Raw genomic sequence first — 116,121 nt, 5'->3', positions numbered from 1 at the left:
TTTTTATGACTTTTAACATCATTCAATTTTTTTGAAACTCTTTTTTTGTATCAAAATCAAGAATAAATCAACAATTATTATAAAAAATTGCCCAAAATCACTACCAAACTATGATAGTTTCATCACTAAACTAGTCCATAAACTTTATTATAAAAAAAGTCCATAAACATAAAAAAAAACACAAGATAACACTTTCTTCTCTATCTTAAAAATAATATATATTCCCAATAAAACACTATAAAAAATAGTTTATCATAGCAAAAGATTTATTGTTATAGTTGATTATTAAATAATAGATATTGGCATGAAAAACTTGAGACTCGTTTTTTTTTTATAATTGTGTCAAATTACTTTACAGTTGTTTAGAATAATGAATTGAACTTTGTAAGATAAGGGCATTTTAGAGTATTCATTAAATTTTTTACCTTATTTTAAGGTTTGGTTACCAAAGTGTCAAATCAAGACAGGTAAGTGTAATTTTAAAAATTTCAAAAAAAAAACTAAGTGAAATAGTCAAAAACCTGAATGAAGGTTTCTGAAATTATCCCTAAATCATTTCTCTTATTTTCTCCATGGGCCCACGGCCACCTTGACCGCCACCACCACTAATGACGAGTGAGTCTTGGCTGACAAATCCCACTACTCCACACTCATCCCTCTTTTTGCAGAACCTCTTTGAATTGTATTGCACATACTTATTTAAATGATCAAATTGTAGGCCTGGTAGTATCTGTACAATTACTATCGATAGTAATTAAATCTATCTCAATCAGCTTAAAACATTTTTAGTTGGTTTTCTTTGTGAAATTACGTTGAGAGACAACTTTTTTGTTGGATCAATTTCTGGAAAGAATAAAAACCCATCTCATTAGGAGTGGGATGGCAATGAAAACAATTATGTGGATTGTTTGTTCCAAACAGTAACAAATTCTCTATCCAAATTTGTACAAAACCATTACTAGAGTTGGATCTCTAAAGCTCATGTTGGCGTTTAGGGTTTGGGCATTTCAATTGTCTGGTCACTTATTCAATTTGGCAAAAAAACTCAAGTCAAAATCAATATTGAACCCTCTTCTAATAATCCCAATATCAACAGCTCCGTTTGGATTTTTCATTTTTTGAAAAAATAATTTTTTCATATACAATATTATAATAATATATACAACCAAAAATAACTCAAAAAAATACAATATCCATACAATATATAAAAAATAACTCCAAATATATAAAAAATAAAAAATAAAAATATATACTATTTTTTTCTTCCATCTATCACCATAACCCATCACCACCGTTCCTTCATTTCTCCTCTTTCCTTTCCCTCTCTCTTCCTCCTCCATTTCCCGCCACATCCCATCTCTCCTCTTCCCCCCCTTCCAAAATCTGGCCTTGGCTAGATCGTGACCAAAAGGATCGCAATCTGGTCGCGATGTCATAACTAAAGGTCTTGATTTGGTTTTGGTTAGATCTAGAGGGGGAAGAAAGGGAGGGGTAAGGAATGGCGGGGAAAGGGAGGGGAAGAGTGGAGGGGAGGAAAAAAATGAGAAGGAAAGAGATGGAAGAAAAGGAAAGGAAGAGGGCGGGGGAGAAGGGAGGAGCAAGAAGAAAGAGAAAGAGGAAGAAGAGGTGGCAATGGTGAGTGGTGGTAATTTTTAAAAAATATCACAAAAATTAGTGAGCCTTAAAAATATCCCAAAATATATCCAAAAAAACCTCAAAAAACATCACAAGATATATAATCAAAAGCTTTTCATATACATTATTATAGTAAAATATTTAAAAAACACTCTCAAAAACAACAAATTCAAATGGAGCAGACTTCGTGAGTTATAAAATATTCATAGGATCAAGTGTTGATAATTGATTTGAAAGGAACACAATAAGGATCACTTATAAAAATAGAGCGGAAAAATGTGAATATATCTTCTCTATGAGATGTTTTAATTTTCAATAACATGTATTTGAAAATTTATCTCAATTAACAAAATTTTGAGGTCACTATAGGTGGGGTAACCTGGACTAGTCAAGGGGTATGAGTTTAGACAAATTCATAATGCTAGAATCCTTTGCAATCATGTTTGTTTTTTTTTACCATAAAAAATTTACGATAAAAATAATGGGTAATAATTTTTTGCATTTCAACACTACTCGATGATACCCAAAATTACTCTTTTTGGCACTTAACAATCTATATTAAAAAATTATTGTGATTTTAATTAAAAACAGGTTCTTAAGTATAAAAAAGAGATTTTTTTTAGCACGCTGATATGTATCGACTATCAAAACTTTTATAGTCGAGGGAGAGATGGGGAGAGGAGGAAAAGAAGAGAGATGAGAGAGGGGGAGGAGGAGGGAGAGTAGTGGTGGCGATGGATGATGTAAAATTTTTTAAAAAAATACCTCAAAAAAGTTATAATTATTAAAATATTTCAAAAAATATTTTAAAAATACCAATAAAAATAATCTAGAAAACATCTAAAGTAAAAAATTTTCATATACACAACTACTGTAAAGTTTTTTAAAAATACCCCAAAAAAATAATCCATCCGTCTGATAAAAAACATATGCTCTCTGATTATTTGGCGCTGTGCAGACCGTTCACTTGTAAACTCGGTGTTCTCCACCTAGCTAAAAAAGACAACAAAAAAGGGATAATTTCAGAAACCTCCCATGAGGTTTCTGACAATATCACTATCCTCCTCTGAAGTTTGTAAAATTACACAAACCTCCCATGAGATTAAGGTTTTGATAACAAATTAGTCCAGTTAAAAAAAGTAACATTAAAAAAGTATTTTAAAGAGAGATATGAAACTTTGATTCTATAAATACCCCTTATGCATGTATATAAGTTATATTAGTAAAAAAGTAAAAATAATTAAAAGTTATAAATAATTAATGCACACATTTTATCGCTCAAAAAGTTCACATTTAGATTAGTCATCTTTTTTAACATGATATTTGCTATGATTTTTATGATTTTGAACAGAAATTTTTTTTAATTTTGCCTTTCTTTTCCCTCCATTCTCCTTTACTAATATCTAATAATCAAGTAATTAGAGCACTAATTAACTATTAGTAACTAATTAACAAAAATAACTATTAATTTTTTTTTTAATGATGAGTGATGACTTGTATTTACAAAATAACATTAATTGATATATTATACCTAATGAAAGAAGGGAAAGAAAGGCAAAATTTAAAAAATTTTCTATTTAAAATCACAAGAATCATAGCAAACATCATGTTAAAAAAGATGACTAATCCATTTTATTGAATCTTGTGATCATTAGTGTAGTTTTATTGCTTATTTGTATTATTTAATTTATTAAATGTGAATTTTTTGAGTGATGAAATGTGTGTATCAATTATTTCTAACTTTTATATATTTTTATTTTTTTACTAATACAACTTATATACATGCATAAGTGGTATTTATTGAATCAAAGTTTCATCTCTCTCCATAAAGTATTTTTTTAACGTTACTTTTTCTAATTGGACTAATTTGTTATCAAAACCTTAATCTCATGGGAGATTTGTGTAATTTCACAAACTTCAAGGGAGGCTAATGATATTGTCAGAAATCTCAAGGGAGGTTTCTGAAATTATCCCAATATAAAAAGAAAAAGCCCCAAATTTTCTAGTAAAACCCCTCTTGTCAGTCCTGCTCGCCACTCTCCCTCGCTGTCTTGCGTACTTGGCTTGAAAGAAGCATGCTTGGAACCGTCTTTGCTGTGATAGCAAAGTCAGCCCACCGGCAGAGCGCCAGATTAAGCAACGTCAGTCATTCCCTCTTTGCAGTGAAAATTCATCACTCTCTTCCTGAATATAAATGGGTTCTTGATTTTGTGATTGACCTGAATTTTCTTTGAAATGGTTTTATGGGTTTTTTACAGCGAATGAATTAAATTAACCATGATTTTTTTCGGGGGTCTATAGAAGAATGGGCTCTACCACGGTTGGCTGGCAAAGAGGAGACAGAATGCCGGTGTCCAGAAAAAGGTTCCTGCCTTACGGACCCAGTGGTAACATCCCAGTTTCCCGTATTGCCTATTTATTTAAGACATTGATGTTAATGCATGTAATTGTAGTTGCAAATATGCCATAGTCTGATGAATAGTTATGTTTTGGGAGTTGAGCTTTGTTTTTGTTGTTCGTTATCCATCTTGGTACAGCATTTTCTGAATTTTATTTGTTTTCTGAAGCTTGGATTTTTTATTTACAAGTGTCACTTTGCTCCCACTTGCAATTCTTTTACCTCTGCGGAACACGTATCTGTATCTCCTCTCTAACTTCTGGTACTTCACCAGAGTTGGCCTCCCCGCATGCCCACGCCCGCCTACGTGCAAACTATTTGTTCCTTTTGTTAATAAACTCGGTTTTGCCTTCATGCGAACAATTCTTTTTGGGCATGCTCTTTCTACCGTTGCCCTTTTATGGGATTGATGAATGACAAAGAAACTTGACTTGCGCATCTTGGATTTGTTTCATCTCTTCCAAAAAAATAGTTGCAGCATATCTTTCTTGAACTTCAAAATGTCTGAGTGGTAATGTTAAGAAAAGAAAAAATGGAATTCGGGCTTATCTTGAGTGAAGCTTCAAGCAAAACTTGTTTCAGTTAATTGGATAAATTCCATTGTTGTCTTCTCTTCTCTTATTTAGTACTTGAAGGTACTTGCAGAAGCCTACTCTTTGTTGGCATAGTGATCAACTTTTATGATGCTATTGTGATCTCTTTGGAAGTTTGTGGAGTCGCTGTAATCATTTTCTGAAGATGAACATCCATTATCTTTCGTCTGTTTGTTTATATATATTCTACATCTGCTGTACACTGATTGACACTATCTAATGAAAGCCTTTACCTCATCCAAACAAGAGCAAACTTTCATCTAAACGGAAATTTTCATGTATGGAAAGCGTGCTAGTTATTGTTTGTTTTCGTAAAATTCAATTACTCATGGCACATGTGGGTCTTTGCATAATTAGAAACAAGTTCTTATTTACCGTATTCCCTGCCCTATGCAATCGTTGATGTCTATCGTAACAGCTTCCTAATCTAGCTTTTATTTTGTCTTCAACCAGGTAGATGATGTATAATTGTGGTAAAGGCAATCATTAGTTTTTTGCCATCTTTTATGGTAGTATTATTGATATTCAGCGGCTGCCAAATTGATAGACTCTCAGTTAGACTTTTCTAAAATAAATAAGGAGTTCTGCTGTTATGTCAACTTGTAACATGTGAATGATGAAAAATCCGTCAGAATACTCTGGTCTGTTGGCCTTGTAATCCGTGGTTTTGCTTGTTATTTCATTTGGGATTGTGCTTAGTTTCAGAGACTATCCAATTGCTGTGAAACTCAAAGTTCTGCAGTGTGACAATGGGTCTGTTTGGTTAGCATAATTTGCAAAAAAAAAAAAAAATTCCGAATATTATTCACTCAGTTTGCATCATAAATCCAATTTCCAAACACCTTTTTATCTCACACATATTACATCACAAAAGGTGCTACAGTGTTTTTCCAAATAATCTCCAATCCAAACACACCCCCGTGTTGTGGATTATACTGTGCTTCAGTGGCAGTATAGCACTTCATGCATCTTCCAATATATCCTGTTGCATGGCCTTGATGATTTGTCTTTTATAAGTATGCTTTTCTGATAAGTTCATTGGTATGTCTTTATGAGGCTATAACAAGTATCATCTTTGTTTCTTCTTCCCAGTACATGCACATCTTAAAAGATTAGTCAGTTCTTATCATGTTTGTTCTTTTTATACTTTGTTTTCCTCATTTAAGAGTTTGTACATGGCTGTATTTACTTTGGTTTTAGAAGTTAATGGGCTTTGAACTAAAAACCAGGGTCTTTTTGCAAAAAAGGCCATTAAAGTAATCTTCATTAATCTGAGGTCCTATTGTTTAATAAATCAAAGCAAACTGGCAATTCGCATCATACGAAATGGGTTCACGTCCAATTACAGGAGGGATGTTCAGTACTGATTCTCATAGTACTGCCGCAAGGTTGATGAGCTAATTCCTATAGATGTCCATTTGCCAGGCTGTTCTTCTAAACCGGAAGCAATTACAGATGCTATAACAAACTTCATAAGAAAGTCAAAAGTTCTTGTGCTTAACTACTGTTTTCGGTGCAGATATTAATTTGAAAACACAGAAGAGGATGAAAATTGGAGGCATGAAATCTGGTTCTGCATGTTGGCGTGAGGAATTGGATGTGAAGAAACAAAAACTTTCTGCAAAAGTTATTGACTATTCTGATCCGTTTACCACGTCTAGTGTGCTGGAAGAATTGGGTTCTGGAAAATATGGAAGTGTTACCAACGATATGGAGGACCTTATTCGTCGGAGGCGACTGTTATTAGGTATTTACTGTGCAGTTGATCCTACACTTGCTAATCTGGATTTGGAAAACTACTCAAGTGAAAAGCCGTTTGAGACAAAGGGATCAACTTCTGTTGATGTCATTGATGTGGAAGATGATTGTGATGCAAGCACTGTTGCTCCACTGCAGTCTGTTCCAGGGGTACAGCATCTCCCTCTAGCTGGGCCTCTTGTCATTCTTGATTCAGATGATGAAGACCTCAGGAATGAGGGCTCTGCATATCCCTACCAGGAGATTGTGTTGCCAGATCCAGGTAGAAATTTGCTATTGAAGGATTTTGAGGTAAGTGTGTTATGATTAATTAAGTTTATTTCAGTAAATGCACAAACAATTAACAAATCTTTTCTGAACATCAACTTTGATGTTTGGGACATTTCTGCACTGCATGTATATAATGTTTAAATTTCTGTTGCTGGACATACCAGAGTAAAAGAGTGTATGGATCATGATGGAAGGACCATAAACATGACATATACTTTATTCATTGATCAAGTAGAATTTGACAAAACCAGATTAAAAAGAGAGAGAGAGAGAAACTGGCTATCCGAAGACTTAATTTGTGAAGTTTGACAGAATCAGTTGCTGATAACTTCTGCAGAATCTTCTTTTCATGTCATTCAAATGATAAATTTTCCTTGCATTGTGACATTGCGAGTGAAAAAGGGATTTAGGGCACAATCTTGACTAAGGAAAGGATTGTGTAGAATGTCTTTGAAATTTTGTAGCTGAGGTGAAAGAGGAAGATTGTTTTTCATGGCTGTTTCCTATTCCTTATTGATGAATATGGGTAGATTTTATTGAATCATATTTCAATCAGGATTATGGCAACAAAACATCGAAGGAGAAATTTCTTAACACAGAGAAATAAAACCTCCTCATGTGAATAGTGCCACTTTTCTTATTCTTAATTTTCATTGAATTACCGATGGACATTTCTTTTTCTGCATGTTGGGTGAATAGTTGTTCTTCAGACATGGCACAGTTGTAGTAAGTTAAAGTCATCTTTGAATTCTAAGAAGTTTAAACACGGGAAATGTTCCTGGGCTTTATCGATCTACTTATGTTACCTCATATTGTACAAAACAACATGGTTGTGTTATAATCAGTTGGCAATAGTAGATTAATAATCCTCAACAAAATTTGCTTACTTATCTTGGATCAGCATTGCCTTACTTTTTAGATTATGGAATCGTGTTGAAAGTGAAATACTCGATCACGTCATAGTTTTAGCACCATTACTGGCTAAGAAGGAAAACTATGGCAGCCTAAGCGAAAAAATTTCAATCTCTTTGTATAATTTATATGTTAGATTATCTGGACTTCCAAATTAGTTGCCTCCCATGGTCCCGATTTTATACATATTTCATGCACATGAAGCAACCTAATCATCCTCACAGAAAGGTTGTCTCTAGATTATGATGCTTCTTGATTTTGGAGACTGACACATGTAGTAAGAATCCATATGGGAGACACTGTTTAACAATCATTGCTTTATGAATGGTGATATTTTTTTTTTAAAATCCTATACATTCATTATATTTACAATGTTTGGAAAGAAGATTTAGATGTATGCCTAGTGCAACTTAGTGGGCAAAGGCTGATTTAATTGCAAGGTAGACAAGAAGAGTTTGATAACTTTAACGTTTGTGTGAACTTTGAAAGTAAATTCCTACCTTGATTAGTTTTTAATTTGCCAATTTCTATATGCAATGTTGTTGTACTGTAGATTATCATACTGTGATGCATGGTTTACATATTATCTGTAAATTATAATTCTTCTCAGAATCAACGTTCAAGAGCAGGAGTTGTCAGCTCGATCAGTCAGATGCAAGATAAGAATGATAAAGGTGTCTATGTGGGGTTAGAGGATGACATGGATGACAATGAGCACTCCAGCGCTAATGATGATGGCCTGGATGATATCTGGAAAGAGATGACATTTGCAATGGAATCTTCAAAGGTGTTATTCTCTGTCCTTTCATTTATCAGCTATGAAATTTTTACAGATACCTTTGATGATTTACTTGTAAAGATATTACTAAACTACCTGGTCACCGGGTGAATCAAAATCATTAATTGTTCATTTATCATTACTTTCTGCTTAAAAAAAAGGAAGAATTATTACTTTCTGCGGTCAGTACTTGATCCTTTTCAAACTTCCTTCAGCATTGACTTCAACACTGCAATCCTTTTCTTTGTCTGGTAGGAAACTGCTGTAGAACCTTCATGTGATGAACCTGCGGCTGAGGATGCAGACGAGTGTGATCATTCTTTTATACTAAAAGATGATATTGGTTACGTATGTCGTGTTTGTGGAATCATTAAGAGAAGTATTGAGACCATAATAGAGTATCAGTATGCAAAGGTTTGTTTCTCCTTTATTGAGTCTAGAACCATTGCAGTGAAACCTGAAAATAATATTTGACATGCATTAATATTTGGAAATAGCCTCATTTTTGTGCTGAAAAGTGTTGAAGCTGCTAGCGGCTATGTGCTGTGTATGTTTGAATTCATGCACCACTCATCAATGCACACAGTGCATTTGACCTTTAACTTTACCCACTTAAACGTACATTGGTTCTGCTGGAGATGCCATCATCCTACTTCATTCTAAAAGCATAAGAGTTCTATATAAGATTAACACATTCAACATCTAGACGAACTTAATATTTCAGAAATATGTCAAAGATTTTTAAGGAACTATGCTGTTCTACTGAAAAATTTTAGCATTATGACTAAAGCATCTGACAAGATTGCCTGTAATAAGAGATCTCAATTTGAGCAAAAGAGTTACTCCAACCTGCTGATAATATAAGTAAAGACTGTTGTCTATTGTCACATTTATGCTCATTGGCTCTACACATCACTAGCTAGAGCTTGCTCTTTCTTTAGTAGATTTGACAGGTTGGACATGTAGTAAGGAATGTTACAGAGCTAGTGTGGTTGTTTTCTGGATAAAGTTACTGGAAGTAGTGGTTGCTTGTCAGAGTAGTAGAGATGCTTGAAAACAGTCAATAAAAGAAGATGCTTAGCAAAAACGAACATGAATAGTATGGGTAAAGGAAGATGGATTTACTCTTATCTTTGTGGTGTTGGTTAGCAAATTTTAAGAACTTTTAACGTTTCGGGTATTTATTCTTGTGGATGAGTTCAACTGTTTTCTGTTCCTTCTCCTTGGATAATCTGGCATATTTTTATTGGAACTATCATTTGATGGCTTTTTGGTAGCTGTCTTTGTTGTTGCAATACCTAGTCTATTGCAGCACTAAGAATGTGTGTTCATATAATTTTGGGTAAAAAAACAAAAAAGCCCCTTATGGGAAACCTAATAGATAGAAAAGCCCCCGTGGTTTCAAAACATACAAAATGACACCTCATGCTTTGAACTAAATTGTAAAGGGGGATCCGTTAAAATTAACGGAAATGACTTATTGGAACCTAAAAGTAAATTTTTTATATCAAATTTTTAACAAATATACTTGTTCTTCCCATTAGCCCCCAATTGTTTCTCTCTATAGAATGAAACAAATGATTTTGTTGACCTGTCTTTTGCTTAGTTATATCAGGGCATTTTTGTCATTTCGTCCGTCCCTGTTTTAACGTATTCCGTCACTTTTACAATTTAGTTCAAAGCATGAGGTGTCGTGTTGTATGTTTTGAAACCACAGGAGGCTTTTCTATATACTAGATTTACCACAGAGGGCTTTTTTATTTTTTACCCTATAATTTTTTTCTGTCAGGTTTCGATTTAATTTGGAACTTTGCATCAAGCATTTAAGTCTTTCTATAAGGATGCAAAACCAATGAGATGTTCACTAAAATTACAAAAGGAGTATCATCATTTGAGGTGCTAGGGTTTACTGTTTGCATACTCCGGCTATTATAGTTTAAAGTCTTCAAACAAATGTAGCCTCCATTAGAAAAAAGAGGTAAGTGATTTGTATGACTTAGTTAAGCTCAAGTTATACTAATTCTTACAAGTGATATTGATGAGAAAAGTAAATTTTCTTTGTCTGGGCAACAGTTAACTTTGTAATCTTTCCAAAACTTTTGCATCCTATTTGTTACTCATTGTCCTTTGAAGAATGAGTTGGAACTAGAAATTGAAGAATAGAACATTGGCGTCAATCCTTACTTGGCTTTCCTAAATGAGAAAAAATGGCAAGTACTTGCTGAAGTTGATTTTTCAAGTTTCTTCTTTCAATTCTCTTTAACAGCTGTGGGGAAATACCTGAAGTAGGCTTTGTGAAGTACAATTCAAATTTTTGACACGAATCAACACAATAATGTTTACATTCTTCTGTGGTGTTAAATGTTATGGGACAAATAATTTTACAGTATGAGTATTTGGTAGTCACATATGAATTGGTAAGAGATCTTGATAGGATGCAGTGTAATGTGTGGCGTTACTTATATGCATGCCAAAACTGTCATGAGGAAGTCCATATAATATATAGGCCTTTACACTGAAGAAAATCTGTATTGATTCAATTAGTCAGCAGTTTAGCCTCCTGCGTTGTCTACGTTCATGTTATCTCGTTTCTCCATATATGTTTTTCCAATGATCTCGAGGTGAAATCTTTGAGTTTTCAGCATATGTAGTTCACTGTTTTCTATCTCCATTTAACAAAATTTTGGCAGTCCTCGCTAGCCTATGAATTTAGACCTCCAGCAGAAAATATTTATGTAATACTCAGCAATTGTCATGGATAGGGTAGTCATTCATTAATACAGATTTCTTCTTTTCTTCAAGGCTAGGAGTACCAGAACATACCGATATGAAGGTCGTTCAGCCAAGGACCCTGACCAAACTGAATATACTCCAGGAGGAGTTAAGTTATGTGCTCATGATTTCACTGTGGCTGAAATATCTGCCCACCCTAGGCATCGCAAGCAAATGAAACCACATCAAATTGATGGCTTCAATTTTCTTTTAAGCAACTTGATGACAGATAATCCCGGTGGTTGTATTATGGCCCATGCTCCCGGATCTGGGAAAACCTTTATGATTATCAGTTTTCTACAGAGTTTTATGGCTAAGTATCCATTTTCAAGACCTTTGGTTGTGCTACCAAGAGGCATCTTGGCCACATGGAAGAAGGAATTTCAAAGATGGCAAGTAGAAGACATTCCCCTTTTTGACTTTTATTCAGTCAAAGCAGATAGTAGAACTCAGCAGCTTGAAGTTTTAAGGAAATGGGCCGAAGAAAGGAGCATTCTTTTCTTAGGATATAAGCAATTTTCTTCAATTGTATGCGACACAAATTGCAGCAAGGCTGCAGCTTCCTGCCAAGAGATCCTTTTAACTTGCCCTTCAATTCTTATACTAGATGAGGGTCACACGCCTAGGAATCAAGATACTGATGTTTTGACCTCCCTTGAAAAGGTTCAGACACCGAGAAAAATCGTACTCTCTGGGACCCTGTATCAGAATCATGTCAAAGAAGTTTTTACCATTTTGAACCTTGTGAGGCCTAAATTCCTGCGCTTAGGCACTTCAAAAGGCATCAAAAGACGTATCTTGAGCAGAGTTTCAATAAGTAGCAGAAGAGATATCTTGAGGAAAGGTTCAGACAACGAATTCTATGAAGTTGTAGAGCATACATTGCTGAAAGATAAAGATTTCAAGAGAAAGGTAACAGTCATACAAGATTTGCGAGAGATGACAAGTAAGGTACTTCACTATTACAAGGGAGATTTCCTGGATGAACTTCCGGGACTTGTTGATTTTACTCTTCTCCTTAAGCTGTGCCCTAAACAACAAAAGGAAGTTGCAGAGCTGAAGAAATTGTCCAGGAAGTTCAAAATAAGTTCTGAAGGGAGTGCTCTCTATGTTCATCCTCAGCTGAAGTGTCTTTCAAAGAATTCAGTAGTTAAAGACAGGGTTGATGAGGAGAAGATTGATATGATCTTAGAGAAATTGGAAGAGAGAGATGGAGTGAAAACTAAGTTTTATCTGAATCTCCTTCAGCTCTGTGAATCAAGTGGCGAGAAGCTGTTGGTTTTCAGCCAGTTTCTCCTGCCCCTCAAGTTCTTGGAGAGGTTGACAGTGAAGGCAAAGGGGTATAGTGTTGGAAAAGAAATATTTATGATCACTGGTGATTCAGATAATGACACACGGGAGATTTCTATGGAAAGGTTTAACACTTCCTCAGATGCTCGAGTATTCTTTGGATCCATCAGAGCATGTGGTGAAGGGATTTCTCTTGTAGGGGCATCACGCATTATAATATTGGACGTGCATTTGAACCCTTCAGTCACTCGCCAAGCTATAGGTCGTGCATTCCGACCTGGTCAGGAGAGGAAAGTCTACGTGTATAGATTGGTTGCATCAGGTTCGCCGGAAGAGGAAGACCACTCAACCTGCTTTAGGAAAGAGTCAATTGCCAAAATGTGGTTCGAATGGAACGAGTTTTATGGCCACCATGACTTTGAAATGGAGGCTGTAGATGTAAGAGATTGTGGTGATTTGTTCTTGGAAGCACCCAGATTGAGGGAGGATTTGATCTCTGTATACAAGAGGTGAGTAGGACACTCTATTTCTCGAGTAGTCTGCATTAAAGTGCTTTATTTCCTCTTTCAATTATTTTTTTCAGGTTCAATCTGATATTTTGAATGTCTGTTGTTTACTTTGTATTTTCAGATAAGTGGTAACAGGTTGCGACTGGTTGGATAGTAGATCATCATTGTGATCTTGGTTTCAGTTTACGAAGTGTAGGCAGGTTGCTAAACAATCTACTGAGATTCAAATGTACAAACTATGAATCCAACTCTGAAAGCGAGAAATTCCCCAGGCATTGATGATAACTAGCATCCTAGTCATGTTTGCATATCTATCTGAGGATGTATTTGTTTCTATTTGCTTTATTAGGTGTTTCAGATCAGTTCTCTAGGCATTGAAGATGGATTACTTTCGACTGTTCCATATCAGATGAACTTCTTTTTTTGTACAGTATATATCGGCCTCGTTGGTAAGTACCGTGGGGCGCTCACCCTCTGGATGGTGAATGCCTACTGCTGATGAAATTGCTAGTTTTCGCTGTGCCTAGAAATAAAGCTGATTGCATGTGTATTTATCAAAATGAAGCATCTTTGGCATGCAGTTGTTAATTGTTGTGGGAACCAGGTGATATGCTGCTCAGCAGTATTGTAGCTTTGCTTATTCAAATGCTCTCACCGTCAAAAAAAAAAAAAAAAGATGATCAGTACTAATTGACCATAGCCAGGCCTACAGCACAGAAAGGGTGCAAGTTGAAGACGTACAAGATTAAGCTTAAAGACGGAAATAGAAAACAGAGATCAAATTCGACAGTACAAAGTATGAGAGTCAAGTCTCCTCGTGACTATCTACAATCTTTGCTTGCACGAGTTCTAGTTCCTTTATCATTCTGATTGGAAAGTTTCCTTTCAATTTGATATTTATTACCAGATCAATGTTGCATATTTCTATTTTCCCTTGCCAAACCAAAAACCGTATATCACATACTTTTTACAGATAAGCTATTCTTACCAAACAATGTATATACAACATTCTCATCTTACATCTCATACAGGGAAGACAAAAACTCCTCCTCATAGCCCATTTAAAGGAAAAAAAATCACCGCCCTGCCAGTTTCCTTTCAACAATAGCTTCAATTCTAAATAAAGTAACGATCTCAGGCTACAAAATCATGCAAAGTTTGAGAGGAGGCAAATCGATTCTGCTGATTTCCCGAGTCCATGCAGTCAAAATCTGCAGCCTGTACACCCATGGAAGGTGCTGCTACACTGCACTTATCATCCCCTCTCATGGGGATATAATTCTGGTAAGTTTGGATGGGCATTCGCACGGTGCCTCCATCGCTGTGTTGCAACCCCAAGGTGAGGGACACTCCACTGCCATTCTCAAACCTTTCCAGCTCAGACATGTGGTATGCAGCAGCAGAAGCTACCATATATCTACCGTTGCCTTCTATTGATTGAACAACTGCTGTATCCGGTAAAACATTGGAGTCATTCTGAAATGGTCGACCAATATTCGTTTCCATCATTTCTACATCCGGAAAATAATCAGACTTTGACTCAATCAATTGCTCGGCACTGCATCGCTCAGTAACTGTTGAAGTTGTACTTTGTAGTATATCTTCGCCTCTACCTTCAGATTCCTTGACATCACCAACTACGGTTTTTCCAGCAATATCAGATGAAGAATTGGAGTCCATTTCAGCATCAACAGCCTCTTCCTTGTACATCTCCTCAACCATGGGCTTCCAAAGACGCACTCTTGCATTTATAAACCAGTTTGAGACCTGGATCAGGCCGTTTGTGTCAATAAAATATTGTTACATGAACTTGCTATATATTCTATGCAGTGCACAAGGCTATGCAGAAAATGAGTTAAACAATCATCCTTCTCATTTATAAACACAAGAAGGTGCAGCAAAGCTTTCACACCTTGAGATTCATTGTCCAGTTAAACTTCTCATGAAGGCAAATTATTTTCCGACTGCTAACTGAGGTGATGAAAAAATCCTCCACAAACACACACACAAAAGGAGAAGACGAAATAAAAATCCCTCTGTTCCCTAAATTCCCATCAAAGGCACCTTCTCTTGCCCACACCAGGCTGAAAATTCCACATGATGTGTAAGAAGGAAAATGAGAGACATAGTAATCTCCATTCTCCAGTGGAGTAAAAGATATCACTTTCCTCCAGTGATATTCTAATTGCATACTTTTATTTTAAATTATAAAAAAATAAAAATAACAAATATTTAAAAAATAACAAATAAACAGACAAACAAAGAAGTTTGTGGACACTCAACTTTTATAACGTGAATTTCATAGTTCACTGGTACAAACTACAGAACAGACATCTTGAATTTTCGATATTTGCATCATTAATGTGGAGATACCATTAGCTCAGCTCTCTCTTGGATGCTATTAAAATTAACACATTCATGGTACATACTACAGTATAAGATTTTTTTACCTGACTTCTTGTTAAGCCAGTCTGCCTTGCCAGCATGATCTTGTCAGAATCTTTAGGGTAGCTGTTAAGCAGAGAAGTGTCATTATATATATTACAACGATCAACCATTACTGACTAATGAAAACTGCATAACTACAAATGACATAACGTAATTCAGGAAAAACCTACGGATGAAGAAAATGCTCAAAAAGCCAAGCACGTAAAACTGTAACAGAACTTTCAGGCAGCCCTCTCTGTGGCCTCCAGGCATGTTGCTGCATCATACCAAGCTGCTGCAGGGCTCTCTGCTGTTTGATCTGTTGGTCTACATACCGGAGGCGAGATATTCCAATCGCTTTACTGCTTGTTGAAGCATCTTGCTCACCAAGACTTCTCCTTGTTACTTGAACCTGCACATTGATTGCATCTCGCAAGCACCGAAAGTGACGGGAAATTGTCTGGAGGGCAAGAGCTGTGTATGGTCGTGCAGCCTCAGATCCCGCTATAACATCAAATGATGACACTACAATCTGCATTTGATGATAATACTGTTTGTACCTTTTGTCAACCTGTTACCATATAGTGCAATCTTAGAAATGCATCAAATGTGAGTAGAGCAGAGTTGACTCAAGCTTAGAAATCTTTTAATGCAAAGGACTTTGGAGCTAGTCACATCAGTTCTCGAGAAATTCATTTTTAAAAACTGCTATTTACGACAACATATGAAGATTATTCAATCATTCCAGTATATGCATTTTTCCTATTTAACCATTTCGTTCCAACCTGTAAGAAACATGGAAATCTTTAGAATATGGCATGAAGGTTCTTGACACAACTCCTCTTCTGACCCAAATCCCAGCAAACCCCAGTTACTAAATGAATGATAATGAACTGTATACTACATAAAAGGCTTAAAAGAACTTGTAAGAAACCTCTTCAAGATGACTAAGCATCCACCATGTTTTAAACTGGAAGAATCACTCGGTAAAAATTTTTAAGCCTAACACGGACATCATTTAAGAGAAAGCAATGTCATTGCAGCTACATCGTTTCCCACTTGATCCTGAAATCATGCAGAAACAACTGTAATGCACTGTTCAGCTGTCCACTGTTATAATACTTAGAGAGAGAGAAAAGGAGAAGAATAATGAAAATATTTCTCTACAAAATCAATACGTCTGGAACATGAATCTTTCTAGCCCTCCACCTCCCACTTCCCACCTTTCAGGTGAACAACAAAATGGGGGAAAACACACATAGAGCATTGTCCTTGTTAATCAATCACACCAGTTGCTACATTTTAGAAGTCCAACCTGTCTTGACTACATGAATTCTTAAGCTAAAGTTATCATTCTGGGAACACAGTGGATTGGATTGAGGACTGTTGAACCCATCAAATTAGAAAATGTTGATAGCATCAAGAATAATACTTGAAAATTTGAATAATATTATGGCAAAGTAAATGATAAAATATCACAGCTATGGAGCTAGAGTACAAAGTTTGGATTTTTTCTGGAGATTGCAATCAGTTTAGTAGCTTTTAGATTGCAGAGGATGAGAATATAGAGGAGTTTAACAACACACCATCCCAGAAAGTTATACACTGACGTGTCTAAAAAGAGACATCTGCTGAAATTCTCCAACACTTTCAATTATGGGCATCAGATAGTTTGTTATTTAGATACCATAACTTTGGATAATTGGCAAGCTTGTATATTAAGGAGAATATCTTTCTTCAGAAAAAGTTAAATACGAGAGCTGAGCACAAGAAGGAAATATCTACAACACCTTCGAAAATTACTAAAATCAAGACAGAAGGAAGAAAAGGAGTGCACTGACCTCATCCATCATTGCCAAAAGCTTTGACATTTTACTCTGCAAATCTTGTTTCTCAGCTGCAGAAAGTTCACTGGCAGAGTTACTGCTTGATTCTTGTGCATTTGTAGATGATCCACATATTGGATAATCTGACTCTCCATTTTTTGGATCTCCATGTGATTCTTTGGAATCTTTCATTGCACCCTTCTTTGGATTATGCTCCTTGAGAGCTTTTCTCACATTAACAACTTCATCAAGCAGTTGCTGAGCTGCCTTCAGATACTTCGAATTTGGAACAGCTCTTGCAATGCTTGGCATTCCATAAGGAGATACATCAGCTCGTGCTGTATCTGAATTGCTTCCTGGAAAGCCAGAAGAAACATACTCGATGTGTCTTGACTGTTTACTTTGGGAACTATCAAGATTTTCAAAGTACCCATTTCTACCAGTGCCTACAGCTGGTATAGATGGATTAGCGCTCAACAAGGAAGAATAACCAGGATTAGGAGAACTACATTGTAGTGATGACACTTGAAAACCTGATGGTACATGTGTACTCAGAGTAAGAGATAATCCCTGAATCTGCATGTTTTGTGGATTTTGAAGGACACCAGCAGCATCACCCCCAGGGTACATTAATAGCATGCTATTTCTACCATTTTTCCATTCAGTCAAGTCATGCTCCCCAAATCTCTGCCCTCCAAGGTCAACCAGATTTTCTTGTTCAGATGCTTTGGAACTTGAAGCTACTAGCAGATCAGTAATGCTGCTGCCATGGTTTTGTGAATTTCCTGCCAATGCACCTGAATATGACCCCGAAGAAGATGAGTAGTTCATATACATCATCAAATTTCCAGGAAGCACTGGTGCATTTGAATAAGAACTAGATAAAGATTCCCTTAAGTGGAGCATTGTTGACATATCTCTTTCATTTTCTGAACCAGGAAAATATGCAGCCATCTATTCTAGCCGATTCAAGAATTTCCCTTCTGAAGAATTTTGACTTCAATGAGTTACTATCTCCTCAAACAGGTCATTAACTGGTGATCACAGCCTCTGCATAGTCAAGAAGCTATTACCAACAAAGGATTAAAATGCGCGCATCCACCGATGTTAGTTAGTCAGAATTGTCACATTGCACGTTAAGTAAAGAGAACTAGTCTAACATATGCTTCAATAATTGAATATTCACAGACATGGTACACAAGTACCATACGCAAAACTCAGAATTCATAAACCCATAAACGCACTCTGCATTTTTGTGTGATACACCTAGAAAGATTCAAGAGTTGGAGGCTTCAGAAATAAATGACAATGATCAAATAGCCTACATAGACGGCATAAGCATTTAAGGTTCAAGAACCAGACCACAACCATTTTCCATATTCTGTGCAAGCATTCTTTGTGCTACTGACCACATGTGCATTTAATTCTGGTAGGTCTTCTAACAAACCAGCAAGTCATTAAAGCAATCTTAGTTATTATGTTAAAAATTACTATAATGCAGCAACAGGAGTGCAGTAGGAAGTGATGGTTCTGCAACTTGTGCGGATTCAGCAAATCCTTCACCAGTTTCTGATCAACCCAAGCAATTTTACACTGGTTGACCAGGGGTAATAGGATCGAGCAATTCACACAAGTTTCGGTGTCACATGAAAGCATCTATTAACCTATCTTAAAACAACTTTAAGACCAATACTGAGTCAGACATAGAATTGGACATTAAGTTGTCAGAAACAAGGGGAAAACCATGAAGCAGAAATGTTTGTGAGCAACTCATGGACTAAGAGGACTAAAATATCGGAGAAGGAAGCATTCCAATAACCCTATAGAAAAAAAAAAACCGGTACTATGATTTTCCTATATATGTCATTGTTTGTCCCCTCCAGGCACCTTGGAAGACGTAAACAAGTTCATTCCTGAGCAGCTAAGAAATTAGTGAAAACAAAGTCAAGGTAGAGAATTAACTTAGTCTAACATCCAAAAAATAAAAATATTTCAAGTACCTGAAAACCAGTAGCAGTTGTGTGTCCTGTGGGGAACACAAAAGCTCCGATCGGCAGAGCCAATCCTCCTTCAATGGAAACATACCGATCCCAGGACTCAAATTTCAGGCATAAACACAGACACCTACGGATTCCCTCTCTTTCTCTCACACGCACAACCCCAGAGAAAGTCACCGAGGAGCAAGAACTCCAAAATTCAAAAATGAGAACAAGAAAAAAGAAAAGGAAAAATAGAAGGGACTTCAATAAGTAAAGTAGAAAGTACAAAAAAATGATCACGCCTTTACTCTCTTTGGTCTTTTCTTATCATATATTCACCATCCATTCCATCGTCATAATTGATAATACTATCTTTCTTCTATCCCCACGTGAGAGACTGCTTGCACTTCACAAAACGCACACACAAACAGAACAGTTTTCTCATCTGTCTCTTCTCTCTATTTCTACGCGAAAGCCCCAACAAGCTTTCTTTTTTTCCCACTTTCTTTTTAATGTCAAGGGACCGTTTCTCTTTCTCTTTCTCACTCTCCTCAAACGGGTTTTCTTAGCTTTCTTGGTTAGTGTCTTTCTTGGTTGTTGTTGTTGTTGCTGCTGTTAATAGTAGTGATATTGTTGCTGTTGTTGTTGCTTAGATTACTTGGTTCTTGTTATTCTTTGCTGTTGCTGTTGTTGTTGATGATGTTTGGTTAAGGATTTCAATCTCTAACCACCAGTTGGTGGACCTAAACTCTCTCTTAAACCTTCTTCTGTTACTGTACTACTTGCTCTCCCTCTCTCATCTAAAGCATGGATGGATGAAAGGTGCGAACTGCAGCAAATAATATCCAACCATAAATGGCCTTTCTTTAATTCTTGTTTGTTTGCTTGTTTGTTTTTGTGTATTCTTTAAAGGGACAATTTCAGAAACCTCCCCTGAGGTTTGTGACAATCTCACTGTCTCCCGTGAGATTTTCAAAATATTAGAAACCTCCCCTAAAACTAATTAGCTAGTAACAAATCAATCCAATTCAAATACAAAAACAATATAAAATTGGTATTAAGAGAGATAAAATAATTTAATTCCATAACTAACCTCAAGTTTTGTATTAGATAGTTAATTTAATATGAATAATATATATCTATTTTAACTTTATCAAATGTGAGGTGGTGTGGCTGTTACCGCATTCATAGAGAGTAAATAAAAGAACAACATTCTAACTTTACAACAAGTTACCAACTTAAAGTCTCATCTACATATTGCACGTGTAATATCATACTATTATATCTATTATAACACATCAGTTGCATAATTTGCTACAAGAGAAACAAAACATATAAACCTTACTACAGTCAACAATTTGATTTAAAAAAAAACATTTGTTGAATAATCACCAACAAGAAAAAAAATTTGTCATAATTAAAAGGTTTTTCAATTTAGTAACATACAACCAACAATATTTACCTATATTTCATACAACATCAACATTTATTTGCGATGATAATAAAAGTAACAATTAGGGTAAAAAAAGGAGAAAAACACTGTAATTGAATACCAATCATTAAATGAAGCAAACCATACAGAACATAATGCAAACTACATAATGTCGTATTTTTCATTTTTTGTTTGATCCAAGCTATTCCTTTCACTTGTAGGGTCACTATTAAGCATGATCATCAAGAATTACCTTAACATTTGCAATCAAATAATAAAAATTTCCAAGATTTAAGAGCAAAAAAATCTTAGAAACTGACCTTGAGATTTTCACAATTACGAAAATTTTGAGAAAAATTTAAGAGCAAATTTCCTTGTAATGGCATATTAGAAATTTTTTATAAAAAAACTTATAAATTGTCATTATTTTTGTTAAATATAGTTAATAACAATTTAACTAATCATGTGAACATAATTGGGAAATATCTCTTAATTTGTGTGGGTAATTAAGTCATTTATCCATGATTGATGTGACCATTGGACTTCAACGACCTAATAGGGGAGGTTTCTAAAATTATCCCTTCTTTAAATTGGTATTTGCATATTTTATTGTATCGTTTTCTTGAGAGAGTGCCCAAGTCACCACACGTGATTTGTCCTTTTCTACCCCTTACATTGAATACAAGTACTGCTGCTGTAGCCCCTTCTCTTCTTGTTTGTTGGTACATTTTCCACCTTATTATTGATATTTTGCTTGAGACCCCAAAAGAAGGGTCTCAATAATTATCATTTCTAAATCTTAAATGTACGCCATGTTAGGGATAGAACCTTCTTTTTTTTATGAAAAAAAATGTTTGGACGATTTTGGCTCTGATCACCATAATTGTTATAAATTACTCATCAATATAACCTTCGTATCAATAGTGAATTTCAAAAACACAAACCCGGAAACACACAATTTGTCATGATAGGAATAGATGCTTAGACTCTTCACATACGTCTTCGGTACTATCTTAGTCCATAGGAGTTCTTAAGCTCCAACACACAATATATAATGTGTCCTCCAATAAAGCAAGATTGAGGCCTAAATTTTATGGCATGTAGACAATCTTGATTCGTAGCAATAATTTTTTAATGCTACTATGATCAGAGCTGTTGCTCTAATTGTTGAACAACTTTTCTATAGCCCCACTACTGCTGTTATGAATTATCCAATTCTAATTTATGCCTAGGCTGTCTAGATGCATAGTAGGAGCTTCCTTGTGTGTGTGTGTGTCCTCTCCCTCTCTCTCTTTATAGAAGTAACCAGCAGGTCCACTGCCAACCGTTCTTTATGAAGGTAAGCATATTCTATTAAGAGTGACACATACACCAACCGACTCTAGTTGCCTAATTCTTGTGGAAAATAATCAACCATTCCCTTTGCCAATTGCCATTGTTCCTTTGGCACTTATTGATCGTGTTCCGTCCATAGTCAAGGGAATCCGCTTGTTTCGCAGTTTAGGGGTTTAATAAGGACAACATGAGGAAATTAAGACTGAATAATAGAGCAACTAGTATCTTAAAAATCAGTTCTTGAATATTCACAATACCCAAAGAAAAGGAACTGCAGAGATGGGAACCCTTTTGAAAGCATTAGGGATAACAGCCATAAACCGATTCATAAATTCTTTTTTATGTGTAAAAAAAAATAAAAAGCTAAAGGTGAACGATCGTAGTTAAAAAATTCATGGTTTTTCATATTCTCAATATACTTATCAATAAGAGGAATTAATTCGGTAGCCCAATACATGATTGTACAAAGGATTGATCAATTAATTCGGTAGACCAATACATAATTGTAGAAAGGATTTTCCTAACGAACAATTCATTTGTTAGTAACATTTAAATTACACTTATTATATTACCGTGTGAATATATATATATTAATAATTATTATTGCATTTATAAATTTTTTCTATTCAACTTTATATTTTTAGAATGTCAACTAGACACCTCTTAGGGGGTGTTTGGATTAGTTGTTTTTGTGGATGTTTTTGAAAAAATTTACTATAGCAGAGTTTTTAAATTATATTTTGGGATATTTTTAGAATATATTTTGGAATATTTAAGAGTAGTAGAGTTTTTAGAATATATTTTAGGATATTTTTTAAATATTAAAAAAAAATTAGACTATTTTTTAGAATATATTTTACTTTTAGGGTACCTTTTAAAAATTTTTATAGTATTTGAAAAATTAATTTTTGAAAAACTGAAGGATCCAACAAAATAAGAATGTCAGAGTCCCTAAATTAAAGACAGTGCAGGATTGATGCAGATGTTACGAGACAATTGAAAAATGGTAATGTGTTAGAAGATTATGCTAATCATTGGTTCTAAAATCTGACAACTTAGAATCCTTACTAAGCTGTGATGCCGACTTAACAAACATCAAGCTAACATCATCGTCACAACTCCACTCCAAAGAAGAAGAGATTGTGTGTGTGTGTGTGTGTTTTGGACAGCAACGTCGAGGCTTGGAGCAGCTTCATTTGGTCTCGTGCCGTCTTCATCGTTCGTACGCTAAAATCCAACAGTTCTTTAATCACAAAGCTATAGTTCATAGGTGTCGAAGATTCAGGATACAATGTGCATGTTTAAAAAAAAAGAAAAAAAAGAAATAGAGGGAGAACTTTTGCAGTTTTACGCTTGAATTTTTGAATTAGCGATTTCAAAGTGTTAGAAAATTATGTTCGACCGATTGGTCTGAACGTCCCAAACTACCAATAAATTTCTGCACAAATAAAATCATGTAAGGTGGGTAAAGACATGAGATGCCCTTATACAGTAAATAATGATTAACACTAAGAAGTTTGAATTACAAAAGAGTAGTTCAAATCATTCGAAACACGCGCGGTTTGAGTTTAGTTCGTAAGCTTATTGATACTGAAGTTTAATTTATTAACCAACAGATCCAGATACAAATAAACTTATATTTGATAATATTCAGTATAATATAAATTTTCAAGAAATTGTCGCTCTTATAGACATGATGTCTTGTTAGAAAAGTTTTGATCTAGTAACTAGGATTGAAATTCTAAAAAATAAAGATTTTGACTTCAAATCTTCCTTCTACTCCTTCCCTCCTAAACAAATTATAAAAGTATGTAAGATGCCCTAGAGTTCTTTATCCCCTCAAAAAGGGAAGAAATCAGGAGGAGTACAAAATTACTCTATGTATACAATTCTTTTATAATTAATGGTGTTGCTGTAAACTATTAAGGGTACTTTTGGTTCATGAATGACACGAGATTGGATTAATTATTCTGTGTCTCACAAATTTGGATGCATTTTATACATGGGATGACACATTTTAACTAAACGAATTAATTCTCTATTTGCAGAATAAAATGATCCTATGGAAGATGTGGTATTGATTATCATGAGATGACTAAGAATTGAAATAATAAAATTTTAAACTAATTTATTCTTATAAATAATACAAATTTATACTCTCATAATTATACAACCTTATTCTCACATGAGAATATGACCCCAATGAACTAATTTGCTCCTACTAAACCCTAAGCAAATAATGTTCCGTGGGGAAGTAAAGAGAGAAATAGAATATATTCTGGAGGGAGAAATGAGGAACATGACTAATTCAGGGGACCAAACAGATAAATGCTTTCCCTAGAGAAAGAAAACAGCGTGCATCACGGGCAGCAGGCACTCCGCGCGGTAGCGGGGCCCTCATTCCTTGCAAGATGGGGTGCCTGTGCGTGCGTGGGTTTACTGTTGTTCATCCCAGAGAAAAAAGATGCTCCTGTACTACAGAACTCAACCTTGGGATTCGTAAAAGCAAAATCTAAGGTTACATTCCACCAAGAGAGAATTGATTTGGTGACGCCATATGACTTTCTAACACGTAATCAACATATCTCATTTCCACAACTAATTTAACATTTTTGAAGTGCTTTTCGTTTTTTTTTTTTAAACGTGCTTTCCAATCTTGATTGGAGAAACTTTTGTACCTCTAGCATACACTAATAAACTTTCCTAATATATTATCATGGTGTTGTTCAACAAAAATTTGCACTTTTAAGAGCATACAACCTATCTAAAATAATAAAAAATTTACTCATTAAGACACTTAAATCAGTGATCCCGTGATCGTTTCTAAACAAATACTCAGTCTGTCATGTAATTGTATATACTAATAATTATTATCGTATCTTATATTTATACTCTGTTTAATTTTAACTTTTCAAAATATTAACACTTTGGAAAAAAAATTGTAACACCTTTTTTATGTAATGTATGTGAGATAAAAAAAAAGATTAAAAATATGTTAATGATACAAGCAATTTAAATTTAACAAATAACCTCTCTCCAAACAAACCAATTGTTTCTCTTGTTTTCATTTTTAGCTTAAATTTTTGTCTCTCTCTTTCTTCTTCTTTTCTTCTTTGCTTCTTTTTGTCTCCTTAACTCCCAAGCTCGGCGCTTCCTTTATAACATACTCTTCTTTTGTTATCTCTTGTAGGCTTACAAACTAAACATTAAAATGGTGAATAAGTTTCACGACTTCAATCAACTGTTTTTTTCCTTTTTCAGCACAAAAATAAATAGATAAAAAGAAAAAAGAACAATCTACATCTGATGTGAGCAGTGACATTAATCGGCCCACCACAAATAATATCGTGGCCCATTGGTTCCCCGCCTCGACGCGAAGCGAACCGTGGAAAGCGTGGCTTGTACAGTTTACCTGTGCAATTTTTGGTTTTCACTTTTCATCACTGTGGGCACACTTGGGCGAATTCTCGACTTATATTTTGGTGGGCAAAATTCGTTTCTTTATTCGAATTTCTCAAAACAAATTGGTAGGTTACGGTGCAAAATTGATTATTGTCGTTCATTGTTACCTCATAATTCACGTTTATGCAAATCAAGGAATCCTTTTATTTATGGAAAATTGAAAGGCAGATGTTAATTTCAAAATTCAAATTCTAATGGACCAGAAGTTTTTGAATAATTTGTTAAATTTACCACCTTCAAGTTAAGATTACATTCAAGCATGATCTATCATTTTTGAAAATTTTGTTTTGACATAAAAATTTGAATTGTGGTACTGTTATTGGGAGGTTCTACCATTCCCTTTTAGTGTCATATTCTCATGCTAAGTTCACTGTTACATAATGAAATAAGTGTTTCTTATGTTTAGGTAGTAATAATTTTAAATTTCAAAATACTCCACGTTACCTTGAGAAATAATTATTGAGGAAATAGTTTTCGAAAGGTACCATAGCATTTTTAAATATATTATTTGCCAAAACATAAGGTGAGTGACACGAGTCAACTTGTGCATCTTCCAATTTGAGTACCTATTCATACAGAACAACATAGTAAACAAATTTAGTTACTCGTTCATATAGAACAACTAACAACTTAGTAAACAAATATAGAAATGCCGAAAGAAGCTATTATTTTGAAAATTATAAACCACTCTTAACCATTAATAGTGATAGGTACGAGTTAAGTACCTGTTCGTTTAGTATCTAGATGATTTGACCCGCATCTTATGGGTCAGCAATTTTCTAACCCTTATCCGCTCTGTGTATAAGCGAGTACCTTATCAACGGGTGTATACTAAAAAAGGATCGGATCAATGGGGTACCCCCTGTTTATGACATAAAATTTTTAAAATAATTTATACTAAATTAATTTTATATTTTACATATTCATCTAAAATTTAACATAGATTTTATCCAAAAAAAAGTCTTATGTCAAAAATAAACATGCAAAGATAATATAAGAAAAAGGAAAAATGTTAAAAGAATTCATAATCAATGAAAATTAAAATATGTAGTACTTTTTTTCATATATATTCTACATCACTCAAACTCCTTCATTAAAAATATAAAATCATGACATTTACAAATGAAATTTGTAAACAAATAGTCTCTTATATTTTTGGAGAGCAATTTGCTTGATAAAATTACTTAATTAGCTCTAAAAATATTATTTTGTAGTATAATGTATATATATACACACATATATATAACATATATATATGTGTGTGTGTATATATACACGAGGACGATCGAGTACTTACAAGTTCTTAATCCTTGACTATAACTCGTCCTGCATGTAAGAGGATATCAGACTCTTAGTTGACCTGGTCAAATAATGCAAATCGAGTACCCTATTTTTCGGATTAAAATGGATTGAATATTACGGATTTTTAGGTCAATAGATATTTTTGCCTACCCTAGCTATTAATCTTTCCAAATCTATAGTTGTTCAGTATTATTTTGTGGCTTGATAGTTGGATAATTTTGTGATTTTTAATATTTCAAATGATACAAACAACGATTGAGAGTCTAATCAATGTCTTAATTTTTGAAGTACAGACTACAGACGATTGTTATACCATTATTATTTTTTAAAAAAGTAAAGAACAGTTGAAGTGTAGAACTATTTTTTTCCTTATGACAATATAGATATAGACATAAATGCGCATCAAACATGTAAAATTTAATGTTTAAGTCTAAATTGACATCCAAACCTAGTATTTGTATATCCTTACTAGGGCTGCAAACGAATCGCGAGCGGCTCGAGTCAAGCTCGAGTCGAGCTCGATATTAATCGAGCTCGAGTTGAGCTCGAGCTCGAACTCGAGCTCAGAATATTAAGCTCGTTAGCTCGCGAGCTTGAGTATATATATATATATATATATATTTTATTTTTATTTTTATTTAATAATAAAATTACGTATATTATATATATTTTTTTATTTTTTATTTTCATAGTAAAATTACGTATAAATCCTTAATATTTTATTATTTATTAAGAAAAAAATATTATTTTATTTATTTTTTAAAAAATAAAATAATTATTTTTTATTTTTTTCGAGCTCGAGCTCGAGCGCGGCTCGACTTGATTCTAGTCGAGCTCGAGTTTGAAAATTGCCGGCTCGTCGAGCTCGAGTTTGGTAAAATTTAGTCGAGACTCGGCTCGATTAGTTCAAAATTCGACTCGACTCGACTCGTTTGCAGCCTTACGCATCGTTTGGATTAAGGGAATGGGAGGAAAAGGAAAAGAAAAGAATTGGAGGGATTTGATTTTTGTTGTTTGAATTGATTTTTTAGGAGGGAAAGGAAAGGATGGTGAGGAAAAGAGAGAGAGAGAGAGAGAGATGGTATTGTTGTTTTGTTGAGTTATGGTTTTCACTACAAGGTGGGTAAAAATGGAGGGAGCTGAAACCAAATTAATTGAAATAATTTAACTTTTTTTAAAAGATCAATTTTTCCTTATCTCTTTGAGTAAAGTAAATTAAATCACCAGTCCACTGTCCACCTCGTCGAGCGACACTCTACTTTGCTACAGCCGTGCCACGACGGACGGCCCACGAACGCCAAAACCCAGCCCTTTAGTACCCAACTGACTTGGCCGAGACTATTAAATTTCAACCAACCCAATCCGCTAAATCCCTGTATAAAACCCCCGGTTTCCACATTAAGAAAAACCTTCGACAGAGTTCAGCGTCTTTAAGCTTTGGCACACTTGAAACCTGCAGAGATGGGAAAGAAGAAGAAGGTGAAGGCAACTGATGGCGACAGCCAATACAGCCCTTCCACCGTCTTCGTCACCGGCTTGCCCTATTCTTTGACTAATGCTCAGGTACTCTTTCTTTCGGTTGCCTTTTTAGCTCATTGCACTGTCATGTTTACCCTTTTTCTTTCTTGTGTTTAATACATCCTTTTGTTTCTGTGAATTTGTAGTTAGAAGAGAGCTTTAGTGAAGTTGGACCAATAAGACGCTGCTTTATGGTTACGAAGAAGGGTAATTATTGCATTTATTTGAGATAGTGAATTGCTTTTTCGTGTAATTTTCCGATTTAAATAGCTTAGTACAGTCTCTGCATAGCTAGTAAACATTGAATCCTTAATATTGGCATTTTATATCATTCTTAAGTCTTGAGTTATTTTTCTTGAGGACAGGGTCTAGTGTGCACCGGGGCTTTGGCTTTGTTCAATTGTAAGTCTGAATTGGAATAATTTTTCATTGTGTCAGTGTAAATTTTGCCAATCCCTTTATTTTTTCAACTCCAGATTATTGGTTTCATATCATTTTGCTCGAATGAGCTTATTTTGCTCTCTGGTTCTGCTGTTTTTTTCACTAGCGTGTTAAAAATAATTACGTGTGCAAGTCTTGATACTTTTTGGGTAATGTCTGGAATTGCAGCGCTGCAGTTGAACATGCTAATCGTGCTATTGAGCTGAAAAATGGGTCCACTGTTGGGGGTAGAAAGATTCAAGTTAAGCATGCTATGCATCGTGCTTCTCTGGAACAACGCCGATCGAAAGGAAATCAAGGTTTATACTTATATGCTTACCTGCTATTTGGTCTAATGCTTTCTGCTTTCTGATTGCGCTCTCATGAAGAAAATCGGAAACTCACATTGAAATTTGTTTGTGTTATCCCTTTTTTTCCAAAAATAAATTTAGCAGAAATTTCTGATGGTGTTGCCCAGGCAAAAGATAACAAGTTAAGTTTGTCTGCCAAGACAGTCGAGCACGAGGAGTTTTCAAAATCTCTATCAACAGGTGTCCAATTATGACGGAGTTAGTGTGTGTTTTCAATTTATTTCGATTCATCGATTGATTTATTTTCTGTTAGCAGTGAATGAAACACTTGAGTCCTTGGAGAAAAGAAAAGCAGCTACAACTTCTAGCAGTATAGCTGATGAAGAAACTTCTTTAGAAAAAGAAAAGCAGAGGTATTACTATGTGATGTTTGTGATCTTATGAAAATTTGGTCATGGGATTTATTTTGCATTCTGATCTTTGCTGAAACCCCCTTGTGGTCGTTTATTTCACCTTTTCACTCTTACTGGCGTTGTAAACTCCTATATGTGGCAATGATTTTGCTTTTCCACCTGCCTCCAACCCCTGACCCGATTTTTAGTATTGAAATGTTACTCCATTCATAAAATGGTCAATTTCGTATTTTTGCAGCTGCAATCTTATGTTGACCTCCATATTAGATAGGTGAAATAGTATTTGGTGGTATAATAATAGACTTAGCTACAGCTAGTTACTTTATGAGAAGGTGTGTGTGTATACACACACATATAATACATGCATGATTGCTCCATATTTCAGTGTTTGTTGGCCTATAGAGCACTGAGATAGGGTTTGTTTTTTGTTTCTCATTTAGACTTAGAGGTATGGTTAAAAAGTTTGCACTGTGAAATTCTTTGAAGTCATTGCTACATTGATTCCATGGCAACTCACATACTTGTATGATTTCTCTATACCTCTAGGAGTGAGATACATTGCTTGGAAGGTCATGATTACCTTTCGTTGATTTTCTGCGAGAGACAAGTGCTTATTTCTTTACTGCACCATGATGTGTATTTTTCAATTTATATGACAGAGTTGCAAAGACAGTCATATTTGGTGGTCTTCTTAATACTGCTATGGCAGAAGATGTTCACCGTCTTGCCAGAGAGTGTGGCACAGTACGTTCTATTATTTATCCTTTCCCCAAAGAGGAGCTTGAGCATCATGGTAATGCATGTCCTTATTTTGTTCTCAGTGCATCCAGGTTTACATTTCCTAGGTTCATGCTTGTGATCATCATGCTGAATTGATTAAAGAGTCTTGTCCAATGGCATGAAATATTCTGAGTGGATATCTGTATCACTATATTGTGCAGAATGGGGAGTTTAATTACAGATGTGAATTACAGTTTTGGGTCCCAATCTGCAATCATAGCATACAGCGTTGAGCTTCCTATCGTTTTTGGTTCTAGCTAAAACAAAAAGAACGGTTCTCCATTGAACAAAGAAGCCCTTATGACATAGTTAATACACTAAGAATTTATCTGACTCCTTGCAAGATTCTCGGTTCCTCAGTTAATGTAGACATAGCTTAGCTCAGATTGCTCTTTAGATGACTTCCTCAGGCTACTCTCTGTTTGGTGATTGTCCATATAAACATGATCATCTGTGGATGCATATCTTATTGGTTTCTCAAAGCTATGTGGCACATATCTTATAGGTTTCTTAAAGCTATAATGACTCTCTACAAGTTAAATCCTGGACTGTGGTTGTAAGGTGGTGGTTTGTCTAGACATGGTTTTGGGCTTCTGAATGGAAGCTCTTTAATTTGTGATGCTGATGTGACACACTGAAATTTGTCTTCTTGGATGCCAATAAGCCATTAGTGATTTCTCTTTTTGTTCTTGATACACTGTAATAATTTTGAAGAATATGTTTCTTTGATAATACCAAAGAATATGTTTCTTCTAGTACTATTTTGATTTTTGTCTTTATACATGACCTTTGTCAACTTTTGAAATTTCAAGTATGTTGGGGATTTATCACTACTAAATGGAAGAGGTAGGCCCCAAACTGTGTGTGGTTACTCAGTGTTTATAAACATTTTGAAGCAAAACTTTTGTTTTCTAGTTTTATTTGAAGTGTTTTTCTTAGGATAATAATGTTGTAACTAAATCTTTTTTTAAGAAAATGTAAGATCACATTTATGTAAAATTTTTTTGCAGGTCTAGCTCGAGATGGATGTAAAATGGATGCTTCATCTGTCCTTTATACAAGTGTTAAATCAGCTCGTTCCTCTGTTGCAGCATTACACCAAAAAAAGATACATGGTGAACTTCTATGGGCACGTCAGCTTGGTGGAGAGGTAGATTTTCAGTTTTTGAGTGTGGGTGTTTTTATACGAAAAAGATTGCTTTATTCTTGTCCTTGCATTTGAATTTGCAAATGTGATGGAATGGTATATTAAGTGTATGTGAGGTTACATGGCAATAAATTGTTGACCATATGACTGGTTGAAATTTGACAAGACTAGAGGTTGTGGTTACTAGTTTTGTAATCTAGTGGTTAAAGTGGACGAGGAAGTTGGTCAATAGGAGTTCACTGTCTTGTTTGAACTTGTGCTAAAGGTTTATATTGTTAGAAATTTTTTGCTTCTGAAGGTACCTCATTGTAGATTGAGATATTGCCTTTTCTTTTCAGATGGAAATAAAATTTGAAACTTTTACACAGTTCTTAAAAAAAGTGGATTAGTTCAACTTATGCTTTTAGTGTTCACAAGAGTTGTTTTGCTTTAAATACTGTTCCTGGTATTGCTGACCATCTTAAAGTTTCCTGGAGCTATTCTTTGTAGTTTTTTCATGAATAACTTTCGGCTTCCTGGAATCGTCTATAAGCTGCTCTCTAAAAGTCAAGCACTTCAGATTGTGCTATTCCACTTGGCATTGCCTTCTGGTAGGCCATGCCTTGGAGACTGTTGCTTTTACCATCTCTTCGGCATTTGGCAATTCCATGTAGCCTTTGAGATGCTATTAACCTCTTGCTGCACCAATTAGGAATAATTGAAAAATGTTGATTGTTCTGAAGGGCCTAGCCTGTCACTCACTCTCTCTGAAAATCACAATTTTCCTTGGGTTTTAGATACTAAAAATTAAGGTGCTGTATTAATTATCGGAATGAGAAGAAAAGAAAAAGGAAAAGGTTGCTTTATAAATTTTTTAGGCCACCTGCTTTTCCTGATTTTTAACTCTGTTTCATATTCTTGCATATAATTTGTTCAGGGACTTTAACTTCTTCATAGAATATAAGTATTTCTATATTATTCTTGTCAACTAGGGCTCGAAGACCCAAAAGTGGAAGCTTATAGTGCGGAATCTCCCATTCAAGGTTTCTTATGCTCATTTTCTTCTCTGTGCATATTTTTTGTGCAATATTAACTATTCTACAATTCTTATATTCCCTTTATTAATATGTGCAAATATTATGTGTTTGACATAATTGAACAACTCTGGCCTATCTTATTAAAAAATAATGGCAGATGACGATTGACTCTTAATTCTACATTAGCCAACATCTAACTGCAGGCAACAGTGAATGAGATAAAGAACATGTTTTCGGCTGTGGCTTTCGTGTGGGACGTTTTTATTCCTCAAAATCCTGAGACAGGGTGTGTTTCCTTAAACTGCAACACTTTAGAGTTTGTTACCTATTTTTATTTAAGGGTTTGAACTTTTCCTGTCTTTTTCAGGTTGTCGAAGGGATTTGCTTTTATTAAATTCACATCAAAGCAGGATGCAGAAAATGTATGTATTTCGTCTGATAACATCTCTAATCTTTCAGGCAGTTATCTGCCTTTCCAGTTGAAAACTACATAAGACTAGGGTGTAAAACCATAATATTTCCCAAAATGTCAAAATCTTCAGAGATAATAGAAGAAGTAGGGGCAAAAAATACAACACATTTGTTCAATTACTACCAAGGCGACATGCCACCAATAGCGTAGCGTATGTCACCATGATAAAAAAATTAACTCATAGCAAGACTGAAAAAATGACATGACCAAAGTAATTGGTTGATGATTCTTGCGTATTACTCTAAATAGTTCAAGTTGTTCAAAGTAATTAACTCATAGCAAGACTAAAAAAATGACATGACCAAAGTAATTGGTTGATGATTCTTGAGTATTATTCTAAATAGTTCAAGTTGTTGTCGTCTCTTAAAAGGTTTTGAAGTAGCTCCTAATCTCTTTAAAAAAGGAGAAATAGTTCTATGCAAGTTGGTTTTAACCAGATTCTCTGAGCTTGGAATGTCCTCCTTTTTTTCCTTTGAAAGAATCTGAATCTCATTTGTTCAGTTCTGATGTTGTTTTTGGTTGTGGTTTTCTTGTACGATGTGAAATTTGAGATACATCAGTATTTCTTCTATTAGCTATTGCTTATGGAATATGGCCTCAAATTTTTTCCTTTTCTGTTTAATTGAGTACTAAATCTCAAGTTCGAAGCTTGATTTAACAGCTTCAGGCAAACGTATCATTCGGTCAAATTAAGCTTCTAACACTTTGAATTTTGGTGGACTGAATCATGGTTTATGTTGCCAATTAGTTTTTTACTCCTTTACATTATTTGAAAATTTTTTTGGGTCCTTTTAATACTCAACAGATTATCAAGATGTTCAATGGGAAAAATTTTGGTAAAAGACCAATAGCTGTTGATTGGGCTGTTTCGAAAAAAGTTTATGCCTCTGGTGGTAAATCTCTTGATGCTGGTGAAGAAGGTAACTTTCGCTTTTCAAATAAAATTTTAATTTGTGCAGTCTGCAAAATGATAATTGAATTGTCAATAGTGTTGCAATTTGTGGAACAACTGGAGTGGTCATTACCTTCTTTTGAGTAAATGTTCCTAGAAAAAGGTGATATCTATTTGCTATTGCACAAATAAATTCAGGACCAAATAAAGTTCTTTTCCTCTCTTTCTCTACAGTAGAAAACTGTTGCTCCATTGGTTTACTAATGGTTCCTTCAAATTTTATGAAAGGAGAATTATCTTGCTTGTTCTGGTTGTGTCATGCTAAACATTGTCATTCTGACACGCTACATCTACTGTTTCTACTGATAACCATCTTTTCCTTGCTTATCTGAATTCCAATGCTGAAGTTCATAATGATAAGTGGGCCTTTCTCTTAACTGCTTTGGTTAGCTTGAGGAAACTGGCAGTGTCGAATTTTGCTTTTAACCTTTAGTTTTATTTGCCTCTGGAAGTAGACTATCTCTTCAAACGCTTTCAGTCATATGCATGCATGTGCAGACCTTTCCTAGGTTTTAGATTTTGGTCATCTTTTCTCCTGTCTTGTGTTTTGCTTATTTAGCATTTGAGGAGAAATCTTTATATATTATCAATTCTCTCTCTCTCTCTTCTGCACTTGGTACGAGATTAGCATAGAACTTAATCCAACTTATGCTTTGATGACTGATATAAGGGATATTCTGTGATATTGTATTACTGGATTTGGTTCATTTATTTATCATGGATAATCTATCTATCCTTTTCCACTCACTTAAATGTGAAAAATGAGGTAGCTTAAAATATAATGCTGGGAAGTTGGGAAAAGAAGTCCATGTCTGACTTATGTAATTACAGGGCAGGACAAACGTGGTGAGGAAAGTGATAGTGATGGTGATTTGGATGAGGATGATACAGAAGTCAATGAGAAATCCCTACAAGATTACAAAGTTGATGGTATGTCAGATGGGTCTGATTCAACTGAAGAGAAGGTCTCTGACAGTGAAACAAACTTCGATGAAGAAGCAGATATTACAAGAAAAGTTCTCCAGAACCTAATTTCATCGACGTCTAAAGCGACAGATAGCTTGGATAATGATAACTCTGGGCTGTCCAAAGAAATGAAGGATGATGAAAGTTTGGGCATATCAAGCAAATTGTCTGATACTTTTATTGCACCAAACACAATACCAGGAAATTCTGGGAAAAACAAACAAATAGAGAAAAACCCAACTGAGAGGGACAATGAACTGCAAAGGACAATATTCATTAGCAACCTTCCTTTTGATACGAGTAGCGAAGAAGTAAAACAACGGCTCTTGGCATTTGGTGAAGTAGAATCCTTTCTTCCAGTTCTTCATCATGTTACCAAGTGAGAATGAACTTTTCCTGTTGGCCATTGGATTTCCAAATATCTTCTCTTCCAAATGAGAATTTGTCTGATATGATCTTGGTTTTACTCTGTGCAGGCGACCGAGGGGAACAGGATTTCTCAAATTTAAAACATCAGATGGTGCTGATGCTGCAGTTTCAGCTGCCAATGCTGCTGCTGGTTTGGGTATCTTTCTAAAGGGTAGGCAATTAAAAATTTTGAAGGCTCTGGACAAGAAGGCAGCTCAAGATAAGGTTTCGGAGAAGACCAAAAAAGAGGATCGTGACCACCGCAATCTTTACCTGGCAAAGGTTGGTATGAAGATCAGGCGGCATTCTGATTATATTTATCTTTTTTTTTTGGTGTGTGTAAATTCTATACTTGCACTTTTATGTGTGTGTCTAACAGCATGTTAATACTCTTTTCTGACTTAACAGGAAGGTCTTATCCTCGAGGGAACTCCAGCTGCTGAAGGTGTTTCAGTGAGCGATATGTCAAAGCGCAAAATGTGAGTATTAAGTTTTATTAGTAAATGATTTTGGAATTTATCTTATTTTATGTGGTCCACTTCTACCAGGAAAAATCTTCAAGTATATATCTGTACATCATCTGCTAGATGTCTATCTTTCAATAGCGAATCTGGTTATTATCCGGCTGTAGTTTGTTGTTTGGTTACCTGGCTGCTTATTACATTTTGGAAGCTTTGAGTTAATGCATTGTCTCGTATCTTCGAGGAGAGTTATTTTCTGGATACCTAATGGGCCCTGGATTTGCATTCTACAAACATTATATGTCTTTCCTAACTTTCAGTGCAAGTTCAAGAACTTTCCCATGTCTGCTCTCTGTCATGCTAACTTTTTTCTGGTGCAAACAAAGTAATTTATATTCGTCAATGTAGCAGCAATTGTTAGGGTGTTGTTTCCACACTTGTCAGAATAAACTGATGAAATAGTATTCAGTGATTCCAAATTTGTTGGCATGAGTAAGTTGCATATTGGCAACTTACAACTGCTTGAAAATCTTTATTGGATCTTTCCTGATACTGTGAAGCTAGAGCATATTTCAAATGGTACCAATTGGATGAAGCGATAAATTTCTCTAAAGTTACACGGAAATGTGCTTTATATGTCTGAGATGGCACTTCATACAGTGGCCTTTTCCCCTCTGGATATTAGATTGGAGTTCAAAAGGGTGTTAGCCACACACTTCTTGAAACAGGGCTATATATGGTTTACATGGATATGGGCCAAAACAATGGCACATCAATGGTGGAAAAGTCATTAACTCCTGGCTTGACAAGTTCCAGTCTCATAATTTACTTTGCATGTTTGTACACATGAAATGGCAGATATTCTTATATCATTTATCTCAAGAACACCTCAAATTGCTTTAGTTCTGCAGTAAGTGGAACAATAGAGAATCAGCTTAATTTAAGCAAAGAAGAATAGGCCCTATGAGTTGTAAATTTTCCAGTATAGCTTTCTTGCTTAGCCAATTACTAGATAGTTAGAGGTATCTCTTGCTTATGCTCTTAAATTTAACAATTTTTGAGACTGTGGTTGACTTTTTGTGCTCCAAGAATTTGCAAACTCAATAATGCTCCAAACAACTGTACAGGTTGCAGGAGAAAAAAATGACTAAACTTAAATCTCCAAACTTCCATCTGTCAAGGACAAGGCTGGCGATGTACAATTTGCCAAAGACAATGTCTGAGGAAGAGTTGAAGCAACTCTGCATACATGCAGTAACTTCTCGAGCTACTAAGCAAAAGCCTGTTATTCGACAGGTAACAGATGTTCATCTCCAATTGAGTTTGTGCAAATTATGGATCGCACATTTTTGGATCCTAGGAGTGTTTTTGTCATGCAGATAAAAATTTTGAGGGAGTCCAAGAATACAAACTCAACCAGAAAAAATAGTTCTCGTGGAGTGGCTTTTGTCGAGTTTTCGGAGCATCAACATGCACTTGTGGCTTTGAGAGTTCTTAACAATAATCCAGGTAATCTGTTTCATAAAACATTACATTTGCTCTCTAAATGGTGACACTGATGGTACTCTGCCAGTCTGCATATAAAAATTGTTTCTGTAAGTTACTAATATCCGGGCAAGCAGAGTGAGTGCAACTATCAGTTGTATCAATGCTAATCCAGTGTGGTGTTATGGGTGCAGAAACTTTTGGTCCTGAGCAACGCCCAATTGTCGAGTTTGCTGTTGATAATGTCCTAACACTGCGAAGCAGGAAAGACAAGCTTCAAGCTCGGCAGCAGGATTCCTTGAATGGCGTTCAAGATTTGCAGCAGAATGACAAATCAAGTGCATTGGATTATCATTCAAAAGAGAAATCAAGAAAACGCAAATCTAGACATGATGCTAAAGCATCAGACACTTCTGGGAGTAAGACAGAAGCTGAAGTTGGGAGTAAGACAGAAGCTGAAGTTGGGAGGCAAGTTTTTGCAGAGTCTCCTTCAGGGGAAGTTCGAGTTGTTAAGAAGGAAAAAGGTGATGCTGGTGGCAAAAGGGACAACATTTCATTGAAGAAAAAGATGAGAGGCTCAAAAAATAAGCAAATACCCCACCAGGAACAAAGAAACCCTGATGGAGGCGTGCCACATCCAGCTGAAGGCACAACCATTAGTGCTCATAAGCGTGGACATCAGGAAAGAGCACAGTCATATACCAAAAAGAGGAGGCTTCAGAATCAAGCACAAAAACACGAGGAACCCGTTGGTCCTGAGATAAGAAAAAAGAGTAAAAGGAACAGTGACCCTCTGGGACGAGATGTGGTGGATAAACTTGACACACTAATTGAGCAGTACAGATCCAAATTTGCACGGCGCGATGCGGACCAAACTGACCATGAAAAGCGAGGTTCCAAACAGATCAGGAGGTGGTTCCAATCGTGATTGTTCTAAACTTTTGTGCAAGTTAACTGTAACTTCTGTTAAGTTTAATGCTCAACGAGGGCTTGGCAGCATGCATGTGTCTACATTGTAGACTTGCTGAATTTTTGATTGCCAAGTCATTACTGGAAGATAGGGTTGACAGAGAGCATCTGTCTTGCGTGCCTAATATGCCCTTCCATAAAGAAAAGGCTGGGATAAGGAACGAAAAGAATAAACTATTGCTGAGAATCCTTTTCTTTTTCATCTGTTATCAATTATGTAACATTTAGGATAGAGTAGCTGATTTGGAGTGGTTCTACCTAACGAATGCCTATGGCCGAAAAATCGCCTGTCATTTTATGAGGGATAATTTTAGAAACTTGCTCTGAGATTTCTAACAGTTTCACTATCCTCCTGAGATTCTAAAAATATTACTAACCTGATAGGTTATACAGCATGTATAATTTAGCCATTAGTGATGTAAGCATTGGATACCAAATGACTGGCGGGGAGATAAGTGATATTTAGAAAACTTTAATGGAGGGCAGTAAAATTGTCAAAAAACTCAAGGGAGGTTTTTGAATGGATCCCTTTTTATTATTAGTTGCTTGTTCAGTCGTCCTCAGCACTGCATAAAAATATGCGGACGTGCATTATACAGTTTGTCACGCAGCATGTGGATTTTAACTTGTTAAACCTAAAGCCCTGAAACGTTCCCCAAGTTGAAAATCAAAAAGAAAATAATTAATTTTATATACACTATTACAATTGAATGAATGACATATAAATAAAATTTGAATTTTAAATTTAAATTCAGATGAGTTATTATACGTGCAATGTCGATTGTGTTGTATTTAAGTTTAGATGAATTGTCATGCGTTCAATAGTGATTGTGTATACGCTATCTGTGTACAAAAGATTAATTCAAAACAAAAGGGATGGGTATAAAAGTGGCACTTTGGTGGGTCTTAGTCGTGCCAGCTCTGTTGCTGATATAGCTGGGTGCGACATGGACCAGACGGCTGGAGCCCATAATTGATACTCAAATGACCATGGTAGACACCGGCGACTGGACGCAGAGCAACAGTGCAGGCTCTTCGGAGCTTACCCATTAATGAAGGCCTGAAACGTTATCCTCTTTCGGGCTTGTGTCATGGCGTTAACTTATTTGGTGTATTGTGCTTGTCTTTTTTTTTTTTTCGGAGACGACAACTGTAGTATATCCTAATCTATCCTATACTAGAAGGAAAGAATGGATCTAAGGAGGTTCAGGGATAATCCGGAAGGAACCGAACAACCATCAGACCAAACAGATGCACTATGCACCAGTGCACCTGTCTGAATTTTTTGAAGCAAATCCACATTTTAATGTGGTAATGGGTGAGAGACAAGGTTTATTCACCAAAACTCAAAGGTTTGATGGTGGCCGAGCTGGTGGTTGTATTGTGCTTGTCTAGGTGATGGAGAAATGTGAGACGACAAGACCATCTTCAATGATTTGGTTGCCGCCCAACCCCTTTCCTAATAAAATGAATTTGTTGTAGCCACATGATGTGTTTCATCTCGTTACATCTACTTATTGATAGTTCTACGCATGTTAGCCAGTCCTGATGGCTAAATTCTTCTTGTCTACTTTGAATTATCTTTTGCACGGTGATAACTAGGAAGTGTAAAAGGGACCGTGATGATGGTCTAAAATGGTTGTTAGACAAACCAAAAGTAAAAATGTGCCCAACCAAGAGCCTCTGGTGTTTCCAATTTTTACTGTTGCTTGAATGAGCTATCTATACGACATATTACATCTATCGCACGTTTGATCTTTTCAACTGCAGTTTGCGTGCTTCAGCTAAAAAATCTGAACTGGTTTCAAAGGGTGCACAACGAGTTTTACAATGTTGATTGATTACCTCCCCTCTTCCCCCCCCCCCCCTCCCCCCAGGGGGGCGAAAAAAAAAGGCTTGACAGGGTACCGAATGCGGTTTGAAGAAGAATTACTCTGCAAATTCTGAGATCAATAAATGAATTTGTCTTGTGAAATACCAACACTGACAAGAGAACACATTTTTATCTGACAACCAACTCAGGATCCTTCACATGCAAACCTAAACGAGTCACGGGGATACAAGGAAGACAGCAACTGCTCTACATATCTCAGTAGTAAATTTCGTACACAACATTTGCCTGATGCTTCAGAACCCGTGTCATTCTTGAAAGCTCAACTAGGACAAAATCCCGGACTCCTGTCTTACAATTTTGTGGAATGTCCGTGGCATAACGTTTTTTCGGGTCTAACTTGCTAATTCATGCATTAATTGTTTCCCTCATCTGATGATCCAATTCGTACTTGAGTTCGTCGGACTGAAGATTACTCGATGCAACTCTTAACTATTATGAAGCTTTTAAAATCTCCGAGATTGCCAAAAGGCAGCATGGTTGGATTTTCTCACATGGGGTTGGGGAAGGCTTATAGTGGGTGGTGGGAAACGTATGGCCATATTTTAAAAAAGTTCATGGAGCAACAGAATATTATGGGAAGCATCCAATGATGCATTCTCCTTTCTTATTTTCTGTGTGTCCTTTAGCTAAAGGGCATAATGAATTGCCTCCTCAACTAATCCTCCGGCAATTATGCAGTAGGGATAACGTTTATAACCCCGCGTTGGAGTTGATCTGGCAAGATCATGATGATTATTGGTACGAAAACGACAGCTTTACGAACCTTAAATGCCATTCTTAACTCTCAAATTTTGTCTTGCACGTAAGCGTAGTGGGATTTTACCAATAATTGCTCGAGGGAAGGCATGCAAGAGGATGATAATTCATGAACTGCTTAAAAGGTTCCAAAGCAGAAAAAGAAATTTGAATGTACTTAGCGTGGCAGCTCAGTTATTTCATAGTCTTAATTATTGAAGTTAAAGTTCATCCATCTGCTCTTCCTTTTTCTAACTGTTCAACGCATAAATCAACTGAAAAAGTAAGCCCCCCACCGACACACACAGGACGTCAGGTTTCACTGGCTTTTTGAAAAACATTCATAACCCACATTGCTGTTTCCCTGGATTTCTTTCTACTATTAGCTGGCGATTAGCGGAATTTGAAACGTTCTTTTTCTTGATAATCCTGGTGGGACTTCAAGAATTTTCACCGCATAGTTTTTACATTATTTCAATAGTGGCAAACCAGAGCTCAGCCAACTCTATACAAAGTATTGGAAATGGCCCTTTTATGAAACTCTCACAGTCAATAATTCAAGGCAGACTTTGTTTAGTTTAAAAGAATTGTTGCCTTTATGTTAAGGGTCAAGTGGGGAACTGTGGGAGAAGTTGATACTCTCCAAAATAGGAACCTTTCCCAACTGCATGAATGAAGGTGTTCACAAGATGAAGATGGTTTTAACTTTACCTTCCTTTTTTATTTTTTGCTTTCTCGCCAAGATACGGTCTAAGTCCCAAATTACGTGCAAGACAGTAGAGCATTAAATTTGATGCGACAAGGGAGATGATTCCTTGCTTAGTATTTTGATATCTGCTTGAGGAAACTTTAGTGTGACTTATCTCTTCAAACTCCTGAGCTTTAACATTTTCATTTCTTCTTTTTTGATAGGTTGCTGTACCTCTTAAACGAAACTGTTTATGTCAGTGCTGTGATATTTGCAGAATCACGTCAGAATCTTTCTGAACCTCACTGGTTCACATTCTCTCATATTTTCGCTTTTCTTCTAGTCCACTTCATTTGAGTGACAGCAAGCAAGAAAGGATGGAAGCCACCTCAGCTTCTTCCAAGTGGTTTTTGCACTGCATGCTCTTGATTTTAGCTGCTCAGGTTGCACACTGCAGTGTTACTTATGATAGGAAGGCTCTTATCATCGATGGACAGAGAAGGATTCTCTTCTCTGGCTCCATACATTACCCGAGGAGCACCCCAGATGTAAATTAACTTTTCTTCTCTTTTTAATCTTGCTAATTGAATATGGTAAATTTGTGCTAACGGCAGCTCTTACGAGAAAATTGAAAGGGTAGAAAACATGCAGATGTGGGAGGGGCTTATACAGAAGGCTAAAGATGGAGGCTTGGATGCCATAGATACCTACGTGTTCTGGAACATCCATGAACCTTCTCCTGGAAATGTACTTTAATTTCTCGTCACAAATTTTAACATGGCATGCTATGGAGTTTCTTTTTCTTCTTTTTTCGACTGAAATTTTGACGTTTGTTTGTGTTATTCAGTTCAATTTCGAAGGGAGATATGATTTGGTTAGGTTCATAAAGCTGGTCCAGAAAGCAGGGCTATATGTGCATCTGCGAATTGGGCCTTATGTTTGTGCTGAGTGGAATTTTGGGTAGTAACCGTTCTTTCTTTGTAACTTGCGGGAAATTTTAATTTGAGGTTTTTTTTTCCTCCTGCTTCTAACTTTTCTTTTGATAAATTCCTTCTGTTGCAGGGGCTTCCCTGTGTGGTTGAAGTATGTACCTGGCATCAGCTTCAGAACCGATAGCGAGCCTTTCAAGGTATGGATGCATTTGCGAGGCAGTGTTAAGTACTAAATATGCATGCTTAATGAACCTAAACGTCTCTGTAATTTTGGTTTTGCAGATGGCAATGCAAAGGTTCACCGAGAAAATTGTTCGAATGATGAAGTATGAAAAGCTGTTTCAATCTCAAGGAGGCCCTATAATTCTTTCCCAGGTATGAGATATTGCAATAATTTGGTAATTTGTTCTGATTGAGCTCGGAACGCCACAAGTCAGTCGCCCAAAGATAAGTAGATGTATTGAGTAAATTTTCCAGCTGCAATTTGTGTTGTTTTACTGGTTACGTTCAATTGTACTGATACAGATTGAGAATGAGTATGGTATAGAAAGCAAGGCATATGGTGCAGCTGGACGTGCATATATGAATTGGGCTGCTAATATGGCTGTTGAGACGAAGACTGGGGTGCCATGGGTTATGTGTAAGGAGGATGATGCTCCGGATCCAGTGGTTAGCAATTTAACTCTAATAAAGGAGAGAAAATAGACTCCAACAGTCCAACTAAAATTTTCACTTTGCTTTATTATGTATTATGATTTCATCAGCAATGCTGCCTATTGCACCGCACATAAATCTAAAGAGATGGTGACCATGTTTTTTGCCCTTTATTTTTCATTTTTCCAAAGAGCAGCAAGGTTGAAACAGATTTCTCCTTGCATAGCATATCCTTGAGTTCCATAAAATTTCTGAGCCGACAAGTACGGACAACTTGTTGATGACTTTATGAAACACATAGTTTGGTTTCATTGGCAGATAAACACATGCAATGGTTTCTACTGTGATTATTTTTCTCCTAACAAGCCATACAAGCCCACAATTTGGACAGAGGCCTGGACAGGCTGGTGAGCTCAACATCTGATGCCTCTTCAAGTTTTGCATCTGCTGTATGGCTCAAGTTTGATCTCTTTCCTCCGTCATTTGTCAAGGTTCGAAGATTTTGGTGGACCAGTTCATCATCGACCAGTTGAGGATTTGGCCTTTGCAGTTGCCCGGTTTATTCAAAAAGGAGGGTCTTTTGTGAACTATTACATGGTCAGTTGTGGAGTTCTTATTGCATTTTATTGTGTCCCATAAATAAATCTATGATCCCTGGACTTACTTCTCGAGTCTGCTTGACGAGTTAAATTCAGGTGAGGAGAAAAAAGCTTTCATTTGACTCCATGAAATTTTCATTTTTAGTGTCAGAACTCATATTTTCCAAGTTTTAGATGTAGATTTTCTTTCATTTTATGTCTATTCTTAGCACCATTGAGCTCAACATCTGGTCAGTCCCTAATTAGGACTGGTGCTAAGAATGTGAACCATCTGAAGCACCAGTCCTAATTAGGGACTCGTGCAGATGGGCATTATCCTTAATTTCAAGTTGAGTATCTTCCTTCCATTTCTTACAGCACAGAAGTCAAGAATTTAAGACCCTAGTCATTGTAGTGCACCTCACATCTGATGCCATTTTCTATAGCCACTGATCTTAATGCAGCATCATTATTCAACTTCTTCTCACAGTATCATGGTGGAACGAACTTTGGAAGAGCAGCCGGCGGCCCCTTCATCACCACCAGCTATGACTATGATGCGCCTATTGATGAATATGGTGAGTGAGCAGAAGACTAGCCGAATTTCGATTTTACTCATATATAGCACCCCGCTGACTGATGAGTTCCCTGCTAATGAACAGGCTTGATTAGGCAGCCAAAATATGAACACTTGAAGGAGCTTCACAAGGTTATCAAGTCATGTGAGCATGTTCTGGTCACTGCTGATCCTACCCTTACTCCCTTAGGAAACTATGAACAGGTAGGTATGAATTTTTTAACTGAACAGATAGATGGCATTAATGCCTCTTATCAAAGGAAACATTACATGAGTTTTTTAACAAAAAAAAAATTACGTAAAATGCTTGAATTCAAGAATTTGTTCTCTTATTAGTACCAGTTTAACAACAGTTAAAAATACTAGATCTGATGTCTTGCAGGCACACGTATTTTCTTCCAGCTCTGGCTGTGCTGCTTTTCTCACAAATTACCATTTAAACGAAGCGGCACACGTGACTTTCAATAAGATGCACTATGCATTGCCACCTTGGTCAATAAGCATTCTCCCTGATTGCAAAACAGTTGCATTTAACACGGCAAAGGTAAATCAAAAGGGCAATTAGAGAGGATTTGAAAAAAGCTTGCATCTTTCTTGTAGGGAAAAAAACCTAATATCACCACGATAGTGTTTCACAAGCTTTCATAGTACATCTTTTGTTCTAAATGGGGAAAGGGTAGGGGAATGTAAACCAGATTTATCACTCAAGTTAACTCCCGGCAATACTTGTCCTGTCTGGTTACTTAATTAGGAGCACTTCACATCACCTTCGTTTTTCTTTTGCATACCTACCATGTATACTTAACTGTGAGGAGCGTTTTCGACAAATTGAATCCATTCTCTTGCTTCATATGCTTAAATGGCCCTGTTTTGAAGCCAAAACTTCTCGTACAGGGTCTCCTTACAGTTGAGAGAAACGTTCTTCTAACAAAAGCACTGTATTTTCTTCAAAACCTGTATTCATATACCAATCTACAAAATGGTGTTCTCCCAATCTAGGTAGCAGTTAGACCATCAACGGCACAGATGATTATTGCTAACGTGAAAATGCTCTCGTGGGAAACATTCAGCGAGGATATATCCACGATTAATGATGACTCCTCGCTAACATATGTTGGTCTTCTGGAGCAATTAAATGTCACGAGAGACACAAGTGATTATCTATGGTACACAACCAGGTAAATCAAGAATCGAACCTCAAGTTCTTATGCAATTGCATAAACATCAAATCCGTTTTTACGAGTTTTGATTTAATGTTTCAGCGTTGAAATAAGTTCATCTGAATCTTTCCTGCGTCAAGGCCATTATCCCATTCTCACTGTGCAATCAGCAGGCCATGAATTGCATGTGTTCATTAATGGACATTTATCAGGTGCAATATCTTCCAAGCAAATTCCTCCAGAAAGTTTTTTATAGGAGGATGTTAAAGCTACATTACCTGCTGTAAGCGTATGGAATTTCATGGTTTCTTGCACGAATTACAGGTTCGGCATTTGGGACTTCAGAAAACAAAATATTTACCTTTACAGGAGGCATCAACTTGCATGCTGGAGTTAACAAAATTTCACTACTTAGCGTAGCAGTTGGATTACCGGTTAGTTCCTCAGAACCTATTCTCACCCATTGTACATAAACAAGCTTGTACGATAGAACTCTCAAGTTTACTCTTGGTATGAACTTCCTATGAGAAGTTTAAGAGTGGTGCATGCAAACCAAAGGAAGCTATTTCTAATCTATTATGCAGTTGTTTTTCAAATGTGCTCACCCCACCCCACTGCAGCGGTAGCCTTTCACTCGTATGCTCAGTTGTTTTTTGAACTCAAACTTTAATTTGCATCACTTCTACCTGTACAGGAACAAGAAACGAAGTTTTATTGCTTTTTTCTTCACCTTCCTTATAACCTTTATCATAATTTCTTGAACTTGAAGAATGCTGGAGCACGTTTTGAGACATGGAGCATAGGAGTTGTGGGACCTGTAGCTCTGCATGGGTTGGACGAGGGACAGAAGGACTTATCCTGGCAGAAATGGTCATACAAGGTCCAGGAAGAACACTTATCAATAATAGCTCAATATTATATGTATCTTTTAGGTTTTAGTCTCAGACAGGACTTGCATGTACAGGTAGGGCTCAAAGGAGAAGTCATGAACCTGGTTTCCCCTAATGCTATTTCATCTGCTGAATGGGTAGGAGGATCTTTGGCTGCAAAGAAGCAGCAACCTCTTACATGGTATAAGGTAATGCTATCAACTAAAGCTTCTTGTGTTGAAGGCAAAGCTATAAAAGACGGTTGGCTCACGGGCCAGCTTAATACATGATACCAATTGACAATGAAGAAGTGATGTTTTGACATGTTCCAAGTCACTAGAAAAAGGAAGGATTTTGAGGTTGCATATTGACAAATGAACATCCTTGGCAAGTTTGGAATGGCAAATACCATAATTTGGAGTACTTCCTACATTTTAGAGTTGTACGCAAACTAAATTTGACAGTTTTATTAGTTAAATTGAAAAATGTGAAATTGACTGCCATAACTATACTATAGAAACACAATCAAATTTGACAGTCATCAGGATATGGATGGAGGTTGCATTTCCATGTGTAGTAGCTCTATCATCTAGCTATCAACCTCTTTGTGTCTCAGAGTTCCACACCAACTTGCAGGCTTATTTTGATGCACCAGAAGGAAATGATCCTTTGGCACTGGACCTCAGCAGTATGGGAAAAGGACAAGTGTGGATAAATGGGCAGAGCATTGGAAGATATTGGACTGCCGATGCGAAAGGTAGTTGTGGCCAATGCAATTATTCTGGGACGTACAGGCAGTGGAAATGCCAATCTGGATGCGGCCAGCCAACTCAAAGATGGTACTATTATGCAGCAAATACAGATTACTTATGTTAACGGCCAAATGAAACATCCTTATTTCCATCCACATGTAATAATTGTCTAATGGAAGTCATTTTTGCAGGTACCACGTTCCCCGGTCTTGGCTGAAGCCAACTGGAAATTTGTTGATAGTTTTCGAGGAAATTGGCGGGGACGCATCCAGAATCTCTCTAGTCAAAAGATTGGTGTCCAGTGTATAGCAGGGAAATATTCATGAACTTGCATGATTCTGCAGTTTTCGGCTTGCAATTTCCTGTGATCATGTATCACGTAGGCATTCGGATTTCTAAGAAGATTTGTAAACCCCCCCAAAACACAACAACAACAGAAAATATATATATATATATATATATATACCAATTTGCTTATAAAGTTATTCAACTAAAATCCCTTCTCTTCCGACTAAAGTTATTTATCACGGTCAAACCAACTAGACAAGCCTAGAATCAATGTAATACTACTAATGGAGCAAGTAAAGAACCCACAATCTTATTTTAGATTATGAAATCAGCGAGCTCTACAATCTCGTTTGACATTTTTATTAGTTAATAAAGATCAACTATTTGCCAAATAAATAACTGGTGCGGACCGTGATAACGTTTCTGGGCAAGTCTCGTGCTCTGGGCTTCTCGATCACATATCGTGCGAGATTAAGTGAAAAAGAAGGTTTCTCTGAAAGATGCGGAATCGGAGTTGGTACGGCTGCCTGCAAATCCACCAATTGCAATGGGGCAAACCGTAAAAGTGCCCTTGTTCACGAGCTAGGGTTCCTACATCTATGGTTCTCGAAAGCCTCGAGGGTCCCCACTCTTGCAAAGGACGGCCCAAAAGTTGGAATTCAATGACATGCATTGACCATTGAGAGGGCCAGTTGCCAACTCTAATATTCACCTCCTAAAGTAAAACATCATAAAATCTAGGGTTAATTCCACTTTGTCCCCTCAAACTTTGGACGATTATCCACTTAAGTCCCTAAATTTCAAAATGGGACACTTAAGTCCCTAAACTTATAAATACCTCCCACTTAAGGAAAATTGTTAACAAATCCTGAATGCCGTTGGTGGTCGAAGTGTCCCATTTTATAAGGGTTTAGGGATTTAAGTGTCCCATTTTATAAGTTCAGGGACTTAAGTGGGAGGTATTTATAAGTTTAGGGACTTAAGTGTCTCATTTTGAAGTTTAGGGACTTAAGTGGATAATCGTCCAAAGTTTGAGGGGACAAAGTGGAATTAACCCTAAAATCTACTACTAAGTAGATGGTTTTCATCTATCTATAGACTACTTGATTTGGAATTAACTACCTTTGGTACTTTTCTCCGTAGTTACAAGTCATGATCTAATCCGTATTGTTGGATTTTGTCCCAAAAATCGGCAAAAATTTGATTTGAACTGCATGAATAAATATGGAAAATGTATACATCATCCATCATGCATAAACTTTAATTTTGACATCTATTGGTATTTTTTCATGAATAAACTAGTACAAACATGGAATAAAATAGGTCAAGATTGAGTGATATGCGTTTGTTTGTGCAATTTTTGGGTCAAAAACTAATCTGCAATTAATTACGTGTCAAATGAATGAGGTTGTACTCAAGTTCTAGAATTTGCTCAATGCCGTGTTAATTAGATACACAGCTTGATTCTAATCAATCTCTTTCATGATACAAACAATAATAAAGAAATTTGAGTTTCAAATCTGTTATTTCTATGACATGTATGACAATATATTTTCTGTCATTAATGCGTATCTTATGAATGAAATGATGATTTTTATGTAAAAGAAAAATGACTCGTTACTATTGCTTTGACTTGGAAAATGATTTTATTTCTGAGGACTGGACTTCTAAGTTGGCTTTCAATTTTCATGTCCTTGTACCAAATGGATTTCAAGTTGGACTGGCTTGAATTAACTTGTCTACAACTAAAGAAACTTATAATTGATTAAAGTATAACTACTTGTCATGTGGAAGAAAAAAATTATATGGATTAGGTGTTCTTTAAAAATTTTACCGTAATGGCGTATGTGAAAATCTTTTATTATAAATGATTAGGTGTTTGTTTTTTAGAATGTATTTTGAGGTAATTTTAGAAATTAAAATTTTAATGGAATACTTTATAAATAAATAAATAAATAACTTAGCCACCTATCACTCCTCCCTTCCTCTCTCCTTCACTGTCACTCCTCTCCCCTCCCTCCTCCATCTTCCTCTTCCTCCTCCCTTTTCCCTTCCCCTTTCCTCCCATTCATTGCAGCTCCATCCCTTCCTTTCCCTTATCTAGTCACTGGCCGCAGCCAAATTGCGGCCCGTGACTATACCAAATCTAATCGTGTTGGGAAGGGAGAGAAGAGGAAGAAAAGAGGGTGGAAGAAGAGGGAAGAGGTAGAAGAGAGAGAAGAAAAAAGGGGGAAGGGAAGAAAATAGAGGGGCGAAAGAGAAAGGAGAGAGGAGGGGAGGGAAGGGAGGGGCGGCGGTGTAGTGGCGGTGATGATGGGAGCGGAGATGGAGGAGGAAAAGGTAGGAACGGAGAGATGGTGACATTGATGAGTGGTGATAGTGGGTGAAAGGAGAAAATGTCATAGTATTTGGTAATTTTTTTAAATTTTCTAAATTGTATGTGAGATTGTGTGTTTTTTAAGTTGTTTTTAGAATATTACTATAGAGTCCAAAAAATAATTTTCCAAAAAAATTCCATATCCATAGAGCCTCCATAACTACTTGACTAATTCTATCCCACAATTAATCTTAATTATGATTACATAAGTGCATGTGGTTTAACAAACTAATAAGATTTAACATAAACCTGTCTTAGTTTTTACTTTTGACAACATCAAATCGGACTGGGGACTCTTACATAGTAACAAACTTGCCATGAAGGGTTAAAGTTGAGCATTGCATTGAGACTTGATGCAAAATTTAATTAGAATGTGCTCCCTAATGTTTCTGTTGTAGCTCACTTTGGCCCCTACTTTTCTAAGGTAGCACTTAATCCTATTAAAGGTTAATCGATCAAAATGCCCCTCTATTTCGATTTGTTACACATTGAATATTGCTTTCAAATTAAGCATAACGCAGAGTAAAATATATAGAGGCAGGAAATAGATAAGTAATCTTAGCATAAGAAATCAAGCGTGTAATAAAAAAGCGAGGATCTTTTTTTTCGAAACGGAAGAAACACACCCGCACACAATTAGATTAGAAGAGCGGGGATCAAAAGTTTTAAAAATACCAGGTGGCAATGTGAAAGATGAGAGACAGAAGAAGAGAAAAAAGTAAATGCAAAGAAGTAGAAAAAATAAGAAATTAAACCGCTAACTAGAATAAGAAGAAAAGGGCAGCGTGATGAGTTGTCCTCTACGCTTGAACTTGGAGAAATCCGCTGACTAACAGTGTTAGGGGGTCAGATTGACAATTGAGGTAAAGCCCGGGGCATGGATGCAATTTACCTTTTGGAATTAGTTAGAGACTGTTAGCATATTATCCAATGTGACGCAGTTATCCTCAACACATCATATCTACCTAGAAAGTCCGCTTTTCACATCGGGAACGCGGGCCCCGAACCGCCCATCTCCTAGATCAGGACCTGGGAGACACCTGTCTAACCAATAACTATACTCTGCGAAGCACAATAGCAAGTCTTCCACTCCCAGGAAAATCCGACTTGAAAAAAAAGTTAAAAACAAACCCTGTCGCCATCTCTCTCCCTTGCAGCTTGCTCCACATATCTCTCTCACCAATTTCTTCTCTGTAAGCCCACCCAGTGGATGTCTCTCCAGTCTCTTCTTCTTCACTAGTCCATGGGTAAAGGCCGCTCAACTCGCCGTACTCTAGACTCTCACAACATTAAATCTATCAACAAAACCATCCGAGGTAAACTTTTTCTTTTTCTTTCTTCCTTTTTTTTTTTTTTAAGCTAGTAGAACCTTTACTTTTACTTCACCCGCTTAACAGCGGAAAAGGAAAAACAATATATATATATATATGAAATGATAAATTTTCTGAGAACCCTGAAAATCTTAACTGTACGACGTTACGAGCAGCCGGAGACTGCGTGTTGATGAGGCCGTCGGACACGAACAAGCCGTCGTACGTGTCGAGAGTTGAGAAGATCGAGTCCGACGGCAGAGGCGCCAACGTCAGGGTCCACGTCAGGTGGTATTACCGGCCGGAGGAGTCGATCGGAGGTCGACGGCAGTTCCATGGCTCCAAGGAGGTGTTCCTCTCCGATCACCACGATATCCAGAGCGCTGACACCATAGAGGGCAAGTGTACGGTCCACAGCTTCAAGAGCTACACTAAGCTCGATGCTGTGGGCAACGATGACTTCTTTTGTCGTTTTGAGTATAATTCGTCCACTGGCGCCTTTAATCCCGATAGAGTCGCTGTGTATGTTCATTGAATCATTCATCTATTTATTTTACAAAGTCTCTCGATCTCGCGCAGTAATTAAGAGTCTTCTTAGACCTAAGATCAACTGTTCTGGAAATAATTCCCCTTCATCACTGGACATTTTCAGCATTGGTTTTAATTAGCTGTTATTAGAAAAGAACGCAGGTTACGCAGCAGCTGTTTTGGTCTTGATTTTACTATTTTAGAGCTACAATAAATTGAATGTATTTATTGTTCCTGACGTGGCAGGTACTGTAAATGTGAGATGCCTTATAATCCTGATGACCTAATGGTTCAGTGCGAAGACTGCAACGACTGGTGTGTTGGTTTTATTTGACTATTTTTGTGGTTGATCATTTTTTCTTTTCGAGTTTTATTGCGTCATTAGTTAGTCATGACTAATTCTTATTCTGAGTGTGAGCGGTTTTGTTCTGGTTTATCTTCAGTTACTCAAATTTTTTTGGATGGGAGGCAAATTTTTTTTGGGTCCTGTGTTAAGCTTGTTGTTTCTATTGGCCGCAATAAATGTATGCGTTGAAAGCATTGATTTGTTTCTGTGTGTGTTGGGAAGCTGAATAATAATAATAATAATAATGACTGAAGATTAATAAACATCATGCAACAAGCTAATAAATATGATTATTCTAACTGAAGATTGATAGACAATATACAGCAAGGGAAGAATTCCTATTAATATTTTCCTTAATTCATATTGTGATGGTGGAAGTCGGTGCTTATAATTACTCCTTTCCTGTTTTTCTTGCTAACACGGTTGTTATAGCAGCATCTGTATCTTATACAAACTATCTGGCTGGTTATATTTGGAAGACGTGCTGCTTAAGGGAGGCTAATAATTTCTCCTAAATGGATGTACTCCTTTACTGGACATAATATGCACGTAACTTCTTTATCATTTTTAGCCTGCCAAATTAGGTTGAGCTTGCTTGTTAACTCTAGAAAATTGGATTTGTATCAAGAAGGGGACAAAAACATTATGAAAATAGGGGCATCCTGCTGATACTCTCCTGGGCTATTTTCTGCTACCACTCCTTCAACATTTGAACTCTATCAATTTAACAGGAGGAAGATCTCTGTGTTGCCATGCTTAAGTTTTCAGCTAAGTATCTGGATAAAACTGATGTGTGGTTGAATTTGCTTTTGAAGTCTTGGTTGTCTTAATGAATTGAGTCAGTTTGAAATACTGAATAGTGCATTTTGAAGTTAAGATTAGTTTCCAGCTTGTTAATGATTAGTCTGAGGTGAAGTACACTTCCTATGAAGACGTAACATGTTAAAGTTGGTCATGAAAGGAAACTGTAAAGAAGAATCTCCATCCTTCACAGGTTGTTTGGGCCTCTATGGAAGAGTAGTTTGACTGAAGGCTTGTTAGGATCGTAGCCGTCGTTGTGACTATGGTTAAATTACTAATGAGAGAATATTGTTGTTAAGTTGACCTCACTTCTTGCCTCATTTCCTTTTGTATGCCTTTTTATTTGGCTTAAGCTACTTAATCATTTTGTGCTTTAATGATGTCCTGCTTCATCTATAAGAAAGTTGCTTGTGGCTGCCAACATTTCATAATATATTCATGCTTCTTTGCCTGTGGGTGGAACAGTGTGTTTTGGAAATGCCACATACATTTCTAGGATTGTTCATTTTTTACCACCCTTTCCTTGGAATATTTCGAGTAGCTCATAACTCTGACCCTAAACATCCAAGTACAACTCTGGATAGCTGTTTTGGTAAGCAAGGATGACAGACAAATAAGTTGCGCATGACTGCACCTGCTCCAGTGCAGCTAGGGTCTTGTGGGCAGGCTCAGGGAGTGACTTATTTATGACAGTGGAAGAAAAGCTCAGTTATAAGATGTATGATCAGCAAGCCTAGAAACACATGTTCATGCTTTAGTGTAGCAATAAATGCTGTCTTTGGAAGAGGTGGTATATTTAGAAGTGTGGAACTACCTTTTTTTGTGCGTGTTTGATAAGTTTCCATTAATGAGAGGATATACCCCACATACAAGTAGTAGACAAGTACATTGAAATTCAGATAAAAAGTTCATTTGAGAGTCTACTGCATGTAGGAATTGTCGGTATCCTCCAAAGAAACATGTAAAACAGAATGTACAACTAACTAAGAAGAATTTAAATGCAAGTTCAATGAGCACCACTTTGCAAGAACAAAAGAAGTTCTTAAGCAATCCAGAAGAATCTTTATTTTGTGATTCTTCTCTACTTGGGAATTGAGAAATTAGGCAAAGAGGGAGTTAATGTCCCTTTGTGTGCGCGTGTGGTTTTTCATGTTATGTCTCATAGAGTAAATAAAATTATCTTCCTTAAACCCAGTAGTTTTTTTTTTTTTTTTTTTTTTTTTTTTTTTTATCATTGTGCCCTCCTGGTCATAATCTTTTGAATTTTACCTTCATTCTTGTGACCTATGTTCACACTAAATGAGGGTGAGGGCAAAACCACAAAGGACCTGCGCTTAGGTAAGACTACGGAGGACCCAGCTTAAGTTGTTGAAGTGGTTTAGGATATCCTCCTATTCAGTTTGTTGGAAGAGTTTGGTATAAATGCAACCGTACTCCTATAATGTCATCAAGTAGTATATACCATTTCAGTGTTAATTGAAGTGAATGAACTTTTGGCTCAGTGGCATTGGAGATAGAGATTGAAAAAGATCGTTGACTCTGTGACATTTTCTCTAACATAGAAAGTATTTAAATTATGAAACCATGGAATCTCAAGGAAGAAAAACAAAAATGGATAAATAAATAAATAAATAAAAAGGACAGTATTACCATCAGCCGAGACTATGAAATAGTCCTCTGGATGTGTGGGTGAGACTCTCTCTTTGGTCTGCCAATATCCCTTAAGAAAAATTGTTATTATTTTCGGAGCAAGATTTTTTACTGTTAGAATCATTGCAGAAGTAAAGGATATAATTTGTTTACTTTGGGCAGTTACAGCAATTACTAGATGGGCATCTGCATTGACAGTTAGAAGCATAGTGCTGCTACTTTTGGCAGATCCTTTCTATTATGCTCCTAACTTCCAGTGCAAATTCTATATGTTGAGCCTTTAACCGAATCTACTACTTCATATTACAGCAACACATGCTGCGTGTCATTGAGGAGCACATTCTGCCATTCTACTGATTGGGCTCAGATTGGTTCATAAACTTTGCATAACAGCATTTTCTACAATTGGATATTTATTGTTGCTTCAGCCTAAGAGGCATTAAAGACATCCATACTACATATGTCATTGTTTGAATTCTTCTTTGAAACTCGTTAACTCTTTTACTTTGTTCAGGTTTCATCCAACTTGTATAGACCTGAGCATAGACGAAGCCAAAAAACTTGAACACTTCTTCTGTGAAAATTGTTCCTCCGGCGAGCGGAAAAAGCTAAATAATTCTCATGCTGCTTCTAGACATTCAGAGGCAAAGGTAGTCTTCACCTTAACTTCACAGCATGCAGTTAATGTGTAATTTTTATTAAAAAGAAAATGGGATATCACACAAACTTTATCAACTGCAAAATCACTTTCCTTTATATGGATTGGTAATGTACTCGAATTGCTATGACTTACTGCTCAGTCAGAATAGCATTTGAGTGCAACTTGATTATGGAGTAGAGTATTTATTGTGGTCTGTTCCCATAAAGTCCCAACTGATGCATCTAGTTATTGAAGGATTGTGAAGCTGCCTTCCTTTGGTGGCATTACTTATTGTTAGTCAAAAGTAGAAGTAAAATTCAGATTTTGATGATCTCCAGGAAAATAGAGTGGGACTACCTAGATAGGGCTACTGGTCAGATTTGAAACTCATTTTGCAAGAATATGCAAGTGTTGCCTGCAATTTTGTAGCAGTAGTGTTGTTTCTTCAATGGCTTGTCTTCAAAACTCAATCAAGCCAAAATTCTAGAAATAAAGTAATTGGCAATAAAGGGGATCATTTATTCGAACAGCAGGTCATAGAAAAAAATATAGTTTTAATGAAAGATGGTTTTGCTAAAATTTGCAATAGATGTTCAGATAATTCGTTTGATGATTTGCTATTTCAATTTTAGCAGGTTTTCTTGATTTGTTGTTGGTAAGTATATTCAAGTGGTAAATTTTTACGCAGCGTGTGTTAATCTGTGCATTTTTGATAAGACCTACAGTGCTTAGGATCCCCCCCTGCTGCATTAGGAAAGACTGACTTTGACTTTATATCAAAATGGTCCCTCTGTAGAAAAGTATGTTCCATTTGTTTGATTCTGGATATGGAACTCGAGTTTACCTAGTGATTCTAATATGGATGAGCTTTGCAGTTCTTAAAGTGACTTCCAAAGGACCTGGGGCCTTTTCAGTTTTAGAAAACTGCTGGTTTGACATGAAAAGGCAGACTAGGTTTGTTAATTTGTGAGGGTCAGTTGAGTCTTATGAAGAGATATGTTTGAGCTTGTATTCCATCCTTATCTTTCCAAAAAATATCAAAGTGTTTTCCAGTTCATGATTTTTTCTTTTTCCTTTTGTCTGTTCTGGGTTTAACAAATGAAAGATTTTCCATGAGTATAGTTTTATTTCTAAATGTCGAAGCAGGGAGAGCCCCTTGGGTATAATCCATCTTGTTACTTGTTATATTCCAAGACTATCATTTTGAGGGTAGTTCTCAAACACCCTACCTCCTTTTCTCCTACATCACCTTCAGCAGAACGGTTGTTAAAAGAAACATTTACACTGCATGAAGCCTTGTCATATGCGTCTTTCTGGTAAGCATTCACATAGACTATCAAAATCACTGGTAAGCATAATAGCTCAATTCAGTGTGTTTTAACTGTTTTGTCTGAAATTTCTGAACGATTTGCTTGTCTGTTCGATTTCTACTAACTTATCCCGGTTAGTCGTAGTGACGTGTATGCAAGGGCTGCTGTGCAGAGATGATTTTGGAAAAACATGTTTTAGCATGCCTTTTATCAAAATACTTTGATAAAATAGATTGAAGAAGATTATTCCAACTGGGGTGGTTGATTTATACCTGCCTATTCGAATGGTTTCTACAATTTTGCCTTGTCCAACCTCACTTCTTCAAAACTTGATTCTTGGTGCATGAATACAATAATTTTGTGCAGGCAGGGATTTGACATCATGGCCTCAAAGATTCAAATTGAACTGTGAAAAGATTATGAAATAAATATCAGCTTCTTGTACTCTAGCACATTTCGAATTAATTATCTTCCTTGCCCTGGCATCTTTGTCTCTTGTTTTTGATTGCGTTGAGCAAATAAATTTTGAGAGTTCCCGGACTAACTAGTGCTAACTGCTATATTTCTGTTAGTCGAGCTGAATTGATTGCTGGAGTTGAAGATATCATTCTTTTTTCTGTTCACCATTAGGTGGAACTTGTTTCAGTGGATAACATATTTAATAGAGACGTTTTTATTCTGTATGCGCTTCAGGTGGATGGGAAACGGCGGCGGAGGTGAAAAAAAGTGCTGGAGAATTGTAATACCTGTCTCAAGTGCCTGTAGGATGCAAGCAAACACTGGCCAAAAGCATCAGAAGCAATTGAAATTTGTGAGCTGATGTTAAGCAGAAAGTGGTTTGAGACGGTTTGAAAACTCATAGTTTAGAGGTTGAAGCGGTGTTTGGTTGTCTGTAACTATGTAGAGTGTAGATTCTTCCCTTCTTCGGTTTCTTCTTCTTTTTTTTTTTAGGATTTCCTGTGTATTATCCTTATAATTATCGAAGGAGATAGACGAGCCTTTTCTTTGTATCTTCTTTGCCTTGGGATAGCAGAGTACCTTATAATCGCAAAGATTTTGGGTGTCTCGGGCAGTGCACGTTTCGGACATCCATGTTATCAGGAACACATTACCTCGAGGTAAGCTCCACTATCCCTTAGTCTAGGTTTGGTGGTGCTCTTTTGCACGAGGAATGGAATTACAGCCTCGACTCAAAGGGGCGACGAATGGGCCGCATCAAAGGCAAATATTCAAGTTCCATTTCCGTTATCTAGCATACACAGTCATTAGTCATCACTGCGACTTGATTATCTAAAAGTGCCTTTAAACAGCCAATTTGAATTAAGAAAAGCGAAGAACGGTAGGAGGAGGCGCCTTGTGAGAACGTTCAAATTTCATGTCCCTCGATGGATTTGAGCTACCTGCAGTTACCTGTCTCCATTATTTGTTGCCAATCTCCATTATTTAGCGAGAGGTCTGGACCTTGCCATCTCTAGTTTCTTTGAATATCTGTATACCCGCCATTCACGCGGTAGCATTACAAGAAGCAACCGACTCATCATTGGAATATTATCATAGATGGGATAGCTCGAATTATATCAAAGTTTCAGGTAATGCATAATTTCATCTTTAACGTGCAGAAAGCGTCAGTTGGTAGCATCAGCTAGCGTGGAAGCATCATAATTTCGTGTATATGACTTCAAATGCAATTTCCAGAGGCCTTGATATCAAAGAGAGAGAGAGAGAGGTCATTTCTCCATAATCATCATGATGTGTAAGAGGGAGTAAACCTTCCCATGCAAGCAAAAAACAATAATGATGCATTGATCTACAGGAACCCCATCTATCGTATTTCAAATGTCTATTGCTCAGTGAAACTGTTTTAACTTGTTTTTGCTCTCTTCCATACAATAACTGTGCCACCAAAATCAGAAGAAGCCAGTAAGTTCTCCCCGTAGTTCCAAGCAATACCTATAACTGGGTAGCCATGGCCCTGCAGTCAAAGACATCCAGAGGGAGTCATCAGTGATTGGCGTTAAGTACCTGAACAGAATAACAATACATGGGATGGAAACAAAAATAGTTGGGATACCATTTGAAATATACCTGTAGCTTGTTTACACATGTATGCCTTGGCCGAGTTAAGTCATAGAAATAGACGTTTGCATCCTCACTTCCAGCAACTTCAGATGTCAAATTGCATGAAAAACGTAAGCACATTACTGTATGCTGATATGTTCAATATATGTACCAAGCAGCACTTGATATTATACTTATCCAGATATTCTTTAAGCAGTAGAAACACTGAAAGGAAGCAGCTTAACTAATATCTGTTATTTTAACTGAACAGTTCCAAGCTTCAGGCACTAAAACAGGCGAACTTTTTCACCAGATCTCTTGTATAACATGCTTGTCCAGATATTCCTAAATTCACATTAAGAAATAATATACAAAATTGCAAAGATAAAAGGCCATAAAAAGCTGCGAGTCTAATTGTCTATCTCATGCCATCCAAAAACAAAAAAACATAATACAGGAACATCCAGGAAAGCAACAGGCCAACATTGACAGAAATGCAACAACAGTCACCTCTAACAAAAATGAAAAGCTCAACAACTGTGGGAAGTTGATCCAGGCAGGATTTTTACTAGTAATAGCATTGTTCTACTTCATCATTTCAGTAGGTAAGTGATATAATGACTACAAAGGAGTAGATCCAACATTAGCAACAAACCTATATATTCTCCCTTTTCAAGGGAAAGCAGAGGACAGAAAGAGGCACGAATACTATGAAGTCTTGAGGCCAACTTCAACGAGCAGCGAAGAGTCAAGTAACCTTGTGTCTCCGAAGAAACACTACAAAGCAAGAGTATGCTTCCATCAGACAAAAATATAAGATATAAATGATTAGAGAGCTTTGTTCCTGTTCAACCTGTAAAAAGACAAAGTTCCATCACGAGCAAAAGTCAGCAACACCGGTCCTCGTGCAAGCAATGAAAACGTTCTGTATTGTACTGTTGTAATAGGAGATTTGCCCTTACTATTACTTCGTTGACGGTGAGACCGAGATAGAGTACCAATATGAGAATCCATAGTAACCGAGTATATCCATCCCTATGAAGGCATACAATGCAAAATCTTTCAAGAAAAAGTTTCTTTTCTTGCATAGCTGATAACATGATTTGACGAAACACTGAAGAAATATAGGCAAACCTGAGTATCACCACAAAATATGAGCTGGCCAGTGTGGTCGTGGTCCATTGCAGTAACCTCACTATCAAAGATTGATTTACTTATTGTTCTCCCAGTGCTAAAATTAAAAACCTGGAATTTAAATTGAGAGAACAAAACATAATCAAATCATTACAATAATAGTTAAAGGCAAATGCCGTTGTTTATAAACACAGATAAGAGAATAGGCACTTAAGTGCTGGTAATTTTTTTCCCGGTATGGGTTTATTTGTTAAGATTGTCCTATTGTAAGGTACTAATTGTGCGAGCAAGAAGGAAAGCCTTCTCTTGCAACATTCTTAACCAAATTGAGAAAGAGAGAGAGTTGGCAAGAAAAATGAGATGAGTCAAAGGGCAAGCATCAATACAGTAATCTCTTTGTTTGCATTGCCAACAGAAAGAAAGTTATTGTTCACCTGCATGAGAATACAGGAAAAAAAAAAATAGATCAGCAGCTAATTTGACAATGTAATTCAGAACTGCCAAGTAACACAAAGAAAGGGCCAAACTACCATGGATGCTAGTGTGCGGACAATATGTTGTACAGCACAGCATATGAAAGATGTAAAAAGCTAAGATGAAAATATTTTTAAGTCAACATGTTTCCATCTTTTTAATTTAGTTGTCAAAATTTCTGCACGTTTCTATTCTGGAACGCACCAACAGAAACATGAAGATGTCAAGTACATGTATATCATATGTATACATGGTCAAGAAAAGCCAATGATGTTATGTGGTAATAGGTATAAATTATGGGGATAATAGGACAACGCTTTCATGATGGGAATTCCTGGCTTAATTGTTCTGTAGCCGGAATGTTCACTTACAGGATGGAATCGAATGCAAAGCTGGGGAGAGATGCCATAAACCACCCTAATGCAAAGGCCTTGGGAAATATCCCATACTCGGACAGTTTTGTCCATGGATGATGAGGCAATATAGTGATTATTTGCAGAGAAGTCAAAATCTGGAAAAAGATTGAACCGTTAAAAGTCAAGGATGCTATACAAATCGAAACATAAAAGTTACTTCGAGTCTATTTCAATGTCAACATTTGACAGTACCTATTTCTGGCACCAGTTACTCAAGCAATCTACTTCCAAGATAAAATCATTAAGCAACAAAGCAACCTTTCAAACATCAGAATAAACAACATTTATCTGCTTAATTGTTTTAGATTTATCAATCAACTTATGAGCCCTTTATGAATCACAAGTTTAGATTTAGAATATGCTAGGGTACAAGGTATAGAATATTTCTGGAGATATTCTGCAAATTCCATTCTTTATCGACATTTAAGATGACAGTAAGCGCAGTTGAACTTCATGAATTAAGTTACGTCACAAAAATAATGAGCCAAAATGTCACAAAGGGAGAACAAAATCCCTGTCCCTTACAACCCTGCTACTGGGACATACCAACAGCACCAGACTCGTGCAATATTTTCACAGGATGGCATCCACAAAAATGAACCTTGTTCCATTATTCTAAGGTGAAATGTCAAACTGTGGTTAAATTGACCACCTATAGCCCAATCAATCGGCAAAGTATCTTTGGCAGCTTAACTAAACTAGGCTGTTCTACAAATACAATTTGAGAATAAGGGCCAAGGAAAGACAGCAGAATGAGCACTTATAATTCCAACCTGTGACATCTTTCGAATGTCCAATTAATTGCTTGATAACTGAAGGTGGTGTAGAGACACTGCAGACTGTTAAGCTCCCATCAGATGCTCCATATGCAAGTAGGTCAGAACTCATGTGCCCAAACTTTATAACAGTAACTAGGAGGAAAATAGCAGTTCCATTTACTTATGTGAACAACTTGCCCTCTGGGGGCTAAAGGGAACAGTCAACTTCTTGAACTTATGAAATGATTACCCAAGGCCTTGCATTGATCAAAAATGCAATGCATCCCTACAAATGAATACGCAGGTTCAGTCTTTTTATGTGGGAAATCACTATCACTAAGATTCGAGCTGCTACGGCTAAATGCTTGGCTGCCACTCCGCAAAAACTGTAAAAGAAGCAGATAGTCAATGTCCAGTGAGTGTCTTAGTATCTGATTCTGCAAGTGTAACTAGAAAAAGTGAAAAAACAGAAGAGAGGATGGGATCAACCACTGGATAGAAATAGTTGAAAGGGGGATTAAAAAAAGGACTGAGACAGGACAAGGATATACAGGGAATAAACATCATGCCTCAGAGAATCACAAGCAAGATTCGAATATAGCAATGAATAAATGTCAAGGAAAGAAAGCATACGAGTTATCAACTAAACCCGTCATTTCTTATTTATATTCAGTCTCCGTCAGTCCAAAAAGATGTACACATAATAAAGATTAATAGTAGAATAAAAATGATAAAAAAGTGACCAAGAAGAAAGCATGTTAACTATGTGGAGAATTCAATGCAAAAGAATGTGCACGAGGCTTACATATAGGAAAACCAAATTTCCGGTCAGGCAAACTACAGATGTTCGTATCGCGGATTTCAAAATTAGAACCGCAGAATCCAGAAAAAACTTTCTGAGAGCCATAAAACTGGTTCTCAATACATGTATCATGTTAAAAAGGACCATACAATGGTTGGGAGCATAGAATCAAACTAGAGGAGGGAAGCAAGGGACATACCCGACCGGGGCTCCAGCTGTCCACTTCACTTAACTGCCGGGAAAGTGGACCTGGAGATGGCACCCATCGGCCACTGATTTTGCATCAACCAGTAAAGCACCCTGATGTCAGTATTGTATGAAATAGACGAACTCAGAGAAAAAGTAAACTCTAAACCAAAACAATGGAGATGCTTATAACTAACTAAACAAGTCAGATACCTGTTCCCCGGAGTGCTGGAGTGGCTCGGTACGTTTAAACTCTCCCAATTCCTTGGCCTGTTAATGTAATTACGGTACGCAACGTAGCCTTTCCCATTGCATCTCCACTCCTTTCTCATCACGCACAAAAATCACACAGTTATAAAAGAAGAAAAAAAGAAAAAATAAAAGTACTAGTACTCATACCGTACAAGCATTTAATTTTGTTTTGCCTTCAATTTACGAGTGAATCTAAGAATGCGCGGACAAGAGGTGGTAGTAGTACCTTGCGGCGGAGAACACCGGACTGCGCTTTGCGAAAGAGGAGGAGGCGGCGGATTCCGATGTAATTAGGATCGGAGTCGGGGGGAGAAGGTTGAAGCAAACAGCTGAAGAATTCTGGATCTGCAGCGACGTCCTCTTTCTTCTTCGTATTCTTCTCGTTTGGATCTTCGGGTTCGGAGGAGGAATTGTTCTGAACGATAACCTGCCGCTCCATTTCTATTCTAATCTGATAAGCATATGTTCACGTTTAACTACGCGATTTCCAATTTCGCCATCCATCAACCATATCATATGATACAAACGTCTGCCTGATGAATGATTATAGACGAGGACAACAAAAACCTTGTGGTCGTCTCTTCTCCTGCCTCACATTTTGACCAAGACAGGAGCATAGCATTTGTTTGCAGTTCCAGACATGAGTCTTTGCGTGTGTATATATATATACACACATTATATACATATATATATATATATATATATAAACATACACTTTTAGTCTGTGCGTGTGTATGTATTTATATATATATATATATATAATGTGTGTGTATATATATATCTTTACATATATATATATTAACAATGTATACATTTTTATTTTATCGTTGAATATTTTACTAATTATTAATTGAAATACTAATTGGTGCGAGTCATTGAATTTACCACACATGCCATCCAAAATATAATAATAATTTCAGTATTTGTGGAGTTATAGGAAAGGCTACTAAATTACTAATTGGAGTAAGTCGTTGATATTTACTGTACAAGCCATCCAAAATATAATTTTCAGTTATAGAAACGGTGGCAAATATTCAAAATGTTTGTACCTACCTAGTGCAAAATGCAGCGTGAATAATACAGTATTTTAGTCGACCAAGTCTATTAGTAGTAAGTATTTTTCACTAAAATGTCAGGCGACACAGCAGCCGGGAGATGTTTCCCCAATCTCAGTCTCAGTTCGTTTCTACATCCAATTCCATACACGACGACTGCACAAACAAAAGTACACGAAAACAAAAAAGAAGAAAGGGGAATCGTTAACAAATTTAACTTGCGTTGATTCCAAATCCAGTTGTTATTACCGCCCGTTTCAAAATAACCTGGGTAGTTATTGCCATCTAGAAGGGAAGGAACAGAAAAACGGTGGGGAAAGGAACAACAACAATTTCTGCAATCATAGTTTGGCAGTCGTAGAATCATCAACTGGGTGCCAATGTCGGTTATAAAACCACATAGAATCTGCTTCAACAGCGTTTCCATCTTGATTGCGATGCCAAGCGTAGCGGGCGTGTGTACGGTTCTTGATGTCCAAAATGGCATGACCGAAGCTGGCCTCGCGATAAGCCGAGTACTTGGGCTGTGGCTCCGTCATGCTGCAAAATACAAGTAAAAAAAAAAAAACATTTCTATTAGAAGACGGGACTTCCATCCATCAAGGGCAATCAGCCGTTACTGATGTTTCAAGTCAATCTTACTTGGTGGCCAAACCCTCGAGATTTCCTCCGTCACCAATGGTTATGTATACTGGGGCCGAAAGATCACTCACAGGAGAGCAAAGACCATTTACAACGTTGTATGCAACGTTTGATATGCGTTCCTGTGAACAGTGAATCGTCGGCAGTCAGTCAGCCGCATAAAGTCGCGCAACTAATTGGCAGAGGGTTAAAAAGTTCACGTACCGATCGTTCATAAGCATGAACATGACCGGCAAATACAAGATCAACTTTGTACATCACAAACCATGGCTCGTACATAACTCGCATGGTTTCTCCTTCCATGTAGTGATAATTGTAGCTGTTGTACCATGGCGAATGCATTAGAACGATCAGCCATGGTGTCTCACTCCTGTTGACTTTTAGAAACTCTCCCTCAAGCCATGTGTACTGGGGAGTATATTTACCTTCACAAGGTTGAAATGGGAAAGGAAAAGCCAGTTATGATACGCAAGAGAGCATGGTAGTGTTCCCTCCATAAATGGCTAGAAACAGAAGCAAGTGGCTCGTTTTTGGTTGAGCACATTATACTTGGTCAAAATTTTTGCCATCTGGTGTTGAAACCACCACAGAGTCCCAATTAACCAGCAAGTCTACCATGCTGGTGCAATCGGAGCAAATTGTTCTATTTGAAGCAACATATAAACCTTAAAATTTTTTCACTGCAATAATGAGCTTACCATAAGCTGAGTATGAAGCCAAAACAATGATATATGCAGGACCCCTCTTGATTGAGTACCAAAATGGAGCAGTACTATTTGATGCTTTATAAGGAACATGATACCTGTGAGTGAAAGGCTTGAAAGGTTTTGTTTCACCCTGCAGGTAAATGATTGCCATTTTGTTATGACTTGTTTTGATAAGAGGAACATTTCCCGAGGTGAGAAATAAATGCAACAGCTGAAATACAACTATCAGCTGAAATTTGAGTTCATAAAACAGCAGAGCTGATGAATTAATGCCGTTCAGGATTGATTAAGGATCAAGAATGAGCAAAGCAAAAACAATCACCAGAATAACAAATCCCTGTCTGGGCAAGATATCCTCTCAAGATTTTGAGGACGATATGATGGCAGCAGGAAGGGGAACAAATAATTTAGAATGACACTCACAATTTCTGGGGCAAAATCTATCTCGTGATTTCCTGCAGTCCAAATCCATGGTTGATAAGCAACACTTCTCTCCACAAACCTTCCCCATGTATCCCATCTCACATTGTCATGATTAGGATAGCGATCGGCATATGAGAGATCTCCAACAAATAGTACCGCTTGTCCTTTGCTTGGATTTGATTCGTAATGCGTTAGTGTACTGTTTGAGTCAAAACTCTGTCCAAGATCCCCTGAAATGAAGCGTCTCAATAATTCATAAATTCCCCATCCAGATAACTATTCAATTGGGTTGGCCAAATAGTACTAAACATACTGCATTGCATTTATGATGTAATCTAAAAGCAAAGTAGTTGTTTTAAGTTAACACAATATACAGGCTTATCAGGAGAAATTTTTTTTTTTTTTTTTTTTTTTGAGTACCTATGAGACCAAAAGTATAAGGCACATCAGGGCCAACTTTTGGAGGGGTGACGAACCAGAAGGTCCGGCTCGTGTGATCAATTCCCACCTCGTAGTAGTACTTTGTGTCATGCTGCCATCAAAAGAAAAGAGCATTAACCAATTATATAGTAGTATTTAAAAACAAAATGAAACACGGCCTGTACCCAGAAAAACAAAATGACAAGAAACGAAAGAAAATTTACCTGCAAATGTTTAATGGTAGCATGATGAATATAGCCAGAGGTGTAATTAAAGTACTTGTATTTAGTCACCGTTCCCTTAGCCTTGAGTTTTTCTGTAGCGTTGTCACTCCAGTACAGAACTGTATCTGAACCACGTTCATCCACTGTAACCCAGGACACAATCACCGCCTTTCCCTCAAGATCTCCTTGAGTGATATGTACCTATAAAATGATTCACCTTAACATCAATAAACACATAAACGGTTGAATTTCAATACATCCAAATTCAGTTGCTTTAAACTCTTCTTCTTCTTCTTATTTTTGTTTCCAAAATCGGATAATGTAAACCAAGGGAAAAAAATAGAGGAGGAGTAAGGAGGGACCTGCTGAGGCTCATTATAGCCGGGAGGGACACGAAAGACATCAGCGTGAAGAGGCATATCGATGGCTTTCCGATCGACCCTCACAAAACTGCTAGTGATTCCTCCACTACAAAAATTTGGGGCATTAAGGATCAAGGCCACAACTGCAAGAACGAAAGAGAAAGAGGAAAATCTCGTCCTTGTCACGCCCATATTGCCCCCGCCTGCACCAAGAACCTCAGCTCCCTCTCGGCCTAAACCAGCCGTATGTATGTAAGTATGTACGCGTCGGAACTGAGCTTGGTTTTATATAACTGGTGGCCGGCTATTTGAGGAAGTAGAAGAAGAATATTACTCTAAAATGACGGGGGAGTAAAGGAATATTCAAGAGTTTATACGACGTGGGTGAGTTTCAAATTTTCATTGGTCAACAGTATTCGTTCCATTCTTTCTATTCTGGGGTCAACAAAGAATTGGGTGTCAACTAGAAACAGATAAGCAAGAAATCAATTCGAAATCAAAGTAATTATCCCTGGGAGTTGACTTGTAAGTTGCAAGTAATGAAGCGTATTAGTATAAATAAAAGAAGGAAAGAAATTCATGCATCGACAACGACAAAAAGCGCACCGTTTCTGACCACGGTACCGTAAGCGTAAACGGCGCCGGAGGACCATAAGCGCATCATTTTTATACTACTGGCTCTACGTGACGTTTCAGCTCTGTGGGGTCCTCTAACTTTTAAGCATTGACTTTCAAAGTTTTCTTGTCCAAATCAAACCGGGCACATAATTTCACACTCATAAGCATGAATCTAGGAAGCCATGCATTGATCATGAAAAATCTAGGATAGATTATCCGCATGAATTTTGTCCGAATTTCGTTTTGGAGTTATATGTTTCAACCATGTTTGGATTGTTGTTCTTTACTGAAAATTTTTTAAGTTTTTCGTAAATACATTTTCCAATCAACTTCTTATATCGCATGTGTCAAATCACTATAGTAAATATTTTTTACAAAAATTTCGAAAAATAGCAATTCAAACGAGATAGTAACATTAAAAAAACCATGTCCCTGACACAACCATTTTATATAGTATATTTTTTTACAAAAATTTCAATCCAAATGGACTCAGATTGGATTTGACAATCATTTTATTGTCAATGTTTACTACCTTACTTCCATAATAATAGTTTGATAACTATATTAAATGTTTAATAATTTGTGACTTGAGTGCTTCTTATATTATGTTTGTTCAATAGAATAATTTCATCTAATTTGAATACATTGATATTGCTTAATTTATATACAAAATTGTAATTAAAAAAAAGTATCGTTAAGTTGTTGTATTATTGGATTAATGCAGTAATGCTTACTCACCTTGTCACGTACACGCATCCTATATCAAACATACTACGCGCTACCTGTTCTCTCACAGACACGCAGTTTTAATTCTTTCAAAACTATTATGTTCATACATTGTTCCTTTATTAATTCGTATAGAATATTTTTTTCCATTCTGTACCACACAAAAGCACACACACACTTGCACAATCTCTCTATTCTCTCACGCAGAAAAAACAAACGTTATTAGTAATTGATCGTCTATTAGTATGAAAAGTAACATTTAAAATATTAATGGAATGTGAAATATAAATTATATGATTATTGAATAATATACCATACATGAAAAGAAAGTATTCCAATTCAAGGCTCATCTTTAACTGATTATCAAACAATGTGGATTCACCTAAATGATTTCAACGTTTGGTTTTTCAATTTTTAGTTTCAGACTTCCCTTTAAGTTTTATAAAGGCGCCGGTCCTACGTGTTTTCCGTTCCTATGTCCAAAATGGTAGACGTCTGGTACAATTGTGTCTTCACCAAAAAATTCCTCTTCCAATCTTGTCGTTTCGGAAAAAGAAAAAAAGGTTGGTGAGGTTAAAACCAGAGTGAGTGAGCGTTCCTTAGTGTTTAGTAAATGCTCCCATATTCCCTCTCCCTGTGTCCCACATCGTTTGTTGGATGTGTGCGTGAGTACCACTTAAGTTCCATGGGTGCAACCAAGAGTCAGCAATTGCCTTTTGGTTGTATCTTGTGGGGTAAATTTACGGTTGAGGGTAGAGCTCCATCCGGCCCATTCCACTTCCCTTCAAAAAGGTAAACAATGGGTGTGTTTAGCTAGTAATTATTTACTAAAAAATTATTTGTTTACATCACAAAAACATTTTTTTCAATACACATTTTTTTAATGACATTTTTATCTCACATATAATATATCATAAAAGTGCTACAGTAATTATTTCAAATAATCTCCTATCCAAACACACTCACTCAGTATATCAGTAGCCCATCTCTCCTCTATTTATTTTTCTTCTACGTGTTTATCTATTTTGTTTTTGTTCAATAGCCCGTTGAGGACTTCTCACCGACTATGAGATTCTCCTTGGAGTCAAGGGTTAACATTGTACATAGGCTTTAGTTTTACTAATTAAGGAAAAAATTTATAGAAATAAAATGCTTGTGATTTGCAATCGACTTTAGCATAATGTGTTGTCATAAGTTCTAACCTCTTGTAGATTTGCAATTAAATGGAAGGTTAAAACTATAAATGAATAAGTGTGTTTGGATAGTAAATTTTTTGAAATAATTGTTTTTGAAAAAAATGCTGTAACACATATTTTATATAATATATGTGAGATAAAAAGATGATTGTAAAATATGTTAATGGTGAAAATACAATGATTCATAGGTAAAATTAGCAAAAGATAAATCATGGAAACATAAAGTAGTTAGTTAGCATAACACTACTGTATTGATGCCACACTACTATTACCTTGAGGTGAATTAGCCAAGGGAAAAGATTGGCTGGCATTGAAAAGCATATTACCCCCAAAAAAAAAAAAAGGTTGGATTCGAATCTCAAGCGAAGAAATAATTGGTTATTGGGATGGGAACGTACGTAGTCCCTGGGAGGACCTCAAAAGTTGCCGGCTTTTGAGGTTTCTTCTGGGATTAGGTTTATATATTTAACTTTCGTAAAAAAAAAGTCATTTCTTAAGAATAGGTCAAGAGGTAAATTCCTGCAAGGGTAGTTATACTGGGTTTCGTGGGGGGTCGTCACTTCTTAGTAGCAGCGGGTCTACTGGCTTGCCCTTGTGGGGTTGTCATCCCACATCGGTTCTTGGGGGGGTTTGGGGTTGGGTTTATAAGTCCGTGGGAGGACCACAAAAGTTGCCGGCTTTTGAGGTTTTTTCTGGGATTAGGTTTATGTATCTAACTTTCGAAAAAAAAAAAAAGGATGGGAAGTACGTAGATTCTACCAAAAGAAAAAGAAAAAGTAAAATATAGGTTGATTCGGGCATAAAGATAGTCCGCACAACTAGTTGGAGAAAAGGACAGAGAAGATCAGAACGGGCCATTATTGGCCGATAAAGTGGAAAAGTGCACCCTTCTTCCATCATTATTTTTTTTAAAAAAGAAGTCATATCCAGCGCCTTGAATTCACAACTGATATCAATTATCAGAATCCACTTATCGAGAAAAACAACTAAATCAAGCTAAACTAATTAAATCAAGATTTATCAGGACAAAGCAGCCCAAAAAAAAAAAAACTATCGCTTGGGATTTGGAATTCAACATCATTTCAATGAAAAATGCAATTTTTTTAGAGAATGATTATTCGCCGCATCATGAAATCTGGAAGAGACTTCTAGCCAAAAGTAGAAAGGAAGAAAACGAACAAAATACAACTTGCACGGAGAGAGAGTAATTGGTTTTAGTTCTCCTCTCCCATCGCTTCGAAGTTTTTCTTATGGACCTATAATAATTAGTAATTATAGTCACCCAAAGTCAATGCAAAAACCTTGAATCGAAAAGGCACCGGCAATGGTCCAGAATAAGCCGCACCAACCAACCATAGGACTCACTTTTTGCAACCCATATTCTGTGATCTATTTTCCCCGTTTGACTGTAAAAGTCAGCATATTGGAAAGGAAATTTTAAAATTCTTTACAAGTTTTCGTGGTGCATTCATGATTCTGTAATGCCAGTCCCTTTTTTTTTTTTTTAATCTTTAGGCGAAAAAAAAAAAAAAAACTATGTTGTGGGACGTGGCTCATGTTCCTTAAAAGTGTTCCGACCACAATAAAACGCTAGTTGATGATACGACATGGTAAATCGGGAATAACGCAACATGTGTATCAAATGGCCTATAATCAGTTTGGGATACAACAATGAATTTACTGTTGCACCAGAATAAAATATGGGTCCGCATTTAAACTGGGGAAAATTTTTGACTAAAAGGGTAATTCAAGTTGTAACAACCTAAGAAATAAGCTTTTTAACAACGTAAGGTTCTATTTTCACGAAGAACGAATTTGTCGAAAGAATTACTAAGACACGGGAAGTTCAATAACACTGCTGATCATGATTAATGATAGTCAGTCTAATTCCAGTTGGAGCCATTTCTAATATTACAGTGGTTACTACGGATGAGCTGAGAGAAGATGGGCAATTCTGTCAAATGGGGACGTTGAGCAATGCTAATAAACATGCAAGCAAGGCAAAATGCAATCGCAGCGACCAAGTGGTCCGGGAAGGGTTTTTAAGGTCTTTTCTGCTACGAGGTTTAGGGGCAAGCAAAATGTAAAATGGTCAAATTAACATTTGAATCTTATGCCTAATAGTTGAAAAAATAAACTCAAAATGGGAAAAAATTAGCGTATTTGACTCAAATATTTTGAGAAAATAAACTCAAAATGGAAAAAAGGGAAAACAGAAGATTAGCGTGTTTGACTCAAATATTTTGAGAAAATAAACTCAAAATGGAAACATATCTGACGCAAAACAACTAAAACCAAAGATGTAATATGGAAAACCAAAGATGCAAGGCACTTATGTCATCAACTGTCTCATTTTCTCGTAAAAAAGTCATGTATTCAAATTCTATTGTTAATACGAGAATTATATTGATAGATGATCTGTAAGAGTCTTTGTAAGTGATCTATGGTGGTGATTGGAGCCAAGACCATCCAAAATATTCTGACCTGTGACGGTGATCGAAATCGAACCTATTCAAAAAGTTTTCTAAAATAAAAAGACTGGCTGTAGTAACTAGATAGGATCCCAATTGTAACTGTAAACCACTAGTTTAATCAGCTTTCACAGCGTAATTTATCTTTGATTGAGGTGCAAAAGATTGTAAGCGTGGATTTGATGATATATGGTTGATTTCCAAAATGGCGGGACCAAAGCTGGACCACCAGGAAGCCCCCAGTGACCTGGCCGTGGCTCATCACATTGGGAAGGAGGCAATGTGTGTGCTGTAATGATTTCGTGTATTTCAACAAAATGTAAATTTATTTATTCAGAATGTTTGTAAATTAATTTGGGCACAAATGAAAATATGTATACAATACTTTCTTGTAAACCCCAAATAATGGAGTACATTTTATGATCTGATCCGTACAATCTTTAGCATGGACCGTTCATTAGCGGCTCTAAATGATGGATAATGTAGAAATTCATCGTAGTAGTACTCCATTTCTTAAGCATTAATTAGTGACAGATACAAGTCATTATTCTGGGCTCAAACTAGAGGTGTCAAAATGGGTGACTTGGACGGGTTTGGATTGGGTAAAATGGGTAATGGGTATAAGTGAGTCAACTCATTTATACCCATTTAATTAGATGGGTATAAATAAGTAAGTCAAAAAATGAATTGGGTAACCCAATTACCCATTTATAACCCATTTATTTTAACTTTTTGTAAATTCATTTAAATTCATTTTTGCAAACTAAGTTATCAATTTATACCACTCTTTATACCCATCATTAGTTTTAAATATTTATTTATAATGTTCAATAAACTTAATTACCAAATTTTTTTCATTTATACTCTATGTCACAAAATTACCTATTATTTAATAATTGAATAATAAGAATATAAAAATTTGAACTAAGTACTATAAAAATTAATATAAAAACTTAATCCAAAAATTTTGAACCCCTAATATTTTTTTCATATATAAATTTAAAATTTCATTTTAGAAAGATAAGAAAATAGGCTAAAATTTATCCTAAATTAGTAATGCTGAAAAATGAGCAAGTTAACAAACTAAGAGAAAATAAAATAATAAGATAAAACCAACAAATAATAATAATAATAATAATAAGAATAATAATAATAATAATAATGAAACAAAAGTAGTTAACATCATGACAAAATGAAAATTTAAAAAAAAAATGGGGTGGGGGAAAAGAAGAGACTTGGGGGGGGAAGAGAATTCTAAATGGGTTAATTGGGTTTGATAGGTTACCCAATAATACCCATTTATTAAATGGGTATTATTGGGTAACACATTTATACCCATATACAAAAATTTAAGATACTCATACCCATCTATTCATGGGTGGATATGGATAAATTTAATTAAGTTGGTTGATTTGCCACCTCTAGCTCAAACTAGCCTTTCCATAATTCCTCAGTCACCAATATAAATATCGAGAGGAGCAGACTGGTTCCTGACTGGATTGCAGTCTTTGCTGACGACGTCGTAACGAATATCACCGTTCCAGTTACTTGGACTAATAAGGGGCAGTTGCTCTCCTTTTCGTTTTCGGGCTTCAGGCCCTCAATTAGGCCGCCGTCGATACTGACAGGACCGGGAAATGCGGATCCGGGGCTGGAACAGTGTGTAACACCATTTGCACATGGTATAACATCATCTGTATAAAGTGTAACAATAGAACAATAGCGAGTAACACTAGAACAATATTTTTATGGGTCTCATACGACGTGAAAATCAAATTACAAGCAGTGATACGAGCCGCACAAATTTTTTTAGCCTAATCATGACAGTGAACCTTCTGGATTCCAGCCCCTCCTCCGGGAAATGCAAAACCAACCCGCTGTTCTTTGTGAAGCATGGTTCGTACATTTGTCGCGTACTTTGACTGCTTTCTCCTTCCATAAAATGAGTTTTTAGCTATTGCTAAAGGTTGGGTCTGGCTCCTGTGTCCATTTTTAAAGAATTTTTGTATAAAAACATATTATAACAATTTAATGTGTAAAAAATAAAAAAAGTACTTAAAATATGTGTTTTCAGAAAACGTTAAAATTTTTTAATAGAATAATGCACTCCAAACAAGGCCTTAAGGGTGGGACTACGGCACTAAAGGCTGAAAGCACAGCTTGATTTTCACTAGTCATTGCTTGCCAAAGCGGTATTCAAATTATATTTATACCACACAGGTATTTGAAAATTAGATTTAACATCCCTATCATTGCCACGTATGATAAATGGATATCACACGAATCAATCTCAAATGTTTTTGGTATGTCGGTCGAGCTAATCAATTTTATTTTTCTAAAAGGAATTGTGTTTATCCAGTGGGAACAATTTACATGAAGCACTTTGCATCACATCAGGTTAAGCAATAAATAAGGAAGAAGTGGGATGAGAGATATTTTATACCAGAATTTGATTATTTATTAGCACCTTTTAAGTTTTGAGCAATTCATCCTTTATCTATCTTCCACGAGAAGCTTCACGGTTTTGCCTGGATCGTTCCAGGTGCGATGAATAGTTGAAAAGAAATGCGTCATGAAGAGAGGCGAAATTGGAAAAGTCCTTAGATTAGCTTTATTCGGTTACTGGTTTTTGAATAGATTATTTGGGATAAATTTTCGAAAAAAAAAAGATATTGTAATACTTTATTATGATATGATGTATATGAAATAAAAATATTTGTTGAAAAATGTATTGATGATATAAATAAATAAAAAATATGCAAATAAACTACAATCCAATAATGTTCGCTCTTAAGGTGTTGATCTGGAGTAAATGGATTAAGTAATTGCCCTTGGCCTAATGTCTACTCTTAAAGTTTATGGTGTTCATTTGCCGCTATGCTCTAATTGAAATCAAAATTTGTGTATACATGGTTCTGATATTCTAAAAGTCAAAATTGATATAATAGGTTTTTTTTTTTTGTAAATTTGTTTGATGTAGTAGTTACAATGCCAAGCGTGTCTGCTAAGAGCTGCATTTGATAAAATTGATATCTGAATTCTGAATTCATTAAATTATTCAATTGTTAAGTATTAAATCTAATACATTTGAGTGTATATCACATTCGGTTATAAGTGAATAGTTTATCACTTATTTTTGGGAGTAAATTTTGTCTAGGAAATTCTATGCTACTTAATTACTTCAGATGTTCAATTTTTGGTTATCAAACGCGCGGAACATATTAAGATTTAAATCCATTAAATTTAAGTGCTAAATTAGATTATTAAACAGGGCCTAAGTTACTCTCAACTTCCAGAGCCTTTTTTTTTTTTTTTTTTTTGAAGTTGATTAAACTTGAAATGCATATATAGGTCAGGTTCTTGCCAACACCTCCTCTTTAGTAGAAGCGATCTGTTTGGATGAATTTGGCCCAAAAAATCTTGGACAAATCATTATTGTAGCGCTGTATACAGCATTAACTAACTGGAACGGGGATGCGAAACTGCGATCTATGGTATACCCAAACGGGGCCTAGTTTTATTCTTACGTGAATGGATCCACATTGGAATTTCGTGGACAATCAAAAGAGAAGTGCAAATGGGACTCTGGAGCCCAACCAAATCCGTGTAACATGGTCAGATTTATAATTTGTAAGGCCAATAAAAAAAAAATCAAAATTTAAAGCTAGCCAATTGTTGGTTAAAAAAAAAGGGTTTAAAGCACATGGTGAATTTTTTCCCAGTAATGGAACACGTAAACTCCACCATTCCGAAGTACCAAACAATTGTTCGTAACCATTAATATTTAATATTGAAGCCCTATTCGCTCAAGATAGATATTTACTGGCGTTTATTCTAGGACCATCTTATATTTAACTTCTACTCTTTTTTTTTTTTAAAAAAATATATATATATATATATATATATATATATATATATATATATATATATATATATATATATATATATATATATATATATATAGGTGAGGTTTTAATTCTTGCCAAGAAACATGACAAGCACCATTCCAACTGAGCAGTAAATGGGCGACGGCTCACAAGTTAACAAGAAAGATATAGTAAATGGAACCCTCAGCCGAGAAAGGGATTGGAAGGGGGGATGGAAATGCATCAAAATCAAATTCATGCGATGAATCTTCGTAGCAATTTCGGTGCAATTATTGATGACTGGGAGGGTAAATTCGAAAGGAAGTACAGGCGTTTTGAGTTTGCAGTAAAAGGAAATTCAATATCACATTCACCTGTCCACAAGAAATAAATGACCACATGACCTGGGGCTGGGATGGAAGTTTGGGCGGGGAACTGGCTCTCAAAGTCTTTAATTGAGTCCTTCATAAGGAAAGAAATGCGTGGGAAAACTCTTGAGCCGTGTGCTCCTCTAATTTGCGTAACAATTTCCAGTCTCCCATTCCATACGAAGCGCATGATTGGTTTGGTAGGTGCTTTTACCGTTCCACACTCAATAGTATATTTTTCCCCCTCCGGTACCTATTTCACGGAAATTGTATTGCATTGTAACCTCGTGTCCTTGGGCAGACGTTGGCTTATGGGGAATTAATCTTCTTTGTAATGCACCGGCAACTTCTTCGATGTCACCACCAAAAACTACTTTATCTAGTACTATCTCTTTTTTTGCCTATGTACTGTGATTTTTTTTCCTTACAATAGAAGCAAATAAAACTGAAAACGTGACAGACAAAAGAGAAGAAAAGAAATATGTATGTATCTTGTAAAAACGAGAGAAAACCCAGTCTACTACTAAGTTATAGCGATTTTAACAACAACAAACGACATTTTGATTTTATTTGCGGCCAGTTTTTGTTTTTGTGCTCTGTACAGATCACTTCACCCTGAAAAAAAAATAAATTTTGGTTTGTTTGGATTGCCTTGATTTCAAATAAAATAATTTGTTTCATAAATTTTAATCACCTTTTTATCTCAAATACATCACGTCACAAAAAGAATTCGTAACACCGACCCGCAGTTGACTCCATTTGGTAATCACTTTGGTCAGCTGCTGTTCCTGGTTGTATGGTGAGGATTTCTCTTGGATGATATTTGATCTTTGTATTAAAAAAGAAAGTCCAATGTCACTCTCAATTCTGCATCCTAATGAAGGACAGCTGTCAAAAAAAAATTTGCAGAAAAAATTTTGGATGCTATAACCCATATTTACTACTGCTGACTAAGCAACTAAGCAGATGCTATCGTTGCCAGAAAAAGAAAAAAAAAAAAAGACTAAGCAACTAAATCTCTTTTTCTCAAAAAGATATACTTACTATTAAACACTGCTCGAAAGAATAATTATTAAACACTGCAAGAATTAATTAAAAAAGATAACCTCAGCAAGAATTAATAATAAAAAAAGAATTTTGCAAACGCCGCTTGCATAAATTAGTCCCAACTCCAATGTGAGATACAAAAACCCAAAATTCGCAGTAGAACTCTGCAACTGAGAATTTCGACCAGCCTCTTCGCTCTGATCACATGCCTTCTACTAGTATTATTCAAACAAACCTTAATTGACGCGAATGGGGAACAATTTGGCAACCCCGGCGAGGCCCCTGCAATCTCAAGACCCAACCAACGAAGATGAACCACCACCACCACTGCCACCCCAGCAGCTGCCCCTCTCACGACTACCACAACCACCGCCTCAACTACCACAAGAAAACCAACCTTCCACCTGCGAAATTTGCATCGAACCCATAATTTCACCAACCCAATTATTCAAAAGCCCAAACAATGACAAATGCGGGCCCCACCCATTCTGCAAGGACTGCATGATCAGGTACATCCAAGCGAAGCTGGACGACAACGTTTCCAAAATCGCCTGCCCAGCTTTGAATTGCTCCCAGTTCCTCGATCCTCAAGCTTGCCGGACCCTCGTGGGCCCCCAACTGTTTGTGAAATGGTGCGACTCGCTCTGCGAGTCGGCGGTGATGGGTTTTCCGAGGAGTTTTTGTCCCAACAGGAATTGCTCGGCGTTGATCGTGAACGAGTGCGGCGGGACTGTGAAGAAGGCCACGTGTCCCTGTTGCAAGCGGCTCTTTTGCTTCCAGTGCAAGCTTCCGTGGCACGCTGGTTTTAGGTGTGAGGAGAGTGGGGAATTCAGGGATAGGAATGACCGTGCATTTGGGGTTCTTGTGGAGCAGAAGAATTGGATGAGGTGTCCTCAGTGTCAGCATTTTGTTGAGCTCATTGAAGGTTGTCAGATTGTTAAATGCAGGTACAATTTTTTTTTTAAACACTATTTCTTTTTTTCTTTTTTTAAATGAAGGATGATAATATGGTCAATTGCACAAAAGAGAGCAATTTTTAAGATTAATTGGCCGTAGCAATTAGTCTTGATTAGTAATTGTTACTTCTAATAGAGATGGTGGTGGAGGCTGGTATTTTGTGGACGATAGAAGGCTGTCTGTGTTTGGGAATATAAGGTGAGGGAAAACAGAACAAAAAAGAAAAATTTGTATCAGCAGGGTAGGAGAGGAAGTGTATGGAATTTAATTGGGAGTTGAGCGTATGAAAGGGCTATGGATGGCTAGTCTTTCAGGATTTTGTCATGGAAGGGTAATAAATTACTGCAACAGGGTATTACTGGATTTTGTTCTACAGCATGGCAATAGGTTGAGCTTTCAGCTTTGCTGAACCTTCCAGCTAAGACAAGGGATGCTGGGGGAGTAGGAAAGAAGGGGGAGAATTTAGTTGATTCCAAACCAAAACAAAGTTCAGTTTGTTTCCTGCCGTGTGAACAAGTTATCATAGATGTCTGTCATGCTCGTTCTGTCTTATTGACATTTACTCAGTTTGTATGGTCTACTTGGTGGCTAAAGACAAGGGGGAAATCACATTAAATGCAACCAGAAAAAAAAAGGGAAAGCGTATTAAATGCAAAAAATAGAGCTTTGCAAGCTTTGTATAACCAGCTAGATTGGCAATCCTCACATTTGAATCTTTGTTGTATCTATCCTCTTCAGTGAGATGACTGGAAGTAACTGATTAAAAGCAATTTAGATTTCTGTTAAGAAACTGGTTTAGATGCTGATGCCATCACCTAAAGGCCAGATAATGGTGAAAGTTAAAGTTAGCTAGGTAACCCAATGATGTAGATGAGATCTAATTGCATATATGCTACTTTTTGCATGTAGATGTGCTACTACATTTTGCTACAGGTGTGGAGGGAAGGTCAATCGACATTGGTGCGATTGTCAGAGACCTCGTAGGGCCTGCATATGCTTCTTTTTGATTCTCTTTTTCCTCTTAACTTTCTGGCCATTTATGTTTCTGATCATTGATACCATAAGAGATTGTACATAGGCTAAAAGGAATTTGATTGTATAGTAAAGTTTAGGGATAAGGATACTTCAAATATTTCTGTACTTGGTAAGTTTCTTCATCCTGCCATCTTGATATGAGAAGTTACTTCGTATACTGGATTGCCAAGTTTAACGATGATCCGAGAATGTGTAAAGAGGCCTAACAAGTCAGTTTGTGGGCTCAGCTATGCGAACTTTCCTCAAGTTCCTTGGTTACATGTTAACCTAATTTTCACTGCGATTGCACGGTTCCATTTGATTCTGATTAACATAAGTCAATTAGTATCTTATCTTGAGAGGGAAATAGCAAAGAGGGACCGGGGAGAGGGTACTCCACTAGCATGGGACCAACATTACAGCTTAGGTAGACTCATGCTTTACCTTTAATTGCTGAATAGATGAAGAAAAGGGTAGAACAAGGATTTGAATGATGGGATCTGATTTTTTTCCGTCTGCTCTTTGATGTTGTATGTAGATGCCTTGCCTCTTTTTGCTACAAGTGTGGAAGACAGGTCTATCAGCATTGGTGTACTTGCGACAGTACTTCTATGTGCTGCGTATGGTTCCTTCGAATTTTCACAGTTCTTATTGGTGTTTTCGGAGTCCTTTTCCTGTTTTGGAATACAGAAAGTCGCAAACATAATGTATAGTCTTCTAACACATCCCCCTACTCCAATTTAGAGCTGGTATAGAGAACGTTGTCAGGCTAAATTATCCTTCTCAAACGAACATCTACATGTACATGGACATGGCTAAGTTTTGCCTTTGACAATTCAAATATGGGGACTTTGGCAGCAGTTTCATTAGTGAGATTGGCCTTTGTGTATGATTATTTCACTTAACTCTCTCCTGGTATTGAAGTGTTAGATCAGAATTTTGCTTCGTTGCTACTTCCTTTTCTGCTGCTTTCTCGTCCTACAGGTCTATCAATAGCCTAGAGTTTCATAGACTGTGTCATCAGGACATCAAAAAAACCTCTTCCCTTTACAGGTTATGATTACAGGTGTGCAAGGGTGCGATGTATACTTGTGCTTCTTTACAGCAAATTACAAGGAGCATATTTGGCTTGGTTTACTTTTTATTGACCTAAAAAAAAAAAAAGAAAAGGTTTAGTGTGATTAGCATGCTATCATGCTCAGGGATTTTGACCTATAAATTTATAGGTGTTAAATGCAGGTACGTGAATGGGTAAAGGTTTACGTTGAAATCACTAATTTCGGTTCGAAACAAGATATTTTCATGGACTTGTAATAACATCCAAAGCCCATCGGGTTTGAAGAAGAAGAACGGTACCCAAATCCAAATCCTAATTGATATCCATAGGTAATGCACTATTAAATATCATAAATTTGAAAGCTAAAAATATGCACAGACATGGAATTTAAACGGAAGGGAAATCTGATTTAATCACCAAATTTGCAAGTGGCAAAATTATGGTTGGAGAATGGTGCAACATGCAAGAAAGATTTATTAATTCAATGCATAAAGTGGTATCAGCCAGGTCTATTTTATTTCTATAGAGTCCAAATGAGATTCTATTCAAGCCCACAAGTCTCTCACGATGTTTGGGTTTGGGTGTGACACTCCGAGCCCAAATTCACAAAAATAGGATGCCCCGCTGGTATACCCAGCCATATAGTAGGTTTTTTGGTACCAGGTTCAGCGTGAATAGCACCTCATAATGATTAGATGATTGATATGTAATACTCCAACCTTAAGCGTGATTAGCATTACTTCCTCATATAGATACGCAGGCATGGGCTGTCGCTTCCGAGGTTACCAGTATAAGAATAGGCGGTAGAGTGACAAGTGCCATGATTCCTCGTAGCCATTAACTACGGCTTAAACAGGGGTTCATTCAGACGTGCTTAGATCTAGTAACGGGTAACCCAGGATAAATAGATCGACAAGCTCCAGACTTAGTAATGAGCAACAAATGCATAGGCCCTTTACCTTTTTTTCTTTCTTTTGGAGGAGGAGTAGAAGAAGAAGAAGAAGATTGGCACGACAACTAGTTATTATTAGAATATAAAAATCACGTTTAACTGTGTGACAGACTGTCTGTGTCAGTCATCTTAATCTTACCATTAGAGACAACAACTAAGTCTCTGTGCCGCTGCTTTATTCTTAATCTTATGATTCTTGTCGCTAAGAGAAATTCTTTATACCATATTCCAAACAACCTGGGAACTAAATGAGACTAATCCACCATGAGGTTCTCTCAACTTTCACGGTCCCACCTCACCGGAAAGGCTCGACCACCCAAACCAGCTCCTTTTTGCTGGCGCGCGTTCGACGATTTGTTCTTTGAGTCTGATAGAAGTTATGTCTACGATCTGAAGTAGTGCTCGTGAATTGCGGCCTATGAAGCCACTTTCTGGCTCTCCTAGTAACTAAAATAGCTGTCACCACGTCATGTGGCAGAGTTAGAACGTAATTAACAGGAAATGTTGGTACGTAGAAGATGGTAACATCGTTTTTGCCAGGCAACACATAAACAGGCGTAAATGCATCCGCTGGCAGAAATGGAAGCAAAAGCATCAATTTAGGTAGGAACACCGGAATTTTTTTTTTTTTTTTAAAAAAAATTGTCCATTAATTTCCGCTAAACGGATAGAGTCCATCAACTATCGTACTATATGAAAATTTTAAAATCGAAAGAATAACTGGTCTTCACATGCACTAGCCAGTTATAATAAGGAACAGCCTAATAGACTACGTGGAACTTACTTATAGTTAATCAACTATGACTTATCTTAATGAAGGTCACTCAAACCCCATTTGTTATTGTTCAATAAGAGAGGTTTAGATAACTGGTTCAATTTGTTATTGTTCAATTTGTTATTGTTCAATAAGAGAAGTTTTTTGTTGGGTCGAAGCAACTACTAAGCATGTCTAGTAATTGGTCTAGAATCAATCGGAAAGTTCTTTGACATCAATTCACAGGATCACATCAATTTTCATTAAATACCCAACAAATTCGAGTTGATTTGATCTTCCAACAATTCGTAAAAGTATTTTCAAACCTTGCTCTTGTTGCAATTTTTTTTTCTTCTCATTCAGAGCTAGTAAAAGCTCAATTCTTTTCCTACTATCAAAAATTGAATGCATCCTATCCAAAAAAGAGAGTTTTAACACCTTTCCAAAGAAAAAAAAGGGAATTTTAAGGACCAAACAAAGAAAAGAAAAGGAGTGAAAGTTGAAAGGGTCATCTTACGAGACGTAGTTAGTCAACTGTAGTGGATTGTGAAATTTTTAAAGTTTAAATTAGGGAATTGTGGACATTGAAAAATTTGGGGCTAAAATGAAATTTGAGAATAGTCAAAGGGTGTAAAGTGAAATTAACCTATCCTTTTAGCCAAACCTTCTTAGGACTTAGGAGTGCACCTTCGTCTTCTGTCCTATCCGCAACCGGAATACCCCGCTGGCCCCACAGGTAAAAAGGCCCTCAACCAACCCAAAAACAAAAAACCAAAGGAGGAAGCAACTACCGCTCCTCACACAAATCCAAATTCGCCACGCGTCCCATGATCATTGGTTACACGTTAACCTCCACGCCCAAGCAACCTCCACAATCGACTGGTAGATACTCATAATCTACCTGTCTCTATAGGCCGACATCTATATATAAAAAGGCGGAGGATTCGCTCGCAGAAAGCTCGAGGCATCGACAATGGCACCTCTTTCCTCTCTCCCATTATTTCTCTCTGTTTTCTTTTTAGCTGTAGCGACGGCGTCGTCCGCCATTTTTGAAGAACGTGATGACGTCGTCAGTAACGATAATCCTTTGATCCGTCAGGTAGTCGGCGACAATGATCATCTGCTCACCGCCGACCACCACTTCTCCTTATTCAAGAAGAAGTTCGGGAAATCGTACGCCTCCAAAGAGGAGCACGATTACAGGTTTGCTGTTTTCAAGGCTAACATGCGCCGAGCTTTGCGCCACCAGAAGCTCGATCCTTCCGCCGTCCACGGTGTCACCAAGTTCTCTGATTTGACTCCAGCTGAGTTCCGCCGAAACTTTCTCGGCTTGCGCCCAAGGCTTAAGTTTCCGGCTCATGCTAACAAAGCTCCCATCCTTCCGACCGATAATTTACCTACAGATTTCGATTGGAGAGAGCACGGCGCAGTCACGCCGGTGAAGAATCAGGTAGAGTTTCTACTTTCTCGCGGCTTTGAACTGTAAAATCATCAATGTGCTAATTAATTATTGGATTAGGGTTTCAAGACGTTGATAGTTGATTTTCTGATATTTACTTTTGCTCCTAATGTATTGTTTCTGGTAAATTTGTACTATTACTATAGTTGTACGTTGAAATCTGACTGGTTTTTCTTGTACTCTGTCGCTGCGCCGTTGGGTATTTTAAACTAATGATGATTCTGATGGATATTTGTTGATGACTGTAAAAAACCAGGGTTCATGTGGGTCCTGCTGGTCGTTTAGTGCGACAGGAGCTCTGGAAGGTGCAAATTTCCTGGCAACAGGGAAGCTTGTGAGCCTCAGTGAGCAACAGCTTGTGGATTGTGACCATGAGGTTCGTCTGTTCTCTTTAGAATCAAATCCCGCCTCTGCTCTTTATACTTCAAAAAAATATGTTGTAGGTTGGTTGGTAAGTTTAACTGTTTTCAAGAAGCAAAGCTATAACTCTATTCTGTTTGATTGATACATACGTTAGTGGCTTTATGCTTGCTTCTTGGGGTTTTGCTTAAGTAGCTGTACGTATAGTTTCTCCTGAAAGATATTTTAATCGAAATAAGATTCTGTATTCTGATCTGATTGAACACATTGTCCCATTGGTTTGAGGTGTTGCTGTAGATATTAGCTGAAAGAATCATTCAAATCTCTATTTCCTCGGTAAAGATCTTGGAGTAAAGTTATTATTTGGATTAATTTGGAATGCTTACAATTTGTAAATATGGGAAAGAAACGACAGAATCCTTTCTCTATAAACAAATCACATGCACGATTCAACGTATATGTCCTCGACAAAGTCCATCTCTTTCACACATCTGCAACCCCACCCCACCAAAAAGAACTATTTTCTTTAAGCAAAACAAGGAGATAGAGAATGCAACATAAATAACGTGCAATATTATAAAAAACAGCTGCTTGATTGTTTGATGTGTGTTGCTCAATTACAATATTGTGAAGAAATAACATCCAAGGAATACAATATTGCCTTCTTAATATCTTAGCTTGGTGTCATACATGTTTCCTTGTCTGTAGTGTGATCCTGAAGAACCAGACTCGTGTGATTCCGGGTGCAATGGTGGACTGATGAACAGTGCCTTCGAATACACTCTAAAAGCTGGTGGACTAATGCGAGAACAGGACTATCCCTACTCTGGTTCAGATCGTGGAACCTGCAATTTTAACAAAACTAAGATTGCAGCTAAGGTTGCCAACTTCAGTGTTGTTTCCCTTGATGAAGAACAAATTGCAGCAAATCTCGTCAAAAATGGTCCTCTTGCAGGTATTAGGCTCTTCAATTTGATCCCTTAATAGTTTAGTTATTCAGTAGTTTCTCCACCTGTTGCAGCCACTATACCTCCCTCTCTAAGCTAAGACATTAAATGATGCTCAGCTCACAGTATAAAATTTACTTTTCTCGTCTCTATGCGCTCCTTATCTCTCTTTCTCAGCACAAACGTTTTGCAGCAAAAAATGTTGATTTTCATTTCAATTTTGGAGCTTTGATTTGCTAAATGATCTCATAGACAACATAAGTTTGACAATTCTACTTCTCTTGTATGCAGTGGCTATTAATGCAGTTTTCATGCAGACATATATTGGGGGTGTTTCATGCCCATACATATGTTCTAAAAGACTAGATCACGGTGTATTATTGGTAGGCTATGGTTCATCAGGGTATGCTCCAATCCGGATGAAAGAGAAGCCATACTGGATCATTAAGAATTCCTGGGGAGAACATTGGGGGGAAAATGGTTACTACAAGATCTGCCGAGGGCACAACATTTGTGGGGTGGACTCCATGGTATCAACCGTTGCAGCAGTTCATACAAGCACTTAAAAAGAGTGGCTGTGGTGATGACGTGATTGACATCATCTCTGTATATAGTAGGAGTATGGACTGCATGAAGCTGCTCCCTGTCCGTTGATTGTTATGCCTAGTAGTTAAGGGGCCATAAGTTCACTGGCAACATTGCTTGAAAAACGGAACTTTTTCCTTCTATATTAAGTTCTGTAATCCTCGTGAAGCATAAAACTCAGCAAAATATGCGTTTAACTAATGAATTATTAATTGTTGCTCTCATAAATATGCTTTACTTCTAACGCGCAGCTATCTTTCGGATGAACACTTGATTTTTCAGATGACTGAGGGATCAGCCTAACGGCCAGTGAAGGCTCTTAAATTCTTCCCCGCTCTCAGTTTGAATGTGTGTGTGTGAAAAAAATGCGTGAGCAAGGATACGGAGGTTATAGGAACAATGAATTTTTGAGATCGCTCTAGCATTCCCTTCGACAAAACCAAGAAACATAAATAACAAGCAATTTACTTTATTGTTGCATACCGTGACCAAGAACTCAGCCATTCGAAACTACAAACGACAACAAAGCTCAACTCAATTGGTTAAGCAACTTTACCCGGGACCTAGAGGTCATAGCGACCAAGAACCCGGCCATTCGACACCACAAACAGACAACAACGCGCATCAACTAAATTGGTTGAGCAACGTTACCGTTACCTAGAGGTCACTGCTTCGAATCACCAATAAAGTGAATGGAGTTCAGTTCCACTATTGATCCTTTTCAAAATAAATAAAAAGAAAAATAAAGCAGGAAATGAAAGAGAATATATCAGTGCCGTTTCCCAAATTGCAATCAGGATGTGCATGTCCTCTATCAGCAACCAAGAATCCAACATCGTACTAAAAAAACGGGAGAGCACAGCCTTATTTTCTTAACAACTGGCGCATACACTTGGATAAACCTAAATAAACAAATCGATAAATATTACAATGCATGTGGACATCTTATCTTTGAATAATTATACATCGTGAAGGCACCACCACCTCTAAGAACAACAGCATTCCGCATATAATAATCATTATTTGAAAAAAGACTAGAACACCAGCGAGAGAGAGAGAGCTGTAGAGGAGGTTCCTTCATTCCCAATGCCCTTTTTTATACATGTCCATCCAAGTAAAATAATTGCGGACAACTCCATGTTTTGTGCAAAACCAGATTATTTGGAGCCTTATATTCAATCCTCCTCATCATTGAGTAAGGCAAACGAGAACGGGTGGAACTTGTACCCATCGCCCTCATAAAACTTATTCTGAAACTCCACCCAATGAAGTCGCAATGCATGGAGGAAGGCACTCAATGTTTCCATCACTAACAATACTCCAACAGTTGCAAAGATGAATACTATGATTCCCACAATTAAAATGATTACATTGTTGAACCTGCAACAAACAGATGAGTTAACGGAAATTCATTCTTTGCTCTCTAAAAATGAGGTAACATCTTAATCATCTATGAGACCACCTGTCACAACTCCCAATTAAAGTCCGAAATTGTTCAAATGCGTTAAAACCACAAAAAAGTTCAAAAGAAAAGGCCCTTCTATTCCTTCCGTAATAAGGATGTAAATTTACCCATTATTCTTTAATACCATAGTAGGGCATTGTTTGAGAATTGCATTCTCTAAAATATGTACTATATCTCAATATCTCATAGGTTTTGAAGTTGCAAGAAATCTCTGTCACTGTTAAATTTATTGCTCAACTGTGTAGAATAGGGACATAAGATAGATCAACTTACCCCCAAGCTAGGAGAAGAACCTTCTCATAGAACACACTTGATAACTCCGAGTGGGCAAGGCTGAAAATGTCAAAAACACAACTGATCAGCACATAACTAAACAGATATGTGTGATGTGCCAAGAAGCACAGGAGGCATACAGTAATAGCTAGGTTCCTGAGCCAAGTAAATATGTGATTCTGAGTCAGCATACCTGAGAGCCCACAGACGAAGATAAGATGCTGTATTTGAGACAGCCCCAAGCACAAACTCTATAGTATGTATAAGCTGATGGACAAAAATTTCACTGAATTCGAATTCTCCATGGCCGTGTGAATCTTGATTTGTCTCCACCAGCAAAGACTCTTCCGTGTCTTGGAGGGGAGCATAAGAGTGACCATGGTGTCTCTGCAGCAGCAAGATTCCAAATGGTGAAAAAAAAGGAAACAAAATAGAAAACAAAACTGCAAGGCAACCAAACAATTAAGCTGGGAGGAGAAGAGCAGTGTCAGTAAGCAAAATAGCAGAACGTTAAACAAGAACATACATCGTGTTCCAACTTCAGAAGGAAAGGCTTGGGAATCAGCATCCATGGAACAGAAATAAGAGCCAGCAGCACCAGTACAATCTGGACAAGAAGCAAAAAATTAGTTAATCAGCCATAGACAGAGTATATGTTGCAAGAGTTTTTGGTATATTTGAACTAAAGACGAGAAGAAGTCATTGAAACACATAATTGTGCTAAAATGAGTACTAAACCTGAGTTGTCTTCTGGCCAGGGAAAAGCTGATTTTCACCCAGATCATCCGTAGGACCAAGGAACATGTATATCATGACATGATACAGATCAGCTTGTGAACCAGTCCACCACTTTATAATAATCAGGATGGAAAGGTAGCCAAAGAGGCCATTCAAAAATATCATCTCAGGAACAAACTGGCACCTGAAATTCCAGAGTCAGTTTGCAAGTATGGGAAAATAACAGTTATAACAAGAAGCAACTAAGCAACATTCAGGTGCTCAATGACAAGCCTAAAGATATTGGAGATGACGATATGAGGACCAACATTATCTTATAAGACTTACCATACATTAATGCTGTTCCTGAAGAATAAAGCATTGCAGAAGCTCAATATGATCCCAAGGTTCATTTGGGCCACACCAATAAGTATAGACATTTTCATCTTTAATGAATTTAGGAATGGCAATTCACTACGTGTACCATGCCATGCAGGATCCACACCAAATGGATAAGTATCGCGTGCCTTGATTAAGCCTACTGTAGTAGCTTCACTGCAAAGAAGCAAATTAACATTTTGAGAGACTGCAACTTACAAAAAATACCAACAAGGTATCCAAACAACTTAAATACCTGCAAGAAGCATCACGGCATGCATATGCTGAGCGACCAAATAATTCAAATGGGAGAGAGAAGAACTCGTTGTAGATAAGCCCCGTGTAGATTGAGAAAAGTGACATTAGCAGAATCACATAACGCCCACCAAAAGTCATTTCCATGATGTCTCCAAGCTTCTGCAGTGACAAGATTCAAACAGATTCAAAGTGAGGATCAATCAAGAACATTAATAACCTTATAGAAAAACAAACAGCAACTTGAAAGTGAGGATCAAAAATGGCTATGATACTTCCCTAGAAACACACAACAGGAATATTAATGCTCACGAATTTTAGTTGAGTTACAAAGAGTTTGGACAGAAAAATAGACTGCTGCTATTAGGATGTGCAAATGTGAAAAGTCAGAAGAATTTTCTACAGGATGACCAGATGGATACTGGATATTTTAATCTCCCAGAAGCGTGGGAGCCCATTCACAAGAAAAGGATAATTCCTATGAAAAATGCAATCATAGTTGCACATCAAAAAGCTAGATTCTAACATATCTCACCATCTAAAATATTGCAGCTACTTACTTCAGGGGAAAAACATCCATGCCATGGATGTTTTGATTTTTTTGAGGGATACTTGATCAATTTAACTACCAACACTTTTACTATACTAACCTATATGCATATACAAGGAAAGTTCCTTTCATTGAAACAACCACAGTTATCGAAGATCTGTTCAAACATATGCTGGGTAAACACTGAGCAAAAACCATTTTCTTCTTGTTTTCTGTGGTGTTTTCATGTGGTCAAGGTAAAGTTTTGTTTTAGAAAAAGAGAGAGAAGAAGCAGCAGTCAAGTAGCATTAGCAATGCATGTTCATGCAAACAATTTAGATTCTCCCTAGGGAAACAAAAATGCAGTCACATGCAAGCCCCAAAGAGAGGTTGCAACACTTGGGTCAAGAGACGAGCTTAAGAGTCAACCGGCAGATCTTGGAAAAGCTCAGCACCAGTTGCTAAGACAATGCTATCTACAAGGGCCAGAATCCACTAATGGTTTTCAAGATGAGAAGAAAACAGGTATGATAATAGAGGTCTAAGAACAACAACATCGGCAGCCTCCACACTTTGGGTCATCATTATTTCTTTCAAAAACATGCATTTAAGCCAACATGGGGACCCAGCAGCCTCACTTTTGTCATAAATAGCTTCATATACCAAAAGTATAAGAAACTAGAGAAAGAATGTTCTATCTATTTCACAAGCAGCAAAAATACATTCACAAGCCAGTATTAGCTAGCCCTCACAAAATGTTAGTTTAAGGTACAGTTTTCTGTGCTCCACGAAGCAAGGAAAGGCCACCTTTTCAGCTTAACCACAACCAGTAATGTGGTCATGCCCAAATTTAAATATAAATGCAGGATTAAGAAACTCAAGTTCCAAAAGAAACCATTATATTATTAAAGATGTTACTTGAACATTAGCCGGTGGGCCTTGCACAACCAGGAAAATGCTTACCTCACTGGAGTATTTCCGCTCCCGAATTATTAAGAATAATGTTGTAACCAACAGGCATATACCATGACCCCAGTCACCAAACATGACCGCAAAAAGGAAGGGGAATGTGACAATGGTGAATACCCCAGGATTTGCTTCTTGATACTTAGCCACACTGGGAAAAGGCAAATAAAGGAGCGAATATCTCAGCTCATATCCAATAGATAGAAAAAATGGAGACTGACAAGGGAATATTCATTTTAAAAAATGAAAGAATAATATATAAGGCTTAAAAGATTTATGCGGAGACGGGGCAGATACAGAAGCAACTAATGGACACATCTCAAGGGTATGGAAGCAAACTAGACATACAGAGGATCTATTTTTTTTCCCTCAAAGAACTTTGCTCAGGTGAATGTCCAAAAATATGGACCCTTTCTTTTATTTACCTTAACCAAGGGTAGATTCAGCCAATGCCTGAAGCCTTTACAATTTTGAAGAGGTGGGTAATATCATACAGATAAACCAATTTTAACAAATTCTTCATTTAAATCTCGTACTCTTCTATCTACCGAAACTTTGTTCCCTCTTTAGTCTGTCATATTTTGCTTTATTATTATTGTGCCATTTCTTAAAGCATAACTAACAAATATTTCATTTTACAAGGACGTAAAAGGGACCTTTGAAAGGCTGGGATGAAAGAAAATTACTCATCACTGCCAAGTACAGAATAGAGAGTACTATAGCAGGTTTATGACATTTTCCATCTCACATCTTCTAGATGGAGTGTTTTTATTACCAGTTTCTTATATATGAAGTCTACAAAACTTGACAATTCAAAAGAGACTTTTCCAGTAATTAAATATTATCCAATGGATGAAAATTGTAAAACTTATAACCCCCAGAACTGAATTAACTTCAAGTCCAAAAGAAATTGCCAAACGGTAATTTTCATTTGCTTCAAATCACTTATTTCTCTTAAGACATATTTTTGCTATTTTCGGTTCAACAAAAGCAGTAGGAAAAAGCTTCTGCATTCTGAAGCTTTTGAGATAAAATAGCTTTTCAAATTTCTAAACAACTATTTAGAAAAACTTTCAAGACAGTCACAGCAAACAAGCATGTCCTATTTGTGTAACAACACATGTTCCATACATTGAATCCATACCCCTTTATAGTTTAGCTGAATTACTTAGTCAAAATGATATAAGAGTAAAACTAACCCATATGCATCGACAATCTCTTGAAATGCAGAAGTAACTTTATTTGTTCGAAAATATGTAGGAGGTGCCTCTCGAGTATGCAAAACCCGAAATATGGCACCAACTTGTGAATTGGAATCATATGTTGCCCGTTGCAGTGCATCCTGTATCTGCACGAATCACATTCACAATGTAACAACTCAATATCTTATATAAACACAGAAGAGTGCACAAGCTACACAACCAAAATTGTTGTAATTTATGAACTGCCAGCCCATGTCATACAGCACACCGACCTGACACACATCGCCACATCACAAAATCCAATTGCAGAATCAAAAAGTCAAGACAGAATTACCTGCTTTGTTGCAAAAATTGGGCTCCAACCTTCAGCCACCAGACACTTCTTAGTTACGTCAAAGCTAAGCATGTTAAGTGTATGGTAAATGGATTTCTCCCTCCTCACCTGCAGGAGTTACAAAATGGTAAGCTAAAAAGGGAAAATCTTTTCTCGCTTGTCAGCTAATGCTAATGACAAATACATAGACAAGCACGTGACTTGGTACTCAATCAGAAAACAATTGCATTAGATACAACTATTAAGATGACACACCAAAAGGTTCCATTGCTCAAACTGTTCTCCAATAGATTGCAATAAATTTCCACGGTGCACCAGTCCAGCATCTATTGTGGTCTTCAGCTCCAAAAGTCTTCCTGAAACCTGATACGCAAAAGAACAACATAAACAGCATATTCCAAAACTTATTGATAGAAAACAAGTGGTTCAACCCCAAACACAAAAAGTGAAACCAGACAAAGCTATATACTTTTTCTAGAAGTCATTAGTACTCAATCACCAATCAGAACCAACAAAAGATGATGCTGCTCTTTCCCAGAAGTCAATTTTAAATTTTGGAAAAGAAAAGCTGATTGTTGAATTAGTAAAAACTATTCAATATTCTCGGCTAAATCACAAAGGAGAATCTATTAAAACTGCTAAAGTTGATGTCTGTCACTTTCAATAGTTTACAAAATAATTCTGAACCACTAAATCCTGCACATCCAGCGAGGAAAAGCTGCAAGTGAAGAATTCAGACCTTAAAGATTCTCCAGCAACAAGTTAGAAGAAAAGAAACTTTATTACTGATTAGTAACAACACGTTATTTTTTCACATCTTTCAATACGAAAGAGCAAATGAAACAACTAAAGTGGATGTTTGACACTTTGATGAGCTTACAAAATTTTGAACCACTGTCCTGCACATCCAGCAAGAAAGAAAGTTTTAACTGCCGAATTTGATCATCTCCAGATATATTAGTGGAAAACAAGCAACCACTTGCTTTTCATATCTTTCAATACAGTAAACCAGACGCAGCTGCAAGAAATATAATCATGGTATCCACACTTGCCTAGTTTTTCATCTTTCATAATTTTCAGTCAGCATCACGTGTTGAAGTCAAGAATCAAAAGGCAACAAAGGAATCTAACATATGTAGATCAAGAAAGAGAGAAAAAAATAATAATAAAGACCTATATCTCCACACTCACTAATGAATGGCGTACAGAGAAGAGATTGAAATATTTGGCCAGACATGTATTCTCATTTGGAGAAATTGACAAGGATGTACACTATCTGGTTTACTTGAGACATTTGAGATCAACAGACTTCACAAATTGTTTAACATAGTGATGATGGAATACCAAATACCTAATTCTTCAACCAAAGGTGAACCAACCAAAACTTTTCAAACATGTGCCAATGAAGTGGCAAAAGCTCTAATAAGAAAACCAATAGCTTGTTGTTATTGCTCAATCTATATTAAACCATTTTCTAAACCCTCCACCACCCTAAAAATATAATATAAACAACTCAGTTGTGCCAGTTGAGTATATCATCGAAGCGAATCTCAACCAACTTCCGAAGTCAATATTTCGCAATCAAAGGATAAAGACATCCACAAGATTAACCAGAAAAGCCTAAACATACAAAAGAAGGAACATGCTCACAGACAAATGAATGATTTATACAATCTTGCATGTGGTTTACAAGGCAAGTACTCACAGACAAATGAATGATTTAAACAAAGTCGAAGCTAGACTTTCTTCTAAACAGTTATGTAATTTAAAATAACTGAAAACAAGTGAAACAGCCTGGATATTGTTGGACAGGTGACAGCAGACCTCGAATATTTTAACTAGTACCTCGGTAATTGCTTGAGCCTGTTTGCTCAAGTCTTCATTGAATGGGTAACGATTAGCCCCAAATGCTTCACATATTTTAAGAATCTTGTTCTTGGCCCTTTCTCCAGAAAAAAATACAACAAACACATTCTTCTCAACCTACACAATCATAATCAACAATCAAAGATGATACACAAGTATGATAAGTGAAAATACAAAAGTAGGTCATAAATTGCTTAAATGCAAGTTCTTCGCATGAAGACTCATTGATGATCCAAGAGGAAAGAAAGATTAAGCTAGTAACAGGCTTAGAAGACTGCTACAAGCATGCATAGGAATAAACACCACTCATCCTGATCAATGAAACTGCCTGGACATATCGCAAAACCCTATTTACCAGCTCTGCAGGGGACAAAAAGAGGAAAATGCGGAAGAAAAGTAAACGCAAGTTCAAATTCATTGTCCCATAAGAAAGGAAATGGCAAAGAAAAGTAAAACTTAAGAGATATTATATCCCTCCAGCCTCCAGGCCCAACTTTTCTTCCCACCCAGATAGCAGGGGTAAGAGGAGGTGAAGCACAGACAACTATAAGGATCATATTCTGTACTTCAAAATCAAAAAGAAAATTAACAAGTGGAAAGACAAGTATATGTGGACCTCTCTAACCTTTTCCGCCTTCCTTGAACCACACAAAAATGACTTTAATGATCATCACTCACTCAGACGAAGAGTTTCTCCATCTTATGCTCTCTCCACTTTTATGTCAGCATGAGACTAATTTTAAAGACATTGTTTATCTGTCTGTATACATAAATAGGAGTGGTGGTGCATACCTTCTCTCCTGAAAGAGGATCAGTGACGAGCTCCTCAACTACTGCTTGTCTCAGAAACACATTACCCCTGGTAGCACGGAATATAATCCTCTCAAATGCCATGGATTTCTCTCTAGGAACAAGTCCAGAGATAGACCCCAACTTAACTTGCTTGGATGGGTCTGTTACAGTTTCCTATATGAAACGGGACCAAATGGAGTTAGGTTAGTTATGGAAGAAGCCAGATATTTACACAATGGTAGTCTTCAGTAGTCATTTTGCACCTGATCTGCTAAAAGAGGAGTTTCTAAGGATTCTTCAGCACTCTGACTTGATGCATACTCCCTTTGTTGTGCTTCGGCACTTCTTTGAGCAGACTGAAAAAATCCACCGGCCTGAGGAGGACAATAACATTTATGTTAGTTAATGCAAGCAAGCTCATCATGTAAACAACAAACTGTCTGTTGTAAGGCTCCAGATCCACTGAAGCTGAGTAAAAATTTATTCCCCCAGCAGAAAATAAGAATTTGTGTCCCAAGCATCACTAGCATCCAACCACTACAGCCATCTTAATTCACATGTTGTATCAATCATGAAGTTACAGATCCGTGTACATATAAACATACATATATAGCATTCACGATTTTTTCTTTTCCAACTACCGTTTTTGCTCAACTCTCTTAAAGCAGAAGAGCATATATATACATACATACAAATCAATCAAAAAATTTAAGTGCATTCATATGAAAGAGTTAGTGTTATAACCTACAGATTGATGAATTAGACATTCAAAGACAATCAAATCAATGTTATATAAGAACTCAAACCCATTATTTAACGAGCCTTTCATGTCAATTCTACGAAGTAACTTCTACAGTACCATTAACAAGTAGGTTCTGCCCAAGCTTTCAAAATTCTAACAAACAAACTTGGGCATTCTTGCACCACTTCGATACATTATTTTGATGGATTCAAACAGTACAAAGGATAATGACCAGCTACTACTATCTAAAGAGGGACAACTATAATAACAAGATCTACCTTCTGCAACACAAGCTTATACTCTACTAGTTCATTATAGGAGCGCTGCAACTTTTCACTGTTCGCATTAATTTCAACTAGCTCAGCTTCAAGTTCCCCAAGCTTTATCTGGCAATATAGTGAAAGAAACACAGTTAGCATGCTTCAAACTAAAAGAACTCAAGGGTCGGTAGACATTTAGAGTACCTCCAAATCATCCAGATTGAGAACAGCTTCCAATACAGATCCAGTAGGAAGTGACAGTCCTGCCCTTGAAATTTGATCCCTGAAAAATCGTAATTTGCGAGCCATCTCTCCACATCTTCTTATCTGTCCATGAACTCAAATTAGTATGTGGCAGCAATGATTTAGAAGCAATTGAATTTGATGTAACATAATTAAATAACTGTATCCAAAAAAAAAAAAAAAGGAATGTTTATCACCATAGCTGTAGTTGTCTAGGTAAGTACAGCAATTAGGATAACGATCAGATTGTGATGCAATTATAGTCATTACACAATCTACAACAAAACTCCAAACATTATCATTCATTTTCTTGCAATTATGACATCTATCATGTGAATAAGCACCAACACCTTGCAATAAAATGCATGGAAGTCATGTTCCATAAGCAACAAACATGTACCTGAGTTGCATATGTCCGCTGGAATGGGCTCTTTTCAGCATTCAGCTGATAGCACCAAATATAGGAAAACATCAGTATAGGTATCCAACAAATATAAAAATTCAAAAGCATTCACGAACCAAAAAGCTCTGCACTTTCTCTACATTCAAACTTATCATTTTTTGATCAAATCAAGCAAAATCAGTTCAATCAACAGGAAAACTGAAAAACTGTGAGCATTTGCACAGTGCTAATACGCTAGCAAGGACTGATTTCATTGTTTTGCAATAAAATCCTAGTGACCTATTACTAGGCTAAAAAACAGAGAAGAAAAGATCAAATAATCTTCCTCCCGATGAATGAACATCTCAACTCCGTCGCCGTTCTGCGATGCCTACTATTGGCACGATTTTCAACGTTGAATAGTAGAAAACTCAGCAAGAGACAACTAATTTGACAATCTTCGGAAGAGAAACCCTAACTGAACAACATCGGCAATTTTGCAATCTTCAAAAATCCAATCAGCTCTGCTTTTGACTGATAGTATCAACAATTATCTAAGTCTGTGCTAGTAAATGCAAATCGTATAGCAATTCAGGGGGGGAAAAAGGGTAGCATTACGGACGTCTTTAAATTGAACAAGGCCGAGTTCGCCGAGGTAATCTATGGTGAGGTGAGCGGACTCGGCGGGGATGATCAGTTGGACCAGCTGCATCGGCTCTGACCTCATCAGATCCATTGGCGGGCAACATCCTCCTCCTCCACGCCGCTCTGCCATCTTCTACACCCCCTTCCCGATTCTTCTCTATGTCTCTCTCTATCTTCCTGTCCCTCTGTTTCCCCGAGTCCTTGTCATAAAATTACACCACGACTCTATATGTATGCAGTCCCCACGGACGACTGCCACTTATCTTTCTTTCTTTCTCTCTCCGTCATAACGGAGCTGTAACAGATTCAATCACAGTATTTCTTTACCGCCTTCAGTAATCTTAATATTCAGAGTATCTATCTAATCTTTCATTATTGTTATTATAAGATGCCCACTGATCTTTCGCTCTTGTGAGAACACGCCCTAAACTTTTGCTGGCTAATTCTGTGCACCCTCTAACTATAACCGAATTTTCACTTTGATTCCTAAACTTCAAAATGGGATGATTTAGTCCCTAAATTATAAAATTTACTGTACCTAAGTCCCTAAAATATAGAACTCATCCATTTTAATTCCTAAAGTATAAAATTATGTCCCAATTTAATCCCTAATATACACCCTTGTAAATATAAAATCTATCTCACTTCCTTAATAATATTACTTAAGTAGGACAAATTTCAGAATAAAAAAAGTGGGATAAATTTTATAAGCGAGGGATTAAGGTGTCCCATTTTTAAGTTTAAGATCTAAAATGAAAATTTAGGTATGGTTAAAGGGGTAGAATGTGGAATTAACCCACTAATTTGTGTAAACTTATTGAATTTGGCTTACGATCCGATATTTAGTGTTTTACGGATACTTTTGTCACTATTTCCAAATTAGTATTTGTATTTATCGAACAAATGAATACAACCTACGTCTCACCTATTTTTAAAAGATAGATAAGAACTCTCTTAGTCTTTTTGCTATCAGTGTCTTTTTGCCAATTCATCAGGAGGATGTTGCAGCCATATTTCAAAAGACGAACAAGGACAACTCTGGTGCTCTTACGGTCAAAGAATTTCAAGAAGTCCTTGATGACATATGTGAGAGATATCCTCAGCTGGAACTATATTTGAAAAATAAGCAGATGCATAGTCTAGTTGATCTTTTGAAAGATTCAAAAGGGAATGATGTAAAAGAATCCATTGAGGTGAACATTGAAGAATTTAAATCGGCTCTCTCCCAAGTTGATTCTCAGATGAAGAATCTTCCTGCAACTGCCTAGGTTTGTTAACTATGATGTCCAAATTTGGTCAATCGTATCATGCGAGTTACAGGAAGCAATATTTTTTTAGGATATTTTTACAGGTTGCATCTCAGCAAGGTGTCTATCTTGCCAATTGTTTTAATCGGATGAAGGAGGTTAAGACAAATCCAGAAGGTCCTCTTAGGTTCAGGGGAGAAGGACGCCATCGTTTTCGCCCTTTCAAGTATCAGGGGAACCTTTAGTTAGATATCTTCTGCATCCCCACTCATTAACAGTTCCACTCTCCTGACACCTACTAATGCAATTTGGAGAATAAGATGAAGTTGGAGATTAAAAATTCTTCTTTTCGGATGCAATTTGAGAATGTTAGCTTGTTTGGAGGCAGTTTATTCTACCAGATGATAAGAGATTCTTAAGAAACGCCATATGAGGATGAATACTTGGATCAGAGGAAAAAACTTTGTCTGTATAGAGTTGGCAAAGATAGAAATCTATTGAAAAGTTGAAGGGTTGTTGCATGAGCAGCTTGTAGATTTCTTACTTGTGCAATGTACTTTGATGCTTGTTTCAGGTACCGGCATGTTGGACAATTTGCTCCTTTAGGAGGTGAACAAACAGCTGCCCAGCTTCCAGGAGATTGGGTTTCAATTGGGCAAAGCACCCAGTGGCTCTGGTACTCAGTTTATGCAAGGTTTGCTACTCAATTCCTCTTCATTTCACCTACTATAAGGTCTTTTGAACTTGCAAGATCTTGCAATTGATACATGTCCACGTACTGTTATACTTATGATTCATTTGGTTACTATTTTTGAATTGTCAGCAAGCAAGTCAGTTGGCGTACAAGGGCATTGGTTGTATCAGATTGGATAAGGTGTTTCATTTTTGGCAGGGACTCCAGTAACCTTTGAGGGAGCAAGGCTTCATTTTCTGCTTTCATTTACTCTACAGCCTTTGATGGAAATTTTGCAATTAATCTATCTCAAATTTTTCTCCCAATTGTCTTAAGCAACTTGGTGTCAATTGTTTTGGAACAAAGGCATTAGAGATCACAATTTTGCAGCTAGTCTTGGTGTTAAATCTAAATGTTGGTTTATAGGGGGTACGTAATCTCCTTGGTTTGTTACAAAAGCAGCGGAGGAACCAAAAGGCAACAAAGCAGGTGTTTTTACCAAGAGATATATTGACTAAACGGCGTTATTGTTTCCGTTTAATTGGTTTCATGTTTTTGCTTGCTTATTATACTCGATGCGTGCATGATGCGTTGCTTTTCCAAGTCCGGGTCCTATGCAGGAGAATTCAAATGACCATAAGCTATATAGATAAGAGAAGGCTACGATTATTGATTGGGGCAAAAAAGAACGAGTCATCTCTCGTAAGTTAGCCTCAACTTAGTGAAGGTGAAGGTTGTTGAAAAGTCAAGACATCTGTTATCTATAAATTTGTTGAAATTGCAACAGTTGGATGGGAATGTCGTTCTACTCCAGGAACATTTCTCCCCTAGGGTACTAGTATCTATTGTTAAAGAATGGGATAATACGGCTATTAAGCATTAAGTTCACTAACAGAAGACAAAATGTTTTTGTTCAATTCAATTTGGTTAATCATATTGTCCTCTTGGGTTACACGCAATAGCACTAAATAATTATACAATATATCCCGTATATCAAGAATGGGGCTTCTATCTTGCCCCTACCACCCCTCCCCCCATCCCCACGAAAGGAAAAAGAATAATAATAATAATACTTCATAAATAAGTAATTTAAAAAAAGCAAAATTCTGTGTACCTATTTTAGAACTTTTTGGCGGTTTAGATCACGGAAGAAATAGAACTTTAATATATAATCATTGAACAAAGTGTAGCTTTTACAACCAAACAGCAGACTGATTATCCATGTACATTTGGAATATCACGATGAAAAACGGAATATGAAGGACAACTAGTACTGCTTTTTTACCAAGATAGAGTAACAAGTGAATATGGTGTGATGTACAAGGAATATGAGGTGAGTTACAGTCTTCTGATGCATCAAAACATTTCACATAGAATTGGGGATGAGAAAATGGTATAGTAACTAGTGCATGTTTGGCATTCAAAACAAAAGCTTTGTTTCGGAAGCTTTTAGAGGTTCATCTTGGAGAATTGGATTGGTTACCATTAGCAAATGTCAAGTTGCCAAGTTGCTACAGTTTTTATTATGAAAAGATATTTGTAATTTTTTTTCCCCAACAGAACAAAGAAATCTGCTTGCCAATTATGGAAGCAAACCAGGAGACAAGTGAGGCAACAAACTCTACCAAATATGAGCTGAAAAACGGTGAGAATGAGGAAGAGAGAATGAATCCAACAATACCAATGGGAACTGATGTTAGTGAAAGTAGTAGCAATGCTATTGTTACAGCTGCTGCTACAGTTTCTGCAACTCCCCTTGCGAAAGAAGGTTATGCTAATGGTGCATCCTCTTCATCCTCATGGGTGAGAGCCCCACCTCCCTTCTTGTTCAAGGTTTATGACATAGTGAAGAACCCTGAGACAGATTCCATCATATCCTGGAGTTCCAGTGGCACCAGCTTCGTTGTGTGGGATCCTCACAGGTTTGCTGCTGAGGTTCTTGGAAAATACTTCAGGCACAACAACTTTTCGAGCTTCATTTGCCAACTCAACACATACGTGAGTATCTTTCAATCATACCACTTGCATTGTCTCCTATTTTCTCATATTTATGTAGATTTCTTTGATTATTTAATAATGTTTTGCCTAGTGTATGTGACTTTTGCGAATTGTTTCCTTCTGAAGTGGCACTTTTTACTGTTATATTAAGAGTTCTCGCTCTTCTTATGTGCACTGTAATGCATAAGTTGCAAATCAAAGCAAGAAAACTTGAATACCAAATGAACTTGCCTACCAGTATTAGTATAAATGTATGTGAGGTATCATATTCTGCATATCTTATAAAATCTCCTCTTTGCTGTTGCCGTGTGATCTAATATCATGGTTCTTTCTTTATCAATCTATTTTTCCTTTAGTGACATGGGATGAATAACTAGAATTTTGAAATTAGAAAAGAATGAGACATAACTAATTGGTGCTGTTATAACATTTTAGGGGTTCAGAAAGATCAATTGGGATAGATTGGAATTTCAAAATGCGTGGTTTCAAAAAGGGAAGAAGAGTTGGCTAAAGAAAATTAAGAGAAGAATTCAAGGAACTCAAAATGCACATCTATGTAAGCCATTAGAAACTAAAGGACAATTGAGTTTGTCTGGAGAGCAAAAGAAATTTGAAAGTCTAATGCAAGAACATGATGCGTTGAAGGTGGAAACAATGAAACTGAAAGACGTGGAAGAAAATTTAGAGAAAGAAATGAAAATCCTTGAGAAACAAGCCCAGTGTATTACATCCAAGCTACAAAATATGCTGAAGCATACGATCCATGAACTTCTGATAAGAAAAAAAAAACTGCAGAGCAATGATACTGCAAATGAACAGGAATCAGGTGGAAGACAAAACATTGAGAGCTCAGTAGAGCTCCTAAATGAAGGGGAAACATCTTATGGAAGCCGGGAAAACTCTCCTAGGGCACAATCGGGTACGGGAAAGACATTTTCAAATGTTGACTTGAGCACTGCTGTTTAGGAGGAGGAGAATTGTACTGTTTTCATGGAATATTTCCTGATTTCTATACTGCAGTATACTCATTGCTAGAGAAGCAGCTAATGGATGATATAAGCTATGAGAACGTGCCTGAAGAAAAAAAAGCAAAGCTTCAGCAAAATGATGTCATCCCTTTGGAGGATTTGATTGAAGGACCGGCAGATTGGAATGAGTTTGCCAAAGGGATAGGTAACAAAGCCAGGAGTTAGGAGTCCAAGAGTTGATTTTACTGGTATTACCTGGACCTGTAATTTCTTTTTCACAATTGAGATATCAGTATCTCTTAATCACATTTATCTACTATTCTATGTCAGGTACCTCATCATGGTGTTTCACTGGATTGCCATAGCTCTTGCAAAACCAGTTCAGGAGCAATTCCCTCTATGGATATCAGATGATGTCCAACTTTTATTCTATCTTTCTTTTTCTTTTTTTTTTTCTTTTGTCCATCAAACTATTTCAATTCATTCATTACTGATTTTGTCAGACTTCTTGAGACCTGTATTACTTCAGTGTGTTTTAAAGGTAAAAGATGTCTTGATCAATTGAACTACATTTCTTTCTAGTTTGTTTGGATGCCTTGCTACTACAAAGGTTTGAACTCAGCAATGACCTCTAAACATGGTTTCAAAGTGTCTTTTATTTGGAACAAATTTTCTTCCATTAGTTTATTTACAATCTAGTCTGGGTTTTATTTTTCATCACAATAACACCAGTAAATGAAACCAGAACTTTACTTCAAGTGTTAAAGCTACTAAGCTTGCACTTGTATCCTATGTGGAAAGAGGTATTGCACTGTAGTTGCAAGCATCATATGGTCTCTTTTGAGGAACTAAGTTGTTTTCAATTGAAAAATCCTTATGTTTCTATCTGTTGCTTTACTACTGTTGTAAAAGCTCCCAATTGACAAACAAGAAAATGTTCCAAATGCAAGGTTTGTTCCTCACTGCAATAAATATTCTGAAACAAGATTTTCTGGAAAATGGGCCAAATTCTTAAGTTAACTATGATTATCTCTCATTATCAATTAGGAATGGAGGTAATCACTGTAAACGGATAAATGATTTTATATCTTTTCCTATACAGAAATGTTTGTTAATCTTCCGCAGTTTTTTCTGTCACACTAACAGAAGTTGTACTCATTTGCCAAAACAAATAACAAGAGTTTCACTTATCATCCTTCCTCCTTGTCCTAATTGTACATCGATGTGCCTTGGATTATGAAAAAGACAACTAATTCATCCTTAAAACTAAATAATGACTAGATGGATCAAAATTCATACAATATGTCTCCTTTCTTTTTTCAATTTGTTTCCCCTCAGATTCCAAAATGTTTCAATCTTGTAACAGCATCAAAGTTAATTTACATGACACGTTAAGGAACAAGGCCGGTTATGGCACAAATCGTAGCTACATCCTGGTCACTTGGTTTCGAATAATACTTGAAAAGAAAAGAAAAGTAGACGAGGTAGATTGCTGATCTATATAAGCCTAGAGTACACTAATGCAGCTTCTATTAACAACTCATTTTGAAGTACAAGGACACCAGAAACATGCTTTAAAAATGATGTTGTCCTTCCCCCCATTTTGATTCTTAGGTGAACAATCAAGGCCACTCAAATATGAAGATAAAAATCAGATTGTGCTTTCTTTACGAAATAAGTTGCAAAAGGAATATATTCTTGGTGAATAAGGCAGTAATAGAACAATATTAGACTCATTCTTGCTAAGGTTGGTAATTGAAAGATAGTGAATTGAGAGTCATGATTTCACCAGAGGGGGACTAACTTTTTTGATGGAATTTTACTTAAGAACAGCCACTGCAAGCAGCGGCAGTTTGTTTAGCCCATTTGAACATCTTCAAACTTAAAAACAGTCTTGACTACTACCTCATGGAATGCAAAACAACTCGTCAAGATACAATGGAAGTACGTGGTGGAGGAATAGCCGGAAATGGTAGGATTGTTAGGCCATCTTCGCCACCCTCCAAGCAGGCCTCAGAGAAGATGGAATTCATGAAGGGAGTGCGTGGTTTCACTCCGCCCCCCTTCTTGATGAAGACCTTTCAAATGGTGGAGGATACAAAGACAAACAACATGATTTCATGGAATTCTGAAGGTACCAGCCTAATAGTCCTGGACCATCTCAAATTTGCTGCAGAGGTTCTACCAAAATATTTCAAGCACAGCAATTTCTCAAGCTTCATCTACCAACTCAACAACTATGTGAGTTTATGCATTTCAGATTATTGCATACCCTTTAGAGTAAATCCTTTTTCATAGCATGGATATCGTATTCTTTAGATAATTTTTTTATCATCATTAGAAAGTCTCTGCAAGAATTTGTTATGTCTATCACAACTCATGAACCTAGGTAAATGCCTTTTTCTTGTACTTATGCTTGCTACTTTTGCTCATGCTTTGTGTTTGCAGTTTGAATGTCAAATAAATTCCTTGTTGAGACTCGAATTCAACAACAACTGGGATCCTCCCCCACTAATTTCTGATTGTTTGCTTTTTAAACTTAACAGGGATTCAGGAAGATTGGACTGAGGCAATATGAATACGAGAATAAATGGTTTCAGAGAGGGCAGGAACATTTGCTAATGAACATTAAAAGGCGAAATGATGAAGATCCAACAATCAGGAAAAGACGAGGACCGAGGGAACAACACGTAACGGCTACGAGGCCTTCAATGGAGGCAGGGCTGGAAATTTTTGAAGATCACATGAATGCATTGAAGAAAGACATCACAAGATCAAAATATCATATGGGGAAACTTGAAAGTAGCATAGCTATCTTCAAGAAAAATGTGAAAAGAATGGAGGCTAAGTCAAAAGCATTGATCAAGGTCTTAGCTAGAATATTCAACCCCGCCTTAGTTGAGAAGATAATTCAGCGTATGGAGGAAGAACCAGAACTTGAAATCCTTCAGACCATGAAGAGAAGAAGAGTGATTCTACCACAAAGCTCTAAAACCACAACAAAGTCCACGGATGATGGAGCTTGTGGCATGGACCAAGATGATCAAGAGGCAAACATTTCAATGGCAGAATCGAAAAAAACTGCTGATCAGAAACTATGGAAGAAGTTCATGGGAGATGATTCAGTTAGCGAGGATGAGTCGGAGCAACAACTGTTGAAGCAACACTCGAGGATTGATATGGGATTCGATGATTTGATGGTATCCAAGATTGTGAATGCCAAGGAGCCTAATTTGGACGTGGAGGATGAAGTTGCTGTTGACCTCTGGACGTGATAATTTGTTTCGCAATCGTGTGATTTTCTTGCCTTGCTTTCCATTTTTCGTCACACAATTGACTTACTTTTCAAGTTGTTGAATCGTTAAACAAAGCTTCATCAATGTTCTGCAGGGTTTCACTTGGTGCAGTATCAAGAAGATGAGAGAAAGCAGCTGCTAGAAGAGTTGATGCAGCAGAATTCTCTGTTTTTTTTTTTGCTACTTTTTTTTGTAAGGTGTGCATTTGATATTTGTAGATTGGGGTATCCCTGTTTCGACCTGTGTTTGCAGCTTTTATTTGGAGACATTTACTGGTTTGTAAAACTAACTAGTTACGTTGGAAAACATCCGTGGTGATATTATGCTAGCTACTATTATTTATTAGTGTAATCAACAGGTACTGATGCTTGCTATTGCTAAATTTGAGAAATTCTGAGTCTCAAATTCTTTCAATCAGCAGAGATAGGTATCTAGTATTTATTATTACTGGATGATGTTGATGCTTGATGCTGCTAATCTTGTGCAGTTGTGAATCTGAAGTTTTTTTTTTGAGGTTCCTTCCAATTATTATTTCAAGCAAAAGGCTGGTTTTTGGCCTTTTTGGCTGATAAGGAATATGTTGCATCAAAATTTTTGTGTGTTTCGAAAATGTACAATACACAAAATCGTAATCCCAGCAGAGTGATAGATAGTAGTATTTGGGTATTACGTGAAAGGCCCCCTACCCCTAAAAAAATTTCGAGTAAGTGGGAAAGGGGGATTGCTAAGAAGTCATCCTCTTCCAACATGAAAAGATTAGTTAGGCACAGACACACATAAATTGAAGAAAAAGTTAGTCTGTTGATTGGTAGGTTGGTGGTAACACGGGGTTGTTAAAGCTTTGGAGACAAAAGATAAGAGGGGTCTCTATTCTAATCAAATAATGCATAAGAACAGCCATCTACTTCAGGTTCTTGAGAAACAACAGGCTTATCTTCATTGTTCATTAGTGATGTCAATTCCCCCTTTTTTTTTGGCCAAGTACATTAATAAGGCTTGTTCACCCCATCCCCGCCCCAAAATTCATTTAAAATCCATTATAAATCTTTCATTATTAGAAAATATGTAAGAATCATTATAAGTTTTATTTATATGGAATATGTAAAAATTACTATAATTTTTTGAAAAAAATACATTGATAGTTTGCTATGCCCTTGAAAATGACATAACAATATAACGGTCTTCTCCTTCTAAACTTTTTTCCTACAAAAAGAAAAAAATCCAATTTTTTTTTTTTCACATTTACATTAGGGGTCCTAAGGGCTTTGGTGAAAAGGCTCAATTGCAATTGTCTATAAGGATCAAAATTTGAATAAAAAAAATTACATGTTGTGACTATTAGATTTTCTAACTTTATCGTCATTATACTTATTTATTACAATTTAAATGACCTTTGTCTAACCATTTTCCTCTTCCCTAACATCTCATGGAGATACACATAAATTTGAACTTTCAGCGTTTGAAATGGTATGCCATTCCTCTTCTTCTAAACTTTTTCCTACAAAAGGGAAAAAAACAATTTTTATCCATTATAATCTTATTTTACTTTTTTTACACTTCAGGTCCCAAGAGCTTAGGTGGAAAGGCTCAATGCCATTTTTGTTTACAAGGATCAAAATTTGAATAAAAAAAATTACACGTTGCAACTATTAGATCTTCTAACTGTATCATAATTATACTTATTTATTACAATTTAAATGTTTTTTGTAATCCTCTTGCCTGACATCACATGGAAGTACGTATTAAATTTGATCTTATCAACTTTTCATCGTTAATCTAAAGATGATATTAGCTAAGGTTAATTAGGGACCAAAAGAATCAATAAGATGCAATTAAAGAATTAGCTGGGGGTAAAACAACACGAAGAAACTGTCCGTTGTCAATTATGGGCATAAAAAGGGATTAATTACAATTACCCCCTTTCTGATTTACATAATCGCGGAGGCCACCGGTGAGATTGCTAATATTTCAGGACTTCTTTCATGAAATTTTTTAAGCTATAGCGTTCTCCAGGAAAAAAAGAACAAAAAAAAAAAAGGAAAATAAGAACTGGTGAAGAATAATAAGCACCCGTACGACACGACGGAGTAACTCAAATTCTAAGGATCAAGGCATTACTGCTCAAGTCAATTCATCTTCATTGATCTCGCATTTGCATCCTTCCCGGTGTCTAGCAAAGAATTTATATAATTTACAATATGGATGACTCTCTTCATCACAGCAGCTTTTCAGAATCTCTTTCAAGATTTTCATTTAACGCGCGACATCACTGTCCAACTAATATCACATGCCCCGATACAGATTAGGAGGTCGAAGCTCCATGTCAGCAGAACAAAACGACTTTATGATGAATGCAAGATGCTGGCCATTCCGAACAGCACAACGAGTTTACGAGCTGCAAGAGACTCTAGGCATATAATCAAAACCGCTTCCCAGCACCAAGTGCATGGCCTGCCAGTAACATTCTAGCTCCTCCTGATAAACATTCATGTAGACCCGAAAATGGAAACTCTTGCGTCAACTTTCGGTGCCATGTATACTTAACTCAAAATCTGAAACTATTTTAGCAAGTGTCCCGTACCGGTTAAGGTTTAATCATATTCTTTTCACACTGTCACCATGGACAACAACGAAACCTTCACTTGCAAGAGTGGCTAGAGCATTCCGCAGCTGATGCAACAAGAACACGGCAATAGATATTGTTAGTGCCATTGTGGACTATTTTACTGCGTGCATGAAAGAGACAAACAGAGGGGTAAAGAGTGGGGAAAGACATTTACATCATTGAGGTGAACTTCAGCACCAGAATTTTGCTTCTTCAACTCTTCCAGTAACTAATTACAGATTTTCAGCATAAATCAGCTTCTGAATATGTTGTGAAAGCTAAAAGACCAAGTAGACTTGGAAAACTAGTTGTACTCGTACCTCCAGCAGGCGGGTTGAGGATCCACCTATTTGCATTTTCTCCATTATTATGTTGCGGGTGGTTGATACTAAATTCTCTCTTCTCATCCGCTCACTTGCAGAAACTCCAGTTGTGATTAGATCCATGTCAATGGTTCCTATTCAAGAAATCACAAATTTGGCCACAATAGACATAATCAGGAAAATGTCAAAGTGGAGCCAAGGAGTACATCAGCTAGTAAAAGTTTAAAAAAATTGGACAATAGAAGAAACAAACCAGTAGAATGATCTGTTGCGGACTGCTGCAGCGCAACTTCAAGAAGCCGGAACGCCTCCATCACATCCTGCTTTTCGACCTATGTGCATGGGAAAATAATTACTGTAAATTATTTATTTCCTCAATGTGCCTGCAAGGTCACTTGGCAAAAGCATACACACCCATTCAGAGAATCGAATCCTAGCCAAAGCCTCACTCAGGCGTATCAAACTCTCAATTTGTCTTGGCGTTGCTGTTATGACCTGAAGAAGATAAAAGCCAAGTAACTCCACAAAGCTTATACCCGAGAACTATTTACTGGTTCTTTGAAAAACATTTGCAGGCAGAAAGACAGAACAAATTTTAAGACGATATATCACGACAAAACTCCATGTTTAGGAACATATTAAAGCCATCATACTACAATTGAATGTAATTTTGTGAGTGAAACATCCAAATAACTTAAAGAGACTACAATGACTTCTCCAGGAATAAGAAAAATTTTACTTCTGAAAACCTAATTATGAATATCGAAAGGTACCAATAGATAGACTACAACAACCAAAAGCAATAAAAGAAAAGAATAAAAACCTCATAATTTACCTTCTTGCTACTGCCTGGAAAATTTCCCCTTCTTCTCATCTCAACATAACCTCTAGTCAACTCTTCAGCAGCTTCATCAGAAAGTTGAGGATGTATATTTTTTCTTGCATAGCTCATGAAAGCAGTTAAAGTTGGAAGGTCGATGATGTCCTCCTGCAAAATCTGCAAGAAAATGAAAATTGGCAAATGAACATAAAGGATTTTCCAGAAATGGTTATAAAGTCAACAAAATTACATAGTTAAAGATAAAAAAAAAAAAAAAGGAACCTCAGGATTTTCAAAGTGTAGTGCAACAATGTGCTTTGCAAGACGCCTGTCTATCTGCTCATCTGCTTTGTCAAGAATTAAGTAGATGAGATCAAACCTGGAACAATGAGTGATTGGTCAGGGTGTTCTGGAGGAAGTCTGAGTCTAATAAACAGTGGAAAAAAATGAATTACAAACAAAAGGTATTTTCACCAGTGTCCTCAGTAAAAGGCCTATATTTTCTACTAGACTTAATTTATGTAAGAGTCCTACAAGAGCATATACTAAGAAGCATTTTTCATCATAATACCAAATTCACCCATGTTTGAAGGTTATATCCTTGGAGCACTAGATCTCAGAATCTCACCTAGACAACAGGGTAGGAGGAAGATGTATGTTATCAATCACCGACAAACGAGGATTATAACGTGAACCAATTGGATTTGCACAAGCCAAAACTGAAGTTCTAGCATTTAGTGAAGCAATAATTCCCGCCTTGGCTATCGAAACTGTTTGTTGCTCCATCACCTGCAAAGGTTGGAGCCAAATACGCGATTCAACAATTCAGTTCATGCAACCATGAAGTAACAAAAGAATTCCAGATTTCAAGCTCCATTTTCACCTATATAAAGTAAAGGAGTATAACTTGGGACTTACCTCATGTAACATGCTCCTTGCATTATCAGACATTTTATCAAATTCATCAATACAGCAAATTCCTCTGTCACTCAAAACCAAGGCTCCACTTTCGAGAACCTACAATCATCACTGAAATCAAATCCAAGTTCCCCATGTTGCATTGCAAACTGATAAATCAATAGAATACATGTCATACAGTTTCACCAGTCTCGGGATCTTTGGTAACATAAGCTGTTAGTCCAACGGCTGAGCTTCCTCGTCCACTTGTATAGATTCCACGAGGAGACAGCTTGTGAATGTACTGAAGAAGCTGGGATTTACTGGTTCCCGGATCACCAACTAGAAGAATGTTAATGTCGCCACGGAAGCTTGCCCCAGATGGTAATGTCAATGCATTTCCACCAAAAAGCTACACACAAGGCAGGATCCTCAATATCATTATAAATAAAATCAGTATCAGCAACTGATATCTTTCTCACCACTCAACTGATTTTTCACTGAATGTACCTGGCAAAGAAGTCCCTTTTTTACATCTTCCAACTCCCATATGTTTGGTGCCAAAGATCTTGTTAACCGTTCATATATATCAGGCAGCTGAGAAAGTTGCTTTAACTTTTCCACCTGCAATTCAATTAGAAGATTTTTTAGGAAAATATTGGTAATAAAATTCGATAGTTAACAAAGAAAGAAACACGTTAACTACCTTATTGTCATAGTCAACAGTGTCTTCATCACTTCTAGCAGTGCCATTTTCAGTTTCCATGGGATCTTCTGCTTGCATTCTTGACTTGTCAGTCTTCTTCAGGTGAAGACAGTCAATGTATGTCTGAGACCAAGACAATATCAACCATAAATTGTAATTAACTTCTTGGCCACATTTGAAATAGTTAAAGTAATTCAAAGTTAAGCTCTCTCCAAGTTTTCAAATTAATTCAGGAAGTCAAGCACAAAATGATTTCTTGCCTTAAACAGTGATTTCACAGTTCTCTGTGTTGGCCCAATTCTGACAGTCATAGCCCTGTAAATTCCTGTTACCTGAAAAGCATGAATCCCATAAATCAGAAATGATAGAAGAAGTCAAAAGAGACATGACAAATAACTTTCATATCTTAAAAGGGCAAAGAATTTTACATATGATGATCTTACCTCAACCCTGTCACCAGGCTTCCCAGCATCTACCAGCTTGTCATGCATCAACAAGCTTACCGTGTGAGGTGTTCCTCCCTCTGGGATCTCATCAGGTGTCTCCTGGAGTCTTACAATCTGTTTATCAGCAAACCTGTTTTCCAAAGCATTACAAGTAAATGACGTTTTAATTGACCTGAATTAGATTAGGATTTGCTTAGGCTTTTCCAAGTACAATATCTGAAGAAACATGGTTTATATGTCTATTAGAAGATATATTCAGCTTATGCTATAAAAAGCATGAGTTAGCTTTTGCATTCAATTTCCTTGCCTCTCAATTGGAATTTCACATATTATCTGAATTTTTAAATGGCACCACTACTTTTCAAAATGAATCTAATTCCAAAACATTCTCTACATGAAATCAAGCATCTTTGACAAGCATAAGGTGAGTCTTAAATCATCAAATTAGGCCACTGACATAGCAAAATGAATGCTATGCCCTATGCTACAAAGGAAACGGATAAGCAGGCAAGTGGTCATCAAACAACGTCTACAGACAAGAGAGTTCATTTTCAATGGTCAGGAATTGTCAGAAACAGTGATATGCAGATCAACATACCACCAGGAGGAAGATGAGGACACAAAAAAAACGTGCAACATGGATAATGATAGGATATATCGATGGTAGCAGCAATGGCAAAAGGACCAGTGATTCCTGGCCAGCATTACATCGAACTAGAAGTATTGTATTCTAATTCAGATAAGTACGGCATCCAGAAGTAAACAAATGAAACGAAGTGTATTAGTGCATTACCTGCATCTATTATGAACAAGGGTCATGGAATTTCTGGCAAGACATTCTTGCTTCCCACAAATCAAAGGCTCATTAATCCTTCCTGTCAGCACCCACAACGTCCAAAAGATGGAAAAAAAAATAGTAGAGTTCAATATCATCGTTCATCCATGATATTCTACATTTTCTAGGTAACTAGGGCGTGAACTGGAATAACATTGCCATCACTTACCTCTGTCCACAACAACAGGATCAGAGTAGTAGCCGCATACAAGGCATCTAAAAATTGCTTCCCTGATCTCAGGTATAATTGAACTACATCTAATAATCATTCCCTTCAACGACACCATCTTTTCAATATCTAATGAACCAAAAAAATCACCAATTCAGTCTTAGCTGTTTGTAAGAAAACTTGAAACGTAATTAAAAAAAAAAAAAGAAAGAAAAGAAAACTGACCAGATGGATTGAGACTTCTCATTGAAGTGGAGACCTTTAGGTTGAAAATCCTTGCTTGTATATGCTTTTCGAACAAAGGGTTGATTCTACTAACCATATCCATCAACACAATATCAAAAATTGCAAGAACTTCAAGAGGGTACCTAACCATTTTGGTATAAAGATCGCTATCATAATCAAACACGTGATGTGCATCAACATCAAGTGAATCCCCTTCAATTTCAATTACATAATTGATAGCCCTCATGTATTTCCCTTCAGTTTGAGAAGGGTTTTCGCGAAAATGCCTCAAAAACCTTAAAATTGCTGCATTCACATCTTGAACGCTTATGTTAGTTCCCCAGACATACATTGGCGGGGTTTCATCAGCATCATCAGCGTCACCGGCTTCAGAAGAAGGTGGGCCGTCATCGGTGGAGGAAGGCGTAGCTGCAGCACCAGTGGGGGTAGCAGTAGATACTCTCCTCCTGCCTCGGCGTGGATTTGTGCTGGATAGGGTTGGGGTGGCCTCGGGAGTGGCGAAACGAGAGCTTGCAGGCGGCGGCGGGGTGGCATATGCAGAAGTGGAGCGGCGACCTCGCTTTCGGCGAGTGCTATCTCCAGGGGATGACAGCGTGTTCCCAATTGGGCTCGAAATTATGTCATCAGGTGATGATGGACCTGATATGAGAGAGAACTAAAATCAATCTACTTTTTTAAGAACTTTAAAAGTATAACGTAAACTGTTCTAAAGGTATTCCACGGTAGAGAGAAGGAAATTTACCGCCATTGATGTTGCCCGGAGATGAATCGGAAGCCATGGTCGATGCGGATCTGTATGACAGAGAGAGAGAAGTTGGGGAGGATTTGGCGCTGGATAGATGCTGGCGGGGAAGGTCAGGTCTGGTTGATTGGTTTTTGGCGGGAAGGATTGGGTGTTTTGGCGCCAAATTGGTGGGTGAGGTGAAGTCGTCACTCAGTTGCGTGATTGTTTGGGCTTTGTAAATGGGCTTCATGTGGGGAGAAGCTATGCCTGGACACTGCGCAAGGCATTATTAAGCCTGGGAAATAACATGCCTCCACTTGTGCTCGTTATTTAGTACTTTTAAACATTAATTAGATTACTTGACAACTAATAAAATTTTCTACTTTTTTTTTTTTTTTTTTTTGTCGACGGAGTGGGTGTCCGGGTCAAGTCCTTAAAGGCGGCCCGACTAATAACTTGCATATAAAATACTCTTATATTCACTAACGGATACTAAAGTTTTTTTTTTTTTTTGTCCACTATCACGGGCTTCAACAACTTTGAACAATGTGTCACGAATTCATAGAGTAATTTCTCTAGAGCATACTTTTGGGTACAAACCACCAATCGGTGATACTTTGAAAAGAAAAACGATTATGGTCATGCCCTGGGTCCTCCACTCCAAAGTCAGTTGTTACTGGACTGTGCTGGACCGACCTTGTCCAACTTGAGGAGAATTTGGCCCATAGTATCTTCCTGATTTGTTCTATCGCTTTTTTTTTTTCCCGCAACATTCTTTTGGGAAAAAAAAAGTTACTATGAGAGGGTAGTAATACTTTTTCAAAACTCTTCCTTAAAGAAGAAAAATGGAAATTGTACACACAACTAAAAGTCCAAATCACCTTGATGAACACAAGAAAAATAAAGTACGTTTGAAAAGAAAGAAAAACGCAAATCAACTTAGATTAATGAAAACTTCACTGAGGATGGCGGCGGGTAAGGCAAAACCCAAAATCCACGGGTACTCAACTTGATAGTTAATTCAATTAGAAAATCAATGGGTAATCAATTAGAATTTGATATTGATGAAAGGTTATCGACAAGTAATCCAACAGCGTTTAATAAGAGAATGCTAAAAATGTGATACTCGATACATGTGTGTGTGTGTGTGTCTGTCAAGGGATTGATACCTCCGTGGAACCTATTTATTCTCTTTAGTTTAGTGAGTATTTAACTGGCACACATATTTGTCTTGTAAATTATTAGTTGTCATGTTTTATGTACAACTCCTTATAGAAAAATATGGGAGAGTCGTCTGAGTTTTCTGTTGAAAGACTATCAAATTTTCCTTTCAAAAATGTTGAATTTTTCAATGACTCTACCCATATTTAAAATTCAACGCAGTATGTTGATTTACCTATATTGATTTTAGTTGATAAAAGTTAATCCTCCGACAGACTTTAGCAAAAGATTTAGATACGTGGACTAGGGTTTGGTAATAAAGATTTTTAAGAATATCCTTCACAATGGTCATGTTTTGCAACAAAATATACGATCGGACTAAACATCACTAAAAACCATGTTAAAGTACAAGGACCGGTTTAAAGTCAATCACTCCTATGTTACTCGCATGAGAAAACAACATGCAATTTGCCAGTTGAAAGTAACGGGTTTCATAATAAGTTGCTCGCATGAGAAAACAACACTCCTATGTTATTTGCATGGCTCTCGTCACCGAATCAAAAACTGCACTCGGAGAAATAAAAAGGCAGTCCTTAAAATTTAAAAAAATTGAGGCAAAAAAAAAAAAAAGCTACTACAGGTTTTATTGGGAATCTGTCAATCGGAGGAGCGCAGCCAAGTCTTAAAACTCGAAGCCCTGCACATAATTTTTATTGTACATGGAAGTGAAAATCTTGGTTGATCGTCTGGTTCGTCAATGAAGAAGAGGGAAGTTTGAACTTTATGTCTTTTAGACAGATTAAGACTTAAGATAGACCTCATCAGCTAATCTCAGATAAGTAAGCTCATGCCTGTCTCAAAATTAAGGGGCATCTCTTACTTCTCAGATAATTTTGTTTTATAAAAATGCCACTAATAATATATAGTATGGTATTACACAAAGAGAATCCACATGCATGGAGTCCGTACAAGTACTGATTCTTTTATCTTTACCCAAGGGGTGCGCAAGCCAGAAAAGCAGAATACGAGAAAATCATTTCCTCCTCAGTAAGTCCAAGGAGCAAAGTTGAAAATGGAGGCAGTATTCCTTTCGGAAACGCTTTGATGCATGCCTGGCCCCAAGGTACTGCAAATAAGGATGCTTATCTAAGCATGTTAAAGTTGTTATCCCAGTATTATAATCAAAGAAAACATCACTATCTGTTTCGCATATTATTGCTAGAGAACTTGCATTGGATGTCCATCTTCATGCTTCTTTTCCCAAACCAAACTAAAAAAAAAAAAAGGCTAGGATCGGCCTTTCTTGAAAAGTTGGTTTCTCATTCCAAAAAAGGAGTTTTTAATCTTGACGGAAGGGGAAAGTAGTCCAGCAGCAGCTGGTTTTGATTGAGCGAGCGAGGGAGAATGCACTCTGAATATTTCCTAGAATTGCTGATCACGATCGATCGATGTTGTTGATTCTAGTTGCATCTAAACCTAACAGAACCTTTGCATATGATGAACTTTGGTATTTTTTTTTTTTTACTCCTTTTAGTACTCAAGGATATATTCCTAGGGTTGTGTCAATCTCACTCTCAGGAGCAGTACTCGAGGGGGCATCAATCTTTTCCTTTGGCGTTAGTGTGAATGTCTCTTTAGTATAAAAGGTTAAACATGTGGCTTAGTAGGTGCCTTTCGCTTGGAGTCACTATCATCAAATATATATTTACGAGATGCTTTTCTCCATCCTCCTTTTGGCCCCCCCGCGAATAAATATTATTGATGGTTAGGTTAGCTTCTTCTTCTTTTTGGTTAAATTCCCTGATTCTGCTTGATGTCACAGACCACCCAAGGCCAAAGGGGGGGGGGGGGGTTATCAATAACGACAATAAGGATTTCGCATTATCACGTATACATGGGGCGTGAAAAAAGCTACCAGTGTAGTTTCGGCGAAGCCCAACTCAGCCGTCCAAGAGATAAGTGGCCAGAAACTGCATAAAGTAAAATTTAATTCTTCCATCATATACTAATAACTCAAACACCGAAAGGTTGATACACATTTAGATTAGTCGGCCATGAATGTTTTCCCGTGGTCTCCATGCATATATTATAAATTCATTCTTGATCCTGGAAACGGATGTAAAAAAGTAAGAATGGGGAGACATGACATGAATAATGGTGATCATTAGAACCCTCCAGCTTGTTACATTTGGTGTTAGACACAGATTCCGACCCATATGAGCCCGGCAAACAGACTGATATTAGGGAGAAAAGTGGCTTCGAAGTTCATAAAAAACTGAAAAAAAAACAACTAGCTAGTACGAGTATATTTAATTTGAGGCAAGGCCAAAGGAGATGAATTGACAACATGACAAATTTGTAAGAACCTGAGCAATCTAGCCGGTCATATAATAATCACAGACAAGAACTAATAATTCTTCATTGGAATTAGAAAAAGAACAATGATGAATGAGTAATCAGATTGGAAATTAAATCATTATCCTGTTATTTTCTTTTTCTCCATTGATCTAGTTAAATGTCGAGTAATTAGATGAATAATGCCCATAAAATGCCAGCTAGCTAGGAGCCTCACCAGTGAATGATGACTACCGCACACTCGTTCAAGATTTTGGATAGGGGAAAAAATGTGCACCGGGCATGAAAGCACTATAAGGGCTAGGGTAAGTAGAATGAGGGGAGGGTGTACTAGTTGAAGTGGTCTGAGTGATGAGATTAGGTTGCTGGAAGCTGCCGCCGCCGCCACCACCACCGCCAGAGGAGCTTTCGCCGGGAATATTGTATTGATTGTCAGGGCCTTGGTCGTAAAGCACGCCCTTGAAGACATGTCCCGCTATGTTCACCGACGTCTGGTACGCAAACTGATCCACCACATTGTCCATGGAGCTAACTCGAACACATCTAAATACAGCCGGAACGTTCAATTCGGCTGGAAAGTTCCCTTCTATTAACTCTAGAAACACAGAGCTCAACATTAACAATAAAAACTAATCCAAACAAACTAAAGAATAGGGAATAGTATAATGAATGAATTTAGGCATTTGTTTAGTTTTACCTAGCTAGCTAGCTAGCTAGTAGTCTCTCAAGATTAAAACTACTCCTAAATTAATTACACACACACTCTCTCTCTCTCTCTCTCTATATATATATATATATATGTATGTATATGTATACACTATATATATTTTTGTTGGGGTTGCATCCAAAATACTATAAGCAACTAGCAGTAGTAGTATTTTCTTACAAACAGAAGCCGCCACCTAGGGTTTTTGGATATTGGGTATGTACCATATGTAGCAATTTCATATTCCATAGTAAGCTAAAATGTCATAAAGTACTATATACTGCTCGATATGATGATAAAAACCACTGCCAGTATTTCAACTTAATTAGGCCCATACCACATAGTAATATAAGGTGAAAGAGATGTGTGAGTGTGTGTATAAGAGGGCAGAGCGAAGAGTGTACTGGTAAGTACCAAAGGAAGGATGAGTACCTTCTCTGGATCTTTTAGGGTTTGGGTCAGAGAGATGGTGTTGGGGAGTAGAGGAAATTAGTTGGTGAGGATGTCTGGGACGCCTTTTGG

General features: G+C 36.9%; 15 protein-coding genes across 24 annotated transcripts in view; 9 read left to right on the top strand and 6 right to left on the bottom strand.

The window, feature by feature from the left end:
• The first annotated feature begins 3,646 nt into the window (after positions 1-3,646).
• Positions 3,647-13,475, top strand: LOC113731243 (protein CHROMATIN REMODELING 35). Of its 3 annotated transcripts, none has more exons than XM_027256393.2 (7): positions 3,647-3,776; positions 3,937-4,022; positions 6,146-6,675; positions 8,177-8,353; positions 8,600-8,758; positions 11,147-12,915; positions 13,037-13,475. In XM_027256393.2, exons 2-7 carry the CDS (start codon positions 3,941-3,943, stop codon positions 13,038-13,040), a joined length of 2,721 nt encoding a protein of 906 aa, XP_027112194.2. In that variant the 5' UTR covers positions 3,647-3,776; positions 3,937-3,940; the 3' UTR covers positions 13,041-13,475. The 3 variants fall into 3 exon arrangements, with proteins under 3 accessions (XP_027112194.2, XP_027112193.2, XP_027112196.2); XM_027256392.2 differs by having other exon boundaries at positions 3,894-4,022; XM_027256395.2 differs by lacking the exon at positions 13,037-13,475 and having other exon boundaries at positions 3,894-4,022; positions 11,147-12,919.
• Positions 13,476-13,855: 380 nt separating this feature from the next.
• Positions 13,856-19,998, bottom strand: LOC113731244 (BEL1-like homeodomain protein 7). 2 transcript variants are annotated; one of them, XM_027256397.2, is made up of 5 exons: positions 19,169-19,998; positions 17,184-18,234; positions 15,534-15,913; positions 15,366-15,426; positions 13,856-14,682 (listed from the first exon to the last, which is right to left on the bottom strand). In XM_027256397.2, exons 2-5 carry the CDS (start codon positions 18,120-18,122, stop codon positions 14,050-14,052), a joined length of 2,013 nt encoding a protein of 670 aa, XP_027112198.1. In that variant the 5' UTR covers positions 18,123-18,234; positions 19,169-19,998; the 3' UTR covers positions 13,856-14,049. The 2 variants fall into 2 exon arrangements, with proteins under 2 accessions (XP_027112198.1, XP_027112197.1); XM_027256396.2 differs by having other exon boundaries at positions 17,184-18,218; positions 19,169-19,997.
• An 8,067-nt stretch (positions 19,999-28,065) lies between these two features.
• LOC113731241 (uncharacterized) lies at positions 28,066-38,183 on the top strand. 3 transcript variants are annotated; one of them, XM_027256391.2, is made up of 18 exons: positions 28,066-28,241; positions 28,343-28,403; positions 28,562-28,598; positions 28,806-28,936; positions 29,072-29,167; positions 29,244-29,340; positions 30,000-30,133; positions 31,131-31,270; positions 32,239-32,289; positions 32,487-32,569; positions 32,651-32,705; positions 33,561-33,675; positions 34,539-35,052; positions 35,150-35,363; positions 35,490-35,560; positions 36,670-36,838; positions 36,922-37,051; positions 37,222-38,183. In XM_027256391.2, the coding sequence occupies exons 1-18, from the start codon at positions 28,140-28,142 to the stop codon at positions 37,953-37,955; spliced, it is 2,934 nt and encodes a 977-aa protein (XP_027112192.2). In that variant the 5' UTR covers positions 28,066-28,139; the 3' UTR covers positions 37,956-38,183. The 3 variants fall into 3 exon arrangements, with proteins under 3 accessions (XP_027112192.2, XP_027112191.2, XP_071935410.1); XM_027256390.2 differs by having other exon boundaries at positions 29,069-29,167; XM_072079309.1 differs by lacking the exon at positions 28,562-28,598 and having other exon boundaries at positions 28,226-28,241; positions 29,069-29,167.
• Positions 38,184-41,102: 2,919 nt separating this feature from the next.
• Positions 41,103-47,343, top strand: LOC140004125 (beta-galactosidase 5-like). Its single transcript, XM_072079310.1, has 18 exons — positions 41,103-41,861; positions 41,965-42,060; positions 42,161-42,273; positions 42,376-42,442; positions 42,528-42,620; positions 42,771-42,914; positions 43,218-43,306; positions 43,391-43,496; positions 43,968-44,055; positions 44,140-44,258; positions 44,437-44,598; positions 45,054-45,232; positions 45,317-45,426; positions 45,539-45,648; positions 45,984-46,094; positions 46,179-46,292; positions 46,720-46,922; positions 47,027-47,343. The coding sequence occupies exons 1-18, from the start codon at positions 41,691-41,693 to the stop codon at positions 47,142-47,144; spliced, it is 2,193 nt and encodes a 730-aa protein (XP_071935411.1). The 5' UTR covers positions 41,103-41,690; the 3' UTR covers positions 47,145-47,343.
• A 3,145-nt stretch (positions 47,344-50,488) lies between these two features.
• On the top strand, positions 50,489-57,095 carry LOC113731238 (chromatin remodeling protein SHL-like). 3 transcript variants are annotated; one of them, XM_027256383.2, is made up of 5 exons: positions 50,489-50,816; positions 50,987-51,332; positions 51,585-51,653; positions 54,650-54,785; positions 56,779-57,095. In XM_027256383.2, exons 1-5 carry the CDS (start codon positions 50,744-50,746, stop codon positions 56,803-56,805), a joined length of 651 nt encoding a protein of 216 aa, XP_027112184.2. In that variant the 5' UTR covers positions 50,489-50,743; the 3' UTR covers positions 56,806-57,095. The 3 variants fall into 3 exon arrangements, with proteins under 3 accessions (XP_027112184.2, XP_027112185.2, XP_071935409.1); XM_027256384.2 differs by lacking the exon at positions 51,585-51,653 and having other exon boundaries at positions 50,606-50,816; XM_072079308.1 differs by lacking the exon at positions 54,650-54,785 and having other exon boundaries at positions 50,606-50,816.
• Positions 57,096-57,791: 696 nt separating this feature from the next.
• LOC140036752 (uncharacterized) lies at positions 57,792-62,800 on the bottom strand. Its single transcript, XM_072079307.1, has 12 exons — positions 62,392-62,800; positions 62,127-62,236; positions 61,927-61,999; positions 61,176-61,311; positions 60,941-61,078; positions 60,123-60,262; positions 59,664-59,711; positions 59,278-59,388; positions 58,997-59,178; positions 58,799-58,920; positions 58,171-58,247; positions 57,792-58,057 (listed from the first exon to the last, which is right to left on the bottom strand). The coding sequence occupies exons 1-12, from the start codon at positions 62,602-62,604 to the stop codon at positions 57,947-57,949; spliced, it is 1,461 nt and encodes a 486-aa protein (XP_071935408.1). The 5' UTR covers positions 62,605-62,800; the 3' UTR covers positions 57,792-57,946.
• Positions 62,801-63,421: 621 nt separating this feature from the next.
• On the bottom strand, positions 63,422-66,326 carry LOC140036751 (purple acid phosphatase 2-like). The gene is made up of 8 exons (XM_072079306.1): positions 65,999-66,326; positions 65,637-65,837; positions 65,413-65,524; positions 64,993-65,222; positions 64,561-64,699; positions 64,067-64,287; positions 63,863-63,984; positions 63,422-63,760 (listed from the first exon to the last, which is right to left on the bottom strand). The coding sequence occupies exons 1-8, from the start codon at positions 66,188-66,190 to the stop codon at positions 63,562-63,564; spliced, it is 1,416 nt and encodes a 471-aa protein (XP_071935407.1). The 5' UTR covers positions 66,191-66,326; the 3' UTR covers positions 63,422-63,561.
• A 10,045-nt stretch (positions 66,327-76,371) lies between these two features.
• LOC140004124 (E3 ubiquitin-protein ligase RSL1-like) lies at positions 76,372-79,130 on the top strand. Of its 2 annotated transcripts, none has more exons than XM_072079304.1 (2): positions 76,372-77,237; positions 78,800-79,130. In XM_072079304.1, the coding sequence occupies exons 1-2, from the start codon at positions 76,540-76,542 to the stop codon at positions 78,972-78,974; spliced, it is 873 nt and encodes a 290-aa protein (XP_071935405.1). In that variant the 5' UTR covers positions 76,372-76,539; the 3' UTR covers positions 78,975-79,130. The 2 variants fall into 2 exon arrangements, with proteins under 2 accessions (XP_071935405.1, XP_071935406.1); XM_072079305.1 differs by lacking the exon at positions 78,800-79,130 and adding an exon at positions 78,157-78,439 and having other exon boundaries at positions 76,373-77,237.
• Positions 79,131-81,935: 2,805 nt separating this feature from the next.
• Positions 81,936-84,603, top strand: LOC140036750 (cysteine protease RD19A-like). Its single transcript, XM_072079301.1, has 4 exons — positions 81,936-82,474; positions 82,740-82,859; positions 83,552-83,798; positions 84,082-84,603. The coding sequence occupies exons 1-4, from the start codon at positions 81,998-82,000 to the stop codon at positions 84,354-84,356; spliced, it is 1,119 nt and encodes a 372-aa protein (XP_071935402.1). The 5' UTR covers positions 81,936-81,997; the 3' UTR covers positions 84,357-84,603.
• Positions 84,604-85,153: 550 nt separating this feature from the next.
• LOC113731231 (V-type proton ATPase subunit a3) lies at positions 85,154-95,718 on the bottom strand. Its single transcript, XM_027256376.2, has 18 exons — positions 95,402-95,718; positions 94,798-94,842; positions 94,359-94,481; positions 94,173-94,280; positions 93,416-93,526; positions 93,153-93,326; positions 92,340-92,477; positions 90,750-90,857; positions 90,495-90,602; positions 90,158-90,306; positions 88,956-89,109; positions 87,465-87,625; positions 87,179-87,385; positions 86,852-87,035; positions 86,640-86,720; positions 86,307-86,500; positions 86,114-86,173; positions 85,154-85,755 (listed from the first exon to the last, which is right to left on the bottom strand). Exons 1-18 carry the CDS (start codon positions 95,552-95,554, stop codon positions 85,551-85,553), a joined length of 2,463 nt encoding a protein of 820 aa, XP_027112177.2. The 5' UTR covers positions 95,555-95,718; the 3' UTR covers positions 85,154-85,550.
• Positions 95,719-96,589: 871 nt separating this feature from the next.
• On the top strand, positions 96,590-97,737 carry LOC113731233 (external alternative NAD(P)H-ubiquinone oxidoreductase B2, mitochondrial-like). 2 transcript variants are annotated; one of them, XM_072079303.1, is made up of 4 exons: positions 96,617-96,692; positions 96,776-96,897; positions 97,246-97,365; positions 97,495-97,737. In XM_072079303.1, exons 2-4 carry the CDS (start codon positions 96,821-96,823, stop codon positions 97,580-97,582), a joined length of 285 nt encoding a protein of 94 aa, XP_071935404.1. In that variant the 5' UTR covers positions 96,617-96,692; positions 96,776-96,820; the 3' UTR covers positions 97,583-97,737. The 2 variants fall into 2 exon arrangements, with proteins under 2 accessions (XP_071935403.1, XP_071935404.1); XM_072079302.1 differs by having other exon boundaries at positions 96,590-96,897.
• A 1,191-nt stretch (positions 97,738-98,928) lies between these two features.
• Positions 98,929-100,675, top strand: LOC140036130 (uncharacterized). Its single transcript, XM_072077416.1, has 4 exons — positions 98,929-99,279; positions 99,778-100,261; positions 100,363-100,515; positions 100,641-100,675. The coding sequence occupies exons 1-4, from the start codon at positions 98,929-98,931 to the stop codon at positions 100,673-100,675; spliced, it is 1,023 nt and encodes a 340-aa protein (XP_071933517.1).
• Positions 100,676-102,248: 1,573 nt separating this feature from the next.
• Positions 102,249-103,585, top strand: LOC113728645 (heat stress transcription factor A-7a-like). Its single transcript, XM_027253029.2, has 2 exons — positions 102,249-102,488; positions 102,857-103,585. Exons 1-2 carry the CDS (start codon positions 102,249-102,251, stop codon positions 103,583-103,585), a joined length of 969 nt encoding a protein of 322 aa, XP_027108830.2.
• A 1,872-nt stretch (positions 103,586-105,457) lies between these two features.
• LOC140036749 (DNA replication licensing factor MCM4-like) lies at positions 105,458-111,540 on the bottom strand. The gene is made up of 19 exons (XM_072079300.1): positions 111,396-111,540; positions 110,633-111,292; positions 110,408-110,536; positions 110,197-110,278; positions 109,401-109,533; positions 109,218-109,289; positions 108,958-109,080; positions 108,762-108,875; positions 108,451-108,663; positions 108,273-108,371; positions 107,983-108,143; positions 107,637-107,733; positions 107,370-107,531; positions 106,949-107,029; positions 106,788-106,866; positions 106,532-106,668; positions 106,387-106,440; positions 106,188-106,276; positions 105,458-106,081 (listed from the first exon to the last, which is right to left on the bottom strand). Exons 1-18 carry the CDS (start codon positions 111,430-111,432, stop codon positions 106,202-106,204), a joined length of 2,508 nt encoding a protein of 835 aa, XP_071935401.1. The 5' UTR covers positions 111,433-111,540; the 3' UTR covers positions 105,458-106,081; positions 106,188-106,201.
• A 3,459-nt stretch (positions 111,541-114,999) lies between these two features.
• LOC140036748 (protein SHI RELATED SEQUENCE 3-like) overlaps positions 115,000-116,121 on the bottom strand; it is a 1,446-nt gene continuing 324 nt past the window's right edge. Inside the window, exons 1-2 of the mRNA XM_072079299.1 lie at positions 116,032-116,121; positions 115,000-115,488 (exon numbers count right to left, since the gene is read on the bottom strand). The exon at positions 116,032-116,121 is cut by the window's right edge and continues 324 nt beyond it. Of these exons, the coding sequence (XP_071935400.1) occupies positions 115,139-115,488; positions 116,032-116,121 (440 nt within the window). The 3' untranslated portion in view covers positions 115,000-115,138. The remainder of the gene's footprint in view (positions 115,489-116,031) is intronic.

The sequence above is a fragment of the Coffea arabica genome, chromosome 2e (assembly GCF_036785885.1).
Source record: "Coffea arabica cultivar ET-39 chromosome 2e, Coffea Arabica ET-39 HiFi, whole genome shotgun sequence".
In the NCBI taxonomy this organism is placed as follows: domain Eukaryota; kingdom Viridiplantae; phylum Streptophyta; class Magnoliopsida; order Gentianales; family Rubiaceae; genus Coffea; species Coffea arabica.
Note: the sequence above shows the minus strand (reverse complement) of the source record. Positions and strands in the feature narration are given on the sequence as shown.

Coding starts and splice junctions, on each gene's coding strand:
- LOC140036749 (XM_072079300.1), bottom strand. CDS start 111,432: ATGGCTTCCGATTCATCTCCGGGCAACATCAATGGCG. Junction 110,537..110,632: donor GAGAAGTCTCAATCCATCTG/GTCAGTTTTCTT, acceptor TTGGTTCATTAG/ATATTGAAAAGATGGTGTCG. Junction 106,277..106,386: donor CTGAAGTTCACCTCAATGAT/GTAAATGTCTTT, acceptor TTGTTGCATCAG/CTGCGGAATGCTCTAGCCAC.
- LOC113728645 (XM_027253029.2), top strand. CDS start 102,249: ATGGAAGTACGTGGTGGAGGAATAGCCGGAAATGGTAGGATTGTTAGG. Junction 102,489..102,856: donor ATCTCAAATTTGCTGCAGAG/GTTCTACCAAAA, acceptor TAAACTTAACAG/GGATTCAGGAAGATTGGACT.
- LOC140004125 (XM_072079310.1), top strand. CDS start 41,691: ATGGAAGCCACCTCAGCTTCTTCCAAGTGGTTTTTGCACTGCATGCTC. Junction 44,056..44,139: donor TGCGCCTATTGATGAATATG/GTGAGTGAGCAG, acceptor GCTAATGAACAG/GCTTGATTAGGCAGCCAAAA. Junction 46,095..46,178: donor GGCAGAAATGGTCATACAAG/GTCCAGGAAGAA, acceptor TTGCATGTACAG/GTAGGGCTCAAAGGAGAAGT.
- LOC113731244 (XM_027256397.2), bottom strand. CDS start 18,122: ATGGCTGCATATTTTCCTGGTTCAGAAAATGAAAGAGATATGTCAACA. Junction 15,427..15,533: donor TTTGAGCATTTTCTTCATCC/GTAGGTTTTTCC, acceptor TCTGCTTAACAG/CTACCCTAAAGATTCTGACA. Junction 14,683..15,365: donor CTGGCTTAACAAGAAGTCAG/GTAAAAAAATCT, acceptor GGCCTGATCCAG/GTCTCAAACTGGTTTATAAA.
- LOC113731233 (XM_072079302.1), top strand. CDS start 96,704: ATGATGTCCAAATTTGGTCAATCGTATCATGCGAGTTACAGGAAGCAA. Junction 96,898..97,245: donor CATCGTTTTCGCCCTTTCAA/GTATCAGGGGAA, acceptor TGCTTGTTTCAG/GTACCGGCATGTTGGACAAT. Junction 97,366..97,494: donor TGGTACTCAGTTTATGCAAG/GTTTGCTACTCA, acceptor TTGAATTGTCAG/CAAGCAAGTCAGTTGGCGTA.
- LOC140036751 (XM_072079306.1), bottom strand. CDS start 66,190: ATGGGCGTGACAAGGACGAGATTTTCCTCTTTCTCTTTCGTTCTTGCA. Junction 65,838..65,998: donor GCTATAATGAGCCTCAGCAG/GTCCCTCCTTAC, acceptor ATCATTTTATAG/GTACATATCACTCAAGGAGA. Junction 63,761..63,862: donor CTCGAGGGTTTGGCCACCAA/GTAAGATTGACT, acceptor TGTATTTTGCAG/CATGACGGAGCCACAGCCCA.
- LOC113731243 (XM_027256393.2), top strand. CDS start 3,941: ATGGGCTCTACCACGGTTGGCTGGCAAAGAGGAGACAGAATGCCGGTG. Junction 6,676..8,176: donor TGCTATTGAAGGATTTTGAG/GTAAGTGTGTTA, acceptor AATTCTTCTCAG/AATCAACGTTCAAGAGCAGG. Junction 8,759..11,146: donor TAGAGTATCAGTATGCAAAG/GTTTGTTTCTCC, acceptor CTTTTCTTCAAG/GCTAGGAGTACCAGAACATA.
- LOC140004124 (XM_072079304.1), top strand. CDS start 76,540: ATGGGGAACAATTTGGCAACCCCGGCGAGGCCCCTGCAATCTCAAGAC. Junction 77,238..78,799: donor TGTCAGATTGTTAAATGCAG/GTACAATTTTTT, acceptor TGTTGTATGTAG/ATGCCTTGCCTCTTTTTGCT.
- LOC140036752 (XM_072079307.1), bottom strand. CDS start 62,604: ATGGAGCGGCAGGTTATCGTTCAGAACAATTCCTCCTCCGAACCCGAA. Junction 59,712..60,122: donor TTTGCATTCGATTCCATCCT/GTAAGTGAACAT, acceptor ATTCTCATGCAG/GTGAACAATAACTTTCTTTC. Junction 59,179..59,277: donor TATTTTGTGGTGATACTCAG/GTTTGCCTATAT, acceptor ATGCCTTCATAG/GGATGGATATACTCGGTTAC.
- LOC113731241 (XM_027256390.2), top strand. CDS start 28,140: ATGGGAAAGAAGAAGAAGGTGAAGGCAACTGATGGCGACAGCCAATAC. Junction 33,676..34,538: donor TCTTGATGCTGGTGAAGAAG/GTAACTTTCGCT, acceptor ATGTAATTACAG/GGCAGGACAAACGTGGTGAG. Junction 37,052..37,221: donor AGTTCTTAACAATAATCCAG/GTAATCTGTTTC, acceptor TTATGGGTGCAG/AAACTTTTGGTCCTGAGCAA.
- LOC140036750 (XM_072079301.1), top strand. CDS start 81,998: ATGGCACCTCTTTCCTCTCTCCCATTATTTCTCTCTGTTTTCTTTTTA. Junction 82,860..83,551: donor TTGTGGATTGTGACCATGAG/GTTCGTCTGTTC, acceptor CCTTGTCTGTAG/TGTGATCCTGAAGAACCAGA. Junction 83,799..84,081: donor CAAAAATGGTCCTCTTGCAG/GTATTAGGCTCT, acceptor TCTTGTATGCAG/TGGCTATTAATGCAGTTTTC.
- LOC140036130 (XM_072077416.1), top strand. CDS start 98,929: ATGGAAGCAAACCAGGAGACAAGTGAGGCAACAAACTCTACCAAATAT. Junction 99,280..99,777: donor CTCACAGGTTTGCTGCTGAG/GTTCTTGGAAAA, acceptor ATAACATTTTAG/GGGTTCAGAAAGATCAATTG. Junction 100,262..100,362: donor CTCTCCTAGGGCACAATCGG/GTACGGGAAAGA, acceptor TCTATACTGCAG/TATACTCATTGCTAGAGAAG.
- LOC113731238 (XM_027256383.2), top strand. CDS start 50,744: ATGGGTAAAGGCCGCTCAACTCGCCGTACTCTAGACTCTCACAACATT. Junction 51,333..51,584: donor AATCCCGATAGAGTCGCTGT/GTATGTTCATTG, acceptor CTGACGTGGCAG/GTACTGTAAATGTGAGATGC. Junction 54,786..56,778: donor CTAGACATTCAGAGGCAAAG/GTAGTCTTCACC, acceptor TATGCGCTTCAG/GTGGATGGGAAACGGCGGCG.
- LOC113731231 (XM_027256376.2), bottom strand. CDS start 95,554: ATGGCAGAGCGGCGTGGAGGAGGAGGATGTTGCCCGCCAATGGATCTG. Junction 93,527..94,172: donor ATAAGCTTGTGTTGCAGAAG/GTAGATCTTGTT, acceptor TGTCCTCCTCAG/GCCGGTGGATTTTTTCAGTC. Junction 85,756..86,113: donor GTTCTTCTCCTAGCTTGGGG/GTAAGTTGATCT, acceptor TGTTTGTTGCAG/GTTCAACAATGTAATCATTT.